Source organism: Xylocopa sonorina, chromosome 11 (assembly GCF_050948175.1).
Source record: "Xylocopa sonorina isolate GNS202 chromosome 11, iyXylSono1_principal, whole genome shotgun sequence".
NCBI classification, from domain to species: Eukaryota; Metazoa; Arthropoda; class Insecta; order Hymenoptera; family Apidae; genus Xylocopa; species Xylocopa sonorina.
The window spans coordinates 1,252,585-1,363,322 of NC_135203.1; the positions used below are offsets into that span (position 1 = coordinate 1,252,585).

Sequence of the window (110,738 nt, forward strand, 5' to 3'; positions counted from 1 at the left end):
TTACATTCTTTATTTCTGTTCTGACAGAGTTAGAGCAAATAATATCCTCTTGAAAATCTGTATTACCTCTAATCGTTAAATATACACACGTTATTAGAAGTTGAAAAAACCTGTCACACAAAAATATACTACCGCTAAGTAAATATTACGGCAAATTTTTTTTACTTTTTGTTCTTTTTTAAAAAACAAAAGATTAAAAATCTAAAATTCGTAATTTATCCACATATGTGATCAAGTTTATAATTAATCAATAAACAAAAAGAAAGATAACTTAAGTTGCTAAATGAAATATGCGGTATAGGCGGTGCGCAGTCTTTAGTATTTAAAAAGAAATGTATTCGTGCTTGTATAATTGAAGTACCATCGTCTGAATAAGGGATGCGTGCAACCATGAGGATAGAGATGCGTTTATTTTCGTCCGAAATAGTGATAATTTTCTATGACGCTAATTGTTTCTGTATCGGTACAGAAGTTCCATTATCCTTGTCATTGTCCTGTATGATCTGCATGCATCCCAAAAAGGAGGACTTTTCATAAACTCTATCATTTGATGAATCAGCCAGAACAAAAACAAACTATTTTAACGGCAAATAACATATAGACTACATAAAGCACAATTACAGTATATTTCACAAATTGTTTAAACATTCATATATAATTATACGAATCTTCGCATATGACGGAAAGGCGATTTGATCAATTAGGGGAAGATTATTTGGTAAAAACAATGTATTTTTAAGGACAGGAAAACATTAGGAGATTAAAGGGCTTTGCGAAAAATGGCTTCATCTGGCAGACTGCCACGCCAGTTTGGATTGCTGGCTTAGAAATTGCGAGGCCTATCTCTCTTTGCTGCGAGAGGTTCTTTCCTAATTTTTTTAAACTCTTGTTTTTTACTTTATTCCACATTTTTCCTATTTTTCTTATATTTTTTTTCATTCAAATGTTTTATTTTATCTGCATTTCCCGCCACGATCGATGCATAATTTCGGAATGTTGACAATATTCTAATTTTACCTTATCAAGGTGCAATAAATAAATGATATCTCTTTTACACTGAGATATACATGGTTGACCAACTGTTAGTTTTACCGCAAGCAAGTGAAGGAGGGTGCAATTACAACACCTGCCAATAACCACAAGCAGTAAGACAACCATTTTGTATAGTTTTGTTTTTTTTCTGTCGACGTATACCACTGAAAACTTAAAAAAATAGAAACAAACTTTTGTAACTAGAAACAGTAAGTCATTGCACCGTCAGTTACCATTCACTGCATTTTTCATGTCAACTGATGGGCCGATGTGACATTTGTAATGTAGTGGACAGAGCAACATTCTCTCATCTATTGATCACATTTTTATCATCGTATTTATATAATGTAATGTACAATATGCAGCTACATTATGATAATCAGTATGTCCAACGCATTCAAACTGACAACACCGTGGGTACTTCACTTTTTTGTTCTTAATATTTTTTTTTTTCAAAGATATTCGAATTATTAATTAATTAAATGTGTATTGTATGTTTCAGAGTTAGGTACTTTAATACAATTACTTCCAAGTTTTCCACTTTCCTCGTGGTATCTCTGTGTAAAAAGTGTAACTATAATGCTAATATAATAATAATTATAATAATAAGTTGCACAAGGCAATAGTCTTGTGTGGCCGTTCGAATGTGTGCTTCCGGCCGATTTCCCCACTCCCCTCCCCCCGAAAAAACTTCCTGGCACAATGACAACTTTCGATAATCTCCACCCTCCACTTCAAGATCAAAAAGATCCCGCGGTTTGCACTTAGTTACCTCTTTTTTATATTATTACTCATTCATGGGGGGGGGGGATAGGTGTGCAGCTGATTTTTTTATGATGTTAATATAGCAACTGAATGTTGACAGAATATCGTTCCAATTAGCGATTGGCATTTTTGAGCTGATTGGAGAGCCAATCGAGGCCCTCGTAAAGTCCGTCTCCACTTGTAGCACACGTTGCTTGAATGTACCAATTACGATTGCGGAGAGAGTGCAGCCCCAACTTGTCAGTAATCTCTGCTGCATTCATTGCATTTGGGAGATCCTGAAATATTAATTAACATATGCAGCTTTATTTACGTAAATTGTTTCTACAATTGATTTCTTATTGTTCAACTTTCTTGATATATATGTTCATTTTGTATAATGACAAAGTATTGTTTACATAATATTACATATTTGCACACCTCGTTATATTATTAACATGTCGAAAATTATACTCACTTGTTTGTTAGCAAATATAAGAAGTACTGCATCTCTAAGTTCATCTTCTGCTAACATTCTCATCAATTCTTCACGTGCTTCGCCGATACGTTCCCTATCATTACTGTCAACAACAAATATTAGCCCCTGAAAATAAATTCACTAGATGAAAATAATTTCTATTAGATACTGTGCAGATTTAAATACGATAAGAGATTCTCCACCCTGTAATTGCCAATGTTAATTGTGTAAACAAAGATCGAGTTAATTTAAGCTAAAATACAATAGTAGTCAATCCATATTACGAAGAATAACATAATTAAATCAATATATCACATACTTGTGTGTTTTGAAAGTAATGTCGCCAGAGTGGTCTGATTTTGTCTTGACCACCCACATCCCATACAGTAAAACTTATATTCTTGTATTCAACTGTTTCTACATTGAAGCCTAAAATATAAAATGTATAATCAGCAAATTATATTATGTTGTTAACATATGAATTGATGATATCGTAGTTTAAACATTCAAATTTACAATAGAAGTTTCATACTTTACCTATAGTGGGAATTGTTGTAACAATTTCCCCTAATTTTAATTTGTACAGAATTGTGGTTTTACCCGCTGCATCAAGGCCTACCATTAAAATCCTCATTTCTTTCTTGCCAAAGAGGCCTTTGAATAGCGTTGCAAACATATTCCCCATGATTAATGCTGATTATGTAAATACCTGGAACAACAAAATAACTTGAGAATACTTTACTAGTAGATAGATCAAAACATATCAGAGATACATTACCTGCAATACAGTAAAATTTTGTTCTTTACATATGGTTCAAACACGTTAACAATTTATGATGTATTGCAGGATAAAATTCTGTATTTTATTTTTACTCAGATACCTTTATCAAATTAAACTTAATTTACATATGTAATATCGAATAAGAATTAAGTATAGATAAAATCTATCAGTGTTTTATTGAGAAATATGTATTTGTACATGTATTTGTGAGAAAAGAAATGATTAGAACATCATAATTCTTAACACGGGCAAGAGCATCATTTGCAAAAGTAAAAAGGACAGAAAGACAAGATAATGAAATTTCAACTTTATTAGAATTTAATTATCGTGAATTTGATATTTAAAATTAGTTGAAAGAGATACATGCCCGACATATGCATGAATACAAAGTACTAATACAATCAAAACGTGCAGTAACACATATCTGGTTGAAATCGTTTCGAAATAAATGATAACTTTCACGAAACGAAAAGAAACGGTCGGAACGATCGAATTAATGAAAGAATTCCAAAGGCAGCGTTACACGGGTGGACAAAAGACACGTTTCATGGAAGAAAAAAAATTGAAATTACGCAGTCAGAGGTGAAGAGTAAGTAGGAACATGCGTAAAGTACCGATACGTTGACACAAAGATCAAGAAGCTAACCTGCACATTTATGAGTAACTAGCGACAACGTACGAACATTACGAACAACATAAATCATAGATTTTAATTGAATTGAACGAAAAAAAAAAGGAATTTGTCTAGAGGCACGCACGAGATGCTCACGCTGCCCGCTATTGATTCTCATTTTAATACATCGCTATGATTATCGGACTAGCATACCGTTAAGGATCACACTAGAGTGTTTTGCTGGTGATTTATGCACTTTTAAAACGTGTTCGGCTACCTAAAACGCCAATACCGAAGTATTGCGAGCAAGGCGGAAGATATTGTGCGGTTTGCGAAGCCACTGCGTACACCCGGTTGTCTGTCACCTTCGACCTACTCCCCAACAAATCGTCAAAGGTTCCCCGCTCAAAGTTCCATTATTTAGAAACGTCGACTGATTATTAAGACTCCCCCGTAATGTCACGTTGCCCGTATAAGCCACTTGCGTTACTTACGTTTCAGTAAAAAAGATTATTTTCACGAGAAACGATAAAACATAAAACCAACACTCTTGAAAAGTACCGTATGTCAAAATGGCGGACGTGGAAAGGATTCATGCCTTATGCCACGTATAGGGCCCTCAAAATTCTCCGATTGGCTAAGCTGGTCACGTGATAATGAAAATCTTCAATGATTCACGTTTACTTCGATAGGTGGCGATACGAACCGAACTTGGTAAGTCATCAAAAATTCCGAAAGTCTATAGGTGAATAGATGTCAACGTCGTTTAACGTTCATAGAAAGGCACACGCTCATGAGAGCGAAAATGCATATTTTTCCCTAATTATGAATTTCAATAATGTAATTACAGAAAAACTAACTATTTTATCAACGATCAAGATCATATAGTAGTAGCACATTACGTTCGTATACGAAGAGCTATTCATTTCTCGTGAATCAATTTAATTATATTGTGCTAATTATACCATTGAGACGTGACGATAAATATGAAAAGTAAATGCTCGTTGAAACAGCAAAGACAAGGGAACGTGAGAGAATAAAATTTTGAGTGATGATATATTTTCAGTTAAAAATTCCCGACTTTTCTCTTCTGTTCTATTGCGCTTTATCTGACATCCTGGAATTATGTTATCGGTATGAATATTTATATATTTTTCATATCTATTATCATTTAATAGAGTACAGTTCTAACGTAAATTAATTTTTAATAATCTCGTATTAATGTTCTATTAACGTTGTGCCATTATTTACATTTCCAAGAAATGTCTTTTTTTCATTATTCGGAATGAAGCAATCTTTTTGAGTAATTTTATAGTTATTCGTTCATTTATACTAAGGGTGTACGATATTTCTCGTCTAATGTTCCTTCCCCGTAAAGTTCACATTCTTCTGTATTGTATAAAGTATCTGTCGTTATTTCTAATGTTTCAATTGATTCTCCTGGTTTTCTGTAATTTTTTTAATTGTTAAGGATAGTTAACATAATAAAGTGTTTGTGCTTAATGTCGGCAAATTACTTTGGTTGAAAAGAAAGAGTGATTGCAAAATCCCAGGTTCTGTTAGTATAATGGCTGGGCAACAATCCATCTTTTTTATCAATCCAAAAATCTTTGTTCTTTAACTTCTTTTTTGCTCTAAACTTTATATCACTTACTGTTAAAAAATCAATTAATTAGAATTAATTAATGTACTACATGGATATAACTACTGAGACATAAAAAACTATTAAATAAAATAATAAATATAATTATACTTGATAAATTTTTAATAGTTAATGTCAGTTTCTTTGTATCGCCTATATAAACAAGACCAAAATCTAACATATGCATTGATAGCTTTAACACTGGCAACCATATTTCCAAAATTAATTCTATGGTCTGAAATTAAAAGTGGAATAACTAATTTGAATTAATTTATGTTAAATAACAAAGAGGACTGGTTAAAACCTGATGGTGTTTGTCGGTGTGTATAATATTTAATAATTCTTTTAATGTGATTTTTGGATCGTGCAAATTTTGGACAGAAGTTGTATGCATCATCGTTTGAATTAATTGTTCTTGTATGATGCACATTATCTCCACCTATAACAGCAACAATTTTTAATACCTTGGAATACAATAGTTACACCGTGAGATTCTAATGAAATATTCTTATTATATATTTAGAATAACGATTCAAGGAATTATTCTGCCTTTGTAATGAATCAATTCTAGTCCCTTTTGCTAGCCGAATATTAAAAGATAGTATCATTATGAAATCATCATTTCTGAAGCTCCTGATATGGTTTAAATAATTATGATTTTATGGCGAGACCATTGTGCTCTAAGAGGTTGCACTCTGTATTGGGAATAAAGAGAGGTAAATTACTTCAGCATATCCATGTGGATTTATGCATATTGTACCAGACTTGCATGGATTTGTATCTGCGTAAATTGATACAGATTTCACGCGAAATGGATCATATGTTTCCAAAGATATCTCTATCACCTTGCTTTGATTATTGTATAAAAAGAATGTTTTAGTTAATCTGAAATTTAAAATATTAGATGTAATCCAATCATGGCTATGTTATTTGTAGATATTTGCATTTTTTACTTCAGTTCTTTTTTTCTATTTTGCATCACATCATTAGCACAACAAACAAATGTTCTCTCAAACCCAGAAATTTTAAAATCCAAATCAGATTTAACAATGCTTCCAATGACATCAATCTCTATGGGAGGATAATAGTTTCCAGATTGTCTTGCATAACAGTTGTCTTTATACCTATACATTATTATAAATTATTCTCTTATTCATTGTATAAATATCAAGTTATAATATATGTAATATCTATTACTTGCAATCAGAACAAACAATTTCTACTTCTAATTAATATGTATTTATCAATGAATGTATATGTTGATCAAATTAAGAATTATCCGTTAAAAGAACAGCAAATATTCAAGTATATATTTTACATTACGATCTATTCTATAACAAATTATGTCTTCTCAAATAATTAGTGTGATGTACAAACGTATCACTTGGTGCTGTCCGTAAAAATCCAAGGATCTTACAGAGAAATTCCCCTTCAAATTGTTCTTTTGTTTTACCTATGGTCTTGTATCTGTCAAGTTGCATACTAATGTTAAGAGAAGCATTATCTTTGGGTGGAATGAACATTTCTTTGGGAGTAACCTTGGGAAATATTGAAATATTTCCTTTACCATTCCTTTGTCATTTGTAGTTGCAAAATGTGTTTCTTTTATTATAATCTTTATTAAAATTTGCTTACTTTACAAACTTTTGTGCCTATTGCACCATAATAGGGAAGTATAGAAATGTTTAATTCAAGGTCTCTTTCTTCTTCACTATTGCTTTGATTGTTTTGATCAGTTGTGTCAAATCTTATGCACGTTTTATTTTGTTCATAATCACATTCTGAACTAATAGTATAAGTATTGCTAGAATACTTGAATGTAATTTCAGTATTATATTTGCCTTTAGATATGTTGGATATACACGCGAATGATGATTTCCTAAAATTATTTATCGAATGTAATTATCTACATTCACAACTGGATTTACACAAATTTTTTCTCACATGATAAGTAATCTTTTTATTTACGCGGTACTTTTCAGTACGTGGTCTTAGTTTTACTTTAAATTTGTAAGATTAGAAAATTACCTTTGTTGTGCAAAAAGATAAAAACAGTTATTTTATAAAATTTTAATTTTCGTACATATTTCATTCTGTAATTGTAAATTTCATTTATACGATTTTCAAAAAACAATACATAGAACAAGTACTACGCGTAAATAAAGGGATACTAGCACACTTTTAATAATTAACGATTATGTTGTTATATAAGAATGTTTACGTGCAACATCTTGTAGCATCACTAATATTATTGATTTCACTAGAATCATTGGTATGCAAGCTTTTTGATATTGGAAAATGTTTGTGTTCCTCCAAATGTACTTCACTATCGTTTTTCTGCATACTAGCCCTCAGCTCTGATGCCAGTTTGTCGGTAAACGGGGTAAAAAGATTAAACAAAACATTAAAAGGCATTGTTTCAATAAGTGGTTTGACTAGAAACGAGTACCAGTCAATAGCTATAGGCACAATGCTTGTATTCTTCAATAGTATTTTTCTATCTTGTAGATGGACACCTATAGGTTCAATTCCATATCTACAAATAATTACTCTTTATGTTTGAAAATATCAAAAAGCTAAACATTCTATTGTTGAGTATGTTTTCGAGTAATACTTGATAATAGGTATATTAAACTCATTCCTATCTGAAATTGATAACGAAATCGGTGAACCAACAACTTGTATGCATATTCCTATGGTGCACTGTGGTAAACCAGTAACGTTTATCTCTAATTCGTCAACATAAATGCCCCAGGTATCAGCAAAAACGAAAATATCCACAGATATGGCACTGAAAGGGCCAATATTTGAATTTAAGGGATCAAGATAAATCACAACACCTGATTTAGGTTGTTTCACTTTGTAAAATTTCTCCTCTGTAAGAAAGTGATATTAAGGTGAAGAATTATATGTTTGAGACGTAATAACTCGTGGATAAATAATTAGTTACCAATTAGATGCTTCTGATTACCAAAAATTCGCTTGTAAACAGATTTGATTCGATCTTTCTGATACTTCCGTTCACAGGAACATACAATGGGATAATAGTTCTTAATATGTAGCCAAAAATTGGTTGGAATCGAAGTTTCATTTTTTATTATGAAAGTTTTTTTTGCCACTGTAAATTGCAATTATTTACTCATTATTTTTCTTCGTTTTTAGAAAATCATATTCCGTGGTTTAACTACAGATAAATAGAATACCTGTTCTTAATGATAAATTCAAAAATTCTATTACAACAGGCTGAGTTGGGAACGGTAGAAATTTTTCCCTAAATGGTACAATATTTCCAGAAAGAACAAGATCTTGGGAATAGTTTTCATTTTCGACTGTCAAATTGCTCATCTATAGCCATTTGGTATTCAGATTATGCTATCAGGATAGTTCGTTTCACATATTCTCGATGGCATTTAATTGAAGCTTGCGATTACTTGAATAATTTCTGAAGTACGAGTACTTAGAGAAGATTGCTCGCCTGACTCTTCAGCAACTACTTTTTGCATCGAAGTACCCGCCGAAGTGTTTTTAAGAATTGACCCTTGATCCAGATTCGTACTCATTAATTCTCGTTCCTCTCGCATTCTATACTTGTCCAATATTTCCTGCAATGTTGCACAGCATTTTTTACAATATCCATTCAAATTATGTATGAATTAGTTTTATTATACTATTGGAAAATAATTTAGGGGATCTTTGTGAATTATTCTCTTTCTTCGCGGAAAACTTGAGATTTGAAGTATCAAATTTTTAACTCTTAAAATCTTCGAATATTTTAATTTTTGATTATTCGAATGTTACTTTTACCAAAGTTTCGATGCAACGTACCATATGTTTTTTTAACTTTCCTGTCATATCGAAAGCAAGTTTAAGACTGTCTACCCGCCATTCGACACGAGTAAAATTATTCCTCAATAGTGTAGCCTCCTTGGCGTCTAACGGAAAGTAAAACGTAACGTAAAGCGGTTGAATGGAGCATTCGACTGCCAATATTATCATTTTCCGTGCATCCCCGACTAAGCACGGTATAAATAACGATCTTATAATTCCCTGAAAATAAAAAATGTATATGTATATATGTACATTTTTTATATACAGTTAACATTTCTTAGGATATTAGAGAAATATTTCACCTCTTCTATTGGCAAGAAAGTTATCTCCATTTTTTTAGTTTTTCCAGGCAGTATTTCCCCATTTTCAGGGCACGCGCAAAGCTTTATCTTCTTTGAGTCTAAACCATTAACTTCACCCCACGTATAAGTCAGAGGAATATTAGCCAAATTTTTTAACATTAAAACATAAGTTTCTTCTATGCCAATGTGCAAAGTTCTATAAGTATCGTAATAATTAATTAGAAGCCGAATAATCCCACAATTATCTTACAACTACGAACCTTGTAGGTCTGATAATACCAATACTTATTATCTGTTCTCGCCATAATGGTTCAAACTGCTTTAAATTTACTATGTCATAATGAGAAAATAATTCATCCGCTACCTGAAATATTCTCATATCATTTTGGAAAAAATAGAAATGACTAAAGAAAAATTAACAAATCTCTTACCAATTGATACATAAATTTATGCTCCTTTTTTTCTTCTGTTCTTTTTGTTTCTTTCTTCTCTCTTTCTCCTTCTTTGTAACAATTTTCCTCAGCATATTCGCAATACGACGGCATTTCAGCGATGCGTTCAAACATTTCGTCTGTTGTTCGATGACTGATTGATTACAAAAAATAATTGAAAATAAATAATAGAAAATATAATTTTATATTAATTTCGTATTAAAAGCAACACACGTTTCATTTTCCTCGTGCATCATGTATTGCAAACAAATTTCAACATCGGCAATCCAAATATCTACGGACTAGTAATAGTTTTTATAGTAATTCCAAAACAGTTTGTTATGTATTAATAATAAATGAATATTAATTAAAAATAAAGGAAAATGACTGACAGCTGAACATTTTCGCTGCTTTGTAAAGCATTCCTGGGTTCGTAATTTTGTCTTTTCCGGGACAGCTTCGATGGGTATATCTTCTACATATAATCTGAAACAATTCGATTCAAAGATTTTCTTCTCTTGATCAGCATTTTGATAATTGAGCTTTTACTATGATGTATTGCGTATCATACACTTACTCTAGAACAGTAAAATAATAATTTGGTTGCAGATCTTTGTATTCAGCTGTTAGGGTAAAATAATGAACGGAGTTTGGAGCGAACACTCCTTGATGTGGTTTAATATGAACAAGTTTTAAAGGGAAATTCTCCTCGACTGTTTCACCGTTGTTCACTTCCACGCTTCGTTTCTTCCAATGAAAATGTATGGCTATTTCACTATGTAATAAGTAATTTTATTATTTATCTTATTTATTAAAAAAAATCTTTTATCGTAAAATTTGTGATAACAAGAATATACCTATAATTGTTTACAGAAATAACGCATTCTTCAATTCCATCAGAGGTATTAGTGCTTAGCTTCACATAATACTTAGCTTGTTTATCGATATTCCTCTCCAATGGTTGTACTTTTTCGAACTGCTGTAATTTTTACTTAATTTTATTATCGTTCTTCATGTCCATCTTAAATCAAAATATTAAACAAATTATAATATTATATTTTGAATTGAATTCATAGTATATAGGTACTTTATTAAGCCGAATAAGATTTGGTTCGTATATTAATCCGTCACCGATTATTTCTGTTGGTAGTAGGGTACAGTTATCGCATAATATGTACAATTGTTCCACCTTACAAAAAAATTGAATTATTAACTGAATTATATTAATAATTTTAATATAACACTGTGAATTATTTTTCATTTACATGAATGCCATAACACACTGGTGAAAAGTACATGTGGAAAGTCAGTTCCTGGTGTCTTTTCAATGCAAAGTACGCTGGTTGTACAATGAAGGAAGGTAGTCTCAAGGTGTTTGTTTCTAATATATCCTGCAAGATGTAATCTCAGTTAGTTAGGATATACCTTAAAAAGTGTAATGCAATAAAATTAAATAAGGTTTGAACAGACGAGAAAATAATAAAAGTTTACCATGATATCCATAGAAAACCAGTCAATTTCACTCATTACAAAAAATTGTCCCTCTCCACCAATGTTCTTGAATTTTATGGATCTGTAAACTTCTTCCCCTACAAAGGCTTTCTTGCAATCAAAGGTCATACTTATGAAATCATCATCTTCAGTTTTCCAACTCGATACACTGTCAGAGCCACTAGATAAAGTACACTGCAAGTAAAAACCATGTATATTGTCACGTCATCATTCCATCGTTTGATGCCATTGCTACTTCTCATGACAAGAATAAAATACAACAAAAAAAGTTTAAATAAAATTTCCAAAATACTTTACAAAATAACGGTAGAAATAATTTAAAACCGCAAGGAATCTGGTGTCAACTTTAATACCTTGCACCTATTATTAATAATAGTTAGAAAGTATCATACATCCAAACCATCATAAGACATCCTTATGTCTGGATACCAAATATGATCCAATGATTTTACATTTGTCTCTGCATATGTAGAAGACATTTCTTCTGCCGTGCAAATTCCTATTTAAAAAAGGCATTAATATATATTTTCATTGTTTATGCTATATTACAATAAAATTCTTTTATATTTTTCTCCTTCTTTTACCCAACAAAGTTGGCGAGTCCTTGTATGCATGCAACTGGATGATCACTGGCTTTCCATGTTGAACATTCAATACCAACATCTCCTCCAGTGAATCAATATCGTTGCAACGGAATAGAATGATCAGGTGCAGCTGCATTCCTGGTGCAATGATGCCCCTGTTCTCCAGTACCATTGGCCTCATTACGATCCGAAACTTGGAACAATACGGTCTTGGTCTCATTTGAAATCTTGCCGGCATGTTGCTAACATTTTGCAAGGTGACTTTTTTCTATCAGGCAATAATGGCAATTATGAAATGGCCTAATGCGAAAGGGAATCAATAGATGAACTTACCTTGTACATCTTCTTCAGTTTGAAGTTACGAAATTGTACGTAATTTGAGTCTGCCACTAATATTTTCTCTTGAGGTTCTGTTTTCATTATACTTTTCCTCAGTCTTTGTGTACTTGTATGCCTTCGCAACTTCACGTCTCCTCTAATTGAAACAATTCCAAGATTAAAAATATTTCACACTTGTCTTACAAATGGTTATAAAACAAATTATTCAAATTCGTTTAAAAACATAATACATAATGCTCCTTGGATACTTGTTTGATAAGTACTTGTCAATACGAATTTTTGGTAAGAATTTTATGTCTGTTAATACTGGTTGGAAGCAAGGTTCTGCTCTTGGTTTCAATCGCGATGATTCCAACAGTTTTTTGTACTTATCCCATGTTCTCAATTTTTGTGGTTCCATCGTTAAATCGTTATGATGAACATCTGCAATTTTTTCGACGCTGTATTCATTTTTAAAAGAAATATATTTATTTAACCAAAAATGTACCTAGGTCTACTTCATACTCTTCAATGTCTGCATCTCTAGGTTCTAAGTCGCATTTAGATGTCGATTCTATCCGAGTGTCCTGTCTCAGCATTTTGATATCAGCTGGACAGGCATTCTCTAGTTTATCTCTGTTGGCCTAACAAAAAACATCGTCGACTTTGTTATTACTTTAGCTCAATTAATTTGGTCTTCAGAAAGATATGAACATACTAACACAAAGTATATAGGCTGATTTACGTTCTAAAATCACATTTTCTTGAGCGGATTTGACAAAATTGCACATTTTCCAATTATAGTCTCTGTAATGGGTCATATTTTGAAAGCTGCTTTGAACAGACTGTGCATACCTGCTTTTGTCATTTTCTTCCGTATAGTTAAGGCTTGTATGGCTCATTTTGCGAATATAATATAAATTGCAACTGTCATTAATATTAACAAATAAAATCGCTATACATTGTATGCCATCCGTCAACAAAAAAAAAAAAAGAAGAGAATCGAAAATATACATACATGGTGATTAATGTACAAAAGTAGTAATTAACCCTTTGAGTACTAAATCGCTATAATTGTGGCTTTCATGTACATATTATTCTGAGACCAAATGCCGCTGTGCAATGGCTTTTGTATATTGTATCCTTGTAATGGTTATTTACTACATGCAAATAAATTGAATTGTAGTTGCTTTAACACTAAACATACCATAATTAGTTGAATCATGGTAATATGTGAATTAAATAATTTATTTAAACCGGCATCTACACTTAATTGTAGAACGTTATGTATGAATATAACTTTTGTTAAAAACCCATCATTTGAAAAGTTACAGAATAAGATACATATAAATTGTCAGTAGATTTAGTGTTAATCACAGTAATTTTATATCACAAGCAATAGAATATGGAATGCGATGATAGTACTACGTCATGTTTCCAATAATTACCTAGAATGAAGAAAAAATACATTGATATAATTTTAAGACTATGATTTATTTGGAAACAATTTTTTATATAAAGGTTTAGAGAATGAAGTTCTATGTACAAAAGGATTATGTTAGTAAAATACTAGGATTTTATATTCCTGGCCGTACATCGTGCAAAATAGTTTCTTCTTATACCGAGATATAATTAATAATCGTTCTAGTCACGTGCAGTTCCTTTCCTCTTTATTTTATTGCGAGTCTCAGACTGCCGATAATTAAACGCTTGAATCTAGTTTAACCCTATATATCATCAACATCAACGAGAACGTCTTCTTTTATTTGACGCAATCGCGACACAATCACAATAAGGTACACTTATTTATATTAATCATAATCCATAGTTCGTGAATACAAATAATCCATGTTTGGTTTTTTGTTTATATGCATAATCGTTTCAACACGTATAAACATTATATGCATATTTTTTTCACAAATTTTTTTTTCTTTTTTTACGTACATGACATTATAGATTAGGCTTTGTACAATTTAATAATACAAATAAGCAGAGAAAGATTTCACAATTCTCGATGTTGCTACAACGCATTATTATCATGTGAACAACGGTAGTTCATCATTTACACAAGTTTCCACATCTAATGAGTAAAAAGAATTAGTACACTTTTGTTTGACAGAAGCATATAATGTGGAAAGTGGTTGTTATGTGACAAGCATTGAGGAAATTTAACAGATCTTTGATTAACTATACATATGTATCAATTATCAAGAGAACCTGAAAAGGAATGGGCTTGATAATAATGAGACGCGCGTGATGTTTCATTAAACAACACTGTATTTTCTTTTTTTTATTTTTTTGTTTTTTTTTTGCCTTTTTTACTTCTTCCTTTGTTAAAGCCTTATAGATTTAGAAATTATGTGTTTATTTCTTTTATAAGAGTGCAATTATATTTTAATCTATTGAGAGCAAGCATACACAGTCCATGAAACGCAAACAAAAAAAGAAAGTAAATAAAAATAAAGAAAGAAATCTCCAATGTACGAATTTATGAAATTCGTACGAATTGTCTATCGGCACGTATTGAATTAGAAATTGAACGAAACTATTAAACTATCGTTCGCAAGCATGAATTTTATGTGATGAAATATATTATAGCACAAAGTATGAGGAGTCAAACTAGGTTCAAGCTTTGCGTAAAATATCGTCCCGATAGGAGTAATTCAGTTATCAATTTTCTTTTCTTCTTTTATAATATTTACATTCCGACAAAAGGCCGATTTATTCATTTGATAATTACCAGTGTACTTCTCTCGTGACTGCTTTGGAACTCGATTAAATACCATGCATATAAGCTTGGACTTTGTATGCAGGAGAATAAAGAAAGATCTTTATTAAAAGTTCTATTATCGTGTGGAAAATATAAAACCCCAGATTATACTTCACTATCCTACAAATACAATGATTAGCTCAAACGTATAACGGGTGTCGTTTTAATTCGAGTATGCTATGTGTTACATCTTTCACGTTCTTCGTTTTCTCCCTCCCCTTCGTCTTATAAATTAAACAAATTAAAATTAAAATTCCGACGGATTTTACACTGAAACATAAATTTCTAAAACATAGTCATTTATCCATTAATCTAAATTCTAGATTTTTGCATTTGCGATCTTGTTATCTTTTTTTTTCTTTACAATACACCAGCTATTGTGAGTTTCTTTCTGTTTTTCACATTGTATTTGCTATGTAGCTGGAAAATTCCAAGAAATATTTTATTCCATTGCAATTGTACGAAGTGAACGTTCTTACATATATACAACCCACGGTCACCTCTTTAAGCGTACAACTTCCATTGTAAATTGCATAAGTTCGATGCATGATCGTGTTTCTTAATTCTTTTCGCGCGATATCAACGTTAAGTGTCTCTTCACTTGCCGAGTCCGAGCGCAGCATACTGCTCCTCTGTCACTTCGGTCATCATCAGGTTTCCATCAGGTAAGAGTAGAACTACTCTTCTCGTGCCTCCTAACATGATAACACAATCAAATTTCAATGCCAATATTCAATTGAAATGAAATCATTTTTTACTTTTTGTTACTATCTTTCTCTTTAATATACTACTTAACATTTACTACACATTTATTACGACAAATGTGTTCCAATCAACTGTCTTCCCGTTCATTCCACCTGTATTAAAGCCTTGTACTCGAATATATTTATGCAATTACAATTTACAATTCCGACTTAATTACCATTTACGAAATTGTGCGAAATTGTGCGAAATTGTTTATGCTCCATAATTTTTGTCGGCAAGTGTATATCATGTGATAATCTAACAAGTATCCATGTGAAAAATCGGTATTCAATACATTACCTGGAGTAGGTTCTTCAGCTTGTACGACTTGAGCTACAACTTGCCCATGACTGTCAGCATCCTCTTGTCCTTCCGTGACATCCGTTGTATTCGTGTTGTCCATGATAGACATCACCATTGGATTCTCGGCAGGTTCGGCACCGCCTTCCTTCACATAAAATTGTGAAGCCAGATTCACTTGATCAGGTATCAACTGAGCAACAGCTTCCGCTACAGCATGATCGAGGGTCAATACAGATCCTTCGTCGCCTTGTTGCTCCGTGGTAACATATACACATTGTTGCTCGCCATCGGCGTCTCGCGTCACCAATAATGTTTGACCATCCTCAGCCTGCCCAGCCACTTGATAAACAACACCATCTTCTCCTGTAATTGTTACCAAGTTCGACGTATCCTCAGCTACCTTCCTCTCTTCTGGTATCTTTTCTTCGGTCTTGGCTATATCGGTGGATGTAATGGCTATTGTGCTGGTTGAGGTAACCGTTGCTGTAGTCAATGCTGCAGCAATGGAAGATTCACTGGCGGCTGTTGATTCCGTCAAGGCTGGTGTTGTGCTGGTAGTTGGCGTGACCACAGCAGGAGCTGTGTCGTCCAGACAAGGGAGATCCGGAGCAGGAACAGAGACGTTAGTCAAATTGATCTGCGCTGGTTCACTGGTCTGAACGATCGTGCCTGTCGTTCCACCGGGACTCATTTCGACTCTCATTATACCACCACCCTCTGTAAGAGAATCAAGGGAAGGTAGAACCAATTCTGTGGTGGTGTTCGTAGCGGTGACATCTATACTCTCAGTTGTAGTCGTAGAAGTTTTTACGGTGGACAATGGTGTCCCTGTAGATTCAGGTTCGGGTTCTGGTTCGGCTGGTTGTTCGACGGGTTCACCGTCCGGCCCAATGATACGTCCCGTCAACGGGCAAAGAGTAAACGGTCTAGGTGGACTATCAGGTTCCGTACTGGTAATAGTATCGGCCTCGGGTGGTGGAAGTTCTGGTTCACCCTCGCTGCTACTATCTTCGGAGCCTACCTCGTGGAACTCCATGTGAAACTCGTCGCCTTCTGCCAATTTACTCTCTTTCGGTTTGTTTCCCGGTGTGGCCGCTGTTGGTGTTTCGGACAACTTCCCCCTGCCTCGCCCGACGGTAGCACGAGCAGCTGCTAAGAGGCCGCGGCCACCTGGTTTAATGATACCCGCTGCTTCTTGAGCTTTCCTTTTTGCCATTAATAACTTTTGCTGCGGAGATAATAATGACTGTGGCTTACCAACTGGTGTTTTCGGCGACTGTTTAACCTGTTGCGCTGGACTAGTTCCAGACTTTACCACTTGCTTCGGCTGTGGACTAAGTACCGTAAACTTCGGTCTAATCTGTGTAACATTTCCAGGACTCACCGAATTACTTTGCGTAGTTACAGCCGTCGTACGTTTTTGTAGCACCTGGCGTGTTTGCTGGGATTGAACTTGCCTGGGGACTGATGCCCCAACAGGTGTGCGAATTGTTGATCCGATTCCAAGTACGCTAGTTGGTGTCGTCGCGCGCAGCGGAGGTCTCGGTAACAATGGACGACCATCCACGCTGCGTTGGCCTGTAACAGGTCCAGGACGTATTCCTGTACTTATTCTTGGCTGCAAAGTCATAGGAGCCGGCACCGCGGTCACGACATGTATCTGCGGTAACTGTGTCGGATCTGGTTTCGGCTGGATCTTTATAGGCTCTGTTTTCTGTGTACCTCCTGCTTTACTCGTAATTGGCTTAGGAACTACTTTCATCTGGGTTACTACTTGACTTCCATCCATTTTAGATACCACTTTTACCGGGGTTACAGAATTGGACTGTGATGCGGATATCACTTGCTTCCTCACCACGTTAGTATTATCACGATTTTGAACCATCAAAACACCTTGTGTTGTTGGCGAACCTTTTACGGCTAATTTTCCGCTAGGGGACGAATCCAGCTTAATGATGCCATCTTTCCGTGACATTACGTACACGCCGGACGTCAAATTGGGCATTTGCTTCGGGTCTACTTTAACAACTCCTTTGGCATTCGCGACTAAAACCGGTGGTTGATTAGATTTTGCACCTTCAGGAGATTGAAGTCCTAATGAAGTCGCAAGATCTGTAGACGAACCACTAGCTCTGTTAGAACCATTTGACTGAGCATTCGCACGGTTAAACGCGCGTTGAATAACATCGCTTCGACCCATCAATCTCTCCTCTTCAGACTCTCCAGTCCAGTCTTCGTCACTACCTGTATCTCCTTTGGCCCGTTTAGCAACACTGCTACCTCCATCTTCGGAATCGCTGTCCGAATAATCCATTCTCCTCTTTCCTAATACTAAACAGGTTTTCAATCTTTGATATGTTTGACCATACGTGCAGACAAATATTTATGAAAAACACAACTATCAATATATGTTATATATTACAAAGGTATACGTACGATCATTGTCTTCATCTTTCATAGAACCACACCATTGCTTCACTTGATCCATTGCTTTAGATTTACTTGAACGCATAGGACGTCTACATACGGAAAATTTATTACTCCAAGTATTACTTTTACCAACATGAGAAGTATGTGAACCGTTTCATAAGGAGATATATAAAACATATTTCACTTACCCTACATGCACTGCAGTACTTGGTCCAGGTTTGGCTTCTGCTTTTATAACTGTTTTCTGAGCAAGATGACTTCCTCGTCCTGCTGTTTTTGCATTGGCCTGTTGCTGAGCTGCTTTTATTTCTTTTTGTTTAGCAAGATTTCTTTCAAATTCTTCTAATAAATGTTTACACGTAGCTACGTGCTCTGCGGGTTCCCATGTATTGTGCTCGCTATAAGTGTTCACATACTTTTATTTTGTAATTTTTTTTAATATCACATAATTTTTAAAATATAATCTTTATAATTATTATTTAAGAACATAGGGAATTATTTCATATATTAACTTACTGTCCATAACCCTCCCATTTTAATAAGTATTCTGAACATCTCTTTTTTGGATTAAATCGTTTTGCTAATATCTTTTCTACTGTATATTCTTCATCGCTTGAATTTCTATCTTCATCACCAGCTTTACTAGATTTACCCTATAATAAAGGCAAATAAATCATTAGTGAACTGATAAACTGTTAAAACACATCCAAACTAACCTTGGGTTTTACTGAAGGTTTTAATTTGGGCTTCTCTTTCTTTTCTACTTCGTCAAAAGATTCATTAGTTTTTATATTCTTTGATTCCGTAGTTTTACTGTCTTTCTTATTATCATCTTCCGGTTGTCCATTCCTAATTACTTTACGAACGACTACCGGTTTCCCTATAAAAGTATGGATCAGTTCTAGTATAATGCTCATTTAAATAATAAAAATATTGTTCATAAAAAGATCAACCTTCCGCATTAGTGCTTATTTGATTTTGCCTTGGTGCATCCTGCATTTTTGCATTACTGATCTTTGTAAACGTTTGAATGGTTTTTCCAGCTGCAATCCAGGAATCTCTTATGTGCGTGTCCATTTTGCACCATTTCTGATACAATTTCCATGAATTTGTTGAATCTCTGTCTGAACCTTCCTGCTGAATTTGTGAATCTTTCCATAAAAGGAAAGCCCACACTTGTGCTTTTTGTTCATTCTATAAAAAGTTAAAACAAAACAGCAATACTACTTTACTCGTATTATTTTTTAGCATCAGTGTTATTTTATATGCTTCATTGTTATTACTAACATTGCTATTATCACGAAAGTGTGAAACTTGAGTACAGGCGCCTTCTTTTGTACGATGTTCTTGAAACTCTTCGATAAAATGAAACACTGAATGGCACTGACCACACACAAGAACATCTAACCTTCCCATCTCTTCTTGTGCAGCTGATAACATAGTAAAGTTCATTATTTCTTATTTGGAAGCTAAGTCAATTATAATAATATTTATTACAAATAAAGTAAATAATATGTATTCCCTGGAAAAAAGTTTATTCTTATATATATAACAACTGAAAATAGTAAGCGTGTCAGGTCCCTCATTTTCATGTACCAATGACTATTGTCTTTTCGATAAGAGAAATCACTTATTATGAAACTGTTCAATATATAAACATATAGATATACGAGTTTCAAGTTTGGTAAATTACTGTTTTGAACATTTTATATGTCACACCTGAATGATTGAGTACCAATATATTGAAGCATATTTGCACGACAGCTGACTAATTAATTTTGCTATCTTGGAACGTATTTAATGATAAAATAATATTCTTATAGGATATCAATATTTTCAGTATGCCCTACAATTTCTATGAAACTTTTACATAATTTATTTTATATCTTCCTAGAAAATAAGATACATGGTGTATTATACTTTTTCTGTTCTGCCATTCAATTTTATAAACTATTAAACAGATACACGATTAAGATAATCATTGTTAAATATTCAATTTTTAATAAATTTCAATGCCTACAAATGTTTTAATTATAACAATCATACGTGATAAACTAATGACTAAAATAACAAATTATAAATATTACCTTTAATAGCAGTAGGATTACTACTGATGGCCGAAGGGCCATCACCACCCTCCATTTTGTTCAATAAAGTTTTTTAATCTCTATCCGCAGTTTCTTTCTAAAAAAAAGAAATATTCCTTTTACTTTTAATTCCAGGATTAACTTTGCTCACTTATTAAGTTACATTCTCCTGGTTATATGTAATAGATTAAGTAAACAACAACGTACTAATATTGCAATCATTCTATTACTTAACAATTACTGGTACATTGTATCGTGATAAATTTCAAAGTTACTATTTACAATCGGATGTCTGTGTACGTATTGAGTGGAACACAAACAAATCGAAATTTTAATTACAGGATCCATATTTTAAATTAATTGATCCTTAATTAGGTGGTATAGGATTAATTTTAGATAATTGATTGCATTGCAAGCGCAGTAATATTCATACTCTAAATAATAAATTGATGTACTGTGTTTATAGTTTGTACCATTCAAGGACTGTGTTAATATAAATTAAACAGTTAAGTTAATCGTTCGATATATTCGATGGAAAAGTGGATTTCCTTTAATAATAAAGTTGAAAGCATTTTCCTCCTTCGCTTTTCCGATACGTAACAACGAGAAGAAACAGGGAACCGTAACAAACATTCTGCTATTCGAAGTTTCGCGGGCGTCAGAAAAATTTACTCGCATCATGCCGGTGGAAATCGAACTGCGAACATTTTTTAACAAGACATCACTGCCGTTGTTACGGTGATTGAATGGTTCACTGCACAGACACCGCAAGTTTTAGTTACTTCGTAAACAGTCTGCGATCCGAAACGTGATCGCGTTGCGTATTACATGGAACCTTTTATTTAAACTAAACGAATTCCCGCATAAATGATAAGACTTGGAGACACACAGCATGGAGTCATTGTAAACGCGGCCAGTGGCGTAAGTTACCAACGAATAAAACTCACGGATAATTCGATCTTCGAATAGTAGCCGGCTCACCGTGAAAGATCGTTACCGATTAAAACGACTATTCTAGTTGCGGATAATACTGGCGTACAGAATTTACAGAAACATTTAGAAACGATGCCATCGCCGCTGCCGCCGCTGCCGCCGCCACAAAACTCGTCCTCTGTCTATCACGAGCAAGCCGATGCTCGTCAAGATGGCTCTCGTCACGAAAACTCTCCTCGACTATTCACTTCCTGTCTACCCATGAATATTTTTCGAACACACTTGTCCGTTACCGATTTAAATGCGATCGACCCTCAAACCAATGATATCAACTTACGCCCGTTTAACCGTGGAAAAATCAGATTTCCTTGATCTGGATAATTGCTGTTGCCGCACGAGATGGGATGAAAACAGTGATCGCGTCTGACGACGGTAGCGCCATGGCGCCTGCCCGCCACGGCAACAGCTTACCTTTTGGCGGGAAAATATTACTCGTTTATTTCACTTTATCCACTTTTATCACCGGCATTTGTTCTAAACGGTTCCATTTTATCTATGAAATATTACACACGAAATGGATCTCCGTGGGAAATGAGGAAACAACTTCCGAAAAATTCACTGAGTCGCGAATGCTTCTTTATCAATTTCGAATATGCCGCTTTTATTCATTAAATTCATCTATGTTCCGGCACCGAGTCGAGTATAGAAAAGGCAAGTTTATGTTAATTGATGTCAAGACGATTTCGTAAATAGTCATTGGTTATTTACACGTCGATTTATGAACTGTACGCGATTGATCGTTTCTTATTTCAATCACTCCTTCCTATCTCTTTTAATTGTATCTGCACGTCAGATTAATGTCCAACGCGTCTCTTCTGATTCACGACGAACGATTTAGAATAAACAATTCTTTCTGTTGACCAGATACCCTGTATAAGCTGTACGGTCCGTGCATGTTTTCCTGTCAATTTTTCATATTTTTCTGACAAATACTTTCCGAATTGTTACATTGTATTATAATATCTTGAAAGCACTGGAAAATTCAACCGTCAATCCGTTCGATTGTACCATCGGAATGTCATTTTTAATGTCGGCAATAATATAAACAACATTAACCTTATCGTCATATAATATTAAATAGAAGTGCATAAAGTAATCATTGTATCGAATTTATTCATAGAAAAATCTTGAACGTAATGTTATGATTAAACGAATGCAATATTTAACTGTGGTATTTTTTTTAGATATTGAGAAATGGCTGACGAGGAAGAAGAAAAGGAGTACAGATGGGAGACTGGTTACGAAAAGACATGGTATCGACATTGTAATTGTTGTTGTAGAACCATTTTATATAAATAATTTTTACTTTTTTTTTTTTTAAAGGGAAGCAATTAAAGAAGACGATCATGGGTTGTTGGAAGCATCCGTCGCAGACATTATTCATAATGCTAAAAGAAAGCGTCAGATGGAAAAAAAAGTTGGCGCCAGATTAGGAATGATGAGGCACCTTTATATTATTCTTGATGCTTCTGAATCAATGTCCATTCAAGATTTGAAACCGACTCGTTTTTTATGTTCTTTGAAGGTATATATTATTATGTAATGCAATAATGATTTGTGTTATATTATATTTTACTTATAAATGCCTTTTTATAAATGTAACTCGATTTAAGCTTTTAGAAGACTTTATCGAAGAATTTTTTTATCAAAACCCTATAAGCCAATTAGGAGTAATTATTACAAGGAATAAGAGAGCAGAGAAAATAAGCGAATTAGCTGGAAATTCTAAGAAACATGTTAAGGTAAATTTTTAACCAATGCAATGTTAAAATGTATACCTTATGTATAAACACATTTGTACATGTATATGTACATTTTTAGGAAATACAAAATATGCAACAAATTGCACCAGCTGGTGAGCCATCGTTACAAAATTCCATAGAGTTAGCTTTAAAATCATTACATCTTCTACCATCACATGCTAGTAAAGAAATACTAATAATAGTAGGAGCACTTACAACATGTGATCCAGGAGATATCAATGAAAGTATACAAGTGTGTACTATAATATGCATCACAAGAAGCCTGTTAAAAGGCCCTTTTTCGTAAAAAGACTTTTACGAGGAAGGGCAGCAGTTGTGTGAAAATATTACAACTATTTCTAATTGCAGAATATGAAAGCCGACTGCGTCAGGTGTAGCGTGATAGGTTTGGCAGCCGAATTATACATTTGTAAAAGGATGGCAATGGCAACTAGCGGAGAACATGGCGTTGCACTGGATGATAAACATTACAAGGAACAGTTGAATATGCATATAGATCCACCACCAGCTGCTACCAGACTGGATGCTGCTCTTGTAAAAATGGGTTTTCCTCACCACGCGTTGCATTCTGCCGCGAATGATTCAGCGATGGCAGTTTGCATGTGGTAAATATCTTTTCACTTGTCTATCCGTAAATGAAATATTCTAAAAAAAAATAAAAGATTCATCTCCCTTTCTTACAGTCATGCCGAAACGTCGGACGAGTCAGTTAAACTTCTTAGCACCGGGTACCTCTGTCCTCAATGTCTCAGTAAACATTGCGAATTGCCTGTAGAGTGCAGAGCATGTGGACTAACTTTAGTGTCTGCTCCACATTTAGCTCGGTCCTATCATTACCTGTTCCCTGTTGAACCTTTCAAAGAAGTTGCATACAATGGAACTCCTTCATATTGCTATGGTTGTCAAAAGATTTTGTCGCAGAAAGATAAGAAGGTACCTTAGTAATTTGATAGAAAAAGTTAAGAAATGAAACTTGCAAAGTGTTAACATGCTAATAATATATCTAATTTCAGGTGTACATTTGCAGTAAATGTAATCAAACATTCTGTTTAGACTGTGAAATATTCATTCACGAGTCTTTACATACATGTCCAGGCTGTGCTACAAATCCAGATACATATCAAAAATCTACGGATAGAGCTTAATTTATTCTATGTATATGTAAAATAAAATTAATAATTTTTTAGTTACTTTCAACAAAATATTTTAACACAGAAAAGTTTCTTAATTTAAGGCCAGTTTTATATGCAAAGAACATTTAAACCGTAATACTGGTTCGTGATGCATTCATAGGCAATACTTCCTCTTATTGAGAAGAAAGAATCATTTAGAAGACTAATAATAACAGTAATAAATATTCATTTATTTTTTTTTTTTAGAATAAACGTTACGTATATCAAATACGTTTTTACGTAACAAAGGATGTTGTTCGAATCCATGCAAGTATCATATATATATAATCAACGAAGTTCTATTAATAGAGAAACGAACATTACTAAAAATATTTCAAAAATCCGAATTAAGTTCTAATGTCCTTTTAACTCTTGTCCTATTAACGAATAGTACATTTCAACAGTATAATTGCGACGAATAAAAGTTTCCTAAAGCGAAATGAAAATACAAGAGTAAGAGTTGTTTGTATATATTCGAGTGATATATAAACTCCTTTCTCCCAGCATAAAGAAATTCAAAGTTTTCGAGCGCCAATGCGGCTACTTTAAAATCATGGTGGGAGGTAATTGAGGTTTATTAGCTAGCGGACAGGTGGTAGCGAGCGTCGCGATATTAGAGTACATTATTAGTTTGTGATTTTCCTTCGGTGTGACCGGTTCCACAATATCGACCTACTTCCGATTCAATTACGTATGTCCATCCTGCCTACACGAAGTGGTTTTACATGTGAGAAATTTGCTGTACACCTGACTTCCTTTCTAACAAGAATCTTTGAAGATAGGTAAGGACAATTTTGTTGACCGATAGATAGGTATTTCGATTATTTTTTGTTTACAATTAAATTTTAATTATCATATTATAGATATTAGCATATGTAAAAGATATAAAACATAAGTTTTTGGAATACTTTCTTGCAATCTTGTTTAATAACTGTTTAGTGCAGGCTGTTTTTTTTTATCTACGTCAGATCTTATCTATATCCGCAATCGATTATTTCAAGCATTATATTTAAGACAAATGAGAATTTTTTATCTTCACTTTTAATCTTCTTCTTCTTCAACATTTAATACAAAGGTAAAGTTTTATGTAGAAGTGAACACGGCTTACGTCTGTGCGCGTGGTGCGTCGTAAACTCTGTACGTAACACAACGACAAATGAAAAGGTTGTGTCAAGAAAGTAGAAATAGAAGGTTACCGGCTTTTGCAATGGTTCCTTCTTCTGATAAAAATGAACGAGGTGCGAGTCTGCATCCAATGATAAATTTATAGTTCTTAATTCTCGTTTGTTGGTAATTTGTTGTAACATTGTATTAATATTTTTTTTTAAATTCCATATCTCACTTACAACAGCAAAAATGATGCTGTTGCGTTGTATCATTGCTTCATATCGCAAGATATACATATTTGCAAGAAAGAGCTAATTAGACTTTGATAATGATCAAATCTCTACTTTCGAGAGTATCCTAGTATAGATAATAAAAAATAAACTTTATCATTCAGCGAAACAGTTATATTCTTTATTTTGGAACAAGGAACAGCTAGCGCGTACGAACACATTTTTGTTTACTACTGTTGACGCTAAAGGTATTATAAATAATTGTATTGCACTTAATTAGGTTGCTTTCATCCGTCATTTCTGTTCTAATGTCAATTTCTAAAATGATTGATACCAATAACAATGGAACGATCAACAATGGAAAGAATTTATATAATCGGTGACGCATCACTGATAATTCATGTTCTAAATACATCTACGTTCTAATCTAAGTATTTAATCAAAAAATGTGATCGAAAATCAACATCGAAGATTAAACGGTAACATTTCCCTTTTACCCACATTTCCAAATTTACTTCTAACTAGGAAATAATCAGTTTACTTTTATTTAACTCGATTACTACTCTCTGCGACAAACTACACATTTTATTTAAATTTTCTAAAAGCTACGATAGGCTAAAGAAAGAACCATGTGTATGATCGTAATCTTTCGACTTTAACTATGCAATTAAATAATGATTGCCGATAATCGAATAAGTCGTTGTTTTCAATTGGAACATTATTAGTTCACTTTATTGATTGATCGAACTCATTATAAGTTAATATTACCTTTAATAATAAGTATTATATCTTTATTTATCAATTTTGATAATTGTAAGTGCTTGTAATTTCGAAGGATATCCTTTTTCTTTCCCCGATAGGAAATGTATTTCTCGAAAGAAAAGATCATATTTCGTGCAACACGTGTTTATCGTTGGATTTTCAGTTCCTCTTTCATTACAATTGTACCGTGCGCGGACACTAAAACAATTCCTTTCTCTTTCGTTAGTGCTTTCAATTCGCGTTAGCAATAAACTGGTCGAGTGCGTAACATTCTATATCCCAACTAAGGATAGATATCTGTAAAAAGGAGTCTTGCAAGATTGGCCTTACGAGATATAGTTCGTCACTTTTCCTCGTCACCGTGTAACGATAATTCCGTTGGAAAAGAAAAAATTGAACTCGTACGTCAGCTCATCCCTGATGCATTTCGAGGCGTAACGTACTATTGTTTCTATTTTATTGTTTCGAATTTGTTCTCGGCTAAAGGCTGGAACAAGGACGTTTTTCAAGGATCAACGGATAGGAATCGATATTGTGGCGTGTATTTGCTTTGGGTCAACTTCACATACAAACAGTTACGATTGAATTTGTTGACTAATCGATTCCATTGCGTTTACGATTACACGATTCGTAATCGATTTGTTGTTTAAATAATACATTTTTAACAGGCGTTTGTTTAACGAAAGCCTTTAATGGCTGTTGTTATGTTTGTACACGAAATATAATACTTTGTCGTAATTTAATTACGTACTCGGCAATGGCTACGTATCATCGAACCTCTTTGATTCGAGTGATTTCCCTTTTAAATTATAGCCAATTCTATGGGTTAACGCTTCTCTTTCATTATCGTATTTATAGTAGTCGAGAACTCGATAATCCGGATCCAATCTGGACCGATCCAGATTAATGAGATCTCGGTCAATAATCATTTTCGATACTTGTTTTATAAGGAAAGACGTCTTGCTTCTGTTTCGACCTACTTAACCCGAAATCTTGTCCCCCACCCTTTCTTCTAATTTTCTTTCTCACTTTTTTATCTTCGATCGCCTACCTCTTCTTTTCTCCATTCTCGTTTTTATTTCTCTTCGATATTTACAAGATTTCACTGTGCCTCTTCGCTGTGCAAAATGACATCACTTCTTACGAATCTGGCAAGTTCGTACGTTCTCATTAATCTGTTTCCGTTTTCTGTGTCCTAGATCATCGTAATTTATTAACGATTTTCGATCACCGATCAAGAGACAGGAGACGCAGTCCTAGCCTTACACGGTGTCAGACATCGGTGGCTTGATTGGTGAAATTGGAAAATGGCGCGTGTACGAATTGTAAATAAAGATATTATGCCACGATCAGTCCGAGGGGGATTCCGCAACGAGGACATGGTGTATTTCATTTATGCGTCGTCTTAACTGGCTGTAACCTTGCCACGTTGACCAGCCTCAGCGGTACACATTTTTGTTTAGCTTCTTCTTGGTCCAATGACACATTCAAGGTCGAAAAATTTTAACATCTTTAAAGAATCACAGAAACATCCTTAATCATCTAAAATCTCATAGTATGTACGTAGATCCACATTAATATGCGCAAACTTGTGGACAAAAAGTAAGAAAACTTAAATACGTCGATGTAATTGATAAAATTTAATTGTGTGCTTTTTAAAATATTTTCTTTTTTTAGAAGAGAAATGTCTGTAACTAGTCCTGCACCTATTTTTAATGCCAGAGGCATTAAAAATAACAACAACAATAATAATATACTCAACTCACCGATAATGCAATTAATTTGTGAAAGATATTAACAACTGCTAATGTTATAGAGCCTCGAGGTAATACAAGGATCTTTTCCTAATACGATCATTAATACAAATTGGATAAACGATAAAAATATAACGACATTAATTTTGGGTAATTTTCCATGACTGATGTTTGTTTGCTTCTTCAGGTGTTGGTCTTTTTATTTTGAAAGTCAGGATTGTGAATGATTAACACAATCTTCTTTCCGAGATAGCAGATGAACAACAATTTCGCTTTCTCCAAAGTATTTACATAATTTTGACAAAGAAGTTTCTCTATATCGAGAGCAACGAAGGAAGATTAAATCTCACAGAATCGCTACATAATTTGCTCGTAATTCTCAAAACTCTCTTACGTATTCTCTTAAATAGAACGGATATCGTGTAGTTGTAACGATGCCTGTGGAATCTTAATACACGGTAGCTAGAAAACGAATATTTCTATCGGGATGCATTTCGCGTATGCTCGTAAATACGTAACAACAAGCGCGTTCCCCTCTTTCTTTTTAAATTACCGATCACGATCACGGCTTAAAGAGATCAAGGTGATTCGCAAACGCGTAAGTAATCGGAAAGCCTTGGGATTTCTCATACAAATAAGACAAAAGAAAACGTACATAGTTATAAACGTCTACCAATGTGTTTTCATTGTAGGAAAGGGGATTCCCGATAGTTTACAATCTCACAATTCATCCCGATGTCCTTGACGCGTGCGCGCGCGTGTGCAACTTGTTTCAACGAAGCATCCTTGTTTGGAAACAAAAATAAGTTTGTCTACGCGATCAGCTAACAATTGTATCAATATCTCGATCAGATATTGTATATTCGTTTCATGGATCATTAACGAGTCTAACAGAATTTCCGAAAGAATTTACGTTTCTCATTATAATCCTTGTTATATTCGCATAAACGGTTTCTCTCTCTTTCTCGCTGTTCATATTGAAAGATTGAATGCAATTCCGAATGCAATTACGTCGAGTGGCTAAACGTAGAAACCTAGTTATGCAATGAACTTTTATATACCTTGTCTGGTAGCGCGGATATATATAAATCAATGGACAGGCAAATTTTTTTTGGTGTTCGTGACTACGATACTTCATTCCGATAAAACGAGTTATGGTGGCTGTCGAAATGCGTTACTCGTTGGTGTTAATACGATATGACAAATATACAGCGATGATTACTCGTGCCAATAACCGCAAGAAATCTTGCTGGCCTTTCTAATGCGTTTCAGGTGTATTAATACAGGCGATAAAGTCGGACTTAATATTAAAAGTCGTCTTGTACAATTTCTGTGGTATTCTCTGGAACATTCTTGGGATCTTTCAATTCTGAATTTACTTCTGCTGGAATCTATGCAATCTAAACACTTGCTGACATTTTCTTCAACCCTATGATTATAATTAATTATCATTTATCAATATTTCAGAAAAAATGTCTAATTATCGTTTATCAATGTTTGAAACGCTGTTATTGTTGAGCCGTCAAAGAAACTTATACTGTGTAATTAGAAGAGATACAAAGAGAATGTTTCTCCTCATTCTTATCTCTTATGTTTTTGTCGTCACGAATTGAAAGAGATTGAGAAATTAGATTGGATCACTAAAATCAATCAATCTGCCGGATGCCGTTGGAGTACCTGATTCAGTTGAGTACTGCGTGTCATCACAATCGACGCTTTTCGTGCGTGATAAGATGACGATGTCATTGTATTTATGTATAGCTCATGGATAAAGAAAACAGTTATTTCAGTATAATTTTAATTTATCTACGAATGTTCAATATCCTAAGTTTATGTCAAATTGTTACAAATGTGAACACTTTTATCGTGTTTGCTTCCATAAAGCAATCTTTGCGTTGATTTTAGTAATAATTTTTGTTAAAAGTTTTTGTTATCAATGTACTTGTAAACTAATTTTTTGCGCGCGTCCAATGTGTTATGAAGAAATTTGCTTATGATATTGAGCATCTGATAATATAAATGTTAACTTTATATCGAAAGGATTACATTTTTCGGATTTTAAAGGAAAATGGGTACTTCAATCAAGAAACAATGTAGTGCTATATTTTGAAATGTTGAAAATTTATCCTCAAATAATCTCTAATTGCTTTTTTTACTTACATGTACTAAGCACAATTGCTTATCGATTTGCAAAATTTTCTGCTAAATTGTCTGTTATCATCACTAGTTACAATTTCACAATAATGCCTCGCGTAAGCATCTTTGTTAGAAACCTTTAAAGGAGGTGGAATTATTCAGAAGGAGTGCGCGTGAATCCAAGAAGTTATAGGTATCAAAATATTCAGGGGCACCTTTCACGCACTTCTACAAGCTATTGTTACACGAGTAAACAGGATGATCTACTGATTACCTAAATACGATGTAATCAGTAATATTAACACGGAATCTGAATTATATTTTATAATTGGTTAGATATACGATTAACGATTCTTCAATTTCAGATACGGAATCATTAATTTGTTTGGATAATCGAGTCTCTCTCTTTCTTCACTTCCAAGAACATAATCGCCACTGACATTTTTCGTTTGAGTAATTGAATTCAAGTTACTAAAATTGAGTAAAAAGCTATACTAAAATATTGGTAGTACGAAATCTTGGAACTTCTAAATGTTAAAAATGTAAAAGAATCCGCGCATGATCACATCCGGAAAAATGAAGATCTTTGTCTTTAGAAACTAACATTGAAAGTATATCAAATTATGCAATAAACAGTTATCTTGAAGAAATAAGGAAGAAAATGCAATGACAAAAACGCGTTCTCACTGTTTTTATCCTCTGCCCTGTTAATTGTAATATAATACAATTCCCCCGTTTTTAATGGTTATCAATGTCATAATAAGATAAAATCGTGGATATACGATTAAGAATAGAAGAGCAAAAGACATTGAAAATGCGCAAAAATTTGTTTTAGGCAGAGGACGAAGAATCGGAAGTAAGGGTGGCTCGGCGGCATGGCGAGCCGATTATTTAAAGCGCTCTCTCGAAGGCGGATCGATGAGGACCAAGAGAGCAAAAGCGAACTGGCTCGGGTTTTAGGCCTGTTCGATCTCACGGCACTTGGCGTGGGTTCGACCCTCGGCCTCGGCGTTTATGTCCTCGCTGGCAGCATTGCCCGAGAGACGGCTGGTCCAGCCGTCTGCATCTCCTTCCTCATTGCCGCTATCGCTTCCGCATTTGCCGGTATGTAAATTGGAATCGTTACTTACTTCCGGGCATTGGCAATTTGTTCTTATCAAGATACTAAACAAAGAGATTTTAAAATATATACACCGTACCTTTATTTCACTCTTATTTTTCTCACATTTTCCCAATTTACTATCAATATTCCTGTTCTTACTTCCTATCTTAATCTTATCTTAATTTTCCTAATTTCACACACTTTATAGTATCTACAAAAAAGTATTAATATAAATTAATGAAATTATCTGGGAAACAGCTGAGTTATAATGTTCCTGTGAACAATATGTGTATCCAGAAGATATTTTCATTCAGAAAGTAGAAAATAGATTTAATAATAAAACGATAAATGAATTCGCAAATAGCTGTCACTTAATTATTTCCAGATGATCTGTAATTTGCAGGAATGTGTTATGCGGAATTCGCCTCGAGAGTTCCCAAGGCAGGTTCGGCGTATGTTTACAGCTACGTGACAGTAGGAGAATTCATCGCTTTTATCATAGGATGGAATTTAATTTTGGAGTATATAATAGGTGTGTGGACACAGATTTTCATTATTTTCTTCTGCAAAAATTGATCGAAGATCAGGATTCTTAAAGACTTGTCAATGATTTGTTAATAAACTGCTTACATTATCAAAACATATTAGATATTGTGGGAGATTACGGCTCTTAGATATGCTTCGTTGTTTTTCAACGTTCTTAAGGCCGCGCGTGGCCCAAGCCGATAGTCGAAGTCGAATAGCCACAATTGCCTATAATATAAACGTGCTTCACAATGACCAATTCATATTTCTGGATTAGGTACGGCAAGCGTTGCACGAGGACTCAGCAATTACTTGGATGCGCTGATAGGAAACGTGATAAGCAAAGCACTGTATGCCGCGATGCCTATTCGTGTCCCATTTTTGTCAGAGTATCCAGACTTCTTTGCATTTTCTGTAGTGCTGCTTCTGATAATCCTGCTGAGCGTGGGAGTAAGGGAATCATCTATGTTAAATAACATATTCACCGTAGTGAATTTGGGAACCATTTTAGTAATCATAGTGGCTGGGTCTATGAAAGGTAATGCTACTAAATTACTCCTCATCTAAAATCAATTTGTCGTTCCAAGTTATAGAAATAATTTTTAACGCGTTCCCTATTAGTTATTTTCTAATCTTAATGGTCTGTATATATCTATCGCTAAACACTGCAAACTAGTTATGGGAAAAAAGGTTACTTGCATTTCTCATTGCCACATAAATAATCTTGAACGTGCAAATATAACTAAAAAAGTTAGTTCAAAATGTTAACTCCTTGACCGCTTTGAAAGTTGTCCATTGTGCGCTATGAATCCGTATATGGATCTACGAATGACCATTCAAACACCCGTGAACTCGTATACTGATTCAATATTGCTGTTACAATGTTTTCCACAGCTCAAACGGTTGATTAGTATCGAATACAAAAGACTTTAACTAAGCTGCTTTTTCTTTTCTAGCTAAACCAGCTAATTGGAGGATACCGGCTGAAAGTATACCCACGAACGTGAATCACGCAGGATCGGGGGGGTTTATGCCCTTTGGTTTTAGTGGGGTGATGGTCGGGGCAGCTAAATGTTTCTATGGTTTTGTCGGATTCGATGCCGTGGCAACTACCGGTGAAGAAGCCAAGAATCCTCAACGCAATATACCTATAGCCATTGTTATTTCCTTAGTTATAATCTTAATGGCTTATTTTAGTATCTCGACCGTGTTAACTATGATGTGGCCTTACTATGATCAGGTGCACTTCAAGTTAGCAGGAATTAATTTCTCTTCAAGTTTCTTCTTGTTACAATTAATTATTAAAAAATATTTTATACATCTAGAACGTTGATGCACCGTTTCCTTATGTGTTCGACCAAATTGGATGGCCCACCGTTAAGTGGATCGTAAACATTGGCGCAGCATTTGCGTTATGTACAAGTTTACTTGGCGCGATGTTTCCATTGCCACGTATACTTTATGCGATGGGTAGTGATGGAATAATATTTAAACGATTCGCAAACGTACATAAGAAAACTATGACGCCTATTTTCAGCACTGTAGTCTCAGGTTTATTCACAGGTGTTATGACACTTATTTTTAATTTACAACAACTAATTGATATGATGTCTATTGGAACATTGTTAGCGTACACAATAGTGGCGGTGTCTGTTTTAATATTAAGGTATGAACGATAATGCGCAGACATGACATTGCAGTGTATCCACTTGTTAAGCATATTTTTACCCATTTCATTTAATTGTCCTAACACATTAAGAATCCAAGAAAAATCTTAAAACCATCTGTAAAATAAATGGGACACTGCAGATCTACTTAATAAGACAAAAAATATACAAAGCTGCAAGCATTTAAAAATATACTGATAAAAGAATCGATGGATAGTTTCGACAAGATGTTTATTGCGTTGCATTTTTCAGGTATCAAGGGAAAGACTGCCTGTCCAATCATGTTACACCGATGAACGATTACAAATTAACGCTACTCGGTGTTCTAAAACAAATAGTCAATTTGCAGAATCAGAAGGAGATAACCGAGATATCTAGTAAAATTGCAAAATATAGTATTTTAATTTTTTGTAAGTCTCACAGTCAAAATTATTTAAAAACTTTAATAGGATCAACATTGTTTGTGTATTTATCTATTATTGCTATTGCAGGTATCGTTACATTCATTACCGCGGGTTTTATTAATATCGTAGATGCTGGAGTAATTGGTACAAATGTAATAGAAACTGTGATACTAGTCGTACTTGTAAAAATATTATTATTAAATATAGTTATTATTGCCAGACAACCTACCCAAGAGATTAATCTAGCATTTAAGGTGCACATTATAAACAAAATTACGAATTAATAGTAATAGACAGAATATTTAATATTATGCTTAATCATGTATTATTTGTAGGTACCATTAGTGCCACTTCTACCATGTTGTAGTATTTTCATAAACTTGTATTTGATGTTGCAACTAGATGCATTTACATGGATCAGATTTTCCATTTGGTTGTTTATAGGTAGGTGGATATAAAATGTTTGCGAAAGAAGAAAAGATAATGTTTATCCTTTTGCGTTACGTCTATGTTTTGTATAGGTTTCGCTATTTATTTCCTATATGGAATATCCCACAGCGAGCAAGGGAAAAGGGATAAAGCAGAAGCTGAAATAATAAAACGAAAGTACGCGGATCAAGTTAGAATGGTAACCAGATTCTAATACTGATTTTGCAATGAACATGTGATATTTTTGGTATTAATGAAAACAAATATTAGCTTAGAGAACAATCCTAGATATTACAGAGTGTGATTACCGCAGCAAGTTTTAAATATGAATTTGACATTCATTTTAGTACGTGTAAAGTAACAGAAAAGCTGACATTAACTTCTGATTGTACAGCATATTTCCTTATGCAATTTTTTTCATGAAAATTTAGAATGCCAATACATACAGAGCATTTTAAATGATAGATCCATGCATAACTTGTTTTAACACATTACAAAATCAATCCATTAAATATTCTACACGTATTCACAATATTATACTTTTAAACAAATTCTTTTTCTGTTGTACAATGCATAAAATCATGTAAAAATATTCTTTCCTTTTTATACTCATATATTTTAACATGTCGACATACTGTATATATTTCATTAAGATTTTACGATGTTTGTTACTTGTCTAATGCTGCTATCACTCTTGAAATACATTGTTTTATACTAACTTTCACGCATTTATTAAAAACGTTATTTGATATCCCTTGGGCTCCAAAAATATTCTTTAAAAACATCTTAAAATATATAGTACAAATAAACTAGTATCTGACGAAAAATTTTATAGTATTAGTATAGATCCATTTTTGTAAACTGCTATTTTAAAATGATGAAATTTATTTTCATCGTTCTTTAATTAAATATTAAAAATGATAATACATTTATTCACCAACAGACTGTATTCGTTAATAGCCTGATGCAGTAGTTAACAAAACAATTATTTAATATCTATTAACCGTTTTATTAGTACAGATAATTTCAGAAATTCTGTTGAAAAGTGACAAATGCTGGTAACGCGCTTTTTTTGGTACTTTGAGTACCATCAATAGAGTATCCATTATTGAGAATAACCGCAGTAGTCGATAGTACTTTTAAAGACAGAATGCGTGATAGTAAAATGCTTGACAATGTATCAGACTGAGTCTAGTCGAGACTAGTTTTGCATGCGTTCTTTAGTGTTGAGTGTTTTATTAATATATTGAATCATTTAACGGCATGTAGATGAACAAGTAAATGGTAGTTTCACAGGCTCACCATGTACGAAAAGAAATCACCTCGCGGACATGTAGTTTCCAAATTTAACCACTTTGTATTATACTAGCTAACATGTGTTCGTTAGAGATCATTAATTTCCATCCACGGCAAACCCGTTTTACCTTTACATCCCCATATCATTCAAAGAACTGTTGAAAAACTCAGCTACAAAAAAACATACATGCCAAATAGTTTTTGCCTGCGTTTAATCTTAAGGATACTCAAATATTACAGATTCGCACGTTCTCTATAGAAATGTACAGTATCTAATTATAGTAATTTCTGAATTTGGGATATATATAATAAACGCAACGTAAAGTTATAGTGTTAAGAGGCACTACATGACATTTATATATACAGGAACATTTAATACGTTGCATCAAATGAAAAATACATTGTTTGCTTAACTTTCTAAACATTTATAAATGTTCATTTCAAATGCAACTTTTTCTAAATATATAGTTTTTAATAAATTAATTTTGTTTCTAGAGGACGATACAAGAAAAAAAAATATTAAAATAAATATTTGGAATGGATTATTTACTTTATCATGATTTCAGGTATTTAAACATTTTCATTGACAGTCTCATCTTTATTATCTCGTTCTCATTAATTTGTAATAATCAAAATAATCTTTACGTAGACAAAAAATCCTGAACAATTTAATTCAGTTCTATTGACATTATTAATTAGTAAAAAATAATGTTAATGTTTCTTGCATTTTTCGTTTACTAGTATGTCATTACCAATTATTTATTATTTATTTAAATGTATATATTTGATGGAATGTTCCGTCGACTGTTTCCATAGAAAACTTTATAGTAAAACTATACGAATTGATTTATCTATGTATTTTATAGATACTCTTATTAGATATCGTCATTTCCTTATAATAAAAATATGTATATCTATTTTCCTTGTCAGATAAAATAATAAAAATTAAGTAAAATTATAATACATACATAAAATATAATATATATTAATATAATTATATTATATCCGAAAAACAATCTAATAGTAATAAATTCAATCAGTATTGTTCTCGATGTTGATTGTTTAAAATAAAATAACGCCTCTATCGTTTATGTAAATACTTTATAACTGTAACTTCAAGTACCATAATTGTAAAAGCTAAGCCTTGTTTATATATATATATATATATATATATATATATATATATATATATATATATATATATATATATATATATATATATATGTAAAATAGCGTCCCCCGGTTTAGTGTAATCTTCAATCTGGATTAATGCAATTAATTTTCATTCCTAACATATACCCATAAAGTTGGTTCCTCAAAGCGACTCGTACAGCTGATTGTCATCGATCAAAGCAGACCTGATTGACATTCTATTTCGCGCCGCTTTCAGATGACGAGAACTTCTCTCATCCCTATTTAGTGTAGCTTTTGGGTCCCAAATATATTACACTAATTCAGGGACGACTGTGTACGCATCCTGTACGTGCAAGCACTGACTTTTCCTTATTGGTGAAAAATATATGAAGTTCAAATAGAGTATTTAACAATAGAATATCCCTAGATAATAACGTGGTAATACTTTGCATATTTGGTTTGCATATTTGGCAAAGAATTTTCATTGGTATATGGATCATTTACTTCTATTTACAAGTCCTCCCACGCTTATATATTGCCAATTTGCCTGTTAAAGTTAATCATATATTTTAAATCCGATCAAAATCATTTTATTGCTATATAATTAATGGAACAATTAACTCACCCCAATGCCAGTTGCCCAACCAGTTCCAGCTGGATGCTCATCAGCAATACCTATTCTGCGGCAAATTATACCAGCTCCTGAAATTGCCCATACCTGACCCTGTTCTCTTGCGACAGCAATATGACGAAATCCTTGCTTAGCATTCACTACGGACATATCTGAAATATACGAAAACCGATTATGTACTGAAAATATTAAATGTATAGCACTACAGGATTATTTGATAACTAAAAGATAAATAACAAGAAATGCATTCATTTAAAACGCAAAAGATCAAATAAAAATTATAAGCTTATGATAAATATGTAACAGATTGTAATGTGCAACACACTATCTAAGTCGCAATCATAAGACCTAAGATGTACCTATACAGTAAGGATCAAAGGGTGGCTTTAAATTAATAGATGTATTGTCTACATCAGCGTTTCCCAACACAGGATTTTTTTTGGTAGGTAATCTGCAGATTTTTCCGAGAAACGCAGCCTTTGGGGATTGCATCTTATATTTTTCTGGAATTTTGGTAGAAATAATTAAATGGGTCTTTAGTGAAATTACTATCTATCATATTGATGGAATTACATAGTCATCTAATTATGCGTTAAAACTAGTACAGATATATAAAAAATACCGCACACATTACTATCAAAAAATTAATTAAAAATTAATAAACTAGCCAGGTAACAGTTAAGGAAATTATTAAGGTCATTCTTGGAATATACAAGGTTGGGAAACGCTGGTCCATCAACGAATTTGATGAATAATACCTATATGTATGGGGTCATTTGGCATTACAGGAAGCGTTTGCCAGTGCGTTCCTTCTGGGAAGACATTCACTTGTACTTCTCTGCGCACAAATAATCTACCTGTTGTATCCAAAGCCCACACCACATCTTTACCAACAGAAATTTGTTTCAAGTGAGCACCTGCTGGTGGTTCAACATTTTGCCATTGTATCCCTGAATGTGCAGTTATCGAATAATAATAATTAATAGATCATTCAACAATGATAAAAATTTATATATATTGTCGCTATTACTATCACTAGATACCATTCGTACCTGTAGGTTTTGCAGAAGTAATCCCTAATCTCCAGTAAGAAGAACCGTTTTTTCCAACAGCCCATACCTGTCCAGCTGGACCGCACGAAATACCTACTAAAGCCTGATCACTTGGAATGTGTTCCCATGAAACTCCCTACAAATAAATATTAAATAATTTTATTTTACTTAAGCAAATATTTATGGTATGATATGATGCGGTCCCAGTTATAAATGTTCTATGTATATAAACATACATATATATATATATATATATATCTATATATATACCATAGGGCACGATTCTGAGACACCTCTCCTAAATAAAGCTTCACCGTTAGAAGCTACAGCCCATATGTATACAGGAGCATCTGTACCAGGTTTACCAGTTGCCTACAGTAAAGTATATAATTTGATTTTATTTTAAAAATCATTATTTTATTTTAAAAATCATGCACTTTGAACTTGTGTCTTACATTTAAAGAAACGTCAATCAATTTTGTGTTTCCTAATTCTTGCCAAGGTCCACTAGTTGTCAATTGACATCTACGAAACCATCGTCTTCTTCTAACATAATCAGTAAACTGCTTTTTACCATGATATTGAGAAGGGAAATCAGTGGCATACTGCCAACCATCCCTGTCAACACCTCCAGGAGTATGAAAATCTACTATCCAATCCGATACCTGTTTTAAAATAAACTGTTATAATGTAAAACTAATTAGTTGTACATACATATAACACTTTACTTATACATTCTTACCCAATGCCAATGCATTGATAGTAACTTAGTCTGCTCTCGAGTACGTTTATGACGTCCAGTTGCATCACTCCACATGTAGCGATCCGTTGGAAGACCATGAGATGTGTATCCAGTTACTGGATTCCAACGCTGATTTTCATAAACATAATAATTATGAGTGTCCGTCATGGCATTTATTCCTGTATTACTACCTAATCCTGTAGAAAATCAGATTTAACAATTTTTTTTTTTTACACTGATCTTTCCCCCGAGAGCGAAAATATATTTTATTTAAAAAAGGATATCACCTTTCAAGAATGAGCCACCCCAACCTCCGGTATATACGCGCGCAGTACTATCAAATCCTATTCCCCATGTTACACCAACAGAACAAGTTTCAACCTTTTTTAAATGTCCGCCCATTTGTCGCCAGAACATTGTGATTGGATCAATAATTATCTACATAAAACTTATTATTACAATCAAGTTAAAAAAAAAGTAATATTAATATTGGCGTTGCAATTACTACGTACAGATGGAGATTTATAAAATACGTTACATAATGTCATCAATCCTTTTATGCGCAAATGAGTAATACTTCGTGGCAATATTCTGTGGCTATAAAAAGTAAATTCCACATCGTCGATATAGATTCTATATCCCCGAGTTTCACAAACAATCTCTAATGTAAAATCAGAACCAGGTTTTAACGGACTGTCCCCGCTTCTTTCTTCGTTACCCCATTGTCCATTTTGATGTGTATTTCGTACAATTATATTTTCTTTTAGCCTTGGATTAAAGTGTAATGCTACATCGTGGGTTTCCATCACGGACTTCTGTTTGAGACACATTGTTGAGTAACAAACAAGATTGAACGATAGCCTGGTAATTATGAACGTATACAAAATTTGAAAATATTTTAAAAACTATTATCAAGCCTTTAAAATGTATTGCTTCTCTCACCTGTCAGCATCGTCATGAATACAGACTTTAATTTTCAAAGAACTTCCACATCCAAAACCATTCTGTAAAATACATTCAAAAGGTAATTCTTTCTCAGTGACAGCCAACTCTTGCATGTAAGCACCATCAGCAAGTTGAGTTTCCTATACACAGTTTGCATACATAATGTTAATGTGCTAATAAAATATAGGTAAAATACTATTATCAATATCAAACACTAGCTTACTTCTAAAGCAGCAGGATCATATACATACACATCCCCCAAGGCGGTAGTAGCCCAAATTGAATTGGGACCTGGTTTTCCATATACATTATTCATTTGGCAAGAAACTAAAAAATTTAAGTTTCTTCTATTACCTATGTATATGCTAAACACGTAAGAAATGACGGAAAGATTCTGTCTCTATTGCTCCCTCCACATACCATTCGTTCTACTGCGTTTTATATAGTTACATACCTGACGTTAAATGCGCTAACCAGTCTTCCATTTCGGTATCAGTAGAAAATTGCAATCTAAGAACCTTGGAACGAGGCATTCGAGGTGTATGAATCGCTATCCGCGGATTACCTGGCTCACTACAGCATACAACGCACATAATCTCAGATACAAGAAATTGCATCTGAAAAAAGCACTCGCTAGAAGTCGGCAAATATTCTGAAAAAAATAACTCTATTTGTTATTTGACTTACAATTGTGGTCGCCCCATCTGAATTTAAAACAGTTATAATTCCAGAATCTAAGGAACCACTGTCACTACTTATCCATTCTAATTCAATAACACAATCTTCGTATGAAGTACTGCCTTTAATTTTGCATTTTGCATCGCCATTTTTTACCCAAGATGATCTGTAATAAATAGTTATATATAAAAATAGCATTGATATATTAACATTAATTTTATACAACACTCAATAAGATCTCACTTTTCAACCACTTTCTCATATATTGACTGATCAAATTGTACTTTTTGTAATCTTTTTTTTAATTCTTCGAGAATATACATTCTCCATGGTTCTGCTATATCCCCGTGACCTGTGCCATTAGTGTCTGCAATCCTGCAAGTGAAGTACATAAATATATAAGGAATTATGTTCACTGTATTAATCAAATATTAGTATACTTTGTTTTTGAATAAAATGGTAAAGAAACGAGAGACTTTCTATATTAAGAATGAAAATATACCATTTTGGAGGATTAGATAGATCAACGTAACATGCACCAGCTTCTACTTTGTACCAAGAGGCATCGCACTCAGCCCAATACATTGCACCAGAACTTTCATCATCTCCATAGACACCGGAATCACTGGTCAAGTCAGGATCGAATACGCTCCCATCCGTTTCTGGATGAGCTTCAACACCTACCATAGATCCAACTGAATGGACAGGACTCCATGCAGCTGGATTGATCTATGATATATTGATATATTAAATTTTAATTCCGTAGGAAAGGACGTATAATTAAATTGTTTACTGACCTTAACAACATTGCCCATTCCTTTACCAGAAACAACTATAGACTCTCCAGTTTTGGTCAGTGACTCATTTGATATAGTTATATTCGCAACACTAGCTTCGGTTAGATCACTCATGTCTAACGAATTTGCCGATCTACAATTTTATTAAGCAAGAAAAGAGTAATGTCATGACATTGCATTAGAAAAGATACATGTGTATTATATAAAATAATGATAAGCTCACCTTTTTCTGCCTTCATTAAGATATATATCCTGAAAAGATGTTTGTTGAGGATTCTTAGTAGCAGTACCATCGTTTGTACGTTGCCACAATTTCAAAGACGTTGGTGTTGGTGCAGAACGAGATTGTTCTTCCCATTCTCTTACCAATGTAGTACCTTCGCTCGTACTATGCGGTCGGTTCTGTGAGTATATTTGTATTACTGCTTTCATGAATCAACGTACGATTAAATTTAACATTTAAGACTTATGTGAAAATACCAATGATCCCCAACTTTGATGTCTCTGCTGCTGGGGAGTACCACACATACTATGTCTATTAGTCGATGATAAACTAGCATTACTGCTTGCACGACTAAGCTGAAGAGGTGCATTTATTAATCTCCATTTTTTACCTGTTAATTCTGATTGTGTAATGCCAGTACGATAATATAAGCATCTATCTTCGTGTCCGATAGCCCAAACCTATAGAGAAATATTATATAAAATGTGTGTATATATGTATATATGTGTGTATATATACATATACATGATAGATAGACAGATAGATACTTTAACCTATAAATAAATATTATTTATATATATTATTTTATCGTGAATTAAATTACCTGATCGTTTGGCGCTACAGATACTAGTGACATTTTACTTAACATTTCTACCCATCCATGACCAGAAGCCATTTGCTCACAAACTCCGCTCATTTCACCCTTGACACCTTTCCTAAACCATACCCCTCCATCCTGTGTTACACCCCATACAGCATCTGTACCTATGCTAACTTGTACCAATTTTAAATCTTTTTGCGGAGAATCGACTTCTACCCAATCTTCTCCTATAAAATAGCATGACATATCGTTAAATATATACATCGAAAAGGATTAAGAGAGAACATTAAAATTACAGTATCGTAAAATGCATACCCATTGGATTTTCCCTAGTAACACCTGTGCGCACGATTGCTTTACCTGTCATTAATACAGCCCAAACAAGACCAGTCATTCCAACACTAATCTGACATACTTCGTGTCCATTTGTTAATTTTATAGTACTCCACCTCTGACCTTCGGGGCATGTTGTAGACGTACCAGCACGAAACATTACCTGTGCAACATAATCATTGTTCAACATAAATACATAAATGGAATTTGCAAGAAAATTCATGCATGATTTTATAGCTACCGCAGTAACCGAAATTCTATATTAAAAAAATTCATATACTTTTCTAGCTTTACTAAAATGATTCAAAAGATTTCTTTAAATGTTATACCCTCCCATGAGCAGTTACTGCCCAGACTACTAGGCATCCCGGATTACCTCCAGGTATTTGATTTCCACCCACAGATATATCAATAAATGGTTCCTAAAAATATATTCCAATTTTTCACTATGTAAAACTATTTTTCTAAATAGAATTAGCCTGCATTTATTATAATACATAAATTAAGGGATTGTACCTTAGTTGCATCTTTATGAAGAGGTGCAATGGCACACCATGAATTCATGGCACTATATCTTCTATAACGAACCCACTTCCTCCTCCTGACACAGGATTTCCATTGTTTTTTTGTTGTATAAGTAGCTGGAAAATCAACTGCGTATGTCCATCCCTACCAAAATATCAGATTCTCTGTGATCATAACACTTTGTTTCGATGTCGACAACTGACAACAAATCTACATATAAACAGAAATTCATGAAAATGTAACAAAGAGGCAACTGAAAAATGAATTAATCCATTATAATCACACATTGATAACTAACACCTACATTGTCGATACATAAGCTACAATGTATTAGGATTTAATTCATAACTTATAAGGCAAACGTAACTGTTATTAATAAAGAAATGAAAAAATGCAAAATAACAGTGTGTGGGCAAAATTTAAAGCGAATAAAAATAAATTAGAAATAGATATAAAAATCAGTACAATTTAAAGAATTTAATTATATTTACATCATGATCTAATGGTTGGCCATCTAATGTAGTTTCAATTTGCCAATCACCTTCCCATTGCCAAGCCATTGATGGTAATCTTACTTTATCTCTACTTCGGTCGACAGTACCATCTTGATTAGAAAAGTTATACCTATCCGTAGGTAACAATCTACCACTAAATCCATCTAAAGGAAGCCAGCGCTGTAATGATATTACATATATTATTAAAACCCATATATACATATATATGAACAAATTAATGATAACAATTGTTCTAGAACATACTTCATTTTCATATATTTCCTCTTTGATTCTTATAGGTACATCTAAACCATGTACATGTACATAGACTTGACGGTCGCCACCTATGGCCCACATGAAATGTGGTACCGCCGACAATTGTTTGAACTCAAGACCCAAGTACATGAATTCTCTCCACATACTCCCGGACGTTGACAATCCAAATACACGACCCTCATTATTTATGGCATACAAGTAAGAGCTTGGCATTTTAATGTTTTAATAGTAAAATGTTTTAATTCACCTGTAACACAACAAAATTTATACTAATATCCCTTAACGATATGTTTGAATACAGATTGAATACTGTACAAGCGACAGACGATGATAATTTTCATGGAAAATTGATTTCTGGTTTACGATAAAGTATAGAGACATGAATAATATAGAAATAATACCTTTACATATTTAGATAAAAAACACAAAACAGATTATCTTTCCTACTTAAAATTCTTTTAAAAGAAACTGGCAATAACGGAGAAGAATTATTATTATTATTATTATCTTGGTTATGTGAACAAAGTATTTATATTTTACATTTTACGTTATTATCATCACGTACTATCTAATAGTACCTAATTAAGAGATGCGACAACGATTAAATTACGTTATATTGGTAACGTAATATGAGCATCTAAATCTACGTTGAACCGTTAATTGAAATATAAAAAGCGTGCTTTGTAATGTGTAGCACACAGCCAACTGTCACTTATATACGAGCGTAACAACAAAATTGATCATACCGTAAGCATGAGAGATTGTTGGTGATTGAAATAAACGGTAAGACTGTTTTTCCTCGAAAAAAACTTATTTATAATATACTTAAAGTTTAATTATATGCTTGGCAACGTTGCTTACCAAATTTAATCTTTACTTCCTACAAGTGTGTAATGAATCATCCGATTTGTTTGTACTCATTTATTGAATGCTGCTTCATCGTCTTCGAATACGTAAATTATCAGCTGTTTCACACTAATTAATAATATATAATATCAGGGGAGATGAAATGAAATCGAACTCTAATGATGAAAAGTATTTAAAACTTCCATGTAATAAGAACCGTGGGTTAATTTTACAAAACAAGCCTCATGTCAGACATAAGATACGGAATAGGAATCGTACTTTGAATATCACGTTGAAATTATTAGTTTCCATGAGAATGTTCATCGTCACGTGAAACATCGTCACGTAAAAGAAATACCAATATCCTTTACCTATATGCAGTTTCTATAGCATAACCTGAAATAATAATTTCTGAAACCAGCTGATAGGTAGCAGAGCGACGATCGACTGAACTCAGCACACATAGTTTTGCGTCTTGACTCGGCTCATTGCAGCGTTCTATGTGGTTCTATGCAACGTTCGATCGATCGCACGTGCCTCAGACGAACAAGATAGTTAGGTTAGAGTCGCGCGTTCGTACAGTTTGCAGGGTGGATGTTTCTTAATCACGTTCTGCTGTTTATTATTTCAACGATCTTTCTTGATAATAAGGATAAAAATATTGTGGATAATGGTTGTATTTACTTGTAATAATTGCGGCGAGACATTGCAAAAGCCAAAGGTTGCAAAGCATTATGAATTTAGATGCCATACTGCGCCTTTTTTAACGTGTGTCGATTGCTTCAAAGATTTCCGGTAAATAATGATGAGAAACACGCATAGATTATATTACGAAAATATATACGTATGTATTTCATTATTTTAAGAGGTGAGGAATACGTGGCGCATACGAAATGTATAACCGAAGCGGAAAGATATGGGGGGAAGGACTATGTTCAGAAGGCTAGCGCCAACAAGGGTGAAAGAAAGCAACAAGAATGGATTAACGTAGTAAATAACGTATTAAAAAGTGAGACAGATTTATCAAATGCAGAACGTAACTTCCTAAATCTGTTATTGAAGCATGAAAACATACCACGGAAGAGAGTAAAATTTCTAAACTTTGTTAAGAGTGCTATAGGTAATAAAACAAACCCAGCAGTAGTTAACAGTGTTTGGGATAAAATGGAAACAGCTTATAAAAATAATATGAAAAATGCTAATCCCCAAAGTGTAAAACAACAAAATGGTAATCTTTTAAAATTTACTTTAATATTTAAATAACTAAATGTGTAACCATCTTGTATTCCCATAAGCAATTTATGCGTATGTAAATAGGTAAAACAAATGAGAAAACGGATCACAAAGCAGATTTAACTCCACATCAAGAAAACAATGTTGTTGAGAATCAAAATAATGAAAATATTGACAAAGAAAACCAGAATGAAGATCAACAGAATAAGAATAATGAATTGAATGGCGTGAAAAATGGGATTGTTGCGGATACAGTGGATAGTGATAAGAAAAAGAAATCAAAGAAGAGAATGGTATCCGAAGCAAGAGCTCAAGAGGGAACCGAACCTGTAGTCAAGAAGAAGTGCAAAAATGTTGCACAAGTTACAGAAGAATCAATTGGCAAAAAGAAAAATAAACATATCGCTACAGAAGAATTGGCCCCTTTAAGAAAGAGTGAGGATGTTTCATTTTCTAACTTGATAGTTAATCAATGTGATGATGCCATGGAAAAATTGGCCTTTAGTTGGAAAGATACTATTTTAGATATAGTAAAAAGTAAAGGAGAAATTTCTTTAAAAAAATTACAAAAAAAAGTAATCTCACGATACATGAACTCATGTTCAAATACTATATCGCATGAAAAAGCATATAGTAAATTTAATAAAAAGCTTAAAAAAGTTTCAGAAGTAGTAGTTTCTGATGAAACAGTAAGCTTAGCTTAATTTGACTGACGATTTCGGTGTCATTATATAATTCTTTACCAAGAGTACAATAAAATCATTGATTGTTATTCATTACATTAATACATATCATTGTGTTTTAGTAAAAAATAAGATTTAAACCAAAAACCAACCTTTTAAAACACTGCTACATAGAATTTATTGTAGAAACAATTTTTGTTGTTTCCTTCTTTTTATAGTAAACTGAATGGATAAAATTTAACAGTATCACAGAGTTTATCTAAAATTATTCATTTATCAATGAATACCCATGTAAAGAGTATATAAAATATAATGCCACTAAATATAGTGTAACACAGGAATTGTATACAGTATAAACTCGTTGCATAAAATATGTCATGTAATCATAAAATGTTTCAAAACTAAATGAAACATGAAACTTACAAATAAATGTTTTTTTATTTTTTGATTAGACGGTATTGTACTATTATGTATCTTTAAAACATTTGAGGTTTTTAGACAAAGTTTTTGGTATCTTAAAGACACAGAATTGAAAAATTGGATATAAAATTTGAAAACTTGGTGTCTGAATTAAATAGTTGAAAATTTATCTAAATACCAAGCATGATTACTTAAAGTAGCCAAAAGACCCTGTGTAAGTACTTTGGAATCATTGGGGCCAAAGCGTATCGGTTGCTTGTCAAACAATTGTGTAACTGTACCACCAAGAGCTGTAAGAATTGCAGTGCCTGCACAAATGTCCCACTTTTTTATTGCAGTCATATGAACATACGCGGTTACATTTCCACTTACAATTTCTAAAAATTTGTAACCTGAGGATGAAGAATGTAATAAACTTAGCAATCCACAATAACGAAGACTAATATGTTGAATATAAAATTAATAAAATTACCTGCACCAGCTGCAGAAATAATTTTAGCATCTACACCAAATGCAATCTTGGAGATATTATGAATTTGACCAGCATGCGATCGTGATACAATCAGTATTGGCATTCTCTCATCTTCTAGCTAGTTTCAAGAACATTGTTTATAATAGAATTTTTTTAATAGTTCCTTGTGCATATGTTACCTTGTGCAGTACTTGTAAATTTCTTGAAATAGCATGATTTGTCCATGTCCAAAACAGACTAGAATTCTGCTTTGTTTCAAATGGTTTATATATAACACCCATTATAGGTTTGCCTTTAACAGCAACGCAAACCATAGTTGTAACATACTGCAACAAGTTTTCTAAATATAAAAAACACAGGGAAATAATGTATAAAAATCTAACCGGTTAATTTACAGTCAACCTACTGAAGATTATTTGGAAAATAGTTTATAGGATAAACATACCTGTAAATTCTTTTGTTGCGTCAAGAGGATCAATCCAAACTGTAATATCATCTGTATTTACAATTTCGTCTTCAATATTATAGTCATTTAAATTATTAACGCTATTCTTTATATCTAACACTGTAACTTTATCACAATTCTTTGATGCTTCCTCTGATATTACTGTTATACTCGGAAACGCTTTCAACAAAGAATGATACATTGCACAGTGCGATTTATAGTCAGCTTCCGTTACCGGATCGTTTATACCTTTAAAATTAAAAAGCAAAAACGTTGTACGTGTTCTTTACATAAACATATGGAATTGATACATTGAAGTTCGTTTTAATATCGAACAATTTATTACCTTCTTTAGTTTTCCCTTTACTTTGAACTTCGAAATTGGCCTGATTGTGAACCACGATCACTTCTGCACCACCAATTTTAGCTGCCTTTATGGCAGTGGCAAGAAGTAATTTCAACGAAATGTTTTTATCCCGTACATTTGTGTTTAAAATTCGACTCGTATACAAATACAGCATACTTAATATTATTATTATACTACAAAGAACTGTTTTTCTTGTTCGAGCACTCATTCTGATATGCATGATATAACCTAACCTCTTTTCTACATTAGCTACGTGTAATCGATTTACTTAATGCAGCAAATCATTTTAATCGCTCCGTACGCTAACATTTTTCATTTATTCAAATCGTCGAATAACATTGAATATTTAAACTCTAAACTATGTACAAAATTGACACTGAAAATTGACACGAATTATAATAGTAACCGCAGAGTCGATCTTCACACTGATCATCACCTACTGCGCCATCTTTGCACGGAATGCGTAAACTGGTCATACGTCATTATCGACAGCGTGATAAGCTGTACATGTAAAATTCTTTTCTATTGCAGTATAGTATCAAATAATTACTCCGTCAAACTAATCTGTCATCATAAGAATCATCAGTAGTTTCCTTTTATATACGTGCAATAATTACATAACTAGGTTAAATAACAAATACATTGTGAATCTAAGTTAACCTGCCTGATAAAATAAACATAGTTTAAAGTTATGTTTGAATTTATTATTAAATCAAATAATTTATTTTAAAATACATTGAGATATTTAAAATACATTAAAGACAAACTTTTTTCATCGTATATAATATTTTTAATGTTGACTTATTGCACCATTATAGTATTAATTAACGTAACATTACTTACATTTCACCATCTCTATCTAATCGAGCATGTATTTCCAGCAATGTTACTAACAAATCAACAAAATTCTTATTTTATTTCATTGTTCTATAAAAGAATGAATTTTTCATTGATTAATAATAATAGTACATATAAGGTTTGTAATGGTATTATGTGCACTATATTTCAATTTTAAAAAAGTCAAACAGTATTCTGATTACCTTTAGAAATAGTTATGTAAAACTAAGTTGTATATTATACACTTGAATTATGTATTGACGCTTATATTTATAATTTAGATTGCAGAGCGTAATGTTTAGTAAAATAAATATTAAATAAGCAGGGTAACAAGTGTGATAATATTCTACATTCTTAGATATATTATTTTAATAGTGATTACTGTAATATATTAATTTGATATTTTACAGTGCACTTTCTACACAAATAATGAAACACTTTTATTGTGTGTTAGTATTGTATGTGCATGCATTTTGCATTTTCCTTTTTTTTTTCTTTTTTTCTTTTTCTTCTTGTTTTTAACTTATACTTTTCCTAATTCAACTGTGGGATAATATGAATCATTTGTAATAACATCGTAATAATTTATAGCTGGATAACTCACGCATTTTATATCGCTTCATTATCGTAATAATAAGTAATATGCAGCCTTCGCTTTTTTTTGTTTCTCTAACTTATGCACCTAATTCTTCAAATATGCAATATAGTTACTTTTCAGCAATTTCATCTCTATGAAACTTTTGGTAAACATTTTAAGACACAAAAATGTCATTCCACTTGGTCCAGCAATAACAGCGCACTGTCAGTTTGTTAACGACTTTAGCAGTTGTTGTTACACGCTGTCATCTGTTTAAAACACGAGAGAAAATGCCACATAATTTGGTTTTGCAACAAATATTTATTAAACTATTTAGAAATTTTATGCAGTATAAAAGAAACTTAATTAATCATAGTTTAAGTACTATCAATTTTATATATACATATGTGGACGTATACAATATAAAACTTACCATGATACCACCACTTTGTTTTCTTTGGATTTTTACTACACGTCTTCACATAAAAAGAATTATCAGGTGGCCTTTTCTACAGTAGAAAGAAGAAACATTTTATTTAAATGAAATCTAGTTCTTATTAAATTTGAATAAAATATGTTTTCCCTTTTACCTTTTCTTTACAACTGCTCAACATTGAAACAATACTTAAACAAATGCTTTGCACGCTTAGGGCTGGAGACCAATCTTCAGTTAAAATAGATAAGCAGATATGACCATTACTATAAATATGCGGATGCACTGGTATATTTCCACCTATGAAAGTCACTTCTGGCGAATCAAACGGATATTTGGAACTAAATTTAAACTGCAGCTGAAATTGTTCGCCTTCGTACAAGGTGCCCTTTGCACCTTCCATATGAACAATCCATTGAGTTAAATTTTGTCCAGCGACATCTTCGTCTACATGTACACCAGGTGGAGGTTCACGGATCAACGACGTCAACTCTTTTTGTAGCCTCCTCTGAAAATTTTTTTAACAATTACTAATAATTAACTAAATAATTAATGGTGTAAACAGCTTATGAAATTATAATCATCTAATTATAATTTTAATCTAATTGCAATAAGAAATACAAAACTTAATTAGTTAAAATTAAACAAATACTCTTGCTTCTTAATAATGGAGGTTAAAGGATTTTCTCAAAGTTTCCACACTATCGCCGTGGAAATGTTCTAAAACTAAATTTAACGTGCGATTCTAGATATTAATTTCAATTTCTTTACATAACGCATTTAGTAAATAATACCAACAAGGTATTATTAATCAAAGGAGTATAAATAAATAACAGTATACATATACGTAGTATGCATATCCATATATAACACGAATTATAAAATACTTTTAACAATTTTAAATATAATCTCCTATATATATATATATATATATATATATATATATATATATATATATATATATAGGAGGGTAATTGGGTAAAGGGTAATTGAAACGCTTAATATTTGTTTAAATTTGTTTAAACAGTATCGATCGATTTGTTTAAACAGATCGAAATAATTTTCTCAGTATGGATGAATAGTGAAAAAGTGGCGCGTTTTATTTGACAGAAAATGTCATAAAAATTTTAAGAATTAATACGCGAATGGATTCTTCCCTTAGTAAAACGTAATGGAACATTTTTTTCTGATGTCGTGAAATAGAATGGATCTCGATTAATCTAAGTAGATGTCGTATCGTAACGTAAAATAGAAAGACGCACGAGGACTGAAATACGGTAAAGAAATTTCTCACTATTTAACTTACCTTCGACGGGGACATTGCCGCCATTGTCGTTATATCGCTTTCCATTGAAAAACATAACCGCTGTTCATTGCAACGTCCATCAGTTACTTGTTTTGTTTAATCTTCAGTTCGAGAACGTAAAACCTTTGCAACGCGTAGCGTTTTGCATCTTTTTTCTTTTTGAAATTTCGTACTACGGCGACATGCGTGAAAGGAAAGAGAGGTAGAGCATGCACGAAAGTCACAAAACGTACCGTGAATCGCTATGTAAATCAGACAAATTTGACAGCCATTCCCAGGTAGCGCGGCGAGTACACAATACACGATTGTTGCCATGCTATATGCGACCAGTGAATATTTTATTAGAACGCATCGAAACATGCGCAAATTGTTATATAAAATATCTTTATTATCTTTAAAACTAAATAAATAAAGAATAATTACAATTATTTGATCATTTATACGAATGTAAAATTATTTAAATTTATTCACGTAATTGTAGTAATTTTACGGTTTAATATTTTCTATTGGATTTTCCTTATCCATTCTCTTTTCACACTTTTTGCATGCATTATTCTCTTTTGTCAATTAAAATTCTTTATTTTCGTTAACCGTTCCTTATTATATTTACTATTATATATATTATATTATTATTAGTCGCCTCTTACGGCAACCAGGGGTACATACCGTAGGTGTATTCTAATCCCCACCGCGCAGGGATTACCTCAATTTAATCAAAATTAATTGAATATATAAATAAATATAAATTAAATTGAAGGGACACATAAAATAGCGTTCGAATCTTATCATAGTCTAGAATCTAAAATTTTTTAATGAGAATATAAACATTGCATAGCGAGGATTTTTAATTAATATATGAGACTGCATTGGAATTCTTTGAACGGAAGTTTATAATACAGATGTGTTGTTTGAATAACCAATCGAAAAATCAATCAGACACCACGCTTACTTGTATGCACTTGTATGCACATTACATCATGTTATTCGTATATACAGATAGAAATGACTAGATACACTGAAATTACGAACGGTGCCTGAAATCATAAATAAACTAACTACATTTACTTGACATACGAACAATGTACAATTACAACTTTCAATAAAATAGTAAAGTTCGTTTAATAAACATTTTTTAATTATAACCGATGTATCGTCCTTTCTATAAAAATGTGTATAAAATTGATCTATATAACTTGTACCTGTGAATAATCGGTTATCATTATTTTCATGGATTATTGATGGAATATTTAATTTAACTATCGATTATGTACTATGCACGTAAAGTGAAGAAAACTTATTGTAAAATATACCTTTTGTTTCAGTATCACTGTAATTAAACAACAGAGACTATTCATGACTTCAGCAGAACACTTTATAAGCTTAATTAATGTGGCTAGTGCTAAAAAGCTAGCTACCGCGCTTGTTTTATGCTTTATTGTATATCATGGATTAATGCACCTTATATATGGTAGAAACTCTTAACGTTATATAATTTTTTATTTAATTTTAATTTTTTATCGCTTAATAATCATGATAATTTCATTCAGGTAGTGACTCATGTAAGTGGTTACTAACAGAAGGAAGATATAAAGGAGACAAAGAATGGCAACCTTACGGCTGTATGATGCATTATTATACACAAACGTATGAACTTAACTTATATCGATGATGTTATACAGGAGATATTATGGTCGAGAGAATGTTTTTTAAATTATTTATTTGCACAGAGACAGTCGCAGATGTATGAGATATTTAGCTTTCATGGGCCACCGTAACCACTTTGCATTTATCGGAGATGCTAGAATTAGGCAGTTGTACAAATCTTTTATATCACAATTTATAGTTGATGGAAAGACGTCGGATTTAACGGAATTACCAGAGAATTCTGATCTGAATTTTAATGACGCGCAGCTTCGACTGAATGTGCAATTTTTGTGGAGGCCTCAATTGAATAATTTTATGATGGACAATCTCAGAGGGTGGATGGTAACTGCATACATTAGATTTATAAAAATTTAAAGGCAGTTAGACGCGTGTTTATTAGAGAAATATTAATGACTGTGTTACTTTTCAGAAAACTGATGCACCTAGCTTAATTGTTTCAGGCTGTGCAGCAATGACAATTCTTGCTAATAACGATAGCGATACTCAATTGTATTCTGAATATACTATGGGATTAGTAAGACTTGTACAACCAGTAGATTTTCTAGCTAAGAAAAATACAAAATATTTGTGGATGCTGCAAGACCCAATATTAAAAGAAAGATTACCGGCTCAATTATCAAGCATAGACAATAGACAGATCAATTTGTGTAACAAAGCAGCAATAAAAGTATATATTGTTTAATGAATTTTTTGGTACATTCGTAAAAAAATTAAACTTTTTACACTTTGTTTTTATGCAGATACTATCCCACAGTGAGGCTCATATATGGGAGAGCAGCAAACTTGTTGGTGCAGGTGTATTGGAACAAAGCCCAGATGGATATTTGGCTAGTCCTCTATCTTTACGACAGAAGGTTCAAATATTGTTGAACACCTACTGCAATGATCATATGAATTTCGACGATGGTAGCTGTTGCAGTTACCCAGAACCAGCAACAACATTACAATTATTAAGTTTATCTGCACTTGCTCTATGGTAATTATGTACATATTATGTTAGAAATTAAGCAAATAGTAAGTAATAGTTTATTACAGTATAATAATTGGTGGTGGAATGTGGTTGTACAGAAAATTCTGCTATTATCGAACTGAGATTTCTTATTTACGTATCAATACTACCGAAGTAGAAAACACAGAGGAAGCAAATAATTCTGAAACCACACAAATCGAACAACCCGAAGTACAAGATTTATATACTTTAATGACATCATTGGCTCTTTTGTCAATTATCTTAGCTTACTTTTATTTGTGTGACAGGTACAAAAATATTTTTATCATTTTATTCTATTAATTGTTACTTTCCACGCTAACTGTTATAGATCTATTTTCAATTGTATTTAGAACAAATTTTTTCATGAAGGAGAACAAGTACTATAGTGAATTCAGTTTTTGGTTACCGCTTGGATACATATTGGCTCTTGGATTATTTTTTACCGAAGACAGAGAAAGAGGGCCGAGGACTTTGAATCGAGAGCAAACAGATGAATGGAGAGGGTTAATGCAGGCTGTAGTATTGATCTATCATGTCACCGGTGCCAAAAACGTGTTACCCATTTACATGTATTTAAGACTAATTAATTCTGCTTATTTATTTCTCTCTGGATATGGACATTTTTGTTACTTTTGGCAAACGGGTGATGTTTCCTTAGTGAGGTTTGCTCGAGTATGTATTCAGGAACACAAAAATTTAATGTAATCGCGTACTATATTTATACGTTCATTACTTTTCAGGTAATGTTCAGGTTGAACTTTTTAACTGTGTCGTTATGCCTTTGCATGAACAGACCATATCAGTTTTACCATTTTGTTCCACTAGTCTCGTTCTGGTTTTTAGTCATTTATTTCTTAGCATGGCTACCACCGAGAATATATTCTGGCAGCCTGAACGAATATGGGCCTAGAGCATTACTTTATTTAGCACTGAAATTGTTGGGTCTTGTATCAATGATCACAATACTGTACATGTCAGAGGTAATGGTTACCCGTTATGAAAAATAGGTATTGTGATAAAAATGTACAATGTGTGATTGTATATGTAACAGGTCTTCTTTGAAAAAGTATTTGTAACAAGACCTTGGAAAGCACTATTTGTTACAACTGATGATGACATACGTGAATGGTGGTCACGTTGGAGAGTTGATAGATATAGTGTTGCTTGGGGTGTAATGTTTGGCGCTGGTCTTGTTGCCTTGCAGAGGATCGATCACATACCAGGAACCGCATTATCTTCTTTGCTAGCATTAATTTCCTTGACTGCTTATACTACTTTTACCATATTGTGTCACTCGGTATCCGAGTGTGAAGAAATTCATTCATATGTTGCTTTCATACCAGTAATGATTTACAAATTCATTTATTCCTAAACCTATTTTTAAACGATTTACTTTAATTAATTTTTTTATTGCAGATTATCGGGTATATAGCACTGAGAAATGCATCGTTAGCATTACGCGGTAAACATTCAGCACTTCTGGCTGGTTTAGGTCGTATTAGCTTAGAAACTCTAGTCGCGCAAGGTCATATTTGGCTGGCAGCAGATTCACACGGCGTGTTAGTTCTACTACCCAGATTTCCAGTATTAAATCTTTTAGTTACGTCATTTATTTTTATATGTGCAAGTCACGAAGTAAGTATTTAGTCGTTTCTATATGTCAAATTAACAACGTCCCGATTTACAAGTTGGGATAAACTGAATTTATTGTGACAGATACACAAATTAACCCAGGTGTTAGTACCATATGCAGTACCAAATGACTGGAGGTTGGTGGCTCGTAATTTATTATTATTTATTGCAGTTCTTGTACCTATTGGTATCCACGATGGAATGTTTTAAAAAAAGGTGTTTTTATATGATAGAAGGGATTCACTGTATAAAAAAAGATCTTGTACATGTAAATATCATGTGTAATAGATGTGTAAGTTTGTAATTACCATTTTTCAATCAAAGTTAAATCTTTTTTATATCATTCATTTTTACATGGATGAAAATAAATAATTTAAATACAAACATATTTTAACTATTTCTAAATAGTTTCTCTATTTTTTGTAAGCTATTTTAATTTACCATTAAAATAAATATAATTGTAAATTGTAAGAGAATTTACCAGTACAAAGTCAACAAGTACTGCAGGAATTGAAGATAAAATTTGAAAGATAAAATTTGAAGATAAAATTTGCTATTTACATATTTAATTAGGTAATTGATCTATCTATTTAAAAATAGTACTATTGTATATTACTTTGCGCACTGCACGCAAGATCATTGTGCTTTATATGACTAGTATATACATCATAGCCTAAAGATATAGTACTGTCATAAAAAACTCTATACCTAGTTGGCAGAAAATAAAAATTAAAGATTTGTGCTGGTGGCCATACAACCCACTCTGCTATATATAGTTTATATGCTTTCTTAACAATCTCGTCTTTTAACTCGGGCCAACTACTTCTCTCTAATATCCCTAACGTTAAGAAGAACATTATTATATAAACTGGAGAACAGATTAATTGATCTAAAACAACTTTTTTTAGGACAATGTCAATAGTACGTCCTGGTAATTTGGCATCTAAATATTTATACCAATAATGGCATACTAAACCAACAGACATACCAGATACTGCCATGTTCCTTGTTCTATTTAAACTCCACTTATGCCACTCACCCTACAATGGAAAGAATTGAAATAGAAATTTCGATGAGAAATTAAGATAAAAAATATATCAATTATGTACCTTCAATATTTCATAATGTTGTTCCACTACATCTCCCGCTGCAGAGAGAGAAATAGATATTCCTATATTTGTATATAGTAAATATTTAGGAGAAAATAACTGTTCTTTAATCGCAGATATTTTATTAAACATCAAACCTATATTTCTAGTAATGTTCATAATCTAAAACAAAAAGAATAATGCTTGTGGAAAGTACGATTTCAAATTAACTACCAATTTCAGATGAACAGGTTAGTTTCTACTCTGTTCCTATCGAATAAAATTTGATCATTTTGATTAAAACGAATATTGTAAATTTTAAATAAACATAAGAGTGAACTTACGGCTAGGAATGAACATTTAATACAATATTTAATACTGTCATATATTTTGATTATTGATTATCATAAAAAGATTTAAATCACACTGTTGCTGTATGTGCACAAGTATCACAAAATTAAGGAAATTTAAATTAAGTATGTCTAAATTGAGCGTGTATTTGATTACAGTATATATATTTTCTCGCTGTTTCGGAAGTTATTTTTAAGAGCAAGGTATGTAGTCAACTCAATTTTACTCTATAATATACAAAATTCAGAAACCTAGATAGCATATTTATAACTTTACTTTGAAAGACAAAGGATTGATGTAATACGGCTTAGAAACTATATATGTGTGTGTATCATACGTAATCTATCCTAAAAAGATTAATGTGCATGATCACATAAGAAATGCTAAATTAGTTTTGAAAAAAATTCTACATTACAAATTCTTAATTGTTAAATAATTTCTAAATATTAGTCCCATATAATATCAGGACTGGTAATATTAAATTTAAGTTTACTTGGTTACACTATTTTGGAAATATGTATACATTATTGGTCATCTTATGTTTTCTATTATTTCTGTGAAATACATTTTGCGCACATATCTACGTAATATAGGTTTCAAACTTTTCAAATATTCAAACTTTTTTCCCATATAAATTTCACGTACGAAGTATGATAAATAATGAAAAGTACTGCAAAGTACAAGTAAAGAGCATTTAAGTTTCGCGCGTTAGCTGTAGAGATACCATTCGTTACTTAGTTGGCGCCGAAACTGATAAAAAAGGCGGGATCTGGTGGGATTTAACGCGGCATCGTTGATAGAGGTTGTTGTAGCAATTTCGAGTCCTTAGGCAGTGCATTAAAATTTTAAAAATTCTAACGAACTTTTTGTCGTGCTAACGCACACATACACACACACACACACACACACACATATATATATATATATATATATATATACGTACATATAAATATATATATTCGTATATAAAGAAATGTCTCAGCCGTCAGTAACGGCGTATTTTAATACGCGTAAACGACAAGCAACTGACGATTTGCGGAGCAAGGCGAAAGTTTTGCTAATTGAACGAGAACAATCGAGATCGGTAATTAATCAGCAGATTGTATCAAATAAGGATAGCTCTGAATCATCCGGAACGTTAACTCCAATTGAACAAGATAGTACAATGGGAGCAAGTCCAAAGGTTATTCTTATGCCTGGAAAAGAGTTAACGGTGAACCGAGTAATAAAGCCCAATACTGCTGTTCGTAACATTCAATTTGATTCTCCTAAAGCAAACATTCAAAAGCCAACTAAAAATAATGCCCGTGGTCGTGCGACACGTTCACATAAGCTATCCGGACAAGAGGGTCAAGCGGATATTAGGGAAAGCTTTCAAAAGATTGCAGAGGATTTGGATGCGAAGAAGGTACTTTTTGAGAAAAAGGGGGGACTGAGTCCAAGAAAGAAACTCCCGAAAACACCTAAAAAGAACGATGCCTCTGTTGAGAACTCGTGTACAAGCGTTTCGAATGACAAGCTGCCAGCTAACTGTATGACACCAAAGAAAGAGTCTGCTATGAATAGATTGGCAAAGCAGGATCTATCTTTGAATGAAATAAAGAATAGAATTAACAAGTCTAGCAGGCTAATGGAGCTGAAAGCTTCGATTGCTCGCTTTAGGAATTGCGAACAAAAATTAGAACAGTTGCAGAAACAAAATGATACTAAGGGACCACAGATTCAGAAGTTTGGAAAGATTGAACTTGAGATACCAGTTAGGTAAAGTAGTTATGAAAAATCCTTTGGTTTGTCAATTGTTTTGCTCTAAATCCATTCAAAATGTTTACATTATTATTTGCAGCCCACAGAAAGGATATAAATCCCCAAGTAAAACTTTATTGAGCCCCTTGAAAAATAAACAATCGATGAATATCAGTCCGCAACGAAAAATTTTATTTGAACCCAAAGAAACAACCCCAAGCCCAGTGAAGGGTAGTCCAACCAAAGCACCAGCTTATCAACAATATTTGTCACTTGCGGAAAGTGGCACTTCTACATTGCCGTTGCCATATCATTATAGATTCTTGGCAGAGGCTTTTAGATGTATAGACACAGTATGTTACTTGTCATGTAAAAATTAATTTATTTATCAACAACTTATTACATAGTATTAATTTTACAGGTTTCTGCAATGCTCTTCAATCGCAAAGAGACAATAACTTTTAAGAAGTTAAAGCCTGCAGTTCAAGAATTATTACGTAAAAATTTCACGTTGGAACATCTGGCTCAAATCAAAACTATTTTTCCAGACGCTTACATTTTTAGCCAGGAAAAGCATCGCACGTTTGGCTCAACATCTAAGCAGGATAAATATGAGTTGATCCTTACACCTGTTGTCGAGGAGAATGATGGAAGAAATACTCCAGATTCAGATGATGTTTTGAAAACAGCATCTGAATCTAGTATGGGACCGCGAGTGTTACTCGACAGACGGAGAAAATTCTATAATACTTTGCTTGGTATACTGGTTTTTACGACAGTCAATTTTAAAAAGAAATTTGTTTACCTTTATATTATATAAATTTATATTTTGTTTTTTACATATACAGTGTACAGAAATCCTACTATATCATATTTTTTAATTGTAGATAGAGTAAAGGATGAACACGACAATTTTTTACTCAACTTGGAAACACCGATGCATGTACCGAAAGAAAAGATCGTTCGTTTTCATCCTGAATTCGATGTGGAAAGCTGTAAACCAATCGAACAAGCTGATTTACCACAGTCACCAAATGTGGAAAAACTGACAACTGCAAAGGATGTTCTTGGTAAGAATAATATTGTAATATTGTTAATGACTTTTTAACTTTAAAATAATATGAATTTTAAACCATCGATTCATTCATTTGTTTCTCAGACAGAGCAAAATCACTGTTCAGTTGCGGCACTCGTATGGAAAAAGCACTGCAACGATTAGCTGAAGCAAAAATGACTTCAAAGACAAATTCTCCAGAAAAGAATGAAGTAGAAAATTCAACCCAAACGGAAGACGGTATGCGAAAAGTTAATATTACTGTTGTGGATACTCCGCCTGCTACACCTACTGTGCAACATAATCATCTCACTACAGCGCTTAAAGGCATACCAAAAGCGCTTCTTGAGAAGGTAGCTCTACTTTCTTTTTAATTTTCTGAATGCACATTCAGAAGGTTGAAACTCGTTCTAGTGTTTGTTCGTTTCTTAATACAAATTTTTTTTTTAAACGTTAGGTTCGCGCGAAGCAAGCTGCTAAAGCATTAGAAGCAATGACACGTACGCCGAACGCAGAAAAAGAAGCTGTAATGTACTCAAGACTACCTGAGCTAGTTAAAGTTTTGCGCAATATTTTTGTAGCTGAGAAGAAGGGAGTTCTAACATTGGAATTCGTAATTACAAAACTAGAAAACTCGTATAGGGCAAAATTAAGTTCTGCCGAGTTAGAGGAACACGTGCGATTGTTGTGTAAATTACTGCCAATGTGGACTAGTATACATAATGTGCGGAAAGTAGATTATTTAAAGTTACAAAAGGAAACAGATCTTGCGAAAGTAGTGAAGAGATTAGAAATTATGGCCAATAACAAAGTAAAATTATCATGATACTTATAAAATAATCCATTTTGTAACATGATTTATATACAAGGATCACTATATATTATAATGAGAAGTTCATTCATATTTTGCAATTTGTTTATTATTATCACGCTGTATTTTTAATGAATTCTATTTCGCTAAGTAGTTTAATTTTGATCTGAGAAATTTTGATTTATTATACAAAGTCTCTAGATACTATATACTGCACATACTTTGACTATCTAATACATTTTCTAAATAAAAACTTACAGTATCTTTACAGTATTATAAAACGATAATACTATTTTGTACGCAAATATATATGTTTAATTTTTTTTCTCTAGTTTAAATATACTAGATTACGCATATTATGTGCCTCTAATTGTCTTAATGCACTGCCAACAATTTCAGAAAATATATGCAGTTAATATTATAGATGCTTTATACATCGAGTATTGAAATAGTTTGATAAAACAGAGATTTGTTATATCCATGTATATGTATTACTATATGCATTATTATATACATGTATTGTGTAAAAAAAATATTGATTAAATTCTCTAACCGTTGAATTGTTAATTAAAAAAATTGATAAAGTCGACAAAACCAATAACTTGTGTATTTGTTGTTCACAAGTACGTCTTTCTATATATTCCACCGATGATAAGGTAGATTGCTAAGTTTGATCAGATTTTAGTCTTTCCTAACCTTGTTTCGTCGTTAGTTGCTTTATATTTGCCAAAGTATTTAATATTATGTAAATTAAATCTTACATAAAAATAGAATCAAAAACCATGTACTTGACGAATATACTATTAAAGAAAGCTAAAAGCAAGTAAGTATAGTCAAACCAAAGCATAATACAATTTTGAGTGCGAAAGTTAGGTTAGTTTGTACGAAGTGAAATACATATTTTCCTTCTTTTCGAATAAAATTGATTTGATAATTTTTAAGCTGAGAAATGAATTGTTTCGCACATTTATATTTATATGTAAGTAGAATTTCTTAAAACTAAAAATACATATTGTCTACAGGCATGTTTTGGTATTACTTGAAAGCATTGCGAGTGGGCACAAACGCACACAGGTTCGTGAGAGACTAGCTGATAAATTGGCAGTGACATACTGGGATCCTTACGGTAAGTTAATTTAATGCGATATAATTATTAAATATATTTATTTATACGAATTTTAATTTCATGTATAACGTGTACGTTTTCAGTTCAGGAAACTGTGCTCTATCGCGAGTTGAAGAAACTTAGAAGTTTAAAGAAATCGGCTTGATAAGTATATTCCCTGTATTTGTGAAGGAAGTGACAAATATTAATGTAATAAATGTAAATTAATTAATGAAAACAATATTATTAACGCGTTCTATTGTTTCAATTCATTCTCGAAAGAAATTTTATTTATAAGCTCAAAAGGAAGGAATCAATAGTTACGCGAAAAACAATAAGATGACATCGTAAATGGTTCCGAATAGAGCGTATATACGTATATCAGATTGAGAGTAAGAGAGAGAGAAAGAGAGAGAGAGAGAGAGAGAGAGAGAGAGAGAGAGAGAGAGGGGGGGAGAGAGAGAGAGAGAGAGAGAGAGAGAGAGAGAGGGAGAGGTAGGTTGGGGTAGGTTCCCTTTGATCCTTAACAAGGAACGCAAAGTTGTATTATTTCCACCTGGATTTCAAACGGTTTGAAATTCACGAGGCGTGAAATACGGCCTATTCTCTTTCTCTTTTTTACTTACCCTTTCTGTGAGTTGCGTTCATCTTTACCCTACTCCTTTTCGTTCTTCTCTCCTTTTCGGCAGAGAGGAAGCAACTTTGACGTCGTTTACTCATGTTGCCAATTCAATTTCTTCCGATGCGACGTTGTTGTTGGGTAGAAAGGGGGTTGTAGTTGCGCTAAGGGTTTCTTCCTTAACCGAATCGTTTTTGTCTTTCGCGACTTGTGCATTTGACGATTTCCTACATCCGTATCTTCCACACTTTCATTCGTATTTTAAGTAAAATCTATCAACTATCATATTTAAGTATTCGTATAGAAGCGTAATTCTCATTAGCGAACGTATTTTCAGTTCTTCCGAGCATTCAAACAGTCGATTGGTAATTAATGCGTTTTATTATCGGTCATCTTTCTGAGAAAATATTGAATCCAATGGGAAGAAGAAAAGGAATTCTCCAAGTTTTTCCCCGGCACAATGAGAGTTCGAAGCAGTGCGCAACAGCGAAATTGTTAAAACGTCCGTTGTTTATGGTCGACTCAGCACAGCAGCCGGTAAAGGAGGAAACAGTACGCAACGAAAAACGAACCGGCGAGATAAGAGGGTGCAGCGCGAGCAAGAGGAGGAAAGGGCGAGAAAAGCAAAACAGAAACGAAAGGAAAAAGAGAAAGAGAGGGAAAGAAAAGGATAGCAGGAGGAAAACAGAGGCTCGTCTGGGCCTTGGCGCGTTTCAGTTGCCTCGCGTTCGAGGGCGTTTTTCGCCCGTGAGTTGTTCTTTGCTTATTACAGTGTGTGCACTGAGCTCGAGCTCGCTAAAGTGGTTTGCTGCTAATTAACTGCGTTATTTTTACAACTCTCTTGCTCCTACCCGCCTCCCACGTCTCTTACCGTTCCCTTTCCCTCTTACCTTCCCCTAACTGTTCTCTCACATTTGCAATGGGGTTCAATAATTCTGCGGCCGCAACGCCCTCCCTCTCTTTCTCACTCTCTCTGTTTTCATGTTTATAATGCATTTCAAATATATACGCCCTAGTTGTGATATAGAATTAAAAAGATCAAATGTCTTTAAGCTTAACGCATTGCATCTCAGTCAAAGAAAATAAATTGAACAAATTCAAAATTATTTGTCACTGCAATTTTTATACTAGAAATCCATTTAACGCTGTAATTATAAGTTCTCACATATTTTATTTCTTACTCATTCCCGACATTTCGTGGTTATACCAAGGCAAACATAAAAGTGAACCATAGGTACGAGGATATTCCTCGAAAAAATGGTGCTTCCACCAACTTTCTTTTTTGCTCACACTTACTACTACCTCGGTACTTGCAGCCGTTTAATTTCACCAGCATATTTTGTATGTATGTTTCGAGTACGCGTTTGTAGGAAAATTAACGAGACGAATATCGGAAGGTTTTTAACTACTTCAGTTTGAAATGGTTCAAGCGAGAAGCTACTCAACCGTCATTTTAACCGTAATATTATAAAAAAAAAAAGAAAAAAAACGAATATCGCAGCAATTATTTGAAAAGTAAATGAAAATATTAGTCGGAAAGAATGGAATGTAGATATTTCAATATTTTCCATGGTCAGCGTTATAGCAGCTTAAAATAAACGAATAAAAAAGAATACTTTAAAATCACGCTTGGTTTCAGTGCAACAGAACGAACGCTCAACTAAACAACAATGATGTTCACATTAAAACTCTACTCGCGTAAAAGGTGAAGTGCCAGTAGCGTTAATATAGAAACTCGTTCGAAAGCATTCTATTAGTCATAAACAAAAATAGAGAAGTACCGAACGTACCACCTACTTCACAACAAAAGGACTTACTTTGTACAAAAGCTATTCTCAGTATTGTTTTAAAATCTAATAAAAGTAGGGTTAAAACAGAGATCGCATGAGATTGGTTAATTACCATAGTCCCTAACTGATAGGTTGCGCGACAAATTCGAGATATATCGGTCGTTTCCTCGATCGGTAGGGACGTGGTTATTGATCGATCGTTTTTAAATCTGCGAAGCGGTCAAAGTTCGAGCAATGGTATTCGAATCGAGATAACTTTAATACTTTAATTTCAGGCTCGCGAAACAGCTATTGGTTGCGGGTGCCGGTAGAAGTGGTCGGAGGTAGAGAAGCTGAAGGTCGTTTGTGTAGGTATCTCTCTGCTGGTAGTCGTAGCACCCTTCTTTTCTCCGGCACGAAAAGGCTCTTGAAATAAATTGGAAATGGCTGGTATCGCCCTGCTCTTGGATAAGTGATACCTACATCACCTACACGCACATCGGTCACCACAGAATTCTACGGGTGTTCTTTCACGTATTCGAAACGGCCATTCAAAACCGGATCCGTATCGTTACGGACGGTTGATCAATTAAAAACTAAGTTAAAACGTTATATCAATCCCATGCTTCGCCAGAGCAGAGAAATTAAAAGCAGAATAAAAGGAGCACCGGTTCTCGACGTTAAGCGAGACCCTACCAAGGATTAACGAATCTTCTCTGTTTTCTCTTCTTAGCGATATTAAACAACAACAATCTGAGAGACAATGTCGATGAAAACGGTTAATCGACAAGCAAGTATCTTTCGAGGAGTTTAAGTGCGATTCTTTTCTGCGATTAAAAGTTAACGCACAATGCAGCGGTAACCAACCGCAGCGAGCTTTCTTCTCGCGATTAAAGTGAATCTGATGCAGGAATTTGATTATGGTCACCGCGCTGATCACGACAGATCGTCTGTCTCATTATTCGGTGAAATCGAGCACGTTGAAAATTTATGCATTCTCTGGTATTTCGCGACCGTAAAGTAATTCCCGAAATTCGCGGATCGCACGCAATTCACCGGGCTAATTCCCGGCATGCACGCGTGTACCAGCCGCGTATCATGCGGCTATACGCGCACGTATGTACGTGCACGGGGAGTAACGCCAGGCGTGAGAAACGTAACGAGATTAAAACGCGAATTGGCGCGCGCATTTACGCAGCCACACACGCGCGACCGGAAGCATGTGCGAGGACACATGGACGGGAAGGTGTGTTGAATCGACGAGTATCATGCAGTTGACAGCTAGAGCTAATTGAATCTTGACTCTATCTATCTGTCGACCCGAGGCTGAGACTCGACTGCTTCTGCCGCTGCGAATTGCATTTCCGTTCGACAGAATCGTTCGCGCTCGAGAATTCTATCTTCTCCCTTAATCCTTCCCCCACTCTCTTTGTAATGTAGAATTGCGTTGGAAATTCACCAGCCCCGAAATTGTAAAAGACCATTCTACTTTTATTTTTCACTCTTCTTCTCACCATTCTTCTTGCAGTGTACGTTCGTTCGTCTTATCGAGTGCTGTTTAACACTGTTGTTCGACGGGTTGCATACGTGCAGGCACTAAAGATTACAAATGCGAGATTGATCGTCTATTGGTATTTCTGGTTTGGTAATGTGAAACGAAACTAATTTCTCACGTACGAAGTATAAACTTGAATCAAAATTGATTAACAAAGTTATGCGCAACTTGTACCAAACCTAAATGCGATCCATATAAAATGTTAAAAGGAAAAGAATCATAACACGCTTCTTAAAAATAATCACAACGTTATCAGTATGTGAAGACCGAGAGTACTTTCTTGTCGTTCCAATGCGTGATCAATTTTGCATTTGTAACTTCGAGCGCCTGCGAGTATGCAATCCATCAAACGACAATTTTAAACAGGACGAGGAATTGTGCAAGAGAAATTAATTCCCTGCGCGAACTTTGCTTCGAATAAGACAGAATATTTTCAACGATGAAAGAGTGGTGCTAGTAACTAGCGGGGCTAGTAACTTTTAGGGCCTATTTATTTATTTTCTTCCGTTAAAAACTGGTTAGTCTTTTAATTGCGAATTAAAAAAAAAATATATATATATATAAAAACACGATAGAAATTGTTAGAAAGAATCATCGAAGCACGCCCGTGTACGGTGGTTTAGAGAGAATCTCCTTTATTAGAAACGGAAATTTCTTTTCATCGTAAATTGAATGGAAAATTTCCGTGCATCAGGCTATTCAATTACGCGGCGGATCGATGGAGGTTTTCAATGAAATTTTAATTGGAGAAGAGCAAGATATATTATAGCGGTAAAGATGCAACAGGACATTCATAGATCAAAGATGTAGAAATGTTTACTGAACCGTAACTTGTATAACATTATTTCGAGCTTGATTTCTATCCTGATTAAAAAGTAACATTTTTACGTAAGATTACTTTAACTGTTAATTCAAATAACAAAACGGAGTATATATTCAATCAATATACATTAACTTATTCCATGCGTGTAACTGAACGAAAACCACCAAAGCGCACTTATCTACAGTTTCTAAAATTTAACATTTGAAAAATCACTATTTTCAACATTGCATGGGCAAGTTGAAACAGTTTCATGGCAAGGGATCTGTAGATGAACATTCACCTGAAATGGTACGCGGTAGTTACAAGATACGAGTCTCATTTAACGCATCGATGCGGTTCTCTTGTAAACAGGGTTGGGGTCTCGCGAGACCGATAAATGCACAGAACCTTGTGAAAATGAGCTGGTAGAAAAAGAATGAGAGAGAGAGAGAGAGAGAGAGAGAGAGAGAGAGGAGGGGGGGGGGTGGTTCTGTTCCCCGTCTAGGATTCTATAATCCGTACGATCTTTATCGTTAAATTCTGTACTCGTGGACCGATGCCTCGATTGCGCAATCAAGATGGCATCGAGAAAGGCATCTCTCGCCTTCGACTCAAACTACCAACAAGTATTTCAATATCCGCTCCAATATATTCCCATCGACCCTATAAACGTGTGTGCAGTTATATTGAATTCCCTTCCTCCTTCCTTCGGCCCGTGCTGTTTATCGGTCCTGGTCCCGTCGCTTTTCCGGCCTCTCTCTTCCTTCCCGCGATGCGTGTGTGTACGGCGCGAATACGAACCAATCGGTTCCCGATACTGGCACCCACACGCAGACGTCACGGCGGAGGGCGTGCATATCCGTATTGGAAGGAAACCGCATTCAAACACGTTTTAGTAACCCTGTAAAAGATTCGTCGCCCTCGCGGTCGACGAATCGTGTCAAGGGGGACGATTCCTTCGCGGAGAGGAACGTGACACGGGTGATCGCTATTACGATCCTTTTAATTTCCCCGTTATTGGCGCTATTAATGTTCTTGGACGAAAGCCACAGAAAGGTTTATATTTCTACTTAGGAAAGAATTTACTATGTGCCGCTACGGAGAAGAGCACGATCAGGGTTTTAACGTTACTTTTAGCGTTTTCGGACATTTGTTCGATCATAGTCTTGTAATATACGCTAAATGATCGATGTTTTATAAATAAACTTTTAAGGAACGAGAATTATTCAAGTTGAAAATATGAAATGTCGAAGATTCTCATGGATTTGCCATCCTCTGTTCGAATCTATTTACGGCGCGCCAATCGAATAGATCTCAGGCTCCGACAAAAGCGTGCAGGATAATAATCTATAAAATTCGTTTTGGATTAATTAACCGTTCAAAGGTTTGAGATCACAAAGATACGCGGTGGGCCAGCAGATATGAAATAATTTATCGCAGTGCCGCGCGGTGGTTCTGTCTACAACCACCTGGGCACACATTAAATTCGAGCTACCCCGATTTCACCCCGCCGCTCGTCCTTTTCATCGTTGCCAGTCCCATCTTTGTCGCTCCTTTCGTTTGTCCTCTTTGTTATCCTGTAATCTATATATGCGCACATGGTCCGCCGCTTATTATACTAATATGTCCGCGGTGCGTTCATCGCGGTTCATCACCGTCAAAGGGGTTTTCTCGTTCGAGTCTAATTGTTCGCCCGATCCCGGCCAAAGAGACCGAGTGATACGAATGGGACTGGTTTTTCACCTCGTTTCAACTGCTGGCCCGCGATCAAACGGACCCTCTTCTTATCCGTCAATCTTTCCGCACGGTTCGCCGACTTTTTGCCCAACCGAATTTTCCCCGGATACTCAATTCCAGATAAAGACGAAACTCTTGGCTCTCATTCAGTTTTTTCGGATTGCTCGATTTTAAATATATCTTCCAGAAAGAGAACAGTGTTCTTTTATAAATAAGTGTTAAAAAGAATAAGGACTTCCTCACTGGATTAAGTAGTTTTAGTCTGTATAGAAAAAAAGGAAAACGGTAAGGATAATCAAAAGTGAAAGAGGTGCCTGAAGCGTAGCTTTGCTACGATTCGTGGTTATCGAGCAGAATGGACGCGTTATACTGGATCAACCGCACAATGAGTCGAATCAGTGAAAGGGTTTTGCAATCGTACCCACGTTTATACTGGATATATCTACAGGGGATACAGGTACGTTTTAGGCACGGTTCCTTTCATAAGTGCCATTATAAGTGCCATTTGAGCATGCCTACACCCGCTTTGTCCGCCAATTTCAAACTAGTCATTGTCCTCTCGTTATTGTTTGAAAGGACGCGGGATGACAACCGCCGCGGTTAAAAAGCATCCCCCGCCCACCTTGGGGGTAAATGCGTTCTCGATTTTCACGATATGCTAACCGTTCCAATTTTTGCCAGAATCGTATCTACTGTATTTGTCTCTCAGTCAGTAAAACTGTGATCCTCCACAAGTTTTGATTTCGTATGAAACGACTGCGAATTGTACAGTTTCATGGAATAGTTTCTCATGGTAACTAGATTTTGCGACACAGTCTCGGAACATCCTTAAGAATCATCCAATTCACTGCTATTCCCCTTAAATATCTCTGGATGGTGTATCGTGTTTTAACGCGAAACAAAACTGATTTAAGGGGTTCCTATTCGGAATCTTCTTTAATGTCGGGATCATTCGTTCACCTTTTGTGCCTCTCGATTCTCCGTATCCTTTCTCTGTCAATCACCGCTCACAACCAGACAATGGTCGCGGCGACACATTGTGTAATTCGAAATGAATGCAGACGGAGGCCCTACGGGGGTATAATTGTTTCACGGCAGGTCCGTCGAGGCACGGGGGCTCGGGTATATTAGCGTAAGAAAACGGGCTGGTAGTTTTCCGATCGAACAATGCCGTGCGTGTATACAACGCGGTTAGGATATCCCGTTACACCGTAATCGAGGAGTAATCGATTGCAAAGTTGTAGCACACGGCGAATCGCTGGGCGTGGTGAGAACGATCCAGGAAACTCGAGAGGGCGAAAGACAAGGGCGAACGAGGCAGAACGGGGAAATCCGAGATTTTTCTTCCTTTCCTCTCGCGCGGACTCCTCACCCCGCCGACGTGGTTCTTCTTTATTTTTCCTGGCCACGTAGAAAGCTGTTCATTCAGCCCCGGTGTTCACCCTCGATCAAGCGGCGCGCGTGTGCTACCAGAGGAGCGAGTTGGGTCGGGCCGCAACAAAGATTCACTTCATGGACACTGGATCTCTGAACTGGGTTAATTACGGGACGGAGGGAGAGACTTTCTTGTGGTTTCACGAATCTAAGAACATGGATCCGCGGAGGGTGAAAATGATTTTTTTAAGGAATCGAATGAACTGAATTACCTCTGACACTCGAATCGTCATCCGTACCGATCAATTCCGTAAAATTGTTCGATTACTATAAAGTTAAGCATTAGTTGTATACTCTAATAAAATGAAACTTTCAAGTGGCTCGATATATCTTAGATGGTGTCGAAGCAATAAACTTGATCGTTATGGATTTATGAATGATATTAAAATAAATTAAATGTCTGACATGAACTGACGGCTTCCAGAGTCGAACACACGCATCGCAGGAAAGATCCTTGATTACCGTGGAAACGGATATCACGCAGGACGATTAGGGAGAGAGGAAAAAAGGGGATTACGAGTAACCAGTATCCCTGGTCGATCATGGGATTCCGTCTCTCTCGAGTGTCTCTTTCCTTCTCGTAACAAGAGCGGTCCTCGATCATCCTCTACCCTCTCGTCAATACACCCGGGGACTTCCGCGATTTCTGAATAGAAATCTCCATGGTGGCTGACAATGCAATACGTGGACAATTGCATAGTCTAATGGACCCTGCCTCACATCATCGTAACTTATACGTACGTGTCGTTCGTGAAAACGATATCGACAAACGTCCATTCCGCGTGTCTTCCTACCGTTCGCAAAAACGAGATCGACATTCTCTCTATGGTGGTCGTGTCTTTCCGCTGTCATCATACTCTACTACGTCTCTCCCCTTCTTCTTCCTTCGCGCCACGGTTTCGCGCGCCGAAAAAACGAAAAAGGATCCGCTCACGTCGGGCCGGCTGGTAAAAACGAACATGTCGTGTCTGAGTACCCCCCAGCTCAGTGGGAATGAAAATTATCTCGCGGTTTAGGCGCGTCTGCTAATCAATCAATAACGATGCGTTCACCACCACCATCACCCCCTCCCCCCCCCCTCCCTCTGTTATGCGAATAAATTAATTAGGTCGGCTCGTTCCCGCGCCTCTAATTTGACGAGCGGCCGCGATTTTCCATTTGTGGTTTAACCAGTCGAATCTCGACGAAAAGTTATTGTGTATTCCGTGTACCTTGTCGTCGCTCCCGTTGCGTTTCGCACAAAGAGTATAAAGAAGCGGGCGATGATGAGAAAAACGGGAGACAAAGGGAGATCGAGAATCAGAGCAGAGCATAACGAAAAGACGGAGAAACTCGGAATCTTTTGGTTCGTGGTTCGACGCGATGGAGGTGTATACGCGGAGATGGTCCACAGGCAGTTACGGCATTGTATACCTAACAGGAAGAGAGACAAAGCGGACAAAACACTGTCGGGGCGTCGCTTCGCAAACACAGCGCCCTTACGGACGGCAGTAGAGTGAGAGGAAGAACTAGAACTTGGAACAAAAGTCCTCACTTTTGTTCCCCCGAAAGTTTTTCGAATTATAGCCACGGCGTGGAGAAAGACGGGGGGAAAGGGGAGGCGACGTCGAGAGAGGACTCTCTGTGATTTATATCTCGCCAAGGTTTCGGAATTATTAAACTTTCCGGGGCACCGGAAGAAAGGAGGTGAAGGAAATGATGCCTATGACGGAGAGGAGTTTTCGCGAGAGAGCTTGTACTGTAATTAAGCCGTTTTCTAATGAAGATTGATCGGTCAATTAGCACCGCGACCTCCCTACCTTCTGTCCCTTCTATTATTTAGAGCAGGGTCCACTTACTTACTGTCGTGTCTGTAGCTTTACGTCTTCTTCAATCAAGCCGGTGTTCGCGATAAATGCTTCTCGAGTGACCAACGTCTCTGGTAAGTGAAGTTTCGCATGTAATTTCTTTCGCAAGAGCCGTGTAACTTTCACAGCAAACACGGCGATCGTCCGACGAGTTAATTAACCGTTCGAACTTTTCATTCGGTCGGCGTCGAAGTTACAAAACACCGGCAAGGTGGAACGTTTCGCGGTGAAACGATGGCCAGTAATCTCAGGGGGGCGAGCCGTAAAACACTTCGATTATCCATTAACAAGCAATTAAACCGCTGGTAACGAGGTACAATTCAGGCTCGAGTTGAGTTATCCCTGGAAGAGATTAAAAGCTGCCACTTGTGAGTCCGGGTGAAACCACCCTTTTGCGTTTCTGTCGTTTGTCCTCTTTCTCTCGCCCCCGTCTCTATCCCGGTGTTCCAGTCTCTGTTCCGCTCCACCCCTCGACGATCCATCCTGGCCACAATACAGAGTGGGTAGCCTCTTTCTATGGATCACACAATGGATATAGTATATCAAACAAATTCGACCCCGCGAAATTATTGCCCATGGTAATCCCACGTTACCGACCATGGAGACGATAGTTCTCCCATCGGCGCCGGCACGTGACCCACACCAAGACAAGGGACTGCAAACCACAGTGAAAGCTCAACCGTGAAACGCGGAATAACGTCAAACCCTCCTATTATTAATATCCTTTCGATTTCTCGATATACAATGCGTAGGTACATACTTTCGGGTTTCCTTTCTTTCCCATCGTCAGACTTATTACTACCAGCGGAAACTTGCATAAGTTTGTTTCCCCGATCGGGTAGAGGCGAATCAAGTGCGATTCCCACAGGTCATTCGATCAATTTTTAAGTTAAAAAAAAAAAGAGTAGAATATATATATATATATATATATATATATATATATATATATATATATATATATAGAGAGAGAGAGAGAGAGAGAGAGAGAGAGAGAGAGAGAGAGAAAGCGAGAGAGAAATTGGGAATCTCCAGTGATTTATGTAAGAAGAACGTGAACGGAAAAAACGTCGAATGAATATCGGCAGCGTTGATTTAATACGTTCCGCAATTTGATCGGATCATAACGCATCGATTGAAGCGCATCCTGATTTATGCCAAAGTACATAACAAAGATTTCGATGGCAAATCCAGAGGCGACACGTCCTTCATTCTGACAGGATTGAAAGCCGTAAAAATCCTTGTCGGACGAAAGGGTAGCCTGATCTAGGTACGCATGCGTTTGACAGAGTAGATATATTTCGATCATGGATTTTCGATAGGCTGCAAGGATTAGGGGCTACCCTCGGCTCTCGCGCGTTTGTTCGAAACAATGCTCGACTTAACTGATTGGCCGCTGGCTGGCTGGTTTCCATGTGTGGTCTGGCGAATAACAGTGACGATGTCGAGTGTGGTACACAACGGATTATCATAATAATCTCAGCTAAGAGAGCATAACGAGTATTGTCTGGTTAATTGAAAAGTCATAGCTCTCCTATCCGTTCTTGGTGCCGAATGAAATTCTTCCCGCTCTAAATTCAATTTCTACGGGTACACTCTTTTCTTTGACATCTTTGCGCTGTAGCTGATGATAATACGTACAAACACTGCAAACGGTAGTCTACGTTACGCGTGAGATAACGATTGCGAATTCCCGAAACGACATGGAAAACTAATGAGATACCGAAAGGAATATGTAATTAGCAATTTGCAATGCATAAGTATTTGCGTCACTATATTTACGCTATGCTGTACGCTTTGGAATTCAAAGTAGATTGGGAACTCTGAAAACTTTCCGAGTCTATCTTATCTTTTAATTAAAAGTACAATTATAAAGCTATGGGATTGTGTAATGTTGGAAGGAGATATTTCATTTTACCAACATCGTGAAATTAGAGTGAAACTTTAAAGGTGGCAATGGGGAAAAGGAGACAGCTGAGGCGGCGAACAACCGACCAGCGGAAGAAAAGAGAGGGACGGAAAGGGACAGAGGGAAGGTGGTGGGCGTAACTCGCGATAATTTGCATGGAAATTTTTATCGGCACAGCCGAAGAGGCAATATCCAGCAGACGCATTTAAGATCTCAGTCCGGATAATAATAGCCACAGAAATGGGATCGTAATGCCCGAAATGGGTGACACGAGTAGGTGCCCAAGGTTGCCTATATACGCGTTATATTTTCCTACGTAGCTATCGCTGGCTAATGCGCGAAAATAGAAGGGGGTACGGGGTGGAAAGTATAGTGCACACAAGCCATGGTGGAAACGAGCCCACCCCTATCATGCTAAAACCACGCTGCACGGGAAAAAAATGACACCGATCTCCCCTGCCTCGCGTCATTAAATTATATATAGTCTTTCTTTCGCCCTTGCTCGCTTGTTCTTTATCGTCGTCTTATGTTAATATTACTTCTATTCAACGCAGAACCCGTTCCAACGGTACATGCTCCACCTTCGTCATTTTTTTCCTCGCTGCTTAATATTCCCCGATACGCATCAAATTATTCCTCTCTTGCTGTGTTTCATTGCATCTTGACGTTAATTCTCTCCTCTTTCTTTCTTTTTTTTTTTTTAGGGTGGCGACGATTTTTACGTTCAGATTGAAGTAACTAGAATTTAAAGTAACGAAGAAAGGTATTTAATTGCGCTTCGTATATATCGTCGACTGTTCAACGATTGCAGGAAGAAAGTGTTCAAGAACCAAATCAACAAAGTCGTCCGAATATTGTCAATCTTTGACTGACCGATACATCGATCTGGAAAAGGGATCGATGAAAAGGATCGACGGTGAAGCACTCGAAGAGGATCATTATACATATGGTGGTGACCCAGTGGTATTACAGGTATAGCGGTAGAGGGATCGGTTGCTTGATGAACTGGAAGGTTGCGGGAACGCTTCGAAATGCCGTCTTAACGGAGCCAGGAAAAGACTGCAAGTACGTACTCGTGCACGGCCGGTGAGCACGTACACATCGTATTACTGTGGCCGAGTATCCAGCTCCGTGGCTGCCTTTTGGGATCCTGCTGAGTTCTTGTTTTCCTTTCTTACAGCTTTACCGCTATAAAAGAGTATTTAAGGGACATTCGCGGATACGAGAGTAAGGAACGAAGGTAAAAGAAGAAAGAGAAAAAGATCGAGCCGTATAGAAGAAGAGGTAGGTACGTGTAAGTACCTAGAAACCTGAAGAAGGAGGACGTCGGAGCAGAAGAGAGACGAAGGAAGAACCAGGGATGAAATAAGCTTGTATACACGCGGACGAGTGTATATGCACGCGTGTGCGCGTGTATATGCGTGCGTGCCCCGTGGCGTGCACCCTGTCGACAGGCCTCGTCGTTTTCGACGAGGCCATCGAAAACAATCGGCACAATGGGTCTTCGAGCGTTCTTATTTATTATACTTACATGGCACTGTACACTATACATAACGCGAATGAATGGCAGAGGCCACGGTTAGACGAGACATGGAACGCGCGTGTGCGTTTCACTCGGGAGCCCCCGCGGGTAACAGTGCGTGAAAGAACGTATGCGATTTTTCAGCCGTAGAACCACCGATCAGAGAACAACGAAAGAAAAGGTTAAAGAGAGTTGTTTCATGAGCGGTCAATTGACAGCGTTGTGCGATTTTAATAGCCGTTAATGGAGCGCCTTTTAATGGCGACTGAGAACTACCTTCGTGTTGTTCTTCACGTGCCATTCCGAGGGGACTGCTAGTCGTTGCAATTCGAACACCAATGTGCTTGTCATTTTTCCATGGTGTTGATGTAGTGGATGTTCCTTCGCGTAATCGTTTAATGTCCATATTCCGCGAGTTTGTTGGTGCACGCTTGTTTTGAGTTTACTCAATGGATCCTTTGGAGTGGTATTCTAGAATGGGCAAAGGATAGAGGAGTTAATCTAGAATTTACGTATTTCGCGGTGAAAACCACTGGTTCTGTATAGGGATGCGTACACGCGTACTCCTAATACCACTTATGCGGGTCTCATTGTGCAACGATCTCTTGTTGCCTGTAGAAACGCTGCGAACAAAGATCCTCTGGAGAGTATATCGTCGTATATCCTTTTACTGCGCTGGACAACGACGGGTGAGTAGATAATGAGAAAAAGCTCGGTGCACCGCGAGAATGTTCGGGTACGTGATTGCAGCCCGGCGAACAGTCCGGTAACTTTAATAACCACCAGGCAATCCTTGACGAATGAATCTAGGAATTTCTTCATTTTCTTCACAACCTTCTTTTCAACACTTCGTTTCTCACGGATAAGCAGCATCATTTCGGCAATAATCGCTTTTTAGCTCCTCCATCGGTGGGTCATGTCTACTCAAAAAATCACCAATCGACGATCGAATGAACTTTGGAAACGTGCAACAATGGCAACGGGCCAAGCCGAGTCCTCGAGGATCGTCATGGATCGTCGAAAATTCGGTGTCCACTCGAACGGCACTCCGGCCGCTGTTTGATCGCGGCAATAAAACAGGTCATTTTTCGCGGACCGCCGTTTCGGAAAAAGAATCGGACGAAAATGCGTGAAACTTGCCGCGGTTGTTGGATCGGTGGGATTCCGAAATGAACGGTACAAAATCATTCCGCGTTGCGCGCCGGTGTGCATCGCACGAGTGGTTGCCAGGATCGCGCGCTAGCCTGTTGTAATGGACGAGTCCCGGTGCCGGGATGTATATTGCCAAAGTACTTATGGCAGCACGTTTATGGCATACGGTCTGTACAAGCCTGGCAGCGGTCGACATGAAATCCAGTCGAGCACCCTCCATCCACGTCACGTCCGCCACTGATTAACATTAACTTCGTGGAAAAAATTGTACCAAATGCCGGGCAGCGCCACAGTTTTCGACTTGTCTGCATCGCGTGTATGTTTTCTCTCGGTTCCAACCAGTTCTTGTTCCTCCCTGTCATGAACGTCAGAATAGCTTACAGTCGGGTTCGCTCGCTAGATCAAATTTTGATCGGAGTTGCATGTTTTTTAATTATACAAAACTATATGTTCCGTTAAATTAGAGACATCCATTTCATGGCTTGCCATCGTTATATAAATTTCGTGATGAAAGAAACGTCGTAGAGTGGATTTTTGTGGACGTGTTTTTCGTCGTGTGAGAGTTTGTCTTAGGACAGAATTAAAACTGAAATGGGTACTGGACAAAGTATTTCAAATTGTATCGATTGAAATGTGTACGAAAGCATCCGTCTCTTATCCTGATCAATATTTTTATTTTGAAACCTGTGCTAGCACACCTCTAAATTCGTGACAAATATCTATCATTTAAATGGGTACAAGTTGAAAGTGATCGTGAGGTCGCATCTCAATTTGGACTTTAGAATTTCAAATAAGGTTCGAGACTGTTGCGTGTCACGCGGTGCGTTCGATTGTCAAATTAAAAGGGAAACTGGGAGTTGGTCCCGTCCCGTGGAGCCTCGTCCCCGAGATATCGAAGGTCTCCACAAAAGCGCGCACAGGGGTGCAGTTAATTCTAAAGCGATTAGGCGCACGCGACGGGGCAAAGGTGTCGACCTGCAATTGACAACGTGCCACGAGGGGTCACGCGAAGGAGATCGCGAGAAGGGGAGACGAAAAATTAAATTAGTCGCACGTTCGAAAGTAATCCCGGATTAATATACGTTACCCGCGCGCCAGAATGCCTTTCAATGCCATACAAATGAACTCGGATATTTGAAGGAGGTTTCGAGGTATTCAGAGTGTTAGTATTTAAAATCAGCTGGTTCTGACGGGTTTTCACGATTATTTTTTATGCCACATATTATTACGAACTGATTATTATTATAAACTTTTGTTTATCGCTTAAGGGCTTATTCGAAGCTCCCTATGAGGCGCGACACGTTAAGCGTGCAATAGCCCTAACCTTTTTAATCTCAAAGTCGAATCATTACGAGACGATCAGATCAACCATTTACCAAGACTCCATAATCGTTCTCCCATTAAAATACTAGGTCGAAGACGCTCTGGGGCCTCCAAACATTCTGTCCCGGAAATTATTCAAGCCGCGGCTCGATTGTAGAAGACAATTTTAATATCGTCGAATAATGGAGGGTGTTCGATGAGAGAAATCGAGAAAGGGCACGGGGGATGGGGTAGCCTGAAAACCGGCGTTGCGTTTAGGTCACCGCGAATAAGGGGTGACGGAATCGTGATCCTCGTGATCTGGCTACGTGGTGGGCATGTGGAAACGGTATTCAATATCCGTTGCCCCTAGGAAGAAAGCTGGCTCTTGGTGAGCTACGAAGAGAGGTAGAAGGAGTAGGTATGCTCATTGTCACCGCGAAACTATTCCGGGCGAATTCGAGATTACGTGGCCTGTAAAAAGGACAATGGATCAGGAAGTAGGTACGTGTCTCGAGATCGACACGATATTGGAGCACGGCTTCTATAAAACGGAGGACTGTGCTCTTACAGTAGGCACTTTGCGAAACGGGCATACGGATTTACAGTATGTTGCGTTTAAAACGAGTCGATGGTATGACATTGAATGAAATCAATTCGGTTACCCTTTAATTTATCGCGCAGTTTACATTTCCCGCCGTCACTTAACTTAATTGTTAAGTAAACTTAATTATAAGCGTATTGAGACATTCAACGAAATGAGGATAATTTCAGCGTACGTTTTTCTTAATTACCAAGCAGACAGACAACCCGAGGATCACGTATTTAGACTTTAAAATAGAAAGTAGACATAGTAATGAGTAATACTTTTAAAAACGACTTCCAGAAAGATCTCCGTATTTACATAGAACTAACAGAAGGTTCGTCGTCCAACAATCTGAATAAACGTTCATCACGCAAAGTACAATATTATGTATACCTAGTCAAAACTTTAACGACATAAAAAGTCTTCGACTTAACTTCGAAAGGTGTATGAAAAGCAAAAGTACGTTATTAAATTTCATCGATCCTTACAGTTATCACAAGAGAAGAACATACATGTACAACGCGTGAATACGTCTTTCAACGTATAAAAAATCAGAAGAAGAATGTTACCCATATCCGTAAGCTTAGCTTTCGCACGATACTAAAGTGTGCAACAATAAACCAGAAGGAACGTTACAGGTAGTTCTTTCACGCAGAGGACGTTGCATCCGTCCACTTTGTGCGCTCGCTGGGATCCTCGAGGTAGGAGGACGAGAGCGGTGAACGCGTCGCGCGATGTTTAAATGGAAAAATAGGGTCAACACGGTGTGGAACCGATCTGTTCGTTCGACTGTTACCGAAAGGAAAAGAGAAGACGACGACGATCAGAATATACGGGGCGAGGAAAGAAGACGTGGGAGGCTGAAAGAGAGGATCCGATGGAGAGCGGAGGCTCCTTGTTATTGTAGCCATAATGGATGGGCAAACAGGAGGACACGAAATCGAAACCGTGGCAGGTAAGACGTACCCGATGGTCTTGTTGTACCTGCGTAAAAGCCGTGTCACGAGTCAAACATTACATAAGAATCCGATTTAACGCGTTATACTGGGCCGAGGTGAGCGACCACTCTAAAAGATCAATAAGACGAATGTTAAACCTGGATTTTTACGTAGACTTACAGTGGCCGGAAAAGGTATTGGTAGACCGTACAGTGGCCTGGACAGTGATATTTTGCGACTAAACTTGAGAAACACTTTTATCGCCGACTTTTCGTTAAGAAGGAGAAAGACAAGGGAAACGAAGAGATGAAGCCGAAGAATAGGAGGAAAATAAGTAAGTCTCCGCCTTTCGATAGGTACAATACAAAATGCGATTCAATGGGAATGGAAAGGAGGCGGCGGATTCCATTGGTAGGGGATGCCGGCGTCGCGGTGGTAGCGACGTCGACGAGCGCAGAGGCGAGGGTGACGACGATATCATTGAAATGGAAATGCCATTGGCGCAAAGTGAAAGTAATTAATGGAATATGCCCGGACGATAAAATGAATTTGATGGTGGCACAGCCTTGTCGGCCGAAACACCGTGGGCACGAAACACTGAAATACGCGTGCACATGTAATCGAGGGTGAAAGGGCGACCGCCAAGGGGCGAGGGGGTGAAGCCGGTTAAGTAAAAGCGGAGGGTGAAAGGTGAGATCGGCGTCGGTTTCTTTGTTTTGCCAATTTCCAAACAATTTGCTGACACGTTTAAAGAGTAGTCAGATTTTCTTTTGCTTTTAATTTGACGGATTCTTTTTGTAACACCGCAATAAATTCAACATCACCTTTCTCTTAATTCTAACGTACTTCCTTGCAAAATCTCATCGTAAGGGATTACAGAGAGTACAAAGACATGAAACATAAAAACTAAAGAAATGAATTAAAAATGGGCAAAAGAACACCGAAAGAGTGTCTAACCGACAATCAGTTGCCCAAGAAATTAGGAGGATAGAATGGGCATGAAAAAGGAACGGGCAGAGAAATTTAATAGATTTAATTAATATTTCATTTGCATGCTATTCCCCATCCTACCACCGAGTTTCATTCAGTTCTCTCTGCAACTGTGTGCGATGGTACTATGCGCGCAAGTTCGAACCAACACGTAGATGAAAAAGGTATCCTCGGCCACACTGCTCGGAGGACTCGGCTATAGATAATCCGTGTGGGTGTAGTAAATATTTCGTTGCACACATATTTGGAACGGGTGTACTGCAGCCTTGATACCGTGAACAAGATAGAAAGAGATAGAAATGTACAGGGTGTCCTGTAACCGATAGTACAACCGAGAAAAGGATGATACTACGCGAGCAAAGAATTTGGAAAATGGGATTCAAGGTTTGCAGTTGCATATCGCAATGCAATTCTACAAATGAAAAGTTCGATACCATTAAAAAGAAGTACAATTAATGTTGAGTATTCTGTTTTATGATCCACACGTGGTAACTCGTGGCCAATAATTATCAATACCATTGCCAATAATATTAATAAAATGGAAATTGATGTAATGATAAACTCGTCGGCTGAAGCGTTGAAATATTTGTATTATATTAGTCTCCCTCCTTGTCATATTTACGCGGGAGTGGTGTGTATTCTATGAGCTGCACGGGACACCCTGTATACTGAGAAACGCCGTGTAACGCGGTTCTCTCTGTATTTCAATTTAGCACGTCTATTGTTAGATACTAATATTATTCAGTTGGGAATTGTTTCGTGACACCCCTCAGGAGTACGATTTGCACTGGTGTTCCGTAGCCTCCGGCTCTATCACTCTGTTTCTATCTCTTTCTGTATCATCCCCTTTCCGTAGTTTCCCTCCTCTTTCTCTGTCCCTCTCTTGCATATTCTTTTCAATCCCCGCATCCCATCCTCGGCCCCGTTTCATTCCGTGTTCCATCCACCGCCTCCCGTTTCATAACCGTAGGAAGATAATAAAGTATTGCCCAATGAAATACCTCGATATATACCGGCGGAGATAGAGGCGAAACGATTCACAAAGAAGCAGCCGCGTATCCTGACGATATTCTCGCGAGAATTCCCGGAACGCGACGGCGCGCTCCATTTTGTCGCGCTCTGATTTCCGAACGACCTGCTGTCGAATTTATTCACAGTAATCGAGCTCGCTTTCCTTCTTTTTCTTTTTACTAGATCTTCTTTTAGAAATTTTTCCTGTCCACGATTCATCAGTTTGCCAAATTATTCTTTACGAGGATTTCCAGGCGTGCTAATTGGCAGACTGAAGTTGTTAATTTCAAGTTTATTTGAATGCGATGATCGCAAATGGGTTTGCAGTGAACATTACAAACGGGGTTCGCATCGAATCAAATGTATACCTTCATTGATACCAAGAAATAGAGGCAGAAAATTGTACTTCTGTTTTAAAGATAATTGAAATAAGCAAATGAAGAAGAAGAATGGAGGAAATGGTATTCGCGGTCCCGTTACGAATATTATGTTGCTTTGCCCACGCATTTTATCCACCCTTTGCCGTGAAAACATGTCTCTAATATCTATCTTGTCTCTCTACACACGAAAGGCTAAAAAAGAAAAAAAAAAAAAAACTGTTGGGAAGAAAGGAGAAAAAACAAACAGAGCAGGCTGTTTGCTCGTCGTTCGGCAACACTATATACTCTTCCCTGATCCCTGACGAGGATTCGAAGGATCCTATCCCGATTGGCTTCCAAAACGCGCACTTGTGCCAGCCACGAGCAAATATGTACGTGGCTTGCACACACGTGTACACGGTCGATACAGGTAGAGGGTGAAGCTCGGCGTTGCCAGCCGGAGAGGTGAGCACAGGGGGAGAAGACAGAGCAAATATTGATGGTCGAAAAAATTTTAAAAGCTATACCAACCAGATTGTTCAAAAAATCCCTGTTCGGTTCTACTTCGCCGCTTTTCCGCGGCACCGAGCTTTTTAAGTATTCGACAAATATCGATGTTTCAAGCGGAATTCGTTAGCCTGAATCCAACGTCGATTTCATTGCATTCGTACGTTGTAAGCAAATAACAATAAGTTCGCATAAATATATCGCAGAGAGATTAAAATCAAGTACTCTCCTACCGATTTGACAATGACATTCACGCTCCTCGACTATTAAGAATATGTCCAGGTGATCTTTGTTCGGATGATTACAACCTACTTAACTAATCTATTTTAATTAACCAAAAAATCTTATACTTTAATAAACTGATTCAATCAAAATGGTTCACCCTCCGAATCATCGTTTTCCCGCTGGCCTGAACATCCCAATATTCCCTTCGCTGCTTGTTACTTTTTCGTTACAACAGGATCAGTTTCCAAGTCTCCGTGCAAGCCGCTCCTTGAACCCCGTTTGCCGTGGCTTAAAATTCCGAACGCCGTTGAAAACACGAACGAAGAGAGAAACGGGAGTGCGAAAGGGAAAGAGTACACGGCTGTCTGGTACACGGTGATGGGGGGTTGTTGCACTCTGACTGCGGATTAAACCCCCGGATCGCGTTGGCCCCGTGGCACGGACAAGGTGGAACGGAAGGGGAGCCATTATACTCCATTATGAATGGTAACCAGTAGCCAAAGGAGGAAACTCCGCGGGGTGTCGATATATTGCCACCCCTTGGAGCCAGCCAGCCACCGGTCGTAAATAATAAGTGGAGCCGCGGCTGTATTATAATGCAACGGCGTACACCACCACCACCACCACTACCACCACCACCACCGCCGCCGCCGCCGCCGCCGCCAACGGTACAAATTGCCGGGTATAGAACGGTAGGCGCGCGTGTTCAGCCATCGACCTACCGGATATATGCCTTGTAGAGGGCAATCGATTATCGGTATTTCATCGATACCGTGTACCACCATCCAGCCGGGCCTGGTGCACGCGCGTAACCCGTCCGCCACTCGTAATTATTCCCGGAGTATCGCAGCCCGCGAAAGTGATTTTATTTAGCAAAGTCGAACCAGCACAAACGAGCGAGCGAGCCAGGGAACGCTGGTAGCTTGGCAAATTATTTCAGTTGTTCAGTTTTGTCGATTCCGCGGTGAGGATTGACGTATAGGTACGCAGTGCACGATCGGTGGATGGAATGCAGCGAGGTCACGGAATAATCGCTTAACCCTTTGTTTCAAAAAAATCTGAGTTTGTTTTCGCGTAAGAAATGACATAAATTAATATCGTAAGTAATTACATATATACCTTCCAGTGATGGTATTCCTTCCAGTGATTGATTACTCACGCGATTATCAAAGAAAAATTGAAAATAGATGGAAGAGTGCCGATTTGTTTTTACGCTCGTGCAAATACAAGCTCTATATAATTTCTATATATAGAATGTGTATTTTTTAAGTAATTAGATCGACTGTAAAATTTAGGGGTGGTAGATTGTAATGCAGGGAGAGGCACGCGCGTTTCGCAGCACGGTATGTATTACACATAGTAGTGTTCTGAGTGAAGAGAGAAATTAGAAAAACGAAAAATTGCTCGGAAATATCGAAGCCCGAGGAAAGTGAATTCCTGGCGTTCTTTAACGCGCTTTTTTTTACCGTTTCGCGCTTGCCCGGTGGTAATAGTTCATTCCCGGATGGCTTCTTTTGCAAATTCCGTATAAAAATCATGGGAACCAGTTTTTAACCGCGAAAAACTACAACGCTCTTTTTATATAATTCTCCAGAAAGAAAGTTGCTAGAAATACACAACTTTATTGCGATAGCACAATAAACAAATGAAATAACATGTAAAAAATATACGGAAGGAATATCTCCTATGAGAGACCAAAAACATTGATATGTTTTAAATCTTATTTCATTTATTTGTTTATTTACTATTACTATTGTACTACTGTATTGTAACAAAATGGTGTATTTATAAGAATGATTAGTTTTTTGTTTTCGCACGAAAACGAACAACCACCGTTCTTATTTTTATTTAAATAAACAGAATTTCTGTCTGCATCCTATTTGAGAAAAATGAAAAGAAATATATTGATTTTACTTTCCGGCAGAAACGAAATACTGACTGACCCGATCGTTCTCCAGAGCCGTAAACGCAAATTGAGTGGTAAAATCGATTAGCCGCGTCGTCGGGAATCCATTCGCAGGAAATCGACTGCTCGAAGGTCCAATCTGTTCACAGAGCATGAAACCGATCCTATTTCAAAGATTCCATGGCCCACGTTGCCTATCGCAGACCTAGTATATATCCTTTTGCACCTGCGAACTGTATCCGACATTCGATACCTTTTCCTTCGTCCTCGCGTTCTCTCGTCGAGAAATTTCAAGCCAAGTGGAAGATTGTCTCTCCCAAGGGTGAAGCGAGCATGCGTTTCTTTCAACCCCCGAGCCTAATCGACCTCTCGTTTCGCCTGCCAGCACGAATCATCCTTGCTCCCTGATGAAACATTGTTGGTTACGGAAATGGTAATCGTTCGTCGGAAAATGATGTTTCTTTCCGCGAATCAAACTTCGTGTCCTCTTAAATTGGAAAATTAGTTTGCTCATCAGGAGTTTGTGGGTATGCGGATAGAGATTGTGAGAAGGGTTGGACGTGCTTGAACGGTTCGATGGTAATTTAGGGATATATTTAGCTAGAAAATGGAAATTGTAGATTTTCTCGTATTGCTTAGATTTTGGCATGTGTGTAACTTGGTCTGCTATTGTGTTCCATGTTATTTGGTGATTAGTAGGCAATGTTTGATGTCGAGTGTTGCGACGTTTCATGAAAATACAGTTTGTTATAACGGATGCTTCATTTTTGTGACAGAGAATGTTTTGATATCATTGAGAGTAAGCCATTTTATTTTTGTATAATGTGGAACATTTATAACTGGATATATATTTCGAAAGTGCATAGAAATTAAAATTCTTCCAAATAATTGAACCCTAAGCTTTCCACAGCAACGAGTAGAATATTGTCAAAACCTTAAAGTAAGAAACTTCTGAAAGATATAGACTAAGACGGACCACGTTATTTTATATAAATTTTGAAGTATCCAGTAAGTTTCACAGTCGTTAATACCTGATTCAGTTTAGTTGTTGCAGTAATATAAATATTCCAGGAAAATCAAAGAAGATCGAGATCTAGATAAATAGCGTACCGACTTATCGCAACGCAACGTCGGGTATGGAGTATCAATATCTTATTTATTATTCTCAATAATCCGTCTATACATTTGCTCGGATAACATATGGTAACTACAAAGAATGACGCTTCCGATCGTCGGCGAATCTAATTATCTTAGGGCCATGATACTTACAGGCAAATACTTATGTATAATCGGTCGTGTTACAATGCACACGTTTACTGTGTTCAGAAACGCGTAAATTTATTTCTCATTTTTTTTCGTCAACATCTTTTTGCTCTTTTCATTTATTTATTTAATTTTTCCACTTATACGCTGTAACTTCTTCATTGAAACATAACATAACTCCGTGACAGTATTTCCGCTTAATTGCAATGGATGATTAGGCGAAAGCGATTCACGCGTATTTACAGGTCCACTTATCGTTTTTTATCATGACGGTACAATTTTGCTTTTTTTTCCTCTTTTTTCGTATACTACCTACACACATACTTCGTTAACTCGCATTATCTACACATGTATAAAGATATATCGTTACAACGTCGGAACGACGTAGTTTAATCTGTTCTTTCCTTTTAATACGTTCACAGGACACCACGTTGAAGGAAATGGGTTAGCACGAATTGTATATTCAGCGAATTACTGGCCACTTTGTTTTGGAAATCTTTCGTAGATATCGATGAACATTTCCACGTACTTCGAGCGGTAATTCTCTAATGGTTTTGGAGCACCAGGACAGCGCGCGATGGAAAGGATCTAGGGAAATTGCTCTCCGTAATTCACACGCTAGGAAACAGCGAACATCTTCTACTTTCGCCAGTTTCGTTTAGTTTCTCGTAAACAACTTGGATTTCTTTTTGAGTAATATCATTTGTGTGTCGCATGTTTCCATTAGATTTTTTCAGACGAAAAACACATTTTCGAAGATTACTACTTCTCCCCTCGTAACCTTCGTTAGGTGATTAGATTTGTAAAAGCAGTTGGAAGTAATGAGAGCCCCAACTTGTTCGTATCATCCAAAGTTCAAAAAATCCTCCCAGTATCTCAACCATCTAACACAATCCATTGTTTTACTTGTTTTCTATCATTCTACGTTGTTCTCCCAATAATATCTTTTACCTGTTTCACACATCCACGTTCTTATATTTCAACAGTTCTTTAACAATCCTCCCATTCCATCCAAATATCCCTCTACATTCTTTAACAGTTCGTCAATATCCACTATTTCCCCACTATTTCCACCAATTTCCCTGTATTTTAACAGCTCCACAGTATCCATGAAATGTTTCTTTAAAAAATCACAATCTCCCTTCCTCGAGCACATCAATCTTCTTGAAAAGCTCCAAATTTCGCAGCCATCGCAGCGACCTTGAACGATCCTTTCGGTCATCGTAAAAGCACCCTTCTTGATCATTGACATCCCCCCTCCCCTCTCTGTGTGATCCCCTGGTCCTATAGCGGCATTTCCTCGTCCGTAGTCCCTCCCTCTCCCGTCGTCGTTAGGCTATTGCAGGTAAGACCAGGTGGCGGCCTGCACGTCGTCCGGTCACTCGGAGTAGCTGGTCTTGTCGCTGGCGTCGTCGGGACTGGTCTCCCGATAGGCGTCGCCTGTCCCGTTCGCGTGCAGACTCTGATTGGGCGGCTTGATCACCGTGGGCAGGTAGCCGGTGCCCGCGTAAGGCGCAGCCAGGAATCTGTGCCTGGTCGACGGGATGGGAGTGGTGCAGTACGCGGCGCGGCTCGCGTACGCCGCCGAGACCGAGGCGGACGCGGCCGCGGCCGACGCCAACGCGCCCGCCAGCGGCGAAAACGCCGACTTCGGCTGGAGACTGTCCTCGCAGACCAACACCTCCATGGCGGACACCACGTCGCCTGCGATACATACACCTTGCCAGTTTCCCTTCTTTCCCTTATTGGAGCCCCTTTTATTTTAGGTGGGCTTAACCTGTTAACTGGCGAAGGGGAGTAAGGCGTTAACTTGTCAGATGGATCATCAACATTTTTCGCATTTATCTGGGATTATTCGTTGTTCTCCAAGCATTTGTTTATCGATTAAAAGATGATCCAGTTAACAGGTTAAAGTGGATAGATGAATATACTGGCTGGGTAAAAGATTTTTGTAAAGATTCTACACGTTCCGCGGCCACGTGTGAAGAAAAGAAATTTCTCTCTAACCATTGTAATATAATTTCTGGTTTGCGCACGGAACGTGTCAAGCGACAAGGGGAATGTGTTGAGTTTAACGGAGCAAGACCAAAAATAGCAAGGGTGGCAGATATACAACACACTTAATCGACAATATCACGCTACGAATCTTAAAATTATTCGATCGCAGAAAATAATGCTAAATTGATTGTAATTTTATTGGGAAATTAAGATTCAAGTATCAACCCCTTCAACGATAACTAATTTCCAATAAGTCAGCAAAATTTACGTTTAACAATCCACCGCAATTAATCCATCGTCCACAGCAGAAACACGATAAAAGTATTTCGTCCTCCGAATCAACTACTTACCTACCCAAATGCAATACAATAGAAATCCTGGTCAAATCTTCTTCTATTCTAGCGACCGTCTGAACTGTTTGATAGATTCCAAGAACACACGCATTCCCCTTAAACCCAATCCCAAAAGGTATCACAAATCTCGCGACCGAAGGGGTTGAAACTCGGCCACGAGTTGAAATGGAAACTCGAGAACGGCCAAGATGGATCCCCTCGAATCGTCTCGGGGCCACGTATCCCCACGGCGATTTCTCGGTACAGTGGACTGGCCAACAGACGGATCAAGTTCTGCCCGCGAATAAAGGCCGCGGATATCGGATTGCAGGGCCTACCTTTGCACCGGTGCAACAGAGCCTCGACGTCCGCGCGGCGTCTTCCGGGAAACACCCGTAGTAGAACGTCCACGGGCGACCGTTGCTGCTGTTGTTGTTGTTGCTGTTGTTGTTGTTGTTGTTGTTGTTGTTGCTGTTGCTGCTGCTGTTGTAACTGGAGGCTACAGGTTTGTTGGATGTTCTGCATCTGCATCTGCATCTGGATTTCGCGCGGCTCTGGTATGTGATGGTGGTGCTGATGCTGGTACAGCGCTGGAGAACAGTAAAGGGAACTCGCTGCTGGACCGTACAGAGGAGCGTAAGGCGGAAAATGCACCGCAGTTGCTGCAGCCTGGAACAGAGAGTACGCTTTCTAGATTGTTTTTTAAATTAAACAATTTCAAACCGTTTGAAACAATAAAAAATTACCGCTAAAGAAGGTAGCGGAGGACTGGGTCTGGGCTGTACCAGGTCGACCGGTTGAAGAGTTTGCTGGGTCTGCTGTGGACTTCCGGTTTTGCGGAGGCTCAGATTCTCTGGCGCCGGCGTGTCCTCCCTTTGCGGGGTTAGTGCTGGCGTCAATGGCGGTGTATGCGTCGGGCTCTGAGAACCCGGTTCCGGACTTCCTTCCTCGGAGTCGTTTAGGCTATTCGACCGCTTTCGCGTTGTTTCGTTCTCCGCCATTCCGAGCGACGTCGGAACTCCTATTACAAACGGAGCAACATACTAAACAACTTCTATATATTACTTAAACACATATTTTTATATTATCATCTATTAGAATTTCGTGATTTTATCAGACTTCATCCGCGTTTGCAATTTATTAAAGGATACTTGTTTAATTACTGAAATACTACAACTGTAAACGATAATTACGCAAATTTATTTAGTTAAAAATACAATAGTTTGGTATTGTTACTTGAGGATCGTTTATAACGATTTCACGGGATAGGATTTTAATCGAAAATTCGAGATGACACGGTGTCTTACTCAATGGACGGTCAGCAAGAAGTTCTCCGCCGGAGTCGGAGTCACGGTCGTCTTCGTTACCCGTGTCGCTCGTGGAAAGCATTGTTCCTGTAGTGCTCTCAGAGATTCTCGACCTCTTTGTGCCTGGAACAAAACAGGGCGTATCGTTCGCTAGCGAAATAAAAAAAAAACGGAAAGAAAAGAAAAGAAAAGAAAAAGCGCGTATTAATACGCACAATACCTATGAAATTCTCCACTGAACAAACACTTTACATTGTTCCACGACGCACGCCGAATTGACTCTTACGGATCCTTGACACCCTTGAAAAAACGTTGTGCATCTTTTATTGTAAGCCCCGCGCGTATTTACCACCCGCTGACATCCGCTTCGAACCGTTTCGACCAATCGCCCATCGTGTAACGATTTACTAGTTATGACAAGTAATGCGTTCACCAAATAATTGTTGAAATTTTACCAGTGTGAAAGGTATTAACAACAATTTACTTTCATTACAAACATTCTCGCTAAAGAACGTTATTATCCGTACGCTAATTAATAATATGTTCGCATATATCAAATTTATCACTCGATAGCGATTGATATAAAAAGCCCTAAATATTAAAACGTATTACGATGTAATGAAAACATCGAACACCGTGGAAAAATAAAATCGAATTTAAAGGCATTCAAACTGAATTACCCTTCTGGAAAAAAATAAGAGAGCAACAGCAAAGTAACAGCTAGCAGCAATTAAGTTAAACAGTAGAACACACTCGATATAGTTGCTCAGGGTGAGCAAGCCGCAGGGTTCGGAGAGCCACTCGAAGCAACCTTGTTATCGAAAGCGTGCGCGTCAAGAATTAACTCGCGGAATAGCAGCGGGGGGAAGTAAAAAAGAGATGGGGAGAGGGAGGGGGGCGGGGGTGGCTGGTCGAAACGCCAGGCTGGAAGCTACATTTCCTCGCCCTATATATTACTCCCTTCCACTCTGCACCCCGTTCGTGGTTCTTAGCTCGCTCCCTCTCCGTCTCGCTAATAAACGGCCGGTTAAACTTTTTAACGAGCGGTCAGCCGCAGCAGACTTTCTTCAACGGGCAACGCACCCTCTGTGGAATTCTTTCACGCATTGACGAGGACTCAATGGCCGTGCACGTGCATACACCCCCGCTTTCGTTATAACGGCACTCTTGCGGCGGGTATTATATAGTTTCGAAGGGTTCAGCGGTATGAGAAGTCTGTCTCGTAATTGTTTGAAAGAAGATTGAAGATCGATGATCCTTTCTTTGGTATACGGAAGACACCAAGCTACTTAAACATTTATGGTTCCCTTGTTGATGGAATATTTGAATTAGATTAGGTTCTGGAATTACAAAATTCAAATTAAGGGCAGTTAAATGATCCTCGAGTGTGTATTGAAGCACAAAATGGAAACATGCGTAACGGAGGCATTTTAAGGTAACGTATGATACATATTTAATTAAAAATAGAGCGAAGATGTGTAAAGTAAAGTGCAAGTAAAGTGTATTACACAACGATACAACTAATTGTGTAAGGAATCCTTCCTCAGCAGTTTAACAGGTTCTGTTATTTATATTAAATTTAGCTAAGTTATGAAAACAACTGCTTTCTCATTCACGAGGGAAATCGAAAGAAAAAGGGAAAGTGAGATCACGGGGGAGAGGGCGTGTTTTTCGTAAATCTCTCGACGGAAGTTACTGTGGAATCCGACGGTGATAATTTGAGGTGAACGGAACAGAAGTGGGCTCGAATTACCAGGGAACTATTAATGAAACAAGGATTAAAAGAAAGGAGCTGGCCGACGAGAGAACAGATGGGTTCATCGAGCGTCGCTGAATGGAAAGAATCGCTGCCTTTTCGCTATTCACGCGGGGTAGTTGTCTGCGATGGTGGTTTTAAAGGTTCCCGATCGGTAGAATGTTTCTCGGTAAACCTACGCCTGTGAGAAACTTCTCCGAGGGGAACTGTGTACTTTTTCCAAGCGAATTCTTTGATTCAGTTATTTCACGTAATAATTGAATTAAAAGTAAATATTAATCAAATTTCGAGCAAGTTGTTAAAGAGTATAGTTATTGATACTAGCTATTTAACATTAATACTTTTTAACATTAAATATTACAGTAGCTGTATTTAATATTTGTAAATATTTTACAAGTATCTGTGCTGAGATAAATATAAAATATAATTTCTATAAAACTGGAGGAAAAAAGCGATTGGAAAACCCTGTCATATAATAATAATAATAATAATAATAATAATAATAATAATAATAATAATAATAATAATAATAGTTTCCAATAATATTTTAAGATTTTCCAGTAACGAGGGTCCGTGACGACTGTGGCGTAAAAAATAAACGAGTTGAACAGCAGTTTCTCGTTTCCGTCGAACTCAGTCGATCTCATAGAAATACAAGTTTCGAGCGGTCTGGTAACGATGGATCGAAGAGATTCGAAAGAACTAAGACTGACCGCGTTGAAATCTCCGCCAAGTTCCTTCTATATGTAAGTATATACTTAGGTACTCTTCAACTATGTCAACATGTACGAGCAAATTGAAGTACGACAGAACACTGCAGGGTAATTTATCCTAACAAATTTACTATACGTTTAACCTCTCTTGGAAGTCGTTTAAAGTAAGCAGAAATGTGCATGAATACGGATATAACGGTTAAAAAATATAGCTTTAAGAGACTATAAAAACCAGCAAGAACAAATTAAGAACATAGTTATAGAACATATCGTTCACCCAAAGTACTTTTAATGAAAACATTGGAACATAATGGATTGGACAGAAAAGAAAGAAATACGAGAAAATTATGCATGTCAAACAAAAATGTTTCTATTAATTAACAGGGATCAAACTTTTCAAGATTAAAATATATAAAGTAATAACTTAGAAGGAAGAAGTGAATACTGAAATAAATTTCGAAAAAAGATCGTGAAAATGGTTTCCTAGAAATTTTGTCGTTAAGCTTCTCCCGGATCGAATCTTCAATTCACGCTTTTCTATTGATCGAGGAGGATCGTGATCTCTGCCGTGAATTCCGGGGCTGTTGAAAATGTATTAATGACGATCGGCGTCGTCAGGGGAAAGGAATGCAATATCGCGCGGGTTGGTGTTAATGTAGCCGCTGCCGGTGCGACCAATAGAAAATTCCACGCGAAACCAGAAGCATTTCCCCGCGTGGCTTCATGAACGTTATGGTCGGGCATATTATGAGACAGTTATTAAAATATCATTCTTTGTCGGTGACTGTTCGGTCTCGAGTCGGAATCGTCGCTCCGGCTCGACGCCACCTCGTGTATCCTCTGCAAAGTATCTGGCATAATGAAGTGCACGTTTGTCGCGTCCTTGATACGGAGGGAAATTGCGTTGCAGGAGGGGTGAAAGGGAGGCTCGAATGGTTAGCGTGGAATCCAGCTCGATTACTTGAGGGTGACGGGTGTAAATCAACGACGATGTTCGACTGATCGTTCTGGTTGATGCGACCGATTTAATATTGTATCAACGGGGATTACGAATCTGGATGTGGAATTATGTCGACTATTATTTACTACTTTTTCTGTTTTCAGTCTAATTTCTAAGTCCAACTTGTGTTTAGAATTTGATTTATAGTTTCGATACTATAGTTTAAATATGACCGAAATTACTATTAAATAAGAGAAGAAGGAAAGAGAAAGTTTTGTGCTCACACATTCCTTTAAATCTCCCCAACCGAACGAATCGCTAGCGGAACAGATTATCCAGGTATAAACTCGCTAAGCCCTGACGATTGCAATCAATGGTGCAAGGGAAAGGTGTGAAAACGGAGACTATCGCGATAGGTAACGCCCAAAAAAAGCGACGACAGCGCAAGCAAAGAAGAACAAGAAAAAGGAAAAGGACAAGAGTAGAGAGAAAGAAAAGGGAACACAGTATCGTGAGCTGGAATCTGTTCAAATTTCGTCCACCAACCCCGTATCAATGGTTGTCTTGTATTTCGAGAAGGGTGCGTGTAATTTATTGTAATCTCTCCTCTGTCGGGTGCACACGAGCGAGATATCTAACTTCTCCAACTCTGTGTGTCTACCATCGCCAAGGTGTAACGTGTCCGACGTACCGGTGCGCTTTGAGACGGGAGGAAGTTAATAAAACTCGTTCCGACATCGAACCGAGAACTCCGACCCCTCTGTAATGCCAGGGAATTTATTATGAATTCAGACACGAATGGAATACATCTTTTCTATTTGAGGCGGTGTATACGTTGGATATGATACGTATCGGGAAAGAAAATGGCGCAGAAGCGTTCTCAAAACTTAAATTTCAATTAGTAGGAAAACAATTTATTCTGATTGGACCAGAACGTTATGATCTTAGAATTAAAATGTGTGTAAATATAGATATAGAATTTGAATGTCCATCGACGCGATGGATTACGACGTTTAAAGCACGAAAAGTCATCTCGGCTGTAATTACTAAATACGGATTCGCGTGCACGTACATTCTTAGAACGGATATACCGAGATTAATTAAACGCGCCAGGCGAATATGTAGGTACAAGTCCGCGGGCACTCTTGACCGATGACAAGACGCACTCTCGAAGCAGATACACGCGGCTCCGGAGCTTGTGAGCATACGGTCGCGTTGTTGTAGGTCTACGCCCTAACCCGAGCCGCGGCGTATCACCGTACGGTGGAGACAGACGCGGACAATGGAATCATGCGAGGACAATGCCGAATAATTTAGAATGGCATATAGATATCGGGAGCTTCCGGCCTACGGCGGCGCTGCATAATAGAGAATAGGAGTAATAGGACACAGGCTGCAGGGCAACTGTGGAGGACACGAAACATCCCTATAAATTAGGCTTAGGCCGAGCCGACGGCGACGACGACACACAAACCCTCCTCGGATACAAGCATTTCTTATTGGATTCCAGAACGCGGAGAATGAACTCGTAATCAAATTGTAGACGATGACACTTTATTATGCGCCGTGCAATGTCGTTCGAATGGCGACAACAACGATGATGTTTTTTTTTATCCATTTCTTTTTCAACGATAAATCATTAGAGGAACCTGCAAATATGCTTCAAGCAGCGTATTTTTTCAGAAAACTTGCGATGTCATACAACGGAGGGGCAACAGAAACGGAAAAAAGGGAAAACGATGACACAGCATTATTGTATATTCCTGGCGAGCGGAGAAAAAGGGGTTGCTTGAGGAATTCACGCAATAAATAACCCTTCGAGGCGTTACAGTTATCACCCGCAGAGTTGGTTAGCCATATAACCCTACGAGGTCACGGACTTCGAAGCCTTCGGTTTCTGTACACCCCCCAGATAATACGAGGGTCGTAGAAGGCACCCACTATGAATTATCATTTCCTATTGTTCGGAAGATCGTAAAATAACCGGCTGTTCGCGACTTCGGTGGCACAGTGCTTTGTCCTTTCTCACTGTTCGTTTCAGTGAGTTACACCGCGAGATATGGCGGACTCGTCGATGGTTGGAACTAACGTTGAGGATTTCGTGTAAAGAAAGTGAATGAGAAACCTACAGGTTTGGTAATTAGAAATGATTAGTTAAGCCTTAGATAATTTCTATTATTACTTCATATTCGTAATTTATGTTTCTTTCAGCTTCTGAGTGGAATATGAAGCATCTACTGACTTAATATTACAGTAATTTAACCCCTCAAGTTATAAATAGGTAACGTAATAATGTTAAAAGAGTAAAATCTGTTAGCATTCAAAACGAAAAAATCGCAAAACAATGTTATCGTACAAAACCTCCGAGTTTATTTCAAACATCCGTACCAAAGCTTTGTCGAAATGAATAGTCACCATCATATTGCAAAAACAAAATTCCTCTCGTTCCCTGCCAGCAGACCTATCTCTGTTAAATTCACTGAACCGTAAAAAAAACTACGTCGACGCACAAACGTCTGGTTCATAATCACGTCCCGCGTGAATTCGAGTCCAGAGACGTCCATTCACTCTAAACGATCGAGGCCACAGGCGGTAGCGCCAATGGTACGTAGTAAAATTCAGCACTCATTTCTTCCTTCTTACACTCGTGAAAAGGGAGAGAGAGAGAGAGAGAGAGAAAGAGGGATAGAGATCGGGAAGAAAGAGGGGGTGATTCTAAACGCGGGAAAACATTCCAGGCCCGATCACCGTGAGATTAATTAATCGGATGCGACGGAGTCGTGTGAAAAACTGGCGGCGTCGGCCTCGAAATATTCCAGTTACGAGGGCCCCGGGAGGCAATGCAGCGTGCACGCGTACCGCGCTGGAAGAACGAGCGACGAACGAGTGAAAAGGACTCTCATTATTACGTATCGATACGCCCGGAAAATAGCAGCGACCGGCGATCCGTGCAGCCACAACGCGAAAAATGACGCGGTGAAATCGACGCTCCTCGAAGGCGGCGGGAAGAAAGACAAGTATTGAGAGCGTGAGGAAAGCGGGCTGAGACAAAAACGATGGCGAGGAGGGAAGGAGAAAAAGGAGAAGAAGGGAACTGGTGGGTGTAGAATACGATGGTAGGAAATAAGTAAGGGAGGGTGAGTGAATTAGGGTTGAGGAAGAAAGATAAAATGGCTTTTCTCAGAGAAATTATAATAGGTGCTGGCAGTGGAGGGGAAGGGGGTGGCGGTGGGGGTGGGGAGGGGGTTTGGTCAGTTTCGAAAGAGACGTAAGAGGCGAGGTAAATAAGAAGGTTGGAACGGTTTTGCGATGGGTCGCTGAAAAATAGGAGAAATATTTGGAAGTAATGCGATAAGAGAAGATAACGAAAGTTATGGATATTGCGAACCTCTTTTCGAGACAAAAGAAGGTATTTAAGTAGAAGTGTGTAAAACCAACAAAAATGTCGGGACGAAGTAGCTGGATACCACGGAAACGTACAAACATTATACAGAACAGGAACAGAAAAGGACAAATAATCGGAAGGAAGTAGAAACCTCCGGAAGAACATGGAACGATGGTGGAACGTACGACGAGGCGGAGAAGGGAAAGTTCTTGACGCAACGCCGTCGGCAGGCGACACAGCGAGCAACAGCCCGATCAGTCATTAAATCGCCGCGATTCCCTTTTGTTTCCACGCTAGCATGTGTGAGCGTTGGTTTATCCGTCCGTGTGTTGCACCGATGAAAGGGGTGAAAATCGAGGTAGGTGAGCGAGAATAAGACACGTACCTACATATATCCCGTCTCCCTTTCTCATTCACGCTGGCTTCGATAGTTATAGGGGTGGTTAAAGAGGTCGTGACAAACCATCGAGAGAAAAACAGAGACAGAAGGAAAGATCGAGAAGAGAGGGCGGTAGCCAAGGGGAAAGAGTGGGGTGGGGATGTAGGGGTGAGAGACACAAAAAGAGAGAGGGAGGAGAAAGGGAGAACGGTGGAGAGCGATCGGGCGTAACGTTTTTAATTGTTTCGCGCCCAGCCGCCTTTTGTTTCAGCGTTTATGCCTCGTAAACGGTTGCTGAACGTCAACAGGGCCACGGGAGAGGGTACGACTTCGACCTCTGATTCTCTTTTCACTTCCTCTCGTTCAACCTACCTACCTCCCACACCACCCACGGTTACCGACCCGTTTTCCGCCATCTCGCGCCTTGTCACACTCCTCTTACCACACCGCAACCCCCCATGGAAAACCGACCGCGAGGAACTCGCATCGTTCTGCCTCTTTTTTTATGCCCACTGCAACGAATTTCTTATTTCGATATGTTCAGTCTTCAAGCTTTTTACTTTCCCATTTCAGTTTGCTATTTTCTGGGATCGTACTTGAACTGTCTGTGGCTTTAGCTGGATACAAAATGAACAAGAACGATCTGTGAATACGATTAAGAAATATACACAGTTTTTGCTCCCATACAAATTAATTTAATAACAAACCACATAAAGAAATATTAAACTCGCTAAACACTTGATATCTTTACATCACAGGTTAGATTTCCATGAAAGCTGTCGGCTTCTTGACGATCGGACATTCGCGAAAAAAGGCAAAAGGTTAACAAAGAAGCGGGGCAGGAAACGGAATCGAAGTGTTTTATATTCATTCTCGATGGTTTCTTCCGGCCACACCAAGCTTGCGGATCGCTTTCCGCTTTTAATTTAAAAATGTTATCCGAAAGCCCACAACCCCCTTCTTCCATCTCCCATTTTTCTCTTTTCTTTTATCGAAGAAAGGAAAAGCAGCAGCAGCGTGGGTAATCAAACATATACTTCACTATTGCAAAGGCTTCTTCTTTCCTCTGTTACATCCGATCTCCCGCTGAAAAACAGTTATGCGAGCCGTACGCCTTTAATTAACTCGAAAGGTATCGCTCATCGCGATCTCTCCATAATTGTCCACGTTTCTAAAGAAGAATCGAATCGAGATGGATCTTAAACGATGTAAAATGAAAGAACCGTAAAAAATGAAAGAACGAAACGATTACTCCAGTTTTACTGAGCTTAAACGTTTCTTTACGGTCTTCTTGTTGAAATAAAAGTTTGATCTAGAAGAAGTTGAAAAGATCGTAGAGCGAAGGTGCGAAGGATTATGTATGGAATGCGACGATTTTGAAGAAAGCCTGCCGTGATTAAGAGCACGGATCCTTCGTGATCACGTCTCGCTGATAGAGAAGAAGAACGCTGGCAGAAGTTTTGTTCAAACACACTTAGAAACGTGCTCCCACGGCGGCGTTGCACATGTACGTGCATTCGTAGGACCGGCTACACCTATGCAAATAGGTGGCAATAGTCCGGGACGGGCTCTTCTGTTCCGCGAAGCCGTGCTGACTCTTTGCAAACAATGTTACCAGGCACGTCTCCTAACATAAGTAGCCGGCCTCGCGTGGATTTCAACTCCTTCGTAGTGATGAGCCTTCGCAATACATATTCGTGCCGCGTTGCGATTCTTTCCTCGAGTGGGCAAACTCGTTGCCGGGGTCCCATACCAACTGCAAATATCTTAGCTTATAGCATTCTGAACATTTCGAGCTTTACTGTTATTTTTTACTTTTATTCTTTTCAACATTTTGGAAAACTTTTGTTTAAATTTCATGAAATTTTATGCGGTTATTGTCAACGTAATAACTTATTAAAGATAAGGATTTTGTTAGAACAACATCTAATAAGTTTTGCCAAAACAACTATTTCTTATGCATATCAATACTGTCGAATCGCAAAGCTTGTAATACATTAAACATGTAAATGATTTCTTACGTGATACTCATTTAAGTAACACGCCTTCCTAATTTTAATTTGCGGAAGGACTTTCAATAAACTTCAACATCTCCACCCACCAGAATTCAACCCCCATTCTAGCAATCTTCCGAACATAATCTCGAACATTGTCTTTGCAACAGATGCCCTCTTTGCTTTGACCAGCGAACGGTGATACGAAGATTCCAAAAAGTTTCTACAGCTTCGCAGCAGAAGACCCTTTCAGCTCTCGGCTGCTCAACACGATATTATCAGGCCGCACCAGCAGAAGAAGAAGTCGTGGGGGAAGCATGGCAGAGAACGGTGCCGAGGGCAAGCCTGCACGGTCGAGTGAAATAATTTCCTGGTGTCCTCCGCAGCCACGAAAGAGGAAGAACGGAAGCGAACTGGTCTTTCACAAAGTTTCTTGGACACTCGAAGAAGCTTCTACTGTGAGAAACTGCCGGATAATGGTCCCCGGGGTAGACGGAGAAGAGACCAAGTGATCCTTCGGGATAAAGGGTGTACCGCACACGCACACATAAAAGGACGTTCTTCCGTTCGCGTGTGCACGAATCTTACTACAAAGCCATATCGTCCATACCTACGAGGAATCCTGCCGGAAAGACCAGATCCTTCGGGTTCTCCTTTTCCAAGTAATCGCTCTGCGCGAGCTCCATCGTAACTCAGTTACGTACGATGCCTCTTTGATACGAATGAAATCTGCATGTTAGCCAAAGTGCCCTCAAATTGTGCGCGGAGACTTCGATAATATGGTATCTCTGAGCTTAAACGTTTCCTTCGATTAAAGAGGCAAGAATTCTTTTGCCGAGGTTTGTTTGAAGAGAATTTGAAGCTAAGTTGGGTAACTAAAATGTTCTTGATCGATGTTATCGACTTCTCAGGGTTCGTTTATCATTTGAACATAAATGGCAATGATACAATTTTCTGTACCTTTGCAACAATTTTGTCCTATCATGAGCTCAAAATCTATTATCCAGCCTAGAATAGAACAACGGTATCTTATTTAGAAGATGTATACAATACCGTATCATCATCAAAACCCACTTCAGATCTCGATGAGGACGAGAGTGAAAGTATACGAGCCCTCTTGTGACAACCTCAGGATCTTCGACCTGGCAAGAATACAGGAGACCATCGAATAAGCCAACCAGTCGAGAATCCCCCGCAGTGGTATGCACTGGCCCGAGAAATTCAATTACGGTTAAACTTCTCGACTAAAGACGCGCCTCGTCTGTACACACTACTGTAAGCACTCTGTTTCGAAGATCGAACCGGAGGAGACATCCTGTATGTATTCGCGACCCTTCTCCACCTTCTGTAGAGAGCAACGGAGGGATTTTCTGTGTCAGCCACGCGAACAACAGAAGCGTAGGTGTAATTGAAACCGAGCAAAATCGAAGTTTCCATCTCCCTTGCTGGTTCTTGTAAAGTCAAGCGAGATGAGAAAAAACGATCGCGAGAAGTGATTCCTTCGTCCGATGCAAAGATACTAGACGATGTCGCCAGAGAGCTATGTAGGTCCACTGAGTTATTGCTTTCTCTACTCCACTGTTTGCGAAGAACTTTTCGAAAGGAAGCATTTTTGGATAAATAAATTAAAAATAAAGAAATAAAACTAGTTTTCATGCAAAAATGAATTAAAACTGTACAATAGTTACTTCCCTACCCTCTCACATCAAATGACATTTATTCGAAAAATTATTTTGTTTCATAATGTTGAATGTATTCAAAGGACTACTAATGATAAGTTTCGAGGTCAGAATTGTGGTTTAAATATGATTAAGAGAGTTATTGTGGTATATAGATTAATTCATTCGTGTCACGTTTATTGCAATTCTATTGTACAAGTGTTCGTTAACGAGACATTCTTTAAGAAATGAACGGTTAAATCAACGAAATAGTGCAACTAATTTTGAACAGAACAAACGTATGACACCAAAAATCCAGAATATTTCTACATATTTTACTATTATTCCTTTAATAAGTGTTTCTAAGCCTTCATAAGATGAGTCTTCAGTTTTTCAAAATATGAACCATAGGAAAAAGTTTTTAAATGATTCTGAAACACTCAAGACCAACAATGCACGCACTGATGCACTTTTGCAATCAATGTATTTTCCATGATTCCCTAAAACTGCGATACGAGCAACAAAAATGTGGCACGCGACCAAGAGCAAAACATGCGAGAGAGAAAGAGAGAGATAGAGAGCGCATGCGTTTAGCACGCTTGAGTTGCGTACGAGTACCCATTAGGAACGTGCGTGAACATACGCTGCTAAATAGGGCAAGTGGCCAGAGACCATAATGTTAAGTAAATAATGGCCAAACTCCTGGCCCCTTATTATACCACTCAAAGCTAAAGTCTCGTACTCGTTAGTGGCGGCTTTTTCTTCATTTCTCTCTCTCTCTCTCTCCCTCTCTCTCTCTCTCTCTCTCTCTCTCTCTCTCTCTTTCTCTCTATAATTCTCGTTGCTCAGGACCCTTCGTTTCTTTCTCGAGACTTCTTTCTCTCCTTGCTACCTCATTCTCACCCTTCATAAGTACACACGTATGTTATTCACCTTCCTATAAGAACGAAGAGTGCATAGCACTCTATCCCGGCTCTGGTAGCCTGGCGAACGCGCCGCGTGCCCGAATTCAATGATGACCCACCTGTTTGATGAGTTTATTAATAATTTAAATATACAACACATATTACTAAACCTGAATAAAATGAAGTCTTTTGAAACAAATCTTCGCAACTCAATTCATCATACTAATCTCCAATGTCTTACAAACAAACCTAAATGACCCAAATTTGAGGGCCAAAGATTGCAATCAGATGCATTTCATAAACACAACACTATAAAACTAAAAATAAACTAAATATATATATATATATATATATATATATATATATATATATATATATATATATATATATATATATATTTAGATTGCTGCAATTCCTCACCTACTATTCCTCCCACGATCGACTCCTGCTTTTCGATCTTAGGCTGCCGATACTCGTCCTGCGGAAGCCTCTTACGCTGTAGTAGGCCACAATCGGGTTGCTGGTGCTGGAGTTGCGTCTGAATGTGTGCTGCAGCGGCCGCGGCCGCGGCTGCCGCCGCCGCCGGAATCGCCAGGCCGGCTGGACTTGCTACGTGAGCCGGGTGCGGAGGCGGGCTACCAGCTGGCGTGGTAGCACTCGCAGCGCTAGGCAGCACGGGGGCGGTGGTGCAGCTGCCAGTATTGTACTGCAGTTGTAGGCCTAACTCGCGGGCCTCACTCTCCTCTTGAGCCTGCTGCCTCCGTAACGCGACCTACGAAACGTTTCCACGTCAATTCAGACTCGGAATTGCGGACATGTAAAAGACGCTATTGAAAGTATCGGTAATGTAACTCAACGAATGTATCTACCGCTTACGCATCTACGCAACATTTAAGGATTCCTATTTTTCATTCAAAACAGTAATTTTATATCTGATTTTGTGAGCTAGATAATTGAACAATATACGTAATTTATTTACAGGATGTTGATATACGACCTTATAGTTACTTCGTTAATATTCGATAATGCCGCTTAAAAGGAGAGAATGTTTTAATCTTGTATACGATTGCAGAGATTCTAACTATTTTTTTCGCGAGATTACTATTTACTCAAATAGAACGTTTAAAAAGTTAATAAATTCTCAAACTAAAAATGAAAAATGTAATCAATGTTTTTGATGATTTCTTTGACTCCTATGTGATCTCAATACCAATCATCCTGATGCGGTTGTGGAAATACTAATACCGGTATCGAGATAACTTAATAAGAGGGTACGAGGATCAGCAGTTCAAAACCTCAAGTGGGTTTAGCGTTACGATCCACTACATAGGGATCAAAATATGTACTTATAGATGTACCCTTATACGTGCAAAGCTTTATTCATAACTCGTTGAAAAAATATAATAATATTAAGAGTCTGAAAATTGAACTAAGAATATGATTAGCTGTACTAACCCAGAAGAAAAAAAGAGCTTTAATCCTGTAGTGAAAACTAATTGTAGTAAGGATATCTCCATACTGTATATGCACGTTTCACTTTCTCTGTTCGTGTTAAAAAGCACGTAAAACAATGAGAGAATAAAGACCCCAGTGTTAATTCTAATTGAATCAGTTCACACTTTCTTGATTCATTACGCGAAGTCATGGAAAAAGAAACAGCACCCTTTAGCTCACCCCAAGGTAAAATGCTTTTATAGTATGCGCTGCAAGTATCTCTTAATTTTTACGAATGAAAATATTACTAACAGTTAATTAGCATACTCCAGAACTGTTATTCTTCTATTACGACTATTTCTAAATACCGATTACTTGAAAATTGTCAATTAACCATACTCCTATTATCTATCAAAACGTTGTTCTGATCACTATACTATAATTACAATACTGTTTTATATTTATATAAAACAATAACTGTTGGTTATTTTTGTTCAATTACTTTAATAGGTATTAGTTAAGTCTGGCCATATAAGGTAAGGGATTTTTAGAAAATTTTATACCAATCTATCTTACAAGGTATTTTCTTTGATATTTACTGTTCTCGTTGCAATATACATGAATATTTGTGACCATATCGAGTTTCCGAAAATTAAATTTCGAGATTCCGATTACTCGGAATCTCTCGTAAAAACCCATTTCGTTAATACCCTTTTTCTTATTGAATCAACATTTTTGCGTAAGCGACATTTTACCTGGGCAGCCATGACCCGTTGTCTCTCAGCGATCAGGGTACATTTCGCACACACGCAATCCCGCCAACGACAGTACCGTTTGTGACCCTTCAACGCGGAAACGACGCCGTGGTTACGGCATCTCGCGCACTTTGGTGTCCTTTGGTATCTCTCGGCACTGGCACGAAGGAAGAACGCGGCTGGTAGCACGTGATGTTGCTGCTGTTGCTGCTGATGTTGCATCAATTGACCTACGTCGACACCAAGGCCCACACCCCGCGGCAACGACATTGTTCCAGCGGACGATTAACAATAGAAAAGAACGAAACGAAAAATCCGAGTGGTCACTGTGTAAGCGGACGATAAAATCAACGAAGGTCACAGATCGGCAAGCATCGTCATCGAACGCATAATAGAAAAGCCTGATCACCGAGAATAGTCATTTTCTCTGGTTGAGCATAAAGCCCAGTGTACACTACCACGCGACGTTATCATTCTATCACCGCCGCAACGAAATCGTTCACTACCGAGTGTTTGTCATAATCATCAGTGTATAACCCACAATCGCATCATGACCATTCTTTTTCTCTGTCTATTCTCGGATGTTTCCACGACGCTGTTTACGCGCACACTATGTCAGATATATCTCGAAGGTCCTGGCTGCATCAGTGGCTCGCACTGAATCGTTAGTCCATAAGAGGGGGCCATAGAATAGTGCGGTAAACCATAGTCACACGGGATCTTCTTACTTCAACCGAAGAAATCACATTTAACGCTGTTCGGTAGAAACTCTTGAACCGGCATACCATACAACGAACGACCAAGCGAGACGAACGAGAAAGTGAGAAGGTCAGACGGATGTATGCGAGAAAGAAGGAGGGAATATGTAGGAGGTGGCGACGAATACGGTGAATAGAGAAAGCTTCTACTGCTAGACACGCGCACGCGCCCACACTTCCGAAAGATCGTCGGGAGAGAACAGCGGCGGCACCACCGCTCGTACGGGTGTCGGGGTACGAAATGCGGAATCGCCCCGACTACTCTCGTAGTACTCTCTCTCGCTCTTTGGCATTGTCAACAATTGCAGCATCCCGGGAGAGTCGATTCAGGTAGCGTAGAGGGACAGAGAAACGGCGGCAGCAGTAGTGTTGGCAGCAAAGAGGGAACCGAAGGCGGACGGTTAAGAAGGTGGGGGTTAAACTGCCGCGAAGGAGGGGTGGATAGAACTTATAGGGAGGGGGGTTTGGAGTGTCAAGGGACCAGGGGGGCGGGGAGGGCGAGCGGGTAGGAAGAGCGGGCAAAGAAGGATAGCGGTTGCGGGGGAGAGGGAGAAGAAATGAGAATTAGATAGAGATGGAAGCGAAAAGTGCGGAAGAAAAATGTGGAAGAAGGTGGAAAAATGAACGGGGAGTAGGTACGGAGATGGATCGCACCGATACGAAAAGAAACGAACGAACGCGAAAGAGACCGACTACGCACGAAGAGAAACGTGATAGAGTAGGGCGATATGACTACGGTAGAGAAATGAAAGGAGAGAGTGAGGAGAGAGAAGAAATTTATCGGGGAGGGATAGGGCAGAAACTAACAGCCCCTCCACAGTTGCGCGAAATAAAACACTGTGCCACAGTGTTCCACCCCAGGGCTTCGGCCAAACGCAAAGCCGCGCTTAGGCACCGGCCACGCCCGCGCACCTATCCGATTGGCCGAACACGCTGTTCCACCAAGATGTTAAGAGTTTATATCTGGTTGGGGTGAAAGGGGGACATACCTAACCACGTACCCACCTACCTACTCACCCTCGATAAACTATGCGTACAGACGCGCGCGTAACAGACGTGTGTATTTTCTATCGTGCTGGTGGAGGCAAAACGCGCGGCCAAACACATTACTCTTTTATTTAAAACCCGTTTCAACGTAAAATACAATGCGAGCGATGCTCAGACGTTTCTCTCTCTACGCTCCGCCTTTTGTTTCGACGGGACTTGTGTTTTTAACCATACACGCCTTCTCCGTCCTCTCCGAAGAAGGAACACACATATCCTTTCTTTCTTTCGTTCCCTCGTTGTTCCTTACCTTTTTTATTTTTCATCTTTTAAGCTTTTTTTTTGCCTTTTCTCTTTTCTTTACCTCGATACGCTCGGTCACGGTTGCTTGCTGGATTGACCGTCTCTTTTCCGCCTTTATATTTCCATTTTTTTTTCCTCCGCTTCTTTTTTCAGATCCATCGAGTCCCACTCTCTGTAAACCGCACGAGCACACCAACGTCATAGCGACGAGCCTTTCTTGAATCATATTCTACAATGAGGTTTCAATGGGGGAAGCCCTATTGTCGTTCACCAATGGCGACCGATTTTATAGTGATCTAATGTACAGATGTTATTTACCCTGCAATGAGAACGGGATAAAAGCATTCTATGTATTAAGCATTCTATGATTTGGATCCTGTGTGTGTCTCTACTTACCTACCTACTCCTGCCTGTCTATCGGGTCACGTACAATAATACACGTACCACAATGGCACTATTACGTTTGACTGAGTCAGGCGAATGAAAATAGCTACTTATACATATACATGTATATAACTTTCACGGAACTAGTAGTTATTTACATTTAAATAATGGGTTATCATAATATGTAACTGGTTGACATCGAAATTTGTAACCATATAAGAAGCTATTATGTTTTAAATCAATTTAGTTTTTCTCACAATATCTTCCCATATATCCATACATGTACTGCACGTATATCTATGTACAGATAAATTGTATAAACGTATCTACTTATCTAGATTTACTTACAAGTGATATCGTATCATTGGCAAAACGGAAAATTATATAGCAAAATGAAAGTAGTGCGTTTGACTGTTCTCTCCAATGAATTGCACGTTTCAACGCGTTACGAACCGATTAATCCGCGCTCGTGCGTCATTAGTGAGCACAAAATGATGGTTTGAGCAACATTAAAAAGCACGCACGCGAAACGGTATTCGTCGACGCTGTCGATCTACAACGACACGGACCATTTTTTACTCTGGCATATCAGCCACTCAAAACGTACATACGCGCCGATGGATAAATCAATAAACCAATAGCTATGGTAATGCACACCTGCTTTTTAAAGTATCAGGCAGCCCCTCCACGTTCCCGTTTACGGGATCTATACAGTTTAAAACCAAACAGGATTTTCCACTTCCCTGGATTATTACAAATTGGCCCCTCTAAAAACATCATCGATATAAGGTAATAAATTAATATTTAATAACAATGAATCTTAAATTATTTAATATTCAGTAAAGCGTTAGTAACTTATCTAAACATTCTCAGGTGCCTCAAGATGAAGAAAAGAAGTTCTTTCAATGATTCTCCCACGGCTCTTATCCTGGTATTTAGAATCTTCCCAAATACACCCGACTTATTGCTCGTAGCAGGTATCAAGCTTAAAAACGTATATCTGTATCTACAGTGTATCTACATCTACACCAGTTTTCCCCTTCGGCTATTCACATTAGGGAACTCACGAGATCAAGATTAAGATCGCCTCTGTATCGAGTTACAATGTTTGTCAACATCACGCAGATCGACAACGCCACAGAAACAACTGATTAAATCGCTTTCGATCAGATAGCAGAGATTATAAGCCCACGTTCGCTACATCACACAGTAGAAAGGAACAGGTATATAACAATCGATCATGGTCTCTGATGTCTATCTGCGTAGGTGAATGGTTTCCTGACCTTTAGACGACAAAACGAACACGGAAGTTGCATTTTTGTAATTCCCTGCGATCGCTACGAAAATTTTCGTTGAATTGAAATTGTACGTTTCGTCGATCATCTTGGATTCGGTGCGACGTGGAAAATGTTACTACGACGAATCCTAATCAGGTTTGAAAGAAAAAGAAAAACAAATTCCGTAAGAAACGCTTACGATGAAAGGTAAGAAACCGGGATTGAAGGAAAACGTAAGCTCTCGGTTTTCTTCAGTGAACGAGTTCACGTTCGCGTTGAAGACAGATGAAGAGAGGTAGACAGATAGAATGGTGTCGGATCGAGAGCGGCAGTATGCAGAGGCATATATTTCGACAGACTCATAGGTAGTGGTGGCATTCACCGCGGTACCGTCACCGGATGAAGCTACGGTCTCGCCGCGATCTACCGCGCCAGTGAAATACCGTATGACTTTTTGACGTGCTTTTAACAGATTGAATTGAAAATGGCTTCCACGGTGCCGATATATCTGCGAGGCCACATCCATACCCTGAAAACCGCGGTGCGAACGGACGAACGGGAGAGACGAGATATATAATCTTTTTTGCTCTCTCTCTCTCTCTCTCTCTCTCTCTCTCTCTCTCTCTCTCTCTCCCTCTCTCTCTCCCTCTCTTTTCCCTTTACTCTTTACCTCGTTTCTCTCAGTTTTACACCTCGCTGCAACTTTTTCTCTCTTTCTTTACCGCCTTCCTCTCCGCTCCGTCCCTCTCTCTCAGCCATTTTCATCTTTCGCGAAACGGTTTTCCTCGTTTCTCATCCTCTGAGTTTCCCCTGAACCCGCCCCTGGTTCTCTCCCTTAAATTTTTGCACATTTGCTGATGCGGCACATTGCAAGCTGCGCCGGCGGAAACGGCGACGACGAGTAGGACTGGACCTCTGGTCACTCGAATCACGGCTGGACCGGAAGGGAGAAGGGCGAAGGACCGCGTAAAAATAATGTCCTGGCTCATTTTTTAAAACCACCGACCACAGAGGGCAGGGGCCAGAACTGCGAGCGAGCCGAGATCTAGGGTGGAGAGAGAAAGATAGAAAAAGATGGAGGGAAAAAAAGAAAAATAAACGTGACGGACCGTGGATATAGGCACCGGCGATATTACGGGGGTGCAATAGCACAGACCAACCGACGCAGGATGAAACGGTCAAAGCTAAAAAGCTCTCTCTGCCGAAACGGGCTATATATTATCTGCAACCCTTCAAACACAGAACACACAGAGATCCATACATAACCCATGTGCGTATGCTCCTCTACGTGCCGTTTCTCTGCCCAGGAATCCGGCTGCGTGCAACCGCAAGTATTATACGTCGGTTTCCAGCATACTGCCCACGCATTACAATGGATAAATAAGGTGTATGTATATGTTTCACTCTTTAGGCTTGGACGATTTTGTAACATCTCGAGAAATATTTTGCTCTAAACCTTGAAAGCTCTGTTATAGGACCGTAATCACTGTATAATAAACTTTACCGTACAAAACGTATCTAATAATTTATTTTTAGATAATTCGAATTTTGGGAATAATAGCAGAGTCATTAAACTGATTTAAAAAATTATTGTGGAAGATATGGTACTATTCCAAAATCTTTCAATTGTTACTCCATAAATTTTTACAAAAGATCTCTCGTGCATAAGTTAAATTGTTCAAGGTATCTATTATTATCTAATACTATCTAATACATTATTTGCGTAGTTACAAAAATATATTCCAATGACATAATTTTCAATAATAATAAAGTTTAGTCTAAATACAATCTAATAGCTATCTAATGTAATCAAGTGCATAAGTGCATAGGCTCAAACGAGTCCATGCATATGATGAAACATGTATCAACAGGGTATACTTGAAGAGGGTGAAAATGGGCGTGGCTGGTAGCCCTAGGTGAGACAGTGTCGACCAATGCGACGACATTACGCGATATGGTAACAGTTGCAAACGCAAGCGCCGTCAGTGTGGCTGCTGCGAGCTGGCGATAGGTTGATACGTAAGGGTGTTTCGTGTATAGGCGCAGACTCGAACATTGGAAACAGTATCCAGAAGGTTACGCCTGCCGTTCGCAAGCGTCCAGATTGGTTACACATCTACCATCTCAAAGAAAGATTAATTTCCGAATTCCAGAATAGGAAAATTTCAAAATTTCATAAAGTACTACCTATAAATTGGTAGTTTAGTTTCCTTTTTACTATTTTGTTGTCTTAAGAGCCCTAAATCAGGTATACCTTGTTATCATTTTATATTTAAATAATATTATACGTTCTATTACGTTTAAATAAGATTATGTTCTGTTATATTTAAAATGGGAAAAAATATATAATAATATGTTTTGTTTTTTATGCATCATAATTTAAATTTTGTATACAGTACACACATTATAAAAAAAAAATAAATTTAATTAAAAAATTAATGTTACTTTTATTTAATCCTAAGTATTGTACTGAGACTAAAAATATGGATTTTTTTATACTCTACCATCTAATTTATAATAATTTATATAGTTTACATTGTTTCGAAGAAAGCCCATGTAAACATCACGTAGACAACACGTCCACAACTCACATAGACGTAATTTTCAAATTTACGGCACGACCTTGGTTTATGTGACAGAAAAAGAGAGAAAGAAAAGAAAAGAAAGATATAGGCAAAAAATATAGAGCACGTGTGTACCATCTAGCGGAATTAGTACGAACAATTGACAAAATCGGTAATGTATCGACTCAATTTATCCCCTTTCATCTGTATATATCTTTTTTAGTAATAAATGCAATATTACCATAAAAGTGTATCATTTCCCATTTCTGCATTAATCCTTGTGCTGTTCATACATCTTTATTTCTCTCATTTGAAAGGTGTAATTAGTTAATAATCTGCAACAGATAAGTTAATAATACAAAGATAAGTTAATAATACAAAACAGATTTGTACACAAATGTATAAAAGTACAATTAATTATATTAAAGTTATACAAAAATGAAACTCAAACTATATTTAAAAAGTATAAATAATATGTACAGAAACTATAGCAATATAATATACAAACAAAAATGGACAAGAGAAATTTAAAAAAATTGATTTACATTTACAATTATAATAATGTTCAACCTATAATTGAACAAGAGTGTATCAGTTGAATAAAGAGTTGGTAACAATAAAGAAGCTTATAGGGTAACAACTGAAAATACTACGTAGTCGATAAGCAATTTGCGACATACTTCAGAAATTGCGAGGCAAGTTTCGACAGGTATAACATACGCTAGCATGGGGTAACATACACTAGCAAACTGTACTGCTCCGTATCCCGTACAACCTGTATATGTTAACGCACGTTCTCCCCCACTCCACTGTCACATTTTTGACATTGCTGTTTTCCCACTCTGCTTACGCTACAAACAGAGCACTAAAATAAAATATTTGTTCCTAGAATACAATGCACACGTGCGAAAATATAATTTCCAAAAAATGTTAAATAACAACAAAATAAATAGCAAAAAAAATGAAAAATTTATTTTGTACTCTTTAACAAATACACTTTTACGAGAAAATGAAATCAAATTTTTATTATGCACTATTGTTCACATAATCATT

General features: G+C 37.1%; 15 protein-coding genes across 34 annotated transcripts; 6 read left to right on the top strand and 9 right to left on the bottom strand.

Annotated features, from left to right (window-relative positions):
- Nucleotides 1–419: 419 nt before the first annotated feature.
- On the bottom strand, nucleotides 420–4,290 carry Arf79f (ADP-ribosylation factor 1). Of its 4 annotated transcripts, none has more exons than XM_076903845.1 (6): nucleotides 4,143–4,229; nucleotides 3,926–4,020; nucleotides 2,792–2,963; nucleotides 2,574–2,683; nucleotides 2,255–2,380; nucleotides 420–2,075 (listed from the first exon to the last, which is right to left on the bottom strand). In XM_076903845.1, exons 3-6 carry the CDS (start codon nucleotides 2,937–2,939, stop codon nucleotides 1,911–1,913), a joined length of 549 nt encoding a protein of 182 aa, XP_076759960.1. In that variant the 5' UTR covers nucleotides 2,940–2,963; nucleotides 3,926–4,020; nucleotides 4,143–4,229; the 3' UTR covers nucleotides 420–1,910. The 4 variants fall into 4 exon arrangements, with proteins under 4 accessions (XP_076759960.1, XP_076759957.1, XP_076759959.1 ...); XM_076903842.1 differs by having other exon boundaries at nucleotides 3,862–4,020; nucleotides 4,143–4,225; XM_076903844.1 differs by lacking the exon at nucleotides 3,926–4,020 and having other exon boundaries at nucleotides 4,143–4,290.
- A 235-nt stretch (nucleotides 4,291–4,525) lies between these two features.
- Ssl1 (general transcription factor IIH subunit 2 Ssl1) lies at nucleotides 4,526–24,545 on the top strand. Of its 3 annotated transcripts, none has more exons than XM_076903820.1 (8): nucleotides 4,526–4,782; nucleotides 22,777–22,845; nucleotides 22,916–23,117; nucleotides 23,206–23,334; nucleotides 23,414–23,587; nucleotides 23,704–23,960; nucleotides 24,039–24,288; nucleotides 24,369–24,545. In XM_076903820.1, exons 2-8 carry the CDS (start codon nucleotides 22,787–22,789, stop codon nucleotides 24,498–24,500), a joined length of 1,203 nt encoding a protein of 400 aa, XP_076759935.1. In that variant the 5' UTR covers nucleotides 4,526–4,782; nucleotides 22,777–22,786; the 3' UTR covers nucleotides 24,501–24,545. The 3 variants fall into 3 exon arrangements, with proteins under 3 accessions (XP_076759935.1, XP_076759936.1, XP_076759934.1); XM_076903821.1 differs by lacking the exon at nucleotides 4,526–4,782 and adding an exon at nucleotides 22,230–22,317; XM_076903819.1 differs by lacking the exon at nucleotides 4,526–4,782 and adding an exon at nucleotides 22,535–22,684.
- LOC143428732 (uncharacterized) lies at nucleotides 7,403–11,560 on the bottom strand. Its single transcript, XM_076903812.1, has 16 exons — nucleotides 11,343–11,560; nucleotides 11,117–11,242; nucleotides 10,939–11,040; nucleotides 10,709–10,830; nucleotides 10,429–10,626; nucleotides 10,244–10,337; nucleotides 10,086–10,153; nucleotides 9,852–10,005; nucleotides 9,681–9,784; nucleotides 9,421–9,616; nucleotides 9,116–9,337; nucleotides 8,722–8,892; nucleotides 8,494–8,635; nucleotides 8,241–8,408; nucleotides 7,905–8,166; nucleotides 7,403–7,826 (listed from the first exon to the last, which is right to left on the bottom strand). Exons 1-16 carry the CDS (start codon nucleotides 11,469–11,471, stop codon nucleotides 7,508–7,510), a joined length of 2,577 nt encoding a protein of 858 aa, XP_076759927.1. The 5' UTR covers nucleotides 11,472–11,560; the 3' UTR covers nucleotides 7,403–7,507.
- On the bottom strand, nucleotides 11,415–13,224 carry LOC143428736 (uncharacterized). Its single transcript, XM_076903822.1, has 7 exons — nucleotides 12,988–13,224; nucleotides 12,774–12,909; nucleotides 12,517–12,709; nucleotides 12,281–12,422; nucleotides 11,948–12,215; nucleotides 11,717–11,862; nucleotides 11,415–11,537 (listed from the first exon to the last, which is right to left on the bottom strand). Exons 1-6 carry the CDS (start codon nucleotides 13,165–13,167, stop codon nucleotides 11,750–11,752), a joined length of 1,032 nt encoding a protein of 343 aa, XP_076759937.1. The 5' UTR covers nucleotides 13,168–13,224; the 3' UTR covers nucleotides 11,415–11,537; nucleotides 11,717–11,749.
- Nucleotides 13,741–22,003, bottom strand: Chro (chromodomain-containing protein chromator). 8 transcript variants are annotated; one of them, XM_076903806.1, is made up of 11 exons: nucleotides 21,547–21,839; nucleotides 20,600–20,696; nucleotides 19,800–19,942; nucleotides 19,466–19,706; nucleotides 19,229–19,392; nucleotides 19,029–19,165; nucleotides 18,701–18,910; nucleotides 18,519–18,601; nucleotides 18,207–18,413; nucleotides 16,080–18,128; nucleotides 13,741–15,730 (listed from the first exon to the last, which is right to left on the bottom strand). In XM_076903806.1, the coding sequence occupies exons 2-11, from the start codon at nucleotides 20,652–20,654 to the stop codon at nucleotides 15,633–15,635; spliced, it is 3,387 nt and encodes a 1,128-aa protein (XP_076759921.1). In that variant the 5' UTR covers nucleotides 20,655–20,696; nucleotides 21,547–21,839; the 3' UTR covers nucleotides 13,741–15,632. The 8 variants fall into 8 exon arrangements, with proteins under 8 accessions (XP_076759921.1, XP_076759923.1, XP_076759924.1 ...); XM_076903808.1 differs by having other exon boundaries at nucleotides 16,080–17,660; nucleotides 17,805–18,413; XM_076903809.1 differs by having other exon boundaries at nucleotides 16,080–17,310; nucleotides 17,467–18,413.
- Nucleotides 24,546–25,116: 571 nt separating the features above from the next.
- Slif (cationic amino acid transporter slimfast) lies at nucleotides 25,117–34,987 on the top strand. 3 transcript variants are annotated; one of them, XM_076903816.1, is made up of 10 exons: nucleotides 25,117–25,309; nucleotides 31,352–31,620; nucleotides 32,022–32,150; nucleotides 32,421–32,681; nucleotides 33,100–33,383; nucleotides 33,469–33,809; nucleotides 34,063–34,220; nucleotides 34,302–34,468; nucleotides 34,550–34,658; nucleotides 34,736–34,987. In XM_076903816.1, the coding sequence occupies exons 2-10, from the start codon at nucleotides 31,392–31,394 to the stop codon at nucleotides 34,855–34,857; spliced, it is 1,800 nt and encodes a 599-aa protein (XP_076759931.1). In that variant the 5' UTR covers nucleotides 25,117–25,309; nucleotides 31,352–31,391; the 3' UTR covers nucleotides 34,858–34,987. The 3 variants fall into 3 exon arrangements, with proteins under 3 accessions (XP_076759931.1, XP_076759932.1, XP_076759933.1); XM_076903817.1 differs by having other exon boundaries at nucleotides 25,132–25,254; XM_076903818.1 differs by lacking the exon at nucleotides 25,117–25,309 and adding an exon at nucleotides 25,626–25,765.
- A 2,173-nt stretch (nucleotides 34,988–37,160) lies between these two features.
- On the bottom strand, nucleotides 37,161–44,624 carry Pex23 (tectonin beta-propeller repeat-containing peroxin 23). 5 transcript variants are annotated; one of them, XM_076904126.1, is made up of 25 exons: nucleotides 44,359–44,624; nucleotides 44,092–44,274; nucleotides 43,592–43,744; nucleotides 43,405–43,497; nucleotides 43,058–43,238; nucleotides 42,746–42,969; nucleotides 42,399–42,602; nucleotides 42,142–42,320; nucleotides 41,919–42,051; nucleotides 41,624–41,850; nucleotides 41,365–41,496; nucleotides 41,131–41,287; nucleotides 40,898–41,060; nucleotides 40,667–40,770; nucleotides 40,441–40,583; nucleotides 40,011–40,359; nucleotides 39,786–39,936; nucleotides 39,499–39,695; nucleotides 39,212–39,421; nucleotides 39,027–39,128; nucleotides 38,757–38,892; nucleotides 38,463–38,654; nucleotides 38,064–38,207; nucleotides 37,699–37,856; nucleotides 37,161–37,620 (listed from the first exon to the last, which is right to left on the bottom strand). In XM_076904126.1, the coding sequence occupies exons 1-25, from the start codon at nucleotides 44,581–44,583 to the stop codon at nucleotides 37,570–37,572; spliced, it is 4,191 nt and encodes a 1,396-aa protein (XP_076760241.1). In that variant the 5' UTR covers nucleotides 44,584–44,624; the 3' UTR covers nucleotides 37,161–37,569. The 5 variants fall into 5 exon arrangements, with proteins under 5 accessions (XP_076760241.1, XP_076760242.1, XP_076760245.1 ...); XM_076904127.1 differs by lacking the exon at nucleotides 38,064–38,207; XM_076904130.1 differs by lacking the exons at nucleotides 44,092–44,274; nucleotides 44,359–44,624 and having other exon boundaries at nucleotides 43,452–43,497; nucleotides 43,592–43,734.
- Nucleotides 44,625–45,658: 1,034 nt separating this feature from the next.
- On the top strand, nucleotides 45,659–47,268 carry LOC143428722 (uncharacterized). Its single transcript, XM_076903780.1, has 3 exons — nucleotides 45,659–46,011; nucleotides 46,083–46,444; nucleotides 46,534–47,268. Exons 1-3 carry the CDS (start codon nucleotides 45,887–45,889, stop codon nucleotides 47,151–47,153), a joined length of 1,107 nt encoding a protein of 368 aa, XP_076759895.1. The 5' UTR covers nucleotides 45,659–45,886; the 3' UTR covers nucleotides 47,154–47,268.
- Nucleotides 47,269–47,604: 336 nt separating this feature from the next.
- LOC143428723 (putative inositol monophosphatase 3) lies at nucleotides 47,605–49,226 on the bottom strand. The gene is made up of 5 exons (XM_076903781.1): nucleotides 48,816–49,226; nucleotides 48,470–48,718; nucleotides 48,204–48,364; nucleotides 48,025–48,142; nucleotides 47,605–47,944 (listed from the first exon to the last, which is right to left on the bottom strand). Exons 1-5 carry the CDS (start codon nucleotides 49,054–49,056, stop codon nucleotides 47,703–47,705), a joined length of 1,011 nt encoding a protein of 336 aa, XP_076759896.1. The 5' UTR covers nucleotides 49,057–49,226; the 3' UTR covers nucleotides 47,605–47,702.
- Nucleotides 49,227–50,000: 774 nt separating this feature from the next.
- Nucleotides 50,001–52,155, bottom strand: LOC143428724 (ubiquitin-conjugating enzyme E2 W). The gene is made up of 4 exons (XM_076903782.1): nucleotides 51,990–52,155; nucleotides 50,841–51,191; nucleotides 50,684–50,759; nucleotides 50,001–50,519 (listed from the first exon to the last, which is right to left on the bottom strand). Exons 1-4 carry the CDS (start codon nucleotides 52,032–52,034, stop codon nucleotides 50,506–50,508), a joined length of 486 nt encoding a protein of 161 aa, XP_076759897.1. The 5' UTR covers nucleotides 52,035–52,155; the 3' UTR covers nucleotides 50,001–50,505.
- A 1,162-nt stretch (nucleotides 52,156–53,317) lies between these two features.
- On the top strand, nucleotides 53,318–56,588 carry LOC143428961 (N-acetylneuraminate (7)9-O-acetyltransferase). The gene is made up of 11 exons (XM_076904260.1): nucleotides 53,318–53,457; nucleotides 53,537–53,633; nucleotides 53,717–53,975; nucleotides 54,064–54,321; nucleotides 54,395–54,630; nucleotides 54,690–54,911; nucleotides 54,996–55,317; nucleotides 55,386–55,625; nucleotides 55,697–55,987; nucleotides 56,062–56,280; nucleotides 56,362–56,588. Exons 1-11 carry the CDS (start codon nucleotides 53,343–53,345, stop codon nucleotides 56,485–56,487), a joined length of 2,385 nt encoding a protein of 794 aa, XP_076760375.1. The 5' UTR covers nucleotides 53,318–53,342; the 3' UTR covers nucleotides 56,488–56,588.
- A 243-nt stretch (nucleotides 56,589–56,831) lies between these two features.
- On the bottom strand, nucleotides 56,832–57,846 carry LOC143428874 (mpv17-like protein 2). Of its 2 annotated transcripts, none has more exons than XM_076904120.1 (3): nucleotides 57,710–57,846; nucleotides 57,387–57,548; nucleotides 56,832–57,317 (listed from the first exon to the last, which is right to left on the bottom strand). In XM_076904120.1, exons 2-3 carry the CDS (start codon nucleotides 57,543–57,545, stop codon nucleotides 56,880–56,882), a joined length of 597 nt encoding a protein of 198 aa, XP_076760235.1. In that variant the 5' UTR covers nucleotides 57,546–57,548; nucleotides 57,710–57,846; the 3' UTR covers nucleotides 56,832–56,879. The 2 variants fall into 2 exon arrangements, with proteins under 2 accessions (XP_076760235.1, XP_076760236.1); XM_076904121.1 differs by having other exon boundaries at nucleotides 57,387–57,448; nucleotides 57,710–57,841.
- An 814-nt stretch (nucleotides 57,847–58,660) lies between these two features.
- Nucleotides 58,661–61,431, top strand: Dup (chromatin licensing and DNA replication factor double parked). Its single transcript, XM_076904466.1, has 6 exons — nucleotides 58,661–59,477; nucleotides 59,560–59,812; nucleotides 59,881–60,217; nucleotides 60,347–60,529; nucleotides 60,619–60,866; nucleotides 60,971–61,431. The coding sequence occupies exons 1-6, from the start codon at nucleotides 58,690–58,692 to the stop codon at nucleotides 61,337–61,339; spliced, it is 2,178 nt and encodes a 725-aa protein (XP_076760581.1). The 5' UTR covers nucleotides 58,661–58,689; the 3' UTR covers nucleotides 61,340–61,431.
- Nucleotides 61,432–61,993: 562 nt separating this feature from the next.
- On the top strand, nucleotides 61,994–62,657 carry Mrpl33 (mitochondrial ribosomal protein L33). Its single transcript, XM_076904602.1, has 3 exons — nucleotides 61,994–62,147; nucleotides 62,347–62,450; nucleotides 62,534–62,657. Exons 1-3 carry the CDS (start codon nucleotides 62,107–62,109, stop codon nucleotides 62,593–62,595), a joined length of 207 nt encoding a protein of 68 aa, XP_076760717.1. The 5' UTR covers nucleotides 61,994–62,106; the 3' UTR covers nucleotides 62,596–62,657.
- A 24,476-nt stretch (nucleotides 62,658–87,133) lies between these two features.
- Dmrt99b (doublesex-Mab related 99B) lies at nucleotides 87,134–105,628 on the bottom strand. The gene is made up of 7 exons (XM_076903906.1): nucleotides 105,522–105,628; nucleotides 103,416–104,142; nucleotides 101,647–101,998; nucleotides 89,497–89,619; nucleotides 88,936–89,210; nucleotides 88,528–88,858; nucleotides 87,134–87,563 (listed from the first exon to the last, which is right to left on the bottom strand). Exons 2-7 carry the CDS (start codon nucleotides 103,683–103,685, stop codon nucleotides 87,238–87,240), a joined length of 1,677 nt encoding a protein of 558 aa, XP_076760021.1. The 5' UTR covers nucleotides 103,686–104,142; nucleotides 105,522–105,628; the 3' UTR covers nucleotides 87,134–87,237.
- Between the last annotated feature and the right edge of the window lie 5,110 nt (nucleotides 105,629–110,738).

What these genes read in the sequence shown, in the direction of transcription:
- Arf79f (XM_076903844.1), bottom strand. Translation starts at nt 2,939, where the DNA reads ATGGGGAATATGTTTGCAACGCTATTCAAAGGCCTCTTTGGCAAGAAA. An exon ending in ATTACTTTCAAAACACACAA is followed by an intron (nt 2,381 to 2,573) that starts GTATGTGATATA and finishes ATTTATTTTCAG; the next exon opens with GGGCTAATATTTGTTGTTGA. An exon ending in TTATATTTGCTAACAAACAA is followed by an intron (nt 2,076 to 2,254) that starts GTGAGTATAATT and finishes TTAATATTTCAG; the next exon opens with GATCTCCCAAATGCAATGAA.
- LOC143428732 (XM_076903812.1), bottom strand. Translation starts at nt 11,471, where the DNA reads ATGACCTTTGATTGCAAGAAAGCCTTTGTAGGGGAAGAAGTTTACAGA. An exon ending in CAGTGTGTTATGGCATTCAT is followed by an intron (nt 11,041 to 11,116) that starts GTAAATGAAAAA and finishes TTTTTTTGTAAG; the next exon opens with GTGGAACAATTGTACATATT. An exon ending in AGCAGCGAAAATGTTCAGCT is followed by an intron (nt 10,154 to 10,243) that starts GTCAGTCATTTT and finishes AACTATTACTAG; the next exon opens with TCCGTAGATATTTGGATTGC.
- LOC143428736 (XM_076903822.1), bottom strand. Translation starts at nt 13,167, where the DNA reads ATGAGCCATACAAGCCTTAACTATACGGAAGAAAATGACAAAAGCAGG. An exon ending in AAGTATCCAAGGAGCATTAT is followed by an intron (nt 12,423 to 12,516) that starts GTATTATGTTTT and finishes TGTTTCAATTAG; the next exon opens with AGGAGACGTGAAGTTGCGAA. An exon ending in AACTGAAGAAGATGTACAAG is followed by an intron (nt 12,216 to 12,280) that starts GTAAGTTCATCT and finishes ATTGCCTGATAG; the next exon opens with AAAAAAGTCACCTTGCAAAA.
- Chro (XM_076903803.1), bottom strand. Translation starts at nt 20,654, where the DNA reads ATGGAGGGTGGTGATGGCCCTTCGGCCATCAGTAGTAATCCTACTGCT. An exon ending in AAATGGGAGGGTTATGGACA is followed by an intron (nt 18,911 to 19,028) that starts GTAAGTTAATAT and finishes GAACACTTATAG; the next exon opens with CGAGCACAATACATGGGAAC. An exon ending in GAAAGATGAAGACAATGATC is followed by an intron (nt 18,414 to 18,518) that starts GTACGTATACCT and finishes AAACCTGTTTAG; the next exon opens with TATTAGGAAAGAGGAGAATG.
- Ssl1 (XM_076903820.1), top strand. Translation starts at nt 22,787, where the DNA reads ATGGCTGACGAGGAAGAAGAAAAGGAGTACAGATGGGAGACTGGTTAC. An exon ending in ATATCAATGAAAGTATACAA is followed by an intron (nt 23,588 to 23,703) that starts GTGTGTACTATA and finishes TTCTAATTGCAG; the next exon opens with AATATGAAAGCCGACTGCGT. An exon ending in TGTCGCAGAAAGATAAGAAG is followed by an intron (nt 24,289 to 24,368) that starts GTACCTTAGTAA and finishes ATCTAATTTCAG; the next exon opens with GTGTACATTTGCAGTAAATG.
- Slif (XM_076903816.1), top strand. Translation starts at nt 31,392, where the DNA reads ATGGCGAGCCGATTATTTAAAGCGCTCTCTCGAAGGCGGATCGATGAG. An exon ending in ATATAGTATTTTAATTTTTT is followed by an intron (nt 34,221 to 34,301) that starts GTAAGTCTCACA and finishes TTGCTATTGCAG; the next exon opens with GTATCGTTACATTCATTACC. An exon ending in TTCCATTTGGTTGTTTATAG is followed by an intron (nt 34,659 to 34,735) that starts GTAGGTGGATAT and finishes TGTTTTGTATAG; the next exon opens with GTTTCGCTATTTATTTCCTA.
- Pex23 (XM_076904126.1), bottom strand. Translation starts at nt 44,583, where the DNA reads ATGCCAAGCTCTTACTTGTATGCCATAAATAATGAGGGTCGTGTATTT. An exon ending in CAGTAACTGCTCATGGGAGG is followed by an intron (nt 43,239 to 43,404) that starts GTATAACATTTA and finishes TATGTTGCACAG; the next exon opens with GTAATGTTTCGTGCTGGTAC. An exon ending in GGGTGGCTCATTCTTGAAAG is followed by an intron (nt 39,696 to 39,785) that starts GTGATATCCTTT and finishes GATTTTCTACAG; the next exon opens with GATTAGGTAGTAATACAGGA.
- LOC143428722 (XM_076903780.1), top strand. Translation starts at nt 45,887, where the DNA reads ATGGTTGTATTTACTTGTAATAATTGCGGCGAGACATTGCAAAAGCCA. An exon ending in GATTGCTTCAAAGATTTCCG is followed by an intron (nt 46,012 to 46,082) that starts GTAAATAATGAT and finishes CATTATTTTAAG; the next exon opens with AGGTGAGGAATACGTGGCGC. An exon ending in AAGTGTAAAACAACAAAATG is followed by an intron (nt 46,445 to 46,533) that starts GTAATCTTTTAA and finishes GTATGTAAATAG; the next exon opens with GTAAAACAAATGAGAAAACG.
- LOC143428723 (XM_076903781.1), bottom strand. Translation starts at nt 49,056, where the DNA reads ATGCATATCAGAATGAGTGCTCGAACAAGAAAAACAGTTCTTTGTAGT. An exon ending in CGCAACAAAAGAATTTACAG is followed by an intron (nt 48,365 to 48,469) that starts GTATGTTTATCC and finishes TTTTATATTTAG; the next exon opens with AAAACTTGTTGCAGTATGTT. An exon ending in ATTTACAAGTACTGCACAAG is followed by an intron (nt 48,143 to 48,203) that starts GTAACATATGCA and finishes TCTTGAAACTAG; the next exon opens with CTAGAAGATGAGAGAATGCC.
- LOC143428724 (XM_076903782.1), bottom strand. Translation starts at nt 52,034, where the DNA reads ATGGAAAGCGATATAACGACAATGGCGGCAATGTCCCCGTCGAAG. An exon ending in CGGCAATGTCCCCGTCGAAG is followed by an intron (nt 51,192 to 51,989) that starts GTAAGTTAAATA and finishes AAAAATTTTCAG; the next exon opens with AGGAGGCTACAAAAAGAGTT. An exon ending in TGAGCAGTTGTAAAGAAAAG is followed by an intron (nt 50,760 to 50,840) that starts GTAAAAGGGAAA and finishes TTTCTACTGTAG; the next exon opens with AAAAGGCCACCTGATAATTC.
- LOC143428961 (XM_076904260.1), top strand. Translation starts at nt 53,343, where the DNA reads ATGACTTCAGCAGAACACTTTATAAGCTTAATTAATGTGGCTAGTGCT. An exon ending in ATTAATGCACCTTATATATG is followed by an intron (nt 53,458 to 53,536) that starts GTAGAAACTCTT and finishes AATTTCATTCAG; the next exon opens with GTAGTGACTCATGTAAGTGG. An exon ending in ATGCATTATTATACACAAAC is followed by an intron (nt 53,634 to 53,716) that starts GTATGAACTTAA and finishes TTATTTGCACAG; the next exon opens with AGACAGTCGCAGATGTATGA.
- LOC143428874 (XM_076904120.1), bottom strand. Translation starts at nt 57,545, where the DNA reads ATGAACATTACTAGAAATATAGGTTTGATGTTTAATAAAATATCTGCG. An exon ending in AACATTATGAAATATTGAAG is followed by an intron (nt 57,318 to 57,386) that starts GTACATAATTGA and finishes TTTCCATTGTAG; the next exon opens with GGTGAGTGGCATAAGTGGAG.
- Dup (XM_076904466.1), top strand. Translation starts at nt 58,690, where the DNA reads ATGTCTCAGCCGTCAGTAACGGCGTATTTTAATACGCGTAAACGACAA. An exon ending in GAACTTGAGATACCAGTTAG is followed by an intron (nt 59,478 to 59,559) that starts GTAAAGTAGTTA and finishes TATTATTTGCAG; the next exon opens with CCCACAGAAAGGATATAAAT. An exon ending in CAAAAGCGCTTCTTGAGAAG is followed by an intron (nt 60,867 to 60,970) that starts GTAGCTCTACTT and finishes TTTAAACGTTAG; the next exon opens with GTTCGCGCGAAGCAAGCTGC.
- Mrpl33 (XM_076904602.1), top strand. Translation starts at nt 62,107, where the DNA reads ATGTACTTGACGAATATACTATTAAAGAAAGCTAAAAGCAA. An exon ending in TTAAAGAAAGCTAAAAGCAA is followed by an intron (nt 62,148 to 62,346) that starts GTAAGTATAGTC and finishes TATTGTCTACAG; the next exon opens with GCATGTTTTGGTATTACTTG. An exon ending in GACATACTGGGATCCTTACG is followed by an intron (nt 62,451 to 62,533) that starts GTAAGTTAATTT and finishes GTACGTTTTCAG; the next exon opens with TTCAGGAAACTGTGCTCTAT.
- Dmrt99b (XM_076903906.1), bottom strand. Translation starts at nt 103,685, where the DNA reads ATGTCGTTGCCGCGGGGTGTGGGCCTTGGTGTCGACGTAGGTCAATTG. An exon ending in AACGGGTCATGGCTGCCCAG is followed by an intron (nt 101,999 to 103,415) that starts GTAAAATGTCGC and finishes AACGTTTCGTAG; the next exon opens with GTCGCGTTACGGAGGCAGCA. An exon ending in TCTTGCTGACCGTCCATTGA is followed by an intron (nt 89,211 to 89,496) that starts GTAAGACACCGT and finishes CGTTTGTAATAG; the next exon opens with GAGTTCCGACGTCGCTCGGA.